Source organism: Rhipicephalus microplus, chromosome 9 (assembly GCF_043290135.1).
Source record: "Rhipicephalus microplus isolate Deutch F79 chromosome 9, USDA_Rmic, whole genome shotgun sequence".
NCBI lineage: Eukaryota > Metazoa > Arthropoda > Arachnida > Ixodida > Ixodidae > Rhipicephalus > Rhipicephalus microplus.
Window position 1 is genome coordinate 44,612,175 of NC_134708.1, and position 115,804 is coordinate 44,727,978.

Genomic DNA, 115,804 nt, shown 5'->3' on the forward strand with positions numbered 1-115,804 from the left:
CAGCAGACCAAAAATGCTGCACAATAATTGTTCTCCTACCGTGCTTGAAACTTTACGACTAGCGCAAGTCTGTCGGGCCAGACAGGCACATCTGTCGTCGTTGCTACTGCCAGTCTCACCCAACTGCAACTGACAAGAAGACAAACCTGTTGTGATAAGGATGTGACAACTGTAAGTAGTCAGTGAGATTATTCAGAGCTTTCTGGCAGGTGAAAGTCTAAAAAAGTCGTTGAAGTATAGTGCAATACAGCAGCCTGACAAAACAGCCGCACACCCTGCGTCGAGCCTGTAATTAGCCCTCGTTAGAAGCACCAGCCTGTGGTGTCACTGGCGAGGCTCGCTGTCAGTTTCATCGCAACGAAGCAAGCACACAAGATGGAGGAAACAATGCCGAGCAAGAAAGGAACTAACTTGCGATTAAATTGGGACACGTTTTATCATTACACTCCTACAATTTAGAGGCTAAAGTTGCTAATGCAGCAGCTAGCAGATGCAAGTAACGCCCCGCTACGGCTTGCCAAAATGTGCCATGCACACCCACCTGCACAATTGTTACAAGTCCCAAGAACTTGTTCTGCAAACTAAATCGAAAACAGTAAACCTCCACGAATGCAAATGCTGGGCTAATCATATGGGAAACAGTGGGCTTGACAGTATTTTTATTTCGAGGTTTACACGAGTGCTAGCAGCTGCAGCCGTTTAAAAAAAGAATGCCCCTGCGTTTCCTCCATTTCTTGTGCAGCAGAGTGCCATCCAACCTGCAGTGCCAAGTTCCTGGATGTGCAGAAAGTAGGCTTTCCCATCTCGTTGCACCGACAAGCTTCACAAAGCACAAAGATTTATACACTGTTCGCTCAAGGAATTAAGACAAAAAATGCAGCACCCACTCACTCAGTGCTAGGGTCATTGCAGCCTATGAAAGGCAAAAAGTCAGAAAGCAGATTAAACAATCAAGAATGCAATACTGCAGTCGTACATTTGTCTAACGAACCGATACAGTGCACCCACTAGTAATAACTTTTTTTTTTCCCCACAGCATGCAGTGGCAAACATTGGTGCTCGGTGTTAATACTAAAGCACGAATATTTTTTTTTCTTCTCGCTCTCTCTCTCCTGTGTTTGTCCACTCCAGCAGCAGTTTACTAGCACAGGTAATAATAATAGTAATAATTATTATAATAATACACATTTCAAAACACGTGGACTGCCTAATGATGCCGTGTCCCAGCATGAATATCAAGGGTGCTAGGCCCAGTGTTTACGCAGACAAACACCAAAAACTCATCTCAATACAGTAGTACATATATGAGCATCAAAGCAGTTTCGGCAAATGGAAAAAAAAAAAAAAAGAAAAATTCACGAAAGCTTTTGCTACGAGGACCAAGAAGCAGTTGCCACTACAATATGAACGCGATTTGTGAAAACTCGCAGGGCACAATAATATGAAAAAAGGGAGAGGGCAGCTGCTAACCATTAAATGTAAGAGCGCTGAAAGCGGAAACTATAAAGGAACAAGAATGGGATCTGGTCCTATAGCAAAGCAGTGAATGACTGCCCGACACATTTACACAAAAGCTCTGTGGCTAACTGGCTCCCCACCTACACTCAGTCTAGCGTTGAAGTAAAGCTAATACAGTGGCAGGCGACGCAAAACATCGTCTGCCGTTAACTTTTCAAGTGAAAAGCTGAACTCATAGCAAGAAGAGGGGAGGCTACAGAAGAAAACTAAAAGCAAGGGATGCCACAATAACACTGCCCTTGTCCGGCGCCACCGGATGGGTTTACAAAAAGAAAAAAAAAAAGTTAGATCGCTCATGCAACTTATGCTGCGGAGTGTGGTGAAAGGGGGCGGGTGCATGCAGTCGGGGAGAGAGAGAACCATTGCTGTGGTCGCGCCGGCTCGGTCTTCGCTTCGCTGCTTGATGCCACGAAAAAAGAAGGCTCTCATCGAGCATTTTGAAGAACAGGGGGGCAGCAGGCACCCGGAGACCCCTCCCCCATTACCCACCCGCGTAAAGCATGAAGTCTGGTCGTCGCAGTGCGCGGGAACGGCAGTCCTGCCCAGGACGCCACGTTTTGTCACGTTACAGTTACGTCTTTTGTTATGTCGTCTATGTGTCCTTGGCTATCGGGTGCAGCCGATACCGCTCGGGGCCACGGGCTGCCTCTTTTAAAGAAGTTGCACGCGCGACAGCTTTAGTCTTGAAAAAAATGTTGCAAGACACGTTTCCTTTGGTTCATTTCACGGCGCGAACTCAATGGCGAGCTCCCTTGTTCTTGAAGTAATTTATGTACGGAGTACTTTGTCTACAGTGTCGAGTAGTAGAAGCAGGACGCTTAGTTTGAAAGGTTGTGACACTTTTGTCTTGCCTTAAAAACATTGAATAAAATATAACTGGAAGAGGAATGGGAGGGGTTGAGGACGAAGAAACGTCCTTTGTGCCTCTGAATAGGTTTTTCACAGTAAAAAAAAAAAGTGTTCTTGTCAAAAGTTCTGCAAGCGCAGTGTCTCAAAGCAGCAAGTTCAGTGCCAACGTGGCGCTTTTCTGGTGTAACTTCCTTTCTTTGCTTCAGTTTTTCTTCTCTTTTCTAAAGTGAGTAAGCGTTCGTGTATTTGATCATTGAGGTACAATGGCTTCGCCGACGCGTGCAACAGAAAGCCAATGCGGTGGTTATCATTGGAATAAGGCCATAGCTGATGGCGCATTACCTAACTCCCTTTCAACATGGAAACAATCGGCAATGCTTAGGCTGCCTTTTCATGGGTGGGAGGCTAGCATTCAAAAGAGAGTCGAGAAGGGCGACAAGTGAATGAACGCTGGGTCTGCCTGGCTTTTTTTTTTTTGCCAGACAGAAAAATCTTTCCCACCCTGCAAAAGCCTTTGTTGTCACAGCCCAAAGGAAAGTAATCTTAGAGTCGTCGCCCTGCGAGTGCATCTCGCAAGACCGCTGCAACCAGAACTCCTCAAAAGAGGGTTCTGGACAAAATTTTTTTCACGTTTCACTAAGGTAGTTGTACGGTTTCCACCCTCCGAACAACGGACGAACCCTAACCTGGGCGAACGTTGCAAGGATGATTAGCAGGGCATTGATCGCATGATCGCGCCTCTATGGATTCTTTACGCTTTTGCTTTTTTTTCTATTAAAAAGCATTTCCCTTTTTTCCCCTGTTCCTACAGTTTTGCTGGTTTTGTCGTGAAACCAAACGGCAGGGAACAGCAGCAGCAGTAACCGCTGCCCCAAGGCCACTCGAATAAGGTGGCACAAGATGAACCGTTATCTACTGTTAAAAAAAAGACAATAAATACAAGATACGAGCCGCTTTTGTCATTGCGAAACTCTCGTGGCCATCGAAATACCAGCCCTCATCACTCTTACAAATCTCTCACTCTCCTTCTCGTTCAGACAAGGAGTAATTCACGATCAGTCAGTGGCCATCTTGTTCCCAGTTCTCACCAACACTGCTCTCCGATAAATATACACCTCGCAAAAACCTAACAGAAAAAAAAAAGTGTAAAACACTGTACATGCACACCGTACGCTGACGTCTGCCCGCGTCTGGTGCCTGGAATTGCGTCTCCTATGCTGTAAACGCTGTGGTTATTCACGCACAGTCCTCAGAACGCCTAACTGCATTAGCATTTTTCGCCTATGAGCTTCGTTTTTCAGGTAATTAGATTTGTAAAGATACTTTTTTTTTGCGCCTGTATGCAAGACAGAAGTAAAGAAGTGTTACCAAGGCTGCCCATCAGACCAGTGCTTCAGACACCAGGACATCATTGTACAACCAACAATTTCAATCTATGCGACTGGCTTTCAAAAGCCACAGCTCATAGAGCAATGGGTACGGACTGTGGCCCGGCGGTCGCAGCCTCCTTTTGGGCACAGCTCAATACAGCGTAGACTCAATTCGATGCAGTTGGCACACAGCAACCAGAGCAGACGACGTGGCGTGCAGAAAAGTGCCACGTCTCCGCCCGAGAGTGACACGGTGCAAATAGTCGTTTTTCAGAAGATGTCCTTTGATGCTAATGAGTCATCACTAGATCTTTCAAGTCCACGATAAGTTCATTAAAAAAAAAACATGGGGAAAAAAATGCAATGGTCGAGCACTCATCGATGAAAAAATTGTTTCACCAGTTCACAGACACACACACACACATGCACGCACAAGTTCGTCCCCAACAAGTCCTCGGTGATGCCGCGTGTTCAGGTACGGTGTGGCCCACACCACTCGGCGCAGCCGAGATGCGTCCAGTTCACACGTGCTGTAACAACAATTGGGGAGACTTTTTCGCAGACAAAAAGAGGGACTGATGAGGAGGCAAAAGTAGAAAAGTCATTGATGCCGCACCACAATGTAGATCTCTACTGCTGACCGACCTCTCGTGCGTTCCAGTGCCGACAGTCAACTGCAAGTGAGAGTTGTTAAATCATCCTAAGCTCCTAAGCAAAGAAAGGGGTATACATCTCAGCAAGTCTAGGTAGACCGGAAGTAATTAAAAAAAAAGTCCTACCAAATTAGGCCCCACTATCGTAAAGTTCTTAATTTTCTGGCTACAACAAGGCCTAGGTGCTGTCAAGAGGACTTGATGATGTACTGAATTCAAGACTAAGAGTACTCGTTGCAAACATTACATGCGACAGTCAACTGCAAGTGAAAGTTGTTAAGTCATCCTAAGCAGAGAAAGTGGTATACATCTCAGCAAGTCTAGGTAGACCGGAAGTAATTAAAAAAAGTCCTACCAAATTAGGCCTAAGCATCGTAAAATTATTAATTTTCTGGCTGTCGAGAGGACTTAATGATGTGCTGAAGTCAAGACTAAGAATACTCGTTGCAAACATTACATGCGAAATTGCTTCTCATGAACCATTCGTGACACTGTTGGGGCTGAATGCTAGCAACAACCAGTTGATAGCTAGTGGGAGACTGCAAGTTTGCTGCTTTTTTTTTTTGGTTGGGGGCGTGACAACAGGGTCGGCTTTATTAATGACAAGACCTCCAAGTCATCTCCACCATGTCAACTGCAAATGTACCCAGATGTAGATAACTCTCGTTTACAGCCACTGCTTGCTTGCAATAAATTTGCAGAGTGTGTCGTCAAGTGTCGCCAACGGTGCTGCAAGTGTTGTCAACTACATTTTCATCTGCAGTCTACCAGTAGTTTGAGTCCCAAAAAGCACCTCTTTCGCGCGAATCTAGCAACAAAATAAGAACGAAATCACCAAATAGAGCATAACCTGGTAACAGAAAAAGAGAAGCGCAGTGGGACCATAAAAGCAGTGATCAAGGAAACGAAGAGAAGACTGTCGGCACTGGCCGTCGACACAGGTCGGTCGACACACTAGCGAATCCCGGTGCGTGTGGCAGCTACTAGGTGCTTGATGACGGGCTAGACGGAGGCGAACTGTTCCGAGGACGCTGAGTCTCCGTTGGAGCTAAGCGGGCCGTCGGTGTCGCTTTCAGTGACAGTGGCGCCAGCAATACGCAAAGTGGGCACGGCCGGGCAGTCGTTTTCGTCCGAGCCAGCGACACTTGCGCCCAAGTCCTTGGCCGCCAGTTGACTCACCTCAATGGTGCAACTGCAATGAGATAAGGGGGATTGGAGAACAGTCACACGTGAGCTCACTTGGTCCGACTTCTTCCCACTAGGTTGAAACTCGTACATATTAATCTCATAGGGGCTATTTTGTAAGTGTTCCATCAGGAATGGGGACGCGATTGAGCTAAAGGATGAGAGGGACCCACACGGGATTGGTCGAGGCTGTTCTGATGGCCAAGACGCTAGAACAGCCACAGAATGTGCATAAGGCGGAGACTCCGTTCTATAAATAGAATGGATACAAAACAGCCTTTGGACAATGTGAACTGGACTGAAACATAAGTGCCTAAGCCAGGAGAATCGAAGTAGCCTGTTTTGCGCCTAGCTTACCCCAATCCAGCGCCGAAAATTGTGACTGAACTACTTAAAAAATCGTGACACCATCTAGTGTCCACGCAAAACATTAACACAAATAAATTGCTTAGGTCATCCCGCTCTATAATATCAGTTTTCGAAAACAAGGTTTGTCAATATTGTTAAGCTGTACTGACTCTATATTTCTTCATATGTTTAAAGCATTTCCGAATTCCTTCAGCTCGCCTATTGGCCATTTTCCCCTCTCGTCCTCTTGTTCGATTCCTTCCCTGTTCAGGGTAGACCGCTCATAAGATGACCCCCCCCCCCCCCCCCCCCCCCCCCGCTCAACTCTGTGAAAACCACGCCAAAGCAACTTTGATTCAGTTCACTCCACCACCTCCTCAAATATCTGGTTTTTATGAACCTTTTGAGGTGCTGCAATAAAACCTCTTTATGGGCAGCCACATTAGGAAGAGTATACACAGCTTATAAAAAAGTTGTGACAGTCACAAATATCCACACCAGTAACCAAAACAACCTCTTCCAAGGGCCACACTTGCTCAAAATGTGTTTGTTGAGCATGCAGCCTCACGTGTCCGAGAATCGAAGAGCATGCGATCTGTGGTGCTTATAATAATTTAACTTTCCGATCGTTAAAAAAATTTAACGTCGGAACACCTGCGTTGCCAAGATAATAAAGGGGTCCTAACAAAAGAAAGCACAATCGCGGAAATTCGCTGACCACTTCTTAGACCGCCTTAAGGGGGAGGTGGAATTAAACAAAAAACTTTTTTGTTTGTTGACCTACAGCAATGAAATTTGGCATGCATACTCATAAGTGTCTCGAATAGGGAAATATGCATTTCCTCATTATACCTTCAGTAGTTCTCAAGTTACATAATGCTACAAGGTCCAACTACATGGTCTGCTCGTGGAAAGCCTAGCGCTATAACAAAACATGCCAGGAAGCTGCGAATTATGTTGATCTTTACTCAACAGAAAGTTACAGGCTATGGCACTCTCAGAATTCCTTAATAAGTTCTCTCTCTCTCTTTTTTTTTTTTTTAGAGATCATCATGGCTGCCGACACACATTGTCAGAAACAGTGGCATGGTAAAATCATAGTCTAGAAAAAAAAAAAAAAAAAAAAAAAACAGGGCCATAAAACAGAAATTGAAGATTGCTGTACCTACAAGCAGTGTTCAGGGAAAAAAAAACAGGATCGAAATCGATCCAGTCATTCTCGTGCCACTCTTTCCACGAGCAATGCACAATGTCCAAAACACATTTGTGAGAAAAAGCCTGTCGAAGTTTTCGAGAGGCTTTTTTCGATTAACTTTCTTGTTTCTCGTTGGATATTGATGAAAATTGGCACAGACACTAAGAATGACCTCACAGTGCTTCCATAAAAATTTTGAAGCGATACCACAAATAGTTTTCGAGAGAAATTATTTCTTCATTGAACCACATGGAGGGGCTGAGCATAATGTCAAAATAACAGTATTGAGAAAACTGCATTTAAAGTTTCAACTTTTATTTACGTCTCTAAGACACCTAAAAATTGTGATCTCAGGTTTGTCTTGTGATATTTGACTTCTTTTCATGATATACTCCTTTTCATAATTTACAAAGAACAAGTATGGATTTCAAACCAAGCTCTTTGTATGAAGGAGTGAGGTGATAGGTATGACAGAAAAGATTGTAATTGAATAGGACCATATACTGAAATGATTACACATATTTTTTGCTGAAGTTGTAATTAAATACTTGATTAAAATTAATCACTGAACATTTCTTTATTTGGAGAGAGGTTTACTGCATAAAAAAAATGGATCACACCATGACGGCCTATGCCTTCTTTCAAAATAACAAAGTTATGGGCATAAGACTGGTGGCACAGGAATTTTTAGCAGTATAATTAGTGACGCGAAACGGGCATATAAAAATTCGTGCCCCTGATTCATATATGCTTTTTTGCCGCTCTAGCCGTGAAACACATCATCATACAGCGCATCGCGGAAACTCTAATCTAAAAGGCTTTCGTTGCCTCGGAACATTCATAGACATAGGCAATATCCAGCACGGCTCCAAGCTTTGTCTAAATCGCATTAAAAAAGCTCATTGACAGCACTCCATATGACCGTGGAGTGCGTGGACAGTGCAGCCGGCGCGTGATGCACTTGACGGTGGCGTTCGGTGACGATGCGCTTGGCATCGCATTCTCGAGGATTGCTTGGAACTGCTAGCCGCTGTTCCGAGCAATCCTTGGCAGTGAAGGGGGGGGGGGGGGGGGTGACGAGCGAGCTTGACTGTGTTGTCCACTGCCGATGCCTAAAATGCCCGTACGTGGTTTAGAGGAGCTAGCGAGTGATGTGCTTCATTCCTTGCGAATAAGCACGTCGCCAAGAATGCGCTTGCACGTCGTCGTTCCTGCCCGCAGTCTCGCTGCCATCGGAGTTAGGGTTAAAACCGACTTCGATGACGCGCCGCGCTCGTAGTAACCTGATCGCGCATCTGTTTACTACTCGTAACTAAAGCGTAATTATATCTTAAGTGATAATCGAGTCGTGAATACGTCACGAAGTAGTGATTTTCGAGAGCGATGTCTTCGCGACGCACAAGCAGCAGACGATTTCCCGGAGCGAGCATCAGGCCAATGGCGAGGCGAACCGAGGCAACACGGCGGCCACAGCCAATCAAAGGCCTCAAAACGACCTTCAAACATTTGCTTTTTGTTCGCTTGTTGTTAAAGAGAGGAGCCATCTGAGGCGGGAAAGTTAAACACGGAGAAATGCTCTTTCCAATGAACCCAAGAAGCCGGCTCCTGGCCGAAGAATCGCGAAGCTATAATTTTTTAAAAACCTCTGTTTTCTTGTCATTTCCGGAAAAAGTTTTGCTACCTAGGTGGGTGAAACGAATTTTCCGAAGCACTTCTGCGTGGTTTTTAGTTTAGATATTTTGGAACCAGATAGAAAAAGGGTTCCAGAAACTGAAAACTTGAGTTTCAATAAATCGTTTTTTTTTTTGCCATTTTTCGCGATACCAAAGCCGTGTCCCCCCTTAATTGCGCATTACACAGAAATCATGTCACGTAACGTCCAAAATTTCACATGCTGGAAAAAAAAAAAAAAATCCTATTTTTTAAAGACAACCCAATTTGAAGGCGAAGCAATCAAAACGCGAACCACCGTTTGATTGCAACACGCACCACCCTCGTTTTTATTAACAATATGTATCCCTTCCCTTTATATGTAGCTACTCCAAAAAGTTTCGTTCATTCCATACCAAACCGCAACTTACATAGCCTTTCGACCACTACCGGAATGCAACCAACGCTGATTAGGCCTAGCCCGCTGCTCGGTATGTAGTTGCAGGAAGTTTGGTCAAGACACAAAGATCGGGCGTCGAAAAGATCGCACTCAAGCACTGAACGAAGAACAGCGTGCTTGATACGAAGTTTGCATTTGCGGCCAGGAGATTAACGATGAAAAGCTGCCAAGCTTATGTAAGACCACGCACCAGCAGCAAAGGCAATAGCTGTACAGTCAAACCGGGATATATCGACCTAGCGAAAAAGCGCTTGTCAGTTCGATATAGAGCATACAGTAAAAACTCGTTATAACAAAGTGGGATATATCGAACTAATGAATATAACGAAGCATTTGTAATTCCACTTGAAATTCCCATAGACGCTCATGTATTTAAAAACAAATTTTAAGAAGGCAAAAATTTCCCCACAATGCATATAACGAACCATTCCTCATCCACAATGACCATTTACTGATCATTTTGGTATATGTCAATGCTCAATATATCATGGCTCATCTGTCTCATCATGGCCGCAGTAATTCGAAAACTCGCACCTTGCGCTTCCTGCGAGCCGATTGCCAACACGCGTGTGGGAGCGAGTCTCCCCGCTTCCCTTTTCCTCCGGAACTAATGAAGTCATCCGCGCAGCTACTCGCGCGAGCGTGCGGTTCAGGCGGCCTCCCCTCTCCTGTAGGACTCATTGACCCACCCGCGTATCTGACCTTCTTCTCCCCTACAGCTCCGCGCTGGGGCTTCGTGCGTTGCCGGGACGGCGTAGATTGTGGCTTTTTTTTTTTTTTCTCGTTCGCTGTTGAAGAGCACACCACTTCTATCAGTTTCCGCTGCTAAACACGAGATGGACAAGGCAGCAACAAACGTGAGCGCGAAAATATAACAATCGAGCAGAAGTCGGCAATGTTAAAAAGCCCTTGAGTCTGGCATTTGAAAAAAAAAAAGTGTCCGAAAACTTTGATGTGTGGGTGCCGCGGGCGATCAGGCCCAGACGTGGGACGCTACAGAAGTCGCTGAATGCAACATGTCCAACCACATGTCGCAGTTTGACTGGACACAATTCACAACGTCCAGAAACTCTGCCTAACCCGGAAATTATGGTTTGTATGTAACATAACATGTGATTTTTGGTGCCACTGTACTCTCACAGCACTCGGTCACTCTCGTTATCTCTCTTCCATACATGCGACTCTTTTTATACATAAGCACTAGTGAATCTAAGCTGTCTGAGCACTGAAGAGCAAGAGAGAGAGAGAGAAAAAAAAATAAGTGACGGCAAGAGAGAGGGCTCACTTGTCCCCAGTCTCAATTGTGCATCCACGGCCCTTGCCAACCAGTTTTGGCGTAGGTTCGTCCTTGGTCCCCACCGTCTTGGATGCCTTCTTCTTGTTTGCACGTCGGTTTAGCTGCAGAGGTAGAGAAAAAGAAACGAAAGACATTGCCATAAGTGTTTTGCCATGAACAAGACAACATTACAGTATACTAAAGAAATCGAACCTGAAGGCTCCAGGAAAACGTGTTCTATTTAACAGGAGTTATGCCTACTGACATAAAAAATCCGCGTGTTGATGAAACTGCATTAAGAGGCCTGGGGTGCGGCCTCACCGGTAACCACCGCCGGGAACGCACTCCCTCACCAGAGAAGGATTGGCCACCCTGGTGCAGTATCTGGCCACTACCTCCCACATGCATACGTCAAATAACTCACGGCCCTCAGTCCCCAGCAGCTGCGAAGCGACTGACCACGGTGGCGGTCAGATCTGCAACGCAGCAGAGGGTGCTAAGAATCTCTGGATCCGGACAGGCCGCCATTGGAACCTGAACTTGGCAACATTTAACGCTAGAACCTTATCTAGTGAGGGAAGTCTAGCTGTACTATTCGAGGAGCTAGAGGGTGTTAAATGGGATATAATAGGGCTCAGTGAGGTTAGGAGGACAGATGAGGCCTATACTGTGCTACAGAATGGGCACGTCCTTGGCTATCGGGGCTTGGCAGACAGAAGAGAACTGGGAGTGGGGTTCCTAATTCTCAGAAACATAGCTGGCAACGTAGAGGAATACTATAGCATTAATGAAAGGGTGGTAGGTATTATAATTAAACTGAATAAAAGATACAACATGAAGGTAGTACAGGCTTACGCGCCTACATCCAGCCATGATGACGCTTCAGTTGAAAGCTTCTATGAAGACGGGGAATCGGCAATGAGTAAGGTAAAAACACAGTATACTATAGTGATGGGCAACTTTAATGCAAAGGTAGGGAAGAAGCAGGCTGGAGACCAGGCAGAAGGAGATTATGGCATCGGCACTAGAAATGCCAGAGGAGAGCTACTAGTAGAATTCGCAGAATGCAATAATTTGCGGATTTTGAATACCTTCTACCGAAAACGAGAAAACCGCAAGTGGACATCGAGGAGCCCTAATGCCGAAAATAAGAACGAAATAGACTTTATAATGACCGCACACCCAGGAATCGTGCAGGATGTGGAAGTGGTTGGCAAGGTACGATGCAGTGACCATAGAATGGTACGGTCTCGAATTCACCTAGACTTGAAGAAGGAACGACAGAAACTGATACGCAAGAAGCCGATCAATGAGCTAGCACTGAGAGGGAAAGTACAGGAATTCAGAGTGTCGCTGCAGAACAGGTACTCGGCTCTTAGTGAGGAAACCAACCTTAGCGTAGATACAATGAATGATAATCTAACGAGTATCATTACGGAGTGTGCAGTGGAAGTTGGAGGCAGGGTAGTTAGACAGGACACTGGCAAGCTTTCCCAGGAAACGAAGAACCTAATTAAGAAGCGTCAAAGCATGAAAGTGTCAAGTACAACAGACAAAATAGAACTGGCAGAGCTTTCGAAGTTGATTAATAGGCGTAAGGTATGCGATGTAAGAAGGTATAACATGGAGAGAACTGAACACGCTCAGAAAAAACGGAGGAAGCGTCAAAGCAGTGAAGAGGAAACTTGGGATAGGCAAAAGTCGGATGTATGCACTAAGGGACAAAGAAGGCAAAATAACTACCAATATGAATAGGATAGTTAAAATAGCGGAGGAGTTTTACAGAGATCTGTACAGTAGCCGAGACAACCACGACCTTAATACTATAAGAACTAGCAGTAACCCAGATGACACCCCACCAGTAATGATAGAAGAAGTCAGAAAAGCTTTGGAGAGCATGCAAAGAGGCAAAGATGCTGGTGAGGATCAGGTAACATCAGACCTGCTGAAAGATGGAGGACAGATTGTGTTAGAAAAACTAGCTACCCTGTTTACGAGGTGTCTCCTGACGGGAAGAGTACCAGAGTCTTGGAAGAACGCTAACATCATCTTAATACATAAGAAAGGAGATGACAAGGACTTGAAGAATTACAGGCTGATCAGCTTGCTCTCTGTAGTATACAAGCTATTTACAAAGGTAATTGCTAACAGAGTAAAGAAAACATTAGAATTCAATCAACCAAAGGAACAAGCAGGATTTAGAACAGGCTACTCAACAATTGACCACATTCATACTATCAATCAGGTAATAGAGAAATGCTCAGAGTATAACCAACCACTATACATAGCCTTCATAGATTACGAGAAGGCGTTTGATTCAGTAGAAATATCAGCCGTCATGCAGACACTGCGGAATCAGGGCGTAGATGAAGTATATATAAACATTCTGGAAGAAATCTACAGGGGATGAACTGCTACCATAGTGCTTCATAAAGAAAGCAACAGAATACCAATCAAGAAGGGTGTAAGGCAGGGGGATACAATCTCCCCAATGCTGTTCACTGCGTGCTTACAGGAGGTTTTCAGAAGCCTAGAATGGGAACAGTTAGGGATAAGAGTTAATGGAAAATACCTTAGTAACCTGCGCTTCGCCGATGACATTGCATTGCTGAGTAACTCAGGGGACGAATTGCAACTCATGATTACGGAGTTAGACAAGGAGAGCAGAAAGGTGGGTCTTAAAATTACCGTAATTACTCGAATCTAACGCGCACATTTTTCCGGTTAAGCGAGTTCAAAAATCGCATGCGCGTTAGAATCGAGTACGAACAAAAAATTACGGTCAATCTATTGCCATCGCAAATCCAAAATGGCCGCCCCTTACGTGCGTCGGCATGGTGCGTTGGCTATTTCTGCCTATGTGTTTACCATGTGCGGCACTTCGTACGTGTGCTGAGAAGTTCGTCATCTAGTAGTGCATTAGCATCGACGACGTGAAAGGGCCGACTCCAAAAACTCAAGTGCACCACGATGCCGCTTTTAAAAGAAAAGTCATCGCGTGTGCAGAAACGGACGGAAGTCGGGCCGCATCGCGGTCGTTCCCGAAACGTGCGTGCGGGACCGGCGGAAACAAAAGCAGAAGATTGTCGACAGCAAAGCTTCACGCAAAGGCTTCAGTGAACCACAGCAGGGTCGGTTTCCGCAAATTAAAGAGCTGCTCCGCGAGTATGTGCTTGAGGAGCGAGCGGCACAGCGGCCCGTGACGACAGAACTGCTCCAAGTGCGGGCTATGCAATTAGTCTTAGAAAAAAGTCTAATGCGGAGCCAGTTTAAAGCGAGCAGGTGCTGGCTAATTAACTATATGAAGAGGAAAGGCTTTTCCCTCCGAAGGGGAACATGCATATGCGAAAACTTTTGCGGAGGAGTACGATGAAAAGCTTCACAGTTTTCAGAGGTTCGTCCTAAACTTGCGGCGCAACAACGGCTACCTGCTTGGGCAAATCGGGAATGCCGATCAGACGCCTCTTTACTTCGACATGCCTGGCACCACAACTGTCGAGAAGAAGGGGGCAAAGCAAGTTCGCGTGCTGACATCGGTCCACGGTAAAACTACAGTGACGGCAATGCTCTGTTACACGTCAGATGGGCACAAGCTTCGCCCGTACCTCATATTTAGATGGAAGACAATCCCGAAAGGAATCGTTTTTTCGAGTGGTGTGATCGTGCGGGCCAGCGAAAAAAAATGGGTGCGCGTTGCAATCGATGTCTTACGTTTTTTTTTTTTTTTCGCGGTGGAAATCGGGTGCGCGTTACAATCGAGGGCGCGGTAGAATCGAGTAAATACGGTAATCTGCAGAAAACTAAAGTAATGTACAACAACCTCGGAAAGGAGCAGCGCTTCGAGATAGGTAATAGTGCACTTGAAGTTGTAAAAGACTATGTCTACTTAGGGCAGGTAATAACCGCAGAGCCTAACCACGAGATTGAAGTAACTAGAAGAATAAGAATGGGGTGGTGCACATTTGGCAAGCACTCTCAAATTATGACAGGTAGATTGCCACTATCCCTCAAAAGGAAGGTATATAACAGCTGTATCTTGCCGGTACTTAGCTACGGAGCAGAAACCTGGAGACTTACAAAGAGGGTGCAGCTTAAATTGAGGACGACACCGCGAGCAATGGAAAGAAAAATGGTAGGTGTAACCTTAAGAGACAAGAAGAGAGCAGAGTGGATTAGGGGACAAACAGGGGTTAAGGATATCATAGTTCAAATAAAGAAGAGGAAATGGACATGGGCCGGGCATATAGCGCGTAGACAGATAACCGCTGGTCATTAAGGGTAACTAACTGGATTCCCAGAGAAGGGAAGCGGGTTAGGGGGAGACAGAAGGTTAGGTGGGCAGATGAGATTGAGAAGTTTGCGGGTATAAATTGGCAGCAGCAAGCACAGAACCGGGTTAACTGGCGGAACATGGGAGAGGCCTTTGTTCTGCAGTGGACGTAGTCAGGCTGATGATGATGATGATGTCTACTGAGAGACCAACAGAAGTACACAGGGCGAAACCAATTGCATTAGAGGCAGTTCCTTTCAAGCAGCAGTTCAGTATGAGAGATTCACGTTTACTGAAAATCCAGTGTACTTTTAAACCGCACTGCAGGATGCAGAACAGGACAAGAGCACCAAACTACACATGAACACTGAAATGCATGTTACCATTAAAGCCGGTTGCTCCCATAGTCACCTAATAGGGGCAGGGGACGGGTATGCGAAGTCAGCCCTAAAGCGCCTTAGTCAGCGTGACACGATGAGATGATAGGGGGCACTGCGGCTCAGGGTGGGGGGGTGTCAAAGTCGGCTTCATACATGGACGTAATAGGAAGGTGGGGGGCACTGCAATGAACCTTCGTTGTCCCCTGAAGGAGAAACCTGTGTTTGCCTACGCTCAAGTGTTGAAGATTGGGCGAGTTGATTCGGCGTACTTTAACTGGTATAGTGCATTACAGTGAATAAAAAATGGCCGAACAGACCGACACAAGAGGACAGAGCACTCCATCCTCTTGTCTTGGTTTGCTCGTCCATTTCTTATTTACCGTAATGCTCTATACGAGTTCACATGCCCGCGCTCACCACACTCACTACAGATGCATCACTACAACTTTCGTTGCCCTTCCTACAGAACGCTTGCAATTGGCTTCAGTCGAAAGAATGAGCATTTCAAGATCAACGGATTTTCAAAATAAGCAAAATTGTGCTAATTGCTGGAAAAAAATGAGCACTTTTCAGAAAAATCGCTGGTACTTATCAGCTCTTCAGTGGCAGTTTCTAATCTTTCTTCTTGTGCAGGTTTAAAAGTGAAAAAACTAACGTACAAGTGACATTAACTGGCTAGGTTTTGTCGCACTGGCATTCTATTTAGCAGAGAAAAACTGACTAATGCTCGTTCTACTTTAAGATCACACTTAGGCTCAGGAAGCCACCCTCCAGTTGCTTGACGCATCGCATCAATCAATCTTTCCCACCACTGCACTCGACTTTATTTCGAAGCTGTACCATCGACGCTGTTTCAACGCCTAGAAACTTCAACCTCAAACCCGCTTTCCCTGGCTGGAGACGCTCTGCTGAAATCCATCCAGCACCTTCTGCTTGTTTTCCAGCACTGTCGAAAGCATGGACAAAGGGATGCTGAATTCCTGCCCGATGCTTGATTTCGTTCGGTCATTTCTCTCCACTTTCTTTTTTTTTTTCTCCAACCTTTTTTTCTAGCGTTAGGGACTTGCACTGCTTTGACGCCATGCTTGCCGCTCCTCACAGTCGGCGAAAAATCCGTACCGCTCAGTTTGCGCAGATGACCGGAAACCACAGTGTATCGGGGAAAAACATGCGCACTGCACAGAGTGAACGTAACAAACTACGCCAAGTATGGTCAGTGCATGTGTCACATGACGTGCCACAGGGTTGCTTGATAAAGTTGATATGTCGCTGGGCTGAGACTTCGCGTTTGCGTAAAGCGTCGACATAGTGGCAGGCACAGCTAAATAAGAAAAAAAAAAAAAAAAACTGACTTCAGGTGAAGCAGCATCACGCGAATCTTGTGAAATGTTACGGCGCCGGATTTCGAGTTATGTGCAATCAAACCCGAAAATACTTCGAGATAAAGGGAAAAATATACATGGGAGGTATAGGAAAACGTTCGATGGGGTAGGATATGCGATTTCGAGTTAACAAGGCATTACTGTATACTCGATACACATTTGCTGTGTCTGACCATTCATGCGGAGTGCCCCTGCGTACAAAAAAGAGGCCCGTTATAGCCTTTAAATTAGATGGCAACACCCTTTTAAAAGCCATTAAGCTACAAAGGCAATTTATACATCCCCGAGTCTCCCACCTGGTTGAAAGGTGCTCCAGGTCGCCTGTTGAACGCCATGGGGCGACGAGGCATCATGCCGCGGCCCATTCCGTACCTGAAAGAACCATGAATGAGTTGTATCAGTGATCAGACATTACAGTCAACTGCCGATTTTTCGGACATGCCCGATAATTCGGACATCTTCACGGCACCACCACGAGCCCCATAAAATCAATGTATAAAGAAATCTGATATTTCGGACGCTAGAACCCCCTGGAGTCCAATTTTTCGGACTTTTTGACGCGACAGCAGGTCGGAAACCACCCCTGACCTCCAGTGGAAACCACCACAACTGCGTCACACGCATTACGATCGCATAAATGAGCACGCCGATCTACTGTGGCGGCATCTGTTGCTTGGACTCGTTGATCGTTAGCGGAGAAACACACACGGCCTCCGAGATTCCTAACACTGGCCGTGTTTATCGTGCAAGGGTGCTTCGCTGACAATTGAAACTATCCATCCGGAAATTTTTCGGCGCCAATAAAGTTCCTTTCGCTTTAGCGCTTGTGCGTGCCACTCTGGCTTCCCGCGCAGCGCTTTCACGAAGCGTTTGACGACTTTGAACTAGAACTAATCGTCACACACCGATTTGATCTGGCCATGCTGGCTATCTTGAATGTTTACCAGCGCCACCTCCGGAGTACCCGAGGCACCGTTGCCTGCCGTCGCGCCGTTTTGTTTACACAGCCCACATGGTGTTTGGCTAGCCTAGTGTGTGGTTGTGCGATCGTGTGAAGCGTGCTCTGCAACGCTAAGCCTAGGTGCTTCGACGCTCGTCAGCAAACTCCTTTGCTCACATAGTGAGAATTTCGCTTGCCTGCGATGGCCCCCACTCCGCCTTTGTCGTCCTCGCCGATGGCATCGAAGCGCGGAAAACAGTACCGTCGGTCAACGGTGCAGAAGATAACCCCCATTATTAAGTTAGTGAAGGGTGGCCAATCGCAGGCTAAGGTGAGCAAGGTGTTCGGCATTTCCAAGCAAACAGTTTCCGATTTCCTGAGGAACAAAGACAAGATCTTGGAAGCGGCCGAAAAATCGTCTGGTGCCCAAAAGATGAATGCAAGCCAAGGTGTTAACCCAAAGCTTGAAGACGCTCTCGTCGTGTGGCTTAATTCAATGATTGCCAAGCGGTTGCCAGTCTCGGGCTGCATCTTGAAACAAAAAGCGGAAACTCTCGCGCTTCGAATGGACATCACGGATTTTAGGTTCAGTGATGGATGGCTGAGAAACTTTAAGCATCGGAATGACCTCAAGTTCAAGAAAATGTGTGGCGAAAGCAGCGCCGTCAACATTGCAGTTATTGAGCTTGACCCTTTTGATACGAGAGATATCAATGAAATGGTGAGTTTTTTTGCTTGCATTGAAAATTATCAGTAAAATAATACGTTTTTTTGCTTTCATTCATTTTTTCGGACTGCCCGAATTTTCGGATGGTTTTTCGCTCCCTAGAGGATCCGAAAAATCTGAAAGACTGTGCAGGGCAAGTTTGAAAAACTCTGTCATGTTGCAATGACCCATACCCTTAGACATCCATGACATCATAGAGGTACGAGCACTAGAATATGAGCATGACATTGAAAAAAAATTTAACATTAATATTATTGTTTAACAATATACATATTAGTACTATAAACTGGCTTACTGCTGGAAATTCTGAGACTACTGTATTACTACAACTAATTTGCTGTTTCTCTCCTTCAGTTTTCGTTCAACAATGTTAACAGAGATTTTCCTAATCGCATCGCACTTTTCCTGTTGGAAGAAGGCAGGAAGTTCATAGCATGCATTGTCCCTTGACCATCAATTGCCTACGGTATTTTACATAAACAGCCCACGCACCCGCATAAAGCCTCGCGGCATAGGACAACACCACCACTCACCGTCCACCAACCGATGTGACTTGCGGTGGCAGGGGTGGGCCTCGGGCCCCTCCTCGTTGCGCTCCTGCAGGGGCGCCCCTTGGCCCCTGTCCATAGTTGGCCCCCCAGGAGCCAACGACCACGCCAGCAATCTCCAGCTGGCCCCCACGGGCAAGCAAGGCACCGCGACGGGGGGCACCCTGTGGAGGCATTCCCCGGCCGGCCGCGGGTCCCCTCGGGGGTGGGCCCATGCCCATCGGTCCGCCCATTCGCGGACCCCCGTGTGGTGGGTAGCCCGGCATGAAGCGTGGCATGCCGCCCATCGTGGGAAGGGGTGCCCGCGCGAATTCCACCTGCAGGTCGAGAATGGAGGTACACTCAAACCTCCATATAACAAACCCAGATATAACATAATATTGCTTATAAGAAAGTAAATAGAATAGTCTTGCAATAAATATAGTATTAGGAATATACCTTTATAAAGCATTTTCAAATACAGTTAAACCCCTTTATTAAAGGCATGCTCCGGGCAGCCATTCTTGTCTCTTATAAGTGGGATACCGCGTATGCATTTTCTTATCAACATGTATTTTACTATAGACACACTGGTGTCTGTGATGTCAACGTCTATTATAAAGGGGTTTGACTGTATAACAAACTTATTTTCGTGTAAGATGCAACTTTGTCATGATGAGATTTGAGTGAACTACAGCGGACTCTCAGTAAACGGATATCTACAGAACTGCTGCTTAAGTGGAACAACTGCCTCTGATATGATCAGTTTCATCGCTGCATACTGCACCCCAGTTCACCTCTCAGTAAATGAAACTCCTGCTAAACTGAACACATTTTCCCAGTCCCTTCAGGTTCCGTTTATGAGAGTCCACTGTATATCATAAACCAGGAATGCCCATTAATTCAGTTGCAACTCATTTCTGTCGGAAGCAGCTTTAAACTTTCGTTACAAAGTCAGATTGAGGCAAAAAGGCGACCCTGGAGACTGAACTTCTTTAATTTTTTTTTTTTTGGAGTATGCCGATAAAATTTTCAGGAAATGTTCAATACAACTAGAGAAACTGTGCTTTCATGAAGCTGCATAAACTAGCTCCAGCGCAATAAAGGTCCAACTGAGTGGTTGACGTGTGCCTTAGGAAAAGCCTGGAGAAATCCCAGAACATAGCAGAAAGCTAAAATTCATTGTAATCATCCCTAGATGTCCCACGGAACTACAAAGCTCTTTTTTTTCTAGGACTGTGCGAATATAAAATTTTTCTAATACAAGTAAAACACCAAATTATGAAAAGATGCAACTTTTCTTTTTCACCGAAACTCTTTTACTTTACACTGCTTATGTAGAAAACAGTACACTTGTTAGCTATTCTAGTCCGCTATTGCACAAAAAAGTATCACCATCTGTACGTGCCAGCAAACATATGACTGTAGAGAGGTGCTCCTAATATGTTTCTTAAATGCGAACGCATTTCTTAGTCAGGCGTCTGTTGGGATCCGTCCATCACCCTCTCCCATAGCGACAGCTGCACGTGCCTAGCAACTAGAGCCCCCACCATGTCAGGCTTTGGCGTCGGCAGCTGCGGGCATGCGCGCTTAATCTCACCTCCAACAACCGAATCCCCCACCTTGAACGTGACTTGAACATCCTGCGTTTGAAGTGCGTTTGTGCTGCCAGCATTTTTTTTTTAAACTTCATAGTATTTTTTAACTGTGCACGCCAGCTACTTGAGCTGGAAACGCATAACGCGTTTTTCCCGTGACAGAAAAAAGCCATGTGCGGCGAATGGCACTATTGATTGCACAACGTAAGAAAAAAAATAATAAAAATGTTAACGCTGTGTGCTTAAAAATGCCCCCAACTCCCCGAAAATGCCCCCAACTTAAAACTCCCCGAAGGGACTCATGAGTCCCTTCGGGGAGTTGGGGGCATTTTTTTTCCCCTTCATGAAGCCATAACTCTCTGCGGTGAAGGTACTATTTTTCCACCTTGTGATTGCCTTCGGAGCACTCCCTGCCGACGGCAGTGAACCGACATTGAGAAAACGGCCTCATCCCAGTAACAAAATTACGGAGGATTTATATCGGGAGATGCTGCAGCACAGGTGTGATGAGCGTAAGATGGAAGGCAAGGAGCAATTTGGAAACACAGCACAGCTATGCAGTAATGGCCTCAAGTTACCACCACCTGTTGCGTGCCATCATAAACAGCAGAGAAATTATGCGATGATGCAGTTGTAATGCTACCGAAAGTGCACAACAGGGCATTTTCCATTTGCCATCGCGTGAAAAACATGTCAGCTCATACGCATGACCGTGCGCTACGAAATCTGCGATAACGAAATCGTGATGGAACGAAATTGCCACTGCAACAAAACTATTTAGCAGCACTGGTGAACGCCAACACATTTCGTAACTCGTGACTACGCGATGTATTTTTTACCAGAGTCCCTCATTACCGCTAATTTTTAACGAGAGTGCACAAATAGTCTACACTTCGAACATCACCTGCATTCAGAAACTGCTCAAATGCATTCATGGTATACAGTAGACTCTCAGTAAATAAATATCTGTTAAATGAAACTAATGCTTAAACGGAACTATTGCCTCTGCAATTGGTTTTGGCCTTGTATTCTGAACCCATGTTCACCTCTCGGTAAACGGAACTTCTGTTAAAAGGAACATATTTTACCGGTCCCTTCAGGTTCCAAAAAACAGCAAATGTTCGGTGGTTGCGCTTCACCACCATTGCCATTATTGCTTAAAAAAAGAGAGAGAGAGAGACTGAGTAGGAACATGGTTTGGCTATTCCTATGGGTGACCTGCAAAATGTCCCAACCAAGAATCTGAGGTGTCCTTGCAGTGGGCACATGTTAATATTTTAATGGGCTGACACGGAAACGCTTGTTAAGGGGAAAACGGGTCTTAGAAGGCCAGAAATCACAAAAAAAAAGTGGTCTTTTTGAAGGTGATATTTTTGGAATCTGCGCCTATTTTTGCACTTATCTGAGAAGTTTCTAGCTTCTCGCGTCATTATTTCTGGTGCATATCAATTTATAACATCCCTGTGATATGAATGTGAGCGCAAATTGACGCTAAAATCGTGCTTTTTCCGCGCCAAACTGTTGCCGTTACACACGAGCTATTGTGTTCATCTTGGACTCGTTTGGAAGGGTCGTTCTTCCTCTTCAATATCCCGCCACCGCTGGCTCACCTTGCTCATTGGTTTTTTAGCAAAAACGCGTCGAGAAGCACTAGCGCGCGATTCAATTGGCTGCTTGGGGCACGTGACCAAATTTAGGCATCCGTTTGGCCAAGGGGCGCTTTCGGCGTCTGCTTCACCATCGTGACGCGCACGGACATGCACCATTTTGTCATGGTGCTACTGACTGCTTGCAACAGTAAAGAAGTTCTGTGCAACAGTAATTTGTGAAGCGGGTGTGGCGGTCGTTCGTTCGCTGTGAACTTCAGAAAGATTCCCGCTATGGCTCAGGACAACGAGGATAACGAACTCGACGCGGTCAACGACGGTCGCCGTGTCATTGGTGTAGGTCTAACTCACGTACGAGCCCGTTTGTTGCCGACAACGTTACTGAGAACGGCTCTGTGTTTTGCAGCCTCATCAGTTAGAGGACGGCACGTAAAAAAGCAGAAGTGAAGCTACCAGAGATATCAATCTTTGTAGTGACGGAACGGAAGCGTAGTCTTATCGCTAAACCCGCCGATGTCGTTTGTGGTTCCCCCCGCCTGACGAAAGGACCTTGAACTGCGCGACGGATCGTCAGAGTGGAGTACGCGGCGCGTCGACCAACAACAGAAAGTCAATCCGTTCGCAGTGGACATGCTTGCAGCCCCCGCAATAGAGGCTACTGGCAACAGGTAGACTGCTTTTAACGACGTGTTCGCAACGTTGTCGCGATCTCCGCTCGAAAATGCGGCAGTCTTACGTGAAAAGGAAACTAACACCTCTGCACTCGCGTAGCCTCCAAATTGATGAGCGAGGGAGCAACTTTGGTTTGAGACACTTACGGGTAACTTATTCTGGACACGCCGGAAAACATCGCTGCGTTATTCAACGGATCGTGGATGACGCACGTAAATTTGTCGCACATCGCCGTCAGTACAGTCTCCAAACTGATAAGCGGCCTCGCGGCAGACGAGCACACGGCGACAACTTGCTACAGGACTAGAAAAAACGACACGCTCGTACAAACAATCAGTCCTATTACATTCCCGGTGCATATTAACTGACTAAAAGTATGCGTGCCATGATATTTTTCCCTCGGAACAGCGAAATTAAGTTTTAACAGCATTATTCTCGAAGCACAGATTTTGACCACTTTCTTTTGCTTGTTCGGTAAAAGTGGACCTAGGACAGCTAGAGCTGTAATTCTTTTTTCACAATGTAGCTAAATGGGCACAAAAAACAATGCTGGGATCCTATTTTTAATGGGCAGCTTCATTTTTTAAATTTAATATAACAATTTCTGTATTTGGTTATACATATGCAATGAACTTTACTGTGCTGTAATTAGAGAAGTACTCATTCAATTTTCGATCAGCTTGCAGCATTGCACTCCTTAGGCTTTCTAGCATTCATTTATATGTCAATGGCTATGTAATTATAAGTGCATACATTTTTAGGTAAAAATGTTGGAATTCTTTGTTTTCTTCATTTTCTCGAAATGGCAATTTTGTAAACCCTGCATGAAAATTACTGCAATATATCTGAAACTATTACAGATAACAGAATAGTTTATTTTGCAGCATGAAGCTATATATTTGGAGCACACAACATAGGAAGCAGATTTTGATGTCTCTTGATGCAAGTTTTTCAAACTAGTCTTTTATGTGACCACACAATGGCCCCATTCAGGGCTGTGAAGTTTAGTGTACTGTAAAGTAATAAACAATGACCTATTCAAAAAAGTGCTTCTTATGTTCCATGTCTTATGCTTTCTACTGTCAATCCCTATGTTATTTATAAATTTTTGACAGGTGGTTATTTTTCTATTATGGTAAGAACAATAGAAATTGTTATCTTGATTATTTAATTACCTAATGAAGCTACAGGAAATATAACTAAATTCTTAGAATCCGGAGAACAAACTAATTAAGCATGCCAACTTTTGTCACATTTGGTTCAAAAATAAATGAGAGAGCCCTAAGACCCATGTCCCCCCTTAAGCTGAATAGTGATTAAAAAGTGGGAAGTTCCGGACGTTTATAGCTTTCGCCACCCGATTTTCCAGACTTTTTACCGCTAACCGCAGACTCGAAGTCACTATCTATGCCACCATTTTGTTTGCTTTCATACCCTTGAACCCTACTCTACTACCGTGCCGTGGCTGCCGTACCCTCGAAACCGTAAATGCGCAATACAGTGCACACCAATCCGTTGCCAGCTGTAGCTTAGTCAAATTTGTGGCCGTAGCCGCACGGTGCTGTTGTGATACTGTGCTGCCCACTGCTGCCTGTGCCCAAACAGTTGGAAGAGCTACCCTGTTGACCTATGGTCTGCCGTCGGCATGCTTGCAGACTCGTGGAAGGCGGTTATGCAACAGAACATACAGAACAGACACTGTGCACAAAGAAGCTATTGTCAGAAGGGTGTGCAAGGCAGAAGATCTTGATCTTCAAAAACTGCAACAGCCGGAGAAAAGAACGACCCCGCAGAATGTGTTCAATGCTCTGAACACCATTAGCTCGTGTTTCGCCGAGCTCAATGACGTGGCAATGCACCACTTTTTACAATTCGAATTGAGAGTCATCAAAGTGCTCCAGGGAAAGGCTCGGCAAGGTAAGCTTGTTGACTCTTGGCAATAAGATGTGTTTTTAGTCAATTCCCTATCTTTTCTGCCACATTCTCACACCAACGAAATTTCTGCAAGAGCGAAACTTTTTCCTTTCCCCGCTCATTCCGTTTTTGCGGGTTGCAACAGCGCAGTCCGAGGTCGAAGATGCGCACCATAAAAATTAGGGGAAAAACCTTAGACTATATGCGAGTTTTACAGTACTTTTGAGCAGTACTGTAATGTTGACACAGCTGTAGCAGCTTTTTGAAGATAAAGGCCAAAGAAGAGAGAGGAACCCCGCACCTGGAGTCCCTCGAGGATGGCGGCCCGCATGCGCTCAACCTTGGCCACTTGGTCGATCTGTCCACCGCAAACCTCGACAAGACTCTTGGCCTGGGCGGCCCTCAGCAGCTTCTGATGGAACAGCTTGCCATCAAAGTACAGCCACGGGCAGCACATCAGCCACGGCACTGGGGCACCACATGCATCGTTTGCAAACAACGCGTGCTCCACGCCCTGCATCAGCAGCAACAAAAGGAGTGTTGGAAATGAGATTCCAGAATGCTTCTGGGTCGATCTGAAAACAAATCTGTGGGTGCACAGTGAAATCTGATAACTCGACTCTGAAATATTAATAAAAAAATTCTGAAGTAAAAGAGTTTAGAAGTAAACCAAAATCATAAAAGTGAGGCCTTCTGGCCTCGGTCAGATGCTGCAGAGCCTTTTGAAATCTGCACCACAGCTTTCAACGGTGAGTTACAAACAACAGCATTACTGTGCCAAGAGTGCGTGCTTTTACCAAAGCAGCAACTCCTTGTGCAGTTTGAAGCCATTAATTCAAGAATGTATTACAGGCACTACTTGTTTTTTCAATGTAGTGAATTTTTGTGAGCTTTATTCTGACAACAAACTTGACTGTGGAAGATTGCACTGTCACATCCTTAGCAGACGCCCACAAATACTAACATGTTTATGCTTTGTGTAAGCACACTGCTTGTGTTTACCCTTTACAGTTATAGTCTACACTTCCATGTCACCATACCAGGTTTTTTATGGAATGTGGCAGGGAGCAATACAACACGAAATTCAGTTTTCCCGTATAACAGTTAAACCTGGATTGACAAAACGAATTTGACGAATTCCCGTAAAAATTTGCTATGAAGAAAATTTCGTTACTGTACTTACTCGAGTAATGAACTCGCCCTCAACTTAGCCTTTAAAAAAAAGAAAAAGAATTTAATGTATATCATTTCGGTATGATAGCCAGTGCCATTGACAATTGAAAGAACGTTAAATCAAGCCATTATATCACAAAATAACAATGCAATAAAAGTCAAAACATAGTTTTGCGAACATGCTAAATAGTTGCGAGCAGTGCGGACGACGTAAATCAAAATTTGAAGGTCGCGCCTTTTTTGGCACAGCGCCACGCAAGCACAGCGGCCCAAAAACAAAGCAAACAACAAAGCGCATGGCTTCCAAAACGGCAGGTGCACAGCTTAGCACAGAGTTTCCTAAATATACAACGGAGGGAACTCTGGCAATAGTGTCTATGGGTGGTCCAACGTACGTCGCTTCAGCCAGCAGGGGAATGATGGGTAATGCACTGATTTGTCAAATATGCGTACTTCTGGCTCCCTGTGTGTTCGTGTGGCTTGAAGCTGTCGTCTCACGAAACAAAAATCAGCAAATGTTCGGTGGTTGCGCTTCACCACCTTATTCTTTCAGGCTTACCATTTCAAATCGGATCACGAAGTTCAAAAGGATTCGTTCTTTTCGCCGAAACAAAACCGAAACACTAAAATAAACGAAGTCACAGGTGCTTTTTGCCACCCGCAAGCAGGAAGACTAAGCAAATCTGTGTATTATCCATAATTCCCATGGTCGCTGAACGATCGCAGCGCCAGAGTCCCATCCATTATTTTAGGAAACTCTATGCAGCGTAGAAACACGCCCCACGGCCTCCATCTTGGAGGCCATGCAAAGCGCCGCCATCCAACGAGGTGTTCTTGTTGTCGGGTTTGTGGTTGGAAAACAGGTTAGGACACTTGCTGCGCAGGGTGCATTCGGCCAGTACACTAGCTACACGGCTGGTTACAAATAGCATGCACTAGAGCATGGGAACCGGGCAGCTGGACAACACTTCCCCCGTCGATCCGTCGTTGCAGGAGTAAACAAAAAGAGCTTCTGGCTTCAAAACAAATTTGTCGCACATTTCACGGGCTGAAACAAGCAAAGCCATCACACAAAATTTTTGCTGTTATAACTCCAGTGACGTCCAGGAGTAGGGCAGATCCACGCATTCGCCCGGGACAGTTAGAACGGCGGCAACGCCCGCTTGTGGGGCGCAGGCTCGCCACACGCCTTCGCCTGGGAGTTGCCAGGGCCGTGAGCGCGCTGTGTGGCTATAATGAACTGGTGGTTATAACGAAGTAATTACGACTCCCCCTTCAACTTTGTTATAACGAGGTATGACTGTAATTCGATATAAGCCTGCAAAGGGATTGGATGTCATAAATTCACATATAATTCACAAAAGCACTTTATTGACGAAGCTAGCTTTGTTGAGCTGGAAATAATCCTCCATTCCCCCCCCCCCGTTTTAACCACTTCGTTGCCTTCAACAGCACGCATTTATCAACATGTTATAAAGAGTCAAAGCAGTCGAAGAGTTGTGCTTCAACGGCGGTGGGGCAACCCCGGAAACTGCATGCTCATGCCAAAATGACAAAATCTGGGGCAAAATTCCTAGATTGTGGCAAAAATTCGTTATATCAAGGGTGTCTCTTTCTGTTTTGTAACATAGAGGTCGCAAATGCAAGTGCGTCTATGGAGTAACGACAGAGAATAGAAAAACTTATATACTGTATTTACTCGCATATACCTCGCACTTTTTTTGGCGGAAAACCGATGCGAAGTTGGGGAGTGCGAGAATTACGTGGGGAAAACTTTCCACGAAAACGTACAGAGCAAAAAAGAAAACGAAGTGACCGCAAATTGGCATTCTCAAACCAGCAACTAACAGCAAGCTTTTGAGAAGTGCTAATTAAAACTTACCTCAACAGTAAAAGCACAGGTTCAACACAAGGCACGCTTTATTTGAGACAAAAAGTGCAAGCAAACAGTCGGGAATTAGAATACCATACGCAAAGCTTGTGGGCGTAGCGGTAGCGTGCGTCATTCAACAGGAGCCCTCAAAAAGTTAGCGTAGAACGTCAGTATTGGGCTGATGGCTATTTAATAGAATCGTCCGCAGTTTCCTACTGATGAAATAAATTTTACCATCAATCCCAGTTTCAGGCACACGGCAGGCCCAACGCGTCTTGGTGGCTTTCAGCAGCCGTCACCAGTAGCGAACACAAAACTCATAAACTCCGAAGGGCCTACCGGCAGCCCTGTTGACGTTGTTTAGTGCATGTTCTATCACTTTCAACTTGAAGGCAGCCGTGTAGCTTCAGTATCGCCCCATAACGTGACAAGATTACCGACACACCATACAAAACACGCCGCAATGCATACTTGCCACTTTGGCTTGGCTTGGATCGAATTGAATCTTCATGCAATAATAGTACGCTTAATGCTTAAGAGATGGAGCCAAACGGTGCACCCTATCATCATCAGTGGTTAGAACGAGCAGACGACATTATTGCGGCAGTTTTCGAGGGTGCGATCATTACTTGAGGAAAAAAGAAATCGTATTTTTGTTGGGCCATGTGGGGGGAGGGGGGGGGAGAATTATGCGAGTGCGAGGATTACGCGAGTAAATACGGTAGAGAAATTTGTTATATAAAGGTTCGTTATAAGCATGTTTAGCTGTACAATACAGTGAAACTCCGCTACAACAAACGCTGCTTCAACAAAATTTCAGATTCCCTGTCAGCAGTTCATAGAAGTCAATGCATAAATATTGTCGCCACAACGAACACTTTTTCTTTGATCGTCCCGCTTCAACGAAATTTTACAATGCAATTCCAGGCTCATATACTCATTGCTATGCAGTAAACCCAATCTTTAACATTTCAGTGCATTTTCAGAGCCTGAAAATGCGTCAACGAAGTCTAAAACATGCGTCAGCGCCACCAGAAACCACCACTATACCGCCGCTGTTCAGCCAGCATGGGCGCTACCATTGCTCGATAGTGATGGCAATAAGACTCCTGCTTTTGTTTTGCCACTGGCTTGCTTTTGAGCCGCAGACTATCCGAAGCTAAAGCTCAGTTCATGGTTTCCTTCTCGCAGCTGCTGGGTGCAATAGCGGCACGATGCCTTTTCCGATCCTTATCATTATGTTTGCGCTTGGCCAGTGTGGTAACTAATCAGAGCTGCTGTTCGTCCGCATTATCAACAAAATCGGCTAGCCACGAGTGATGGATGATGAGAATGGCATAGAATAATGCAAAAGTCGCCGCTCCACGATACCCTGCCTCCATCTCGGCATTGTCGGATACTTTTGACGGTAGACAGCTGCTTGTGTTAACCTGTTAATCAACTGTTTGGTTCATTCGCGAAAGCAGTTTTAGGCATTGTTTCACCATGGCGTTGTTTCACCATGGCCTCTCTATGCATGGGTGAGAATCACGTCCCGATGCTGCTGGGAAAGAATAGGAAACAGCGAACATTTTTTGAATTTGAGAATAAACGTTCTTTTGTTTTGCTACCTCAGATCAGCGATATTTTTTCGATTTCACTACAGCGAAATTTTCGCTTGAACGAAATTTTTTCTGCGCCCCATCAGTTTTGTTGTAGCGGGAATCGACTGTATTACAGCAGCACGCAATATACAGAAAGCTTCAGGTGCTAACCATTCCCTGGTGTTCTTGCAGCTGGAATTTTGAGATATCTGAAGCACGAAGTAAAACTTTCTGAGGGGCGACACGGGTTTTAAAAGCCGAAAAATCGTGAAAAAAACATTTTTTTTAAAATGGCAGTTTTGTTATTTCCATCCAACATTCTACCATTTTGCCCAGTTTTATGCAGTTTGAAATGATATCTTAGCCGTTATATCGATTTTCGGCACCAGTGCCAGCTAAATACGAGCCAAGGATTCTGTAAATAAAGCGCTTCTTCCGTGACATGCGACGGCCACCATACTTGTCCGACAGCCGCGGATCATATATCGTTTGAAAGTGCAGCCTCTCGCTTTATTTTCGCGCCGCTTCCAGCTCCGACGCGCGTTGGCTGAGAAGATATCCCGCTTCAAAAAGTAGTCCCAAAGCGTGCACTAATTGGCCAGTCACGGCACGTGACCCGCAGCGGGCCACGGCATTGGCTTGACTGCCGCCGCCTGCATCACTCCGTGGCCGCCGCGGCAACTGTGCACACATCGTATGCGTCGTGTTTTCGCATGCAAGACGATGTTGACGCCGTGGACGAAGTTCGCTACTAAGTACAAATTCAGAAGAAAAAGGAAGACTTCGTACAACTTCCAGAAACGCGCTGCTGTGCCACCACCTATTCCTGATCATGCGGACGTGCTAGGCCTAGTCTCCCAAAGCGCTGCTGACAGTGGTCGCGGCTCTTCGTGTTGCAGCCAAAAGATTTGCAGCGTATAAACAGCGAAGATAAAAAAAAAAAGAAAACTTAAAGTACTTGCTTCAACTCCTGCTGCTGCCCGAAAACGTGACCTTTTGGATCGCGATGACGCTGCTGCCCAAGCTAGCAACGATCTCGCTACAAGTTTTTTCTTTGCTAGTTACGACTCTGTGAATGCGCTGCTGGTGTCTACCAGTTGAAAGTGTACAAATTGGAGTGGTAGCCTCACGCTGAAAAAAAAAAGTGAACAGGATTTTGGCCTTGCTGTGAAGTTTGTTGCCGTATGCGCGATTTGCGGCGATGGTGTGGAGGGATGAAGCTCGCCGTGCGTGAGCGGCAAAGCGAAGCTCAGACCCTTTGTCATAAACGTCCTTGCGGAGCATGTAATGCAGAGCACCGGAAACGAGCGAACGGCAATGAATGACATTTTTGCGGCGGACATTTCAGAGAGAAGAATGCACAATAAGACGTGGCAGGGACACTTGAAAACGAAGTTCATCTGCGCAGCAACCGAAGGGGCAGAAAAGTTGATGGGGACATGTGTGCAGTTGGTACACGATTTGTACCGTAACCTAAAAATAAACAGCCCGGACAACATCGCCATATTGTACGACGGCACATGGATGACGCGCGCCCACTCGTCTCATATCGGCGTTGGCAAAGTAATTGAGCTGTACACAAAATTTGTGCTCGATTATATAGTGCTCAGCAATTTCTGTGCTGGGTGTGCCCAGGCACCAAAAGAAAATGACCCTGCCTACCATGCTTGGAAGGAGGGACATGCATTCTACAAGAGCACGAACTTTTTAAAAAAGCTGGGGAGCGGCACTGATCCTCTTCTAAAGATCGCTGCAGAAGCATAAGCTGCGGTACACGACCTTGTTGTCGGATGGCGACAGCGGTGCTTACCTTGCTCTTCAAGATGCAAAAGTGTATGGATACATACCCGTGGACCAGGAAAATTGTATTAACAACATACACAAAAGAATGGGTACAGCACTGCGAAAGCTAGTTTCCTAGCAGAAATCCTCTGGTACAGAGAGTCTCGGCGAGAAAGGAAAGCTGACTGGCGAGCTTATCACCAAGCTCAGCTGCTACTATGGCTGGGCCTTGAAATTGCGTAAAGGTGATGTGAAGGCCATGCACAAGGCAGTGATGGCCACATACTACCACGCCACCTCAAACGATGTCACTTCAAACCATGCTCTCTGTCCAAAGGGCCCAGATTCATGGTGCCGCCAAAACGCAGCGAAGGCCAAAGGTGAGCCTGCTCCAAAAACACCGCCACAATCTGCCACCCCATGTATGTGAGGAGCTTCTTCCAGTTTATAAACATTTGATGAATAACTTCTTCGGTGATGCCAAAGAAGGAAGACCCAAAATAACAACGAGCGTCTCCACTCAATGATTTGGGCAGTGGTGCCGAAGGAGAAACACGCATCATTGTTTGCAGTACAAACTACTGTGGCAGAGGCTGTAACGAAGTTCAATTCTGGATATGAAAAAGCTTTTCCAGCCATACTTCAAGAACTACAGATAGACCCAGGCCAACAGTTGACCAAGAGCATGAGTGAAAAAGGCCGCCACCGTACTGAAGCATGTGCACACAAGCATGCTTCTGCTGAAAACTTGCAGCGTGTGCTAAGAAAACAACACCGAAATGACTCTAAACAGACAGACTATGTTCCTGGAGGCTACTGATGCCATAACTTTTGTGAATATTGTAAACAATCTGTTATGTTTTGTATTAAATATGAGCCTATTTTGTTTCTCGACGTTTACTCAGAATCTGATTTTGGCGTTTTTAAAATTGCCAAAGCGATATCTTGGTCTTCACGGCACATATAGCCACAAATCTTGTGGTGGCGTGTAGCTACATATGTCTGCTATGCAAATGCAGGAACAGGTTTTTCAATTTAGCCTTTGTAAATTTTTATTTTGGTACTAACTGTATCACATGATACAGATATAAGGAGATAGAACTTTAAATTGCTATAAAATTGATAATACCTGTAATATCATACAGCCATATGCCAATATTAATATTCTGGTCAATAATTGCCTTGCTATTGTTCTGATAAACAGTATAGGATTAATTTGAATTATCTCTGTAACCACCCAACCAATTTCAAAAACAATTAAAATTTTGAAATCAGCTTGAAAAACTGTCTGTGTTACATTTTTCATTGAATTTGGTCAAGAAATAAAGAAATCAAAAACCCTCTTCCTCCTAAAAAGGGATAGAAAAAGATATCGAGTTCACACTGCAAGGTATGTATTTCCGATTAATTTATTTATTTTTGAACATTTACCAGTATTTCAATTTGCCAAAAGCTTGCTTGGTTTATGGTGTATTAGAGGAGTACAAACAAAATTTTCAGTAGATATAGCCATCGATTCCCGTGAACATTTGTATACCATCTGCAAAATATGAACATATGAAATGAACAACGAATATAGCTTGGAAGGTTTTTAAAATTAATTGTGAAGTCTGAATGAGTGCTAGACTCCATCGTGCCATTGACACTCTCAAAGGGGACCCTTGGGGGACCCTCTACTTCCCTCACGTCCCCACGCTGCAAACAATAAAAGAAGTTATGACGTGATAGCCGCTCTTTTTCTTTTACCGCGCTCGTTCCAACAGTCTATACTTCTCGGTGGACGATCGCAAGTGCATGGTCGTGGCGCACGTTTTGAAAGTTGTGTTCGGCGACACAGTCAATGCCAAACACCAAACCGTTTCTTATTTAAAAGTAATTCTTGATGCGGACCGTGCGGAAGTGTGCCACAGTTTTGTGTGCTGACGTGGTCAAGAGCTGCACCCGGCAGCTCCTCGTTCTTGGAGCTCTTTTGAACCGGAACTGGTAATGAGGGGTCTGTAATTAATTATCTGTCACAGCAGCAAACGATGTGTCGTGTTATGACAAACAGGACCCCAGCAACACCATGCAGCATAAAAATGCGAGGCCAAAGTTTTTGTGCCTGTACCCCTTTAATGTTTGCTGTACTGTACATAGGCAGGAGGTGGGGCAGTGCTGTGTGTGCTCTTGTCTGTCCCATACCAAACTTGCGCTCTGCTGCTTAGTGTTGTGAACAAACTAGCTCGACAACAAATTCTCTTGATCCGCATCGGTTGTTATTGCAACATCGTCAAAGGAACAACATAAAAGACTGCACACCAATTCGCCACATCCGTACCTGCAGGAAGAGAGAGGCGAGCTGAATGCCGCGGACAGCCACCAGGGGTAGCTGCATTCCCTGGGTGCTCTGGGCATCCATCAGCTGGGGCGACACTGCCTGTGCCAGGAATGCATCGAGCTCCTGGCGTCGTAGTACAGGTGCGCCACCGGGGCCACCCTGTTTTTTTTTGGAAGAGAACAAACTTCAGTTGAGACAGAAAGGCACTTTCTAAAAGACCAGGGTTTTACCACAAGCACAAAGAAACAAATGCAATGCAACGGTTTGGAATACACTCAAACCTCATTATAACAAAGCTGCATCTTACAAGAAAGTAAGTTTTCTATGCAATATAACCTCATAACAACAGACCTTCACAGTGGAGAGGATTTTGGTCAGTTATAAAAGGAGTATGTAAATGCGAAGTACTGTTACAACAGACTTGCATAAACACTCAATGGGTCTCTTATAACTAGATAGAATTGCTACTCACAAACGAATTTACTTTCAACAAGGACATAAAAAATGATTTTTTTTATCACATTTAGTTTCTGTCGCACTGGCAGACATGCGAATGCGATGAATCGCATCGCCCCCCCCCCCCCCGCCCCCCTTCCGGCCAAGCTCGGTACGGAGCGACTGCTCGGAGCAGCGGCTAGCAATGTCGAGAGTCGGCGTTTCAAAATGCAAGACCAAGCACGCTGTGCGCTGACTTTTTTTTTTTTCTTCACACAGTTAGGCATAGTTAAACAACCGCAGATTGGCGGCCTTCGTTCTTAAATCGGTACGTCGCTATTCCGTGGTGCACCATTCCCGTCTCAAGAATATGCTGATGTTTCAGGCGGAGGTTATTTAATTTGGGATGTCCGCCGTACGGAAGTCCGCTGTAAAGGAGTCCTGAACACCTTGCAGGTTTCACATTTTCGCCATTTTTTCTCCTACAGTGCAGTTCACTTATAACGATACCACATATAACAATATATTAGTTATAACGATGGGTTGACTTTACCTTCTCATTTTTTGTATTGGGGCTATGGGAAAAAAAAAACATATATAACAATATGCTGTCCACCCCATATCGGATACAATGATAAAAATTTTGCCATTTAGACGGCAAGTTTCAGAACAATCGTAACATTCACATCAAAAAGTTCCACTGAAACAAACGCGACAAGATGAAAAGCTAGCGTAGGCGAGTTCGTATTTACCGCCATTGCAGCAAAGCGCTGCCAGGGCGTCGTGCCCATTTTGAAAGCCAGAGAGAACATCGCGAGTTGCCGTGGCGCAACGCAGAAAAAAAAAAAAAAAAGTTTCCGCAGATGCCCGCGACTAACACCGTGGCTGCAACGAAAGAGAGAGAGCAAAAAATTTAAAAAAATGTGAAAAGCAAAGCTGTGCGCAGAGTTCCGCCCGCCGCACTGACTGGACTGAACCAGTCTCTCCTTCTTGGAAATTGCATCGCGCGAGCAGCATGCGCAGAGCTGAGCGTCAGCGAAAATGGCGCTGACTAAGTGCAAGGCCGTGTCGCTTGACACGAAGTTGAAAAGTTTACAAGACTCGTGACAAGGATTCAAGGTGAGCACCCTTGTGAAAAAATAAGAGCTCGCACAGTCGGCGATATCCACAATCCTCAAAGCTGGCAGCACTGCATTTTTGACAGCTGGATCCAGTGGCTATGCTGACGAGCGGAAGAGGGTACGGGAGCTTTTGTATGCAGACGGGGAAGAGGCGCTCTACAAGTGGTTTCTGACAATCCTTTCACAGAATGTGTGCATGCCACTGATTTCAGCATCTAAACTTTTTCGGGACTGCAGTGAATACAGCTTGCAGCTTGATACTTTGTAGCGAGTGGTTATGCGCATCTTTGGAAAAGTGGGCCTATGCTTGCCACAAAGGCAAAAAATATCGCTTTTCTGCTTGGTCGGCCAGATTTCGAACCAGAAGGCACATGGACACAAAGGTTCAAAGAGCGGCATGAAATTGTTGACAGAAACATGGTGGGGGAAGTGGCTTCTCTGGACTCCCAAGCGAAGCAGCATGGGCTGCAGACCAAACTGCCCGCACTTATGGAGCGCTTCTCGGACAATGATATTTATAACTGTGACGAGACTGCCCTTTTTTATCAAATGATGCCATCGAAGACTCGTGCTTTAAGAGGTGATCCGTGTCCCCGCAGTAAGCACTTCAAGGTTAGAGTGACCGTATTGTTCTGCGTGAACATGGATGGCAGTCATCGGATGAAGCCCTTCGTTATTGGGCCATACAAGAAGCCTGCCTGCTTCAAAAATCAGCACATCCTGGTCGGCTACCGCAGCAATAAGAAGGCCTGGATGACCCGCATTATGTCCGAGGAGTGGCTGCTCGAGATGGACGGTGCTAGCGATTGACTGCTCGGCTACCAGTACGCCAGGGGCAATGCAGACGGGCCCCTTGAATTCAAGATCAGCCTTCAAACGATTTTGCGCTTTGTTTACGGTACGTGGTATAAGGTGAAGCAGACCAGCAAGCAAAACTGCTTCAGGAAACCAGGCTTTGTGCGTCACGACCAGCCTCTCCCCCCACCCCCCCCCTCATTGACAGCGAGACCTGCACGGAAACCGCGAATCTCGCCGAACTTTGGGAGCACATCGCTACTGGTGACACAGATAGCGCGTGTTGGGAGGAACTCACCGATGAGGCAATCGTCGCGACAGACGCCGGCGTTTTGCGACGGCAGCGACAGTAGTGACGAGGAGGTGAACAGTCACAGTGCTTCTCCGGCCCCGTTTATGACCGCGGTAGCAACTTCGAATATAGGACTACTTCATCGCGCCGAAACCATAAACGCTCATCAATATATAAAATAAAGTGTTTTTTTTTTTTTGACAGCCTTTAATCTACATCATCTGTCACTTGTGGAAAAAGCGAAATCGAGCCTAGAGCTACGAAAGGTACGGCCAGTGACGATTTTTTACGACAGTCCTGATAAAATGATCGATTATAACGATATATTTTCAGGTATCCTCGATATCGTTATAATGGACTGTACAGTAATGTCTGCTGTACCAAAATCCGTAGTAAACAAAGCTCAAACAATGGAACAAATAAGGTGGTTGACATAATTATGCCAATCGGTATGTTGTATCCGAAAGTCTGTTGTAAGTAGATCCGTTGTAACGAGGTTATACTGTACCCGAACATTCATTATAAAGAGTATTGCTAACACTGTAAGACTATTCTTCATTTACTTCATTACACGCAATATTTCGTTATGTCCATTTTTGTTATAAAGAGGTATGAGTTAAATAAAAAAAGTATGGCCAGCAGTATGATTGCCTTTTGCTTTCTAGGGATGTTAACTTCGCATGAATAGCTCAAGTGAGGTGAATTGTGAAGCAGAGGAGGTGACAGTTGAGCCGTTACCACTGTAACCGATAGAAAGTGAGTAACCAGTAGCACAGGGGCGGGTGGGGGTGTACCTGAGACATGAGGAATCTGAGCACTGCGCAGGGGATGAGCAGGTGCTGGGGCACGTAGGCCGTGTTGAGCATGAGCGGCACATCACTGCGCAGGCAGCTGAGGAAAGCACGCAGACGGCACTTTTTGTCGTCCAGGGAGGGTCCCAGCCAGAGGCGCTGCACGGTGGGCACGGGCCAGCCAAGCTGCACCCCTTCCACCAGCTCGTAGGGACGCCGGTTGGCCCCCTTGCCGCTGCCACCACCGGAGCGGCCCAGCCACTCCACGACCACCACGGGGGCCGGACCTTTGGACTCTGTTGGATGTAGTAACAGAAGGAGAGGTGTCACGCTTGCATGGGCACAACACTCGTGGACTTGCAAGCAAGTTACCTTTGAGAGAACGCGAATTACGACCCCAGGTGCTGTTGTTCACGTTCACAGACATACACTCACACCTCATAAGCCATGAAAATACTTTGTTACAGTCGAGCCTGCTTACAACGAACCTGAGCGTGACGCGGCATCCATTCGATGTATCACGAAGTTCGTAGTAAATGAAACACAGCTTTTAAAAAAAAGTTGCGAGTGAAAACCCCGAAAAGTCTGTGATGCACGTGTTTCGGATAGCAAAAGCGATAAGGGTGGTCTCGAGTTCACTTAAAACGGCAGGGTGCTCGTTCGCCGAGGCCCGTGGCATAAGCTGCATGAGGCATAAGCTGCATGAGGCATAGACTCCAAAGTTTCATCGTTCTCGCAATCCGATTCCACCAAATCGCTCTCGCCACGTACTTCATTCACAATGCCCCAATCCGTGCACGATTCCGCAATGTCGGCATCATCATCAGCCATAACTAAACCATTGTAACAAATGCCTCACCCGCTCTCCCAGGTAGGAGTCGCCGACGCGCTGCCACAAATTGCTGCCACAGTTCGGAAGCTTCAGGCTCGGCATCGGGCCTGACGTCGACGAAGTCGGCCTCGCGGAAACAGTTTCACGCGCATGTAGCCATCACCACCGCCCACGAAATATTCACCATCTCCACTGCTGAATACCGGGACGGCCAAAGCGGAAAGTTGGCTGCCAGGTACCTAACGGCAGCCAACTAGCGGCACCTAACGCGCAAATTGCGCTCAAGCCAAGCGGTCACACTTTCGATGTTTTGTTGAGTGGCACGAAAAAACAAACAAACAAACAAAAAAAACGTGCTAGTCCTCCCATCGACCATCATGACCACACACGCACACCAAGAGTGAGCAAGACTCGCACACACGACCCACATGCCAGAACGCGTAGAACAGCTCTGCGCCCGTTTCCAGTCAGAAAACGAAACTGATTCGAGCCAGCGTGGCGGGCGTCGCGGAGCGGTGAAGACTGGCGAAGGGGTTGTGATCAAGAGAGAGGATGCAGGGGAGGGCGACCTTGAAAACCAAAACACACGGGAAGGAGGCAGGTTGGGTAGCTTGCTTGAATGGTCCGCGAAACTCGCACGTAGAAAAACTTGGAAAGAGTGCATGGCCACCTGATTTGGTGCGCGCGGCGATGTTTGAAGAATCGGTGGGCGTGGTCAAAAAATCGTTTTGTTGCACCGCCGGGTTTGCGTGGCCTTACGAACTTCGATACTTTGCGATTCATTCTACGCAAAGTAACAGCCGTTTTCGCACTACCGCACGTGCGCGGAAGGCATGCCGAGTTGAGTGCAAAGTGAGCAAAAACAAGTCCTAAACACGAAATGAATCGCAAATTATCAGAGTCGGTAGGGTAGCATACGCACGTGCACTAGAAGCAGACTATCGGATGTTGGCAAATGGTATGTTCACTCCAGGCCGGCAACGTCAACGACAGTACCAGCGATCAAAAACGGTGTAGATGGCCGACCGGTCTTAGAAAGATCGGTGGCAGTGTGAAAACACGGGCCTCGTCTGGCGATGCGGGGTGCTCAGAGTAGCGGGGAAACAATGGATGGTGCGGAGCGTCACAAAAAGCGGTCGGGGAGAGCCGCAACTAGAGCGACGGGGAGGCAGGGTCGGCGTTTAACAATAAGAATGTACGGGCACCTCGCCAATGCCTGATCGGTGGTCGAAATTGGTTTCTTAAGAAGTTGGCAGACCGCTGACTCCGTTCGCTGTAACATATCAGCAGCACTAAGAGACGTTTGTTGTAAGTGCGATTTTGCGCCATTGAACTAATGCATGTTTTGACGGTCACGTGGATATTGTTCGTTTTAAGCAAAAGTTCATTTTAAGGGGGGACGCGGCACTTCAGGACCGAAAATCAGCCAAAAAATCGAGTTTTCGCGGACCTTCTTTTCGTGTTCCCGACATCATTGCGCACCTATTTACAAAATTTCATAGCCGAATACCATCAACTTTTATCGTTATTCAACTTTAAAAAACCGAAAACGGGCGTCCTGCCCTTTAAATTGAGGGTGAATAGCGCAGGTTTCGGCTCTACGATACGCGGGAACTACGGGCTCGATCGGCGCCATTTTGGTCTTGTTTGAAAGAACACGTTTTCAGCTGTTTTTTTTTATTCAGTAAGCAACATTGAGCGTTTCCCCGGCTCGAAAAACGGGGCCTCAAAGACGAAGAGCCGCGCTCACTGCCATTGGCTAAACGGCGCACGTGACTGAAATGGCGCTTTCCGGTTGGCTGGAAGCTCGCGGCTTGCGCCTGCATACGCGACCCGACGCCATTTTGAAAGGGTTACCGCTGTGACGCCTCGAAATCGGCAGAGCACTCTGAAGCTTCTGATCGTATCGCCATGCCTGGAAACGCAAAAAAGTATCGGACCGTGCACGCATTTGGTCGCAGGAAACGCAAAGGTCGTGGGAGAAAGTCTACGAAGTCATCAGAGCCCTTGGTTGACTCCGACAAACGATGTGTCGACGCTCCGCGGCCGTTCAGCGATGGTGCGACCGAGCGCGTTGCCTCCGACGACGATGACGGTGAAGCGAACTCCGGACGACTACGAATCGACGCCAAGGTGGTGACAAACGCCGAAGTTGAAGAAAATCATGCCCGGGAGAAAGCGACGCTCGACCGGCTTCCATCGGCGCCAGCAACTGCACGGAAAATTGACTTTTTCACCGCGAATTGTAGCGAGGCAACCGCACAGGACTCGGACCACGCTGCTCCTTATCTGCTTATGCATCTAGATATCCTAAACGCGATAATGGGTGCCTTGTGTTGCAAAGCCTGCCACGGACCGGCTACGATTGTCAGAGGGGATCGGGACTATGGACTTGCCGTGAAAGTGCTAGTGCAGTGTGAAAGGTGCGGCGAGATCGTGAATGAATGGACTTCGCCCCGCGCGAACGGCACGAAAACGTGCAATCCGTTTGAAGTAAATCTTCTCGCTTCGAGGGCAATGGTGGCTACCGGCAACGGCCAAACGAAAATGAACGATATTTTCGCAACAATGGGCATCTCACACCGCGGTATGCACCACAAGACGTTTCAGCGGCATTTGAAGAACACGCTGGCACCCGCTGCAACGCGAGCGGCTGAGTCCGCTATGAGCGAATGTGCGGAAAAGGTTAGAACAATTTATGATGACTTGTGCTTCGGCCACCGGGGCAATATTGCCGTTAGCTACGACGGCACGTGGAAGACGCGAGGCCATTCTTCCCACATCGGCGTGGGCACAGTTATCGAATTATTTAGTGGCTACGTGTTGGACTACGTCGTTCTTTCCAACTTTTGCCTAGGCTGCGAGGTGGGCCCAAAGCCTAGTAGTGAGGGCTATCAAGAATGGAAGGCTAACCACAAATGCCAAAAAAATACGAACAGCAAAGCGGGGCAAATGGAAGTGGAGGCGGCTCTAATTTTATTTCAGAGGTCGCTTGAACGCCATGGCCTGCGCTACACAACTATGCTGTCTGATGGAGACTCTAAGACATTTTGCGCCATACAAGACGCCAAGGTGTATGGTTACATTGACGTGCAGAAGGAAGACTGTATTAATCATGTACAGAAACGGATGGGCACCGCATTGAGAAACCTGGTGCAGAAACAAAAGTGCGATGGGAAAAGAGGCCTTGGTGGGAAAGGCAGGCTCACAGGTGAGCTGATCACCAGGCTGAGCACATATTATGGCCGGGCTCTGAAATCGCATGAAGGTGACGTGGGCGAGATGCAAAAGGCTGTGATGGCCACATACCGCCACGTCACCTCCACTGATGAATGCTCGGACCACAGTCTGTGCCCAGCTGGTGAAACTTCATGGTGTCGGCACAATGCCGCAAAAGCAAAGGGTGAGCCCGACCCCAGGCATGCCTACAATCTACCGAAAGACGTGGCAGAGGCATTACTACCGATTTATACCCGGCTTTCGGAAAGAGCCCTGCTTCAGAGGTGCGAACGCGGCAAAACGCAGAACTCCAACGAGAGCCTACATTCGGTAATCTGGAGTTTGGCCCCCAAGGAGCACCATGCGTCCCTGTTCGCTATTGAAGCAGCTGTTGCAGAAGCAGTGCTGCGCTTCAACACGGGCAATTTGAATTCTGCAACGGCAATCTTAGGTGAAATGGACATGAATGCGACAAGTACTGGTGCCAGGAGAGCGAGAGAAAAAGACCACCGTCGCAGCATTGTCTCCAACAAGAAAAGAACAGCCTCATTGGAACTCCAGAAGCTAGTGAAGAGGAGGCATGAGCACAGAATGCATTCAGACTATGCTTCTGGTGCGTTTTGAGGTTGTCTTGTTGCATCTTCTGCAATAAAAATGTGTGCCCACGTTTTTTCTCGATTTCTCAAAACGACAATTTTCATGTGCTTCCCATTATGCCAGAGCAATATCTCTTGTTCTATTTGGGTTATCATTACGATTTCTTTTTTGTTTCGAAGATAAATGCAGGGGATGTGTCGTAAAGTAAGTTTTATTGTAATAATTTTTGGAGAAAATTCTCTAAATGGATCTTTTGTTTCAAGTGTAGATGGGGAAATTTTTCATGTCATATTCAACATCCCACAACTTTGCTTCGAAATAGCCCAGAACAATGATTTATACTTTATTGCACACTGTGAACATACCGAATTGGTTCTATAGGTTGCACATCAATATCCAAGTTACAGTTAATTAGCTAATTAGGCCTTAATTGAAAAAGTCGCAGTTCATTATATCTTTAAAACTAATTGTCACAGCAAAAAAAGAATTAGATTTTTGAAATCAGCAGTACAATCTACATAGGCTCTCCAAATTTGACTGAGGTACTCGCAAAAATAAAAGAGTTTTTGGAAGGTGTAGCATCCCCCCTTAAGTGGGGCTGTTATATGTGGGCTCGACTGTATATCCGAAAATTTTGCGTTAATATGACTTATAGAGTGCTTTAAGGAGAGAAGCTACCACAGAAACCGAACTTTTCAATTTTTTTAGATATCTTATTGAAGCATTCAGAGTAATTTACCTACAGCAAAAAAAAAAAAAAAACCCTGAAAATTTTCGTAAATTGTGTTCAGGGGTTTTAGTGTTTCTGAGGTCTAACTGGGTTGTTCACTTGGGTGCCTGAGGAAGAGCCGGAAGAAATCCCAGCACATACCAGAAGGCTGAAATTATTTGTGGTCATCCCTGAATCCTAGGGCGCTAAAGAGCCGTTTTTTTTTTCAATTTCCCCTAAAAAATAATATGGAACCTTGAATTTGATGTAGCCAGTATGTATAACATTTATTAAAAATAATTGTTTATTAATAATTGATGGCACCAATTTTGACAAAATGAAGCTTGTTACACCCTGGCAAAATCATCCAGAAGCAGAATAAAAGAAACGGCACAATATGATAAGCAGTTCTTGAGAAATCACTTTCCTCAGCACCACAAGTAGCTAAAAAATCCATTTTGAGAAAATGGGTTTTGAAAGTTAGGCACAAGGGTTTTCCTCAAAAAGCTCCAGCAGAGTAGCTTAAAGTGTCCTTGTGCACTCTTTTCCTTTTTTGTCTTCCCTCCATCTCTTCCAAGTGCCGTTTGAAATTTAAATTTTTTTCTATTTTTTGCAGACGTAGGGCATCTCTTTCAACAGCCTTCTGCATCAGTTCAAATTTTTTCTGTGTCGCTGACGTAGATTCGAGTTCAGCGTGAACGGTGTCTCGACGTCTCGCATTCGCATCAATTTCTTCCTTAGGAAAAGCGTCCACAAATGAAGGGACGAGGGCCCATGCACGCTATTGGCCTTGATGCAGACGAAGTTCTGGTCTGGCGATCTTAACAACACTTGGTGTCACTCTCAACGGTACTGATTCAGAGCACGTGCTGAATCCGGCGATCTCAGACACGCTCAATGCATTTGCAGCTCCAGGTACACACGGTTTGTCGGATTCTAGACTGGTGGCAGCTGACAGCACAGTTTCGTAGCCGCAAGCATCTGCGCACTGGGCACTTGCAGCAGAAAAGCGGAATTTCGATTCTCGTAGAAGCCGCATATTGCGTTTCCGCGCTCCGAACTAGCGCACAGTCTTTGTTGCCGGCATAACACACAGCAACAAAGATAAAGGGCACAGAACTTGTGTGAAAATAAAAAAAGAGAAACTGATCGAAAATACAGCGCAAGGCAAAAAGCGGCTTGTAAGCAAACGTCTATCGAAGCGGACGGAGCAGAGATGCAACAGCAAGGCAAGCGTGCTGTTGCCCGTGAGATATGAATGAGCTGCTCTAGACAATCAATGCTCCGCATCGTATCTTGGAGAAACGCCGATAGCATCTCAACCACGCCGTTGACGCCACTTTGAAAGGCAGCAAATGAGAGAGAATTCACGGTCAAAACAAGACTAAAATCGCGCGCGCGCACAAAGTTTGGTTTGATTTTGGCTTTTGCGCGTGTTTTAGGCGATGCGGCGGCCTTGAAGATAGCATTTTTTTTCTCACTTTTGGGTTAAATTAGGTGCTGATATTTTCAAAATAGGTAGTTTACATGACATACCACCCGACATACAACCCAACAATATGGTTTTAAAAAAAACAGACTTTCTCGCGATCTTTCTGTTTTCAACGGCCGCGTCCCCCCTTAAAACAGCGAAAGAACAAAGTCGTCGCACATTGCGATTAGCGTAACGAGTGGGTCGTCCAATGCTCTAAAACATTACAAAAGCTTCTTCTTGTTCCCAAATAAACTGTGGCACTTATCCACTTCAGCCATAATTCCTCATCGTCGTCAGCCAATGCATGAACAATTGGCACGAAATTCCTTGTAAGTGTTTAATCGGATACCACGCTTCCAAGAAAAATAACACACACAAAAAGAAAAAGCGTAGGGAATGCCGGCCCTCTACCCAGAAGTTTATTATTTAGTATTTAGGGTGGACATGGTGTGTGGAGATATTTTCCGTATTTGCAGACCAAACATGATGAAAATATACATGCTTATGTAGTTTCTCCTGCTGATTTCAAATACGTGAAAATTTTCATTGTAGGTCAATTAATTTAAAAGGTACAAATTGCTGCCCCTCTATTGTTTTCGAAGACAATAGAAAGTGCTTATCAAAAAGTAAATATTATTGCATAGCTAGACAGTGCGATTAGCAATAAGTGCAATGCTGAAATAAGATTTCAAATTAAAAAAAAACTAGTGATTCTGCAGATGATGAAAGTTGAGGAGTCATGTCATGGCTTTCACATCAAAGAAATTTAATACCTTCTAAATTTATATGGGCAGCAAATGAAAATTCTGCTCTCGGCACTTTGTAATAAACAGATTGGGCTTTATGTCAATGAAAAAATTATTGCTCTAGCTATTCTAGATTGCAAGATATCGCCCCACAAACTAGTAAAGTCACCGAAAAGCGTGTTTTCAGAAAACTGAGAAAAATGAATAAAACTCATTCATGTACATAACTGTACTTGAAAATGCTCAGTATGCACCGGGCATGTAGTCCTTTTGACTACGAGTCCCTGTGTTGTGCTTTTTCAGGGACGGGTGCATGTTCTCCGTTGCTTGTCGCTTCTTGGCTGATGCTGCCGTGCGCCGTCTATCCTTTTCAGCCATGCGGCTGCGGCTTTGCCAGCTGGGGTTTAGGCTCAGCTCTTTCATAATGTCTTCTGATGCCTTTTTATTGCCTGCATCGAACTTGAGCACTGCTTCTGCTAAAGCTGCCTTCACCGTGAATAGCGAAGCATGTCGCTCCTTTGGTGCCAGCGCCCAGATCATTGAATGCAGGCATTCGTTGTTATTTTGGGTTTTCCCTCACTGGCATCGTTGAAACAGCTTTCTGTCTGACAAGCGCTCATAAATGGGAAGTAAGGCTTGGCAGACATGTGGAGGCAGCTTTCGACGATGTTTGAGAATGGGCTCCCCCTTGGCCTTTGCCGCATTTAGCTTGCACCAGGAATTTGGATCAGGTGGGCACAGAGTGTGGTTTGCCACATCATCATTGGATGTGATGATAAGTGGCCATCACTGCTGTGTGCATAGCATCAACATCACCACTGTGTGTCTTCAGAGCCCACCTATAATAATTGGTGAGCTTGGAGATCAGGTCTTCTGTCAGGTGGCCCTTTCCCCCAAGACTCTCAAGGGCAGGGCCTATGTGTTTTGCAATCAAGTTGCGCAAAGCCGTGCCCATACGCTTTTGGACATGATTAGTGCAGTCTTCTTTTTCCTCTGGGACATAACCATAAACGTTATCTTCTTGTAGCACAAGGTAACAGCGGTTACCTTGCGCTACAAGTCCATCAGCTTCTGCTCGAAGGCTCCGCGGCTGACGGACTTTGCACAGGCTCCGTGACAATTGATGCGGTAGCTAGGCCTTCCGTGGTAGCAATGACGACTTCGCCATGGGACGCGGAGAGTGTAGCGTCTCGGGGGGGTTTGCTGTATCACTGAGCACTTCTTGAAATTCGCTACTAGCCTCCTTCGCACCTTTTTCGTACCAAACTTGTGCCGCGTGCGGAATTTGCGCTCAGGATTTGACTTCGTGAAACTTTTCCGCTGACACTACTGAGGCAAAATGGCGCTCATGGACGCGCGCCTCAATACCCAGAGCAGACGAAGGCAGGAGCCTCCACCGATAGGGAGGCAAGCTCAAGTCACGTGCGCGAAGTAGCGAATAGGAAGGCACTCCGATACTTCTTTTTGTCGCTCATTTTACAAGCTGCCAATAGTTGAACTGGACCCATTCTTGCGGGAATTCGAAGGCGAAAAACGGCTCTCTCAAATGAAACCAAGCGGGTCGCGCTGGCACACATGAAAGGGCAGGGGCACGTCAGGGAAAATGTGCGATTTCAGCACTGATTTTGGCTCAAATTTAGCTAGAAAGCACCGTATAAAGGGTGTTAGCGGCTAAAATAATCATATTATAGGTATGAAATTCACAATATAAGTGCACTAGTAGCTGTAGATTTCAAAAACGCAATAAATAAAAAAAAAACGACCTTTTTCGCAATTTTTCGGTCTCCACAACCCGTGTCCCCCCTTAATGCCCTAGTGGGTATCAAGCAAGTGTGCTTGCAGTAGTTCCAATTCGTATTTTGAAAAGGCTCTGAAAAGCCGCTCTTCTAGCTTTCGCCGAGACTATGCTGCGCCTTCGGTGCAGGCCTGGCGCTTTTTTATTTTGTACTCGCTAGAAATACAGTAGACTCTGGGTGTTACAAATCTCAAAGAGAAGTGAAATACTCGTATCACCAAAAATTGTGAAAAATTCATTTTGAAACGACGATATATGCACGGAGCATTTCTTTCAATCGAAAGAACTTGCACACCTTTCTGAGGCACAAGCGATTTTTGGGGTCCGCATATAAGTACAGGGCAGAAATTTTATATCATACAACTTCGAAAAGAAAAACACACCAGACTTTACAGTAAAAGCTCGTTAATTCAACACCCGTTAATTCGGAAATTCGAATAATTCGGACGGCTCTATTGATCCTGGCCGAAGTGCATGTTAATCTGTGGGACCAAACTTTTGTTATTTTGTCGGGATTCGGCTCCGCACCGCTTAATTCGGACAAATGCTGACGGCTGCTGCTACACAAAAGTGTGATAAAGCAGCGCTGGCACCACTGAAGTGAAACCGAAACCTGAGTGGCATCGCCATCACCGTCAACTAGTGGGGGCGATCGCAGCGTCACTGAACGTCGGCGTCTTCTTTCTTCTCCACTCAGCGCCTCCGACGCCATTTTCCCTTGTGTTGTCGTGTCGGAACCATCTCTTCTTGCGGAGTTCTCTTTTTCTTCCATTGTGACCGTATTTGCATGCCACCACCATCGTGCGCTGCAGTGATGGCAACGCCGAAAAAGCGGCAGAACTACGACGCGAAGAACTTGGCGACTAAAGTGAAAATTTTGGAAGCACTGAAGAACGGCGAATCGCGACGGCAGGTTATGACAAAGTACAACGTGAAGCGGAGCACGTTGGGAACGTACGTGAAAATGAACAACAGATTCGACAAGCCTTCGAAAGCGAGAAGTTTCATGCCTCTAGAAAGCGGTTGCGAACCGCAGCTCATCTTCAGCTCGAAGAGGCTTTGCTCCGGTGGATTACTGACTGTCGCAACGCACATCTGCCTTTGAGCGGACCTCTCATCATGGCGCAAGGTGAGAAGTACGCTGCAATGATGAACATTGAATCGTTCAAAGCGTCAGAAGGGTGGTTTGCGAGGTTTCGAGAGAGACACAAACTTGTCTTCAGGAGTGTGTGCGGCGAAAAGGCCAGTGTTGACGAAAGCGTGACCACAGAGTGGAGAAATGTGAAGCTGCTGGAGCACATCGCCGCATATGAGCCACGTGACGTGTTCAATGCAGATGAAACTGCTCTATTTTTCAGAGCTCTGCCCGACAAGACGGTGACTTTCAAAGGGGATGCGTGGATTGGTGGCAAGAAGTGCAAGCAAAGGATAACTGTGCTTCTTGCCGCCAATATGACTGGCACGGAGCGCTTGCCACTACTTGTCGTCGGGAAGGTGCTTTTAAGCCACATTGTTTTAAGGGGGGATGCTACACCTTCCAAAAACTCTTTTATTTTTGCGAGTACCTCAGTCAAATTTGGAGAGCCTATGTAGATTTTACTGCTGATTTCAAAAATCTAATTCTTTTTTTGCTGTGACAATTAGTTTTAAAGATATAATGAACTGCGACTTTTTCAATTAAGGCCTAATTAGCTAATTAACTGTAACTTGGATATTGATGTGCAACCTATAGAACCAATTCGGTATGTTCACAGTGTGCAATAAAGTATAAATCATTGTTCTGGGCTATTTCGAAGCAAAGTTGTGGGATGTTGAATATGACATGAAAAATTTCCCCATCTACACTTGAAACAAAAGATCCATATAGAGAATTTTCTCCAAAAATTATTACAATAAAACTTACTTTACGACACATCCCCTGCATTTATCTTCGAAACAAAAAAGAAATCGTAATGATAACCCAGATAGAACAAGAGATATTGCTCCGGCATAATGGGAAGCACATGAAAATTGTCGTTTTGAGAAATCGAGAAAAAACGTGGGCACACATTTTTATTGCAGAAGATGCAACAAGACAACCTCAAAACGCACCAGAAGCATAGTTTGAATGCATTCTGTGCTCATGCCGCCTCTTCACTAGCTTCCGGAGTTCCAATGAGGCTGTTCTTTTCTTGTTGGAGACAATGCTGCGACGGTGGTCTTTTTCTCTTGCTCTCCTGGCACCAGTACTTGTCGCATTCATGTCCATTTCACCTAAGATTGCCGTTGCAGAATTCAAATTGCCCGTGTTGAAGCGCAGCACTGCTTCTGCAACAGCTGCTTCAACAGCGAACAGGGACGCATGGTGCTCCTTTGGGGCCAAACTCCAGATTACCGAATGTAGGCTCTCGTTGTAGTTCTGCGTTTTGCCGCGTTCGCACCTCTGAAGCAGGGCTCTTTCCGAAAGCCGGGTATAAACCGGTAGTAATGCCTCTGCCACATCTTTCGGTAGATTGTAGGCATGCCTGGGGTCGGGCTCACCCTTTGCTTTTGCGGCATTGTGCCGACACCATGAAGTTTCACCAGCTGGGCACAGACTGTGGTCCGAGCATTCATCAGTGGAGGTGACGTGGCGGTATGTGGCCATCACAGACTTTTGCATCTCGCCCACGTCACCTTCATGCGATTTCAGAGCCCGGCCATAATATGTGCTCAGCCTGGTGATCAGCTCACCTGTGAGCCTGCCTTTCCCACCAAGGCCTCTTTTCCCATTGCACTTTTGTTTCTGCACCAGGTTTCTCAATGCGGTGCCCATCCGTTTCTGTACATGATTAATACAGTCTTCCTTCTGCACGTCAATGTAACCATACACCTTGGCGTCTTGTATGGCGCAAAATGTCCTAGAGTCTCCATCAGACAGCATAGTTGTGTAGCGCAGGCCATGGCGTTCAAGCGACCTCTGAAATAGAATTAGAGCCGCCTCCACTTCCATTTGCCCCGCTTTGCTGTTGGTATTTTTTTGGCATTTGTGGTTAGCCTTCCATTCTTGATAGCCCTCACTACTAGGCTTCGGGCCCACCTCGCAGCCTAGGCAAAAGTTGGAAAGAACGACGTAGTCCAACACGTAGCCACTAAATAATTCGATAACTGTGCCCACGCCGATGTGGGAAGAATGGCCTCGCGTCTTCCACGTGCCGTCGTAGCTAACGGCAATATTGCCCCGGTGGCAGAAGCACAAGTCATCATAAATTGTTCTAACCTTTTCCGCACATTCACTCATAGCGGACTCAGCCGCTCGCGTTGCAGCGGGTGCCAGCGTGTTCTTCAAATGCCGCTGAAACGTCTTGTGGTGCATACCGCGGTGTGAGATGCCCATTGTTGCGAAAATATCGTTCATTTTCGTTTGGCCGTTGCCGGTAGCCACCATCGCCCTCGAAGCGAGAAGATTTACTTCAAACGGATTGCACGTTTTCGTGCCGTTCGCGCAGGGCGAAGTCCATTCATTCGCGATCTCGCCGCACCTTTCACACTGCACTAGCACTTTCACGGCAAGTCCGTAGTCCCGATCCCCTCTGACGATCGTAGCCGGTCCGTGGCAGGCTTTGCAACACAAGGCACCCATTATCGCGTTTAGGATATCTAGATGCATAAGCAGATAAGGAGCAGCGTGGTCCGAGTCCTGTGCGGTTGCCTCGCTACAACTCGCGGTGAAAAAGTCAATTTTCCGTGCAGTTGCTGGCGCCGATGAAAGCCGGTCGAGCGTCGCTTTCTCCCGGGCATGATTTTCTTCAACTTCGGCGTTTGTCACCACCTTGGCGTCGATTCGTAGTCGTCCGGAGTTCGCTTCCCCGTCATCGTCGTCGGAGGCAACGCGCTCGGTCGCACCATCGCTGAACGGCCGCGGAGCGTCGACACATCGTTCGTCGGAGTCAACCAAGGGCTCTGATGACTTCGTAGACTTTCTCCCACGACCTTTGCGTTTCCTGCGACCAAATGCGTGCACGGTCCGATACTTTTTTGCGTGTCCAGGCATGGCGATACGATCAGAAGCTTCAGAGTGCTCTGCCGATTTCGAGGCGTCACAGCGGTAACCCTTTCAAAATGGCGTCGGGTCGCGTATGCAGGCGCAAGCCGCGAGCTTCCAGCCAACCGGAAAGCGCCATTTCAGTCACGTGCGCCGTTTAGCCAATGGCAGTGAGCACGGCTCTTCGTCTTTGAGGCCCCGTTTTTCGGGCCGGGGAAACGCTCAATGTTGCTTACTGAATAAAAAAAACAGCTGAAAACGCGTTCTTTCAAACAAGACCAAAATGGCGCCGATCGAGCGCGTAGTTCCCGCGTATCGTAGAGCCGAAACCTGCGCTATTCGCCCTCAATTTAACGGGCAGGACGCCCGTTTTCGGTTTTTTAAAGTTGAATAACGATAAAAGTTGATGGTATTCGGCTATGAAATTTTGTAAATAGGTGCGCAATGATGTCGGGAACGCGAAAAGAAGGTCCGCGAAAACTCGATTTTTTGGCTGATTTTCGGTCCCGAAGTGCGGCGTCCCCCCTTAAGAACGTCAAAAGCCTTCCTGTCGAGTACACAGCGAACAGGAAGGCATGGATGACATCGGACATTTTTCGCGGCTGGCTGCAGCAGTTGGACCGGCACTTCATGTCGAAGAACCGCAAGATAATTATGGTTGTTGATAACTGCAGTGCCCATAACTGTACAGTCGAACTGAAGAGCATCAAAGTAGTTTTTTTGCCGCCCAACACTACGTCTGCTCTTCGGCCGATGGACCAGCGTATCATTCACTACGTGAAGTCGAAGTACCGCAAGCACCTGCTAGAGCGAATGATCCTATGCTCAGAAGCTGAAAAGTTGTATTAAGTGGACTTACTCGGCGCAGTGCACATCATCGCCCACGTGGGGAAAAAACACTCCGCCGCAAGTCATCGCCAACTGTTTTCGGCACAGCGGTTTTGTGAGGCCCGAGCATGCAGCAGTAGCTGACGATGGCATCGAGGAGGTGTCAGCCGAGTCCACCGACGATGACTGCCCGACTTTCGATGCTGTCCTTCCCACAGATGTGACCTTTCAGGGCTACATCGCGATTGATCATGGTGTCGCCACGAGTGGTCTCCTGACCCATCAAGAGATTATTAATGATGTCACGGGCGCCCATGACGACCACAATTCCGACGAAGAATCATGCGAGGAGATACAGCCGCGACCTCATCGCACCTCACGGGAAGTCTCGGAGGCGCTGTTAATATTAGAGGACGCTTGCCTGAACACTCCTGACAGCTTGCGTGCTGTTGGCCATTTGGAACAGTTAAGAAAAATTGTGATGTCAGCCGGAATCTGCGCGAAAACGCAGACGACAATGACAAAATACTTCAACAAATAAAGGTATGCTTCTGCAGCTTGATTTCAAATGTTGTTCTCCCTGTTCATTCGTTAATTCGGCATTCGGTTAATTCGGACAGTTTTTCCGGTCCCGTGAAATCCGAATTAACGAGCTTTTACTGTAGTATGAGGATTTATACAGTATTGCATCTCTCAAAGGGCAGCGTACACGCATGGTGAAGGATATGTATGTGAAAACACAGTGCACGACTCTAAAAATAAATGTAGAGCGCAAAAAAGACGAGACACAGGAGACAAGCAGACAGGAACGGCCGTTCACTACCAACCGATTTAGTTACAAAAGAACTGTGGGAAACAAATGCAGATGCTACACCCCAAACGCGGCTGATATAAAACACTAAAGCTGCTTATTTAAAACACCGAAGCATATTGCGGCATAGCAATTGAAATTCACACTCTCGCAAACACACTGACGTCTCGTTGACGCAGTCTTCACCCTTCAATATCAGGTGGTACGCCTCTAACAGTTAACGAGCAAACGTTTCCCTGCTGTATCCCAGCACCTTCAGTCAAGCAAGGAAAGGCACACAGGCACACACTGCACAGTGTGTAGAAAGGCGAGCGTCCTCATCGTTCAAGAGCAACAACTCATGCTCCCAGGCCCACTGGTTTACACACTTTCTTGTTTGGCCGATGCATGATTTGCCACAGCTCAATGGCAATTCATTTACCACCTTCCCCACACAGTCCACGTAACGCCTAGCGTGCGTGGACTCAAACCTCAATGCACCGAACTTTTGTTGTAACCGATAATGAAATATAGGTTATAGCAAAGTATACGAAGTGATGTTAATTTATATGTAGGGTTTAATTTCCCAAAACCACCATATGATTACAAGAGACGCCGTAGTGGAGGGCTCCAGAAATTTTGACCACCGGGAGTTCTTTAACATGCACTCAAGTCTAGGCACATGGGCCTACAGCATTTCCACCTCCATCAACAATGCAGCCGCCAAAGCCAGGATTCGATACCCCAACCTGCGGGTCAGCAGCCGAGTACCTTAGCCACTAGACCTCCGCGACATGAACTTTTTTCCTTCATGTATTCACTGCAAAGTATTAAAGAAAATATTCTAAAAATATTCGAATTCACTTTGCACCCAAAAGTTTGCTATTCTCACAGCTCTGCCTATCAAGATTTCCGCTGGTCTCTCACCATCCTCCTTGTTGGCGCCTTCCTTGTTGATCTTGGCGGCGTCCCCACCTGCGGACGCGGCAGCCGCCTCTCTCTTTTGCCGGGCAACAAATGCATGGTGGTGCATGTTGAACAGCACGGCATAGACCATTTGCCGGATGGGCCGGAACAGGGTCACTCCCCAGGGGATGTCGCGGGGAGCCTCATCTTCGATAGCCACTGGAATCTTGATGGCACCCTGTTACGAGGGAACCGCAAGTGTCTTGTCAAATTCGCGGCAAGACAGTTAAAGATCACATCAAAACTAGTCAGTTGGTTGAAAGAGCAAGTCACTCTCGTGAGTAAAAGGGGGCTTAATGCTAAAAGAAAAGACAAATAGAAAAAAAAAGCCAGGTCGTCCATATGGAACTGATTATTGACAAGCAAACCTCACTATACATACTTTGAACCATGGTCCTTCTACAAGACCTTGAAAGCACTTTGGTATCTAACCATATACAGTCAATCCCGGATATGTCAAACTCGGATATATTAAATCACTGGCCATATCAAAAAGTTGAAAAAGTATGGGACTGCTGAATACGTATATCGAACTCTCGCATAGCGGGACATTCGCTATATCGAACGCTGCACCATGCTGAAGCCCAGATAATTCACTTTTTCTAGCAAATATCGATCGATTTTCAGCTGCGTTCTAACAAGCTTCGATCCTTTTCGTGCGCAGATGGTAAAAAAGTGGTGTCATTCTATTGTGCTGATCTGGTTCGTTGCACGGCGCTTGCGAGTGCAACTGTATGTTTGATGCGCGATCTGCAGGTCTCAATGCGCGGGCATAGTGTTTTTCAAAAAGCCCAATTGCCGAGGACACCAAAATGAGAACATGAGGTGCCCCGGTGATCTTGTTGCAATGCTCGCATTCCCTTGTTTGTTGGCACTCAGTGGCATATGAGCCTGAAAAGCATGGCCTTTGAGATGTGCATTCTCGCGACGCATTTTTAGTGCTTTCGGTTCTAAAGCGCATGTCTCAGAGGCTACACTTTTTCTAGCCTTTAACATCAAACCAGCTGAAATCTGCAGCTGCCAGCTACAAAGCCACACGTGACATCGATATCGCCAAAGTGTTGACAATGGGAACTCTCTGTTGCCTTTTGTCCCGTGTAGACTTCTCGCCTCGTTCCTGATAAATCCTTATTCGCGAGTTGAACTGAACGTTGACCAGCACGTAGCGATAAAAATTATGACTGGCGCTTGGAGCGACGTCAAGTAAAGCATCGTGGTAAACTTTCTTTCGGGACAAAGTGACGACTTTGTGTGCGTCATGACCGCTGAGGACGTTGTTCGGTTCCCAGTGAATTCTGCACCTTATCAGCGTTTTCAGGCACCATCCGAGACATTGAGCGATTTCATCGGTGCAGATGACCAACGTAGCTGTTTCTGACTGCATCAATGCTGAGATCATGACTTGCGTTGCCGGTGCAGCGGAAGTATAGCCGTGCGGTTATGAATATGCCTACACCTCCTGTGTCCCTGCTAACCAACATTTTGCTGCGCTTTAAAGCTGGCATCAGTGTTATGCGTCAATGCTGTTGTGGCCAAAAGAACCAAATTCACTTATTTGAAAAGCTTCAGTGATATTGAGAATGACTGGAACTTGACGGCGCGCAAGAAGCATGACAATTTTACGAACTACTTTCATGCGGAATAAAGTATAACTTGCAGTTCACACCCTGTTGTTCATTATACTGTGAGAAAATCATTATGTTAGCACATGTAACAAATCTCCGAAGCCTAAAATGCTTCGACTTAGGCCTTAAATAAGCATATTTTGAATTAAGAATTATAGATATATCAAACTACTTTGCCATCTCCTTTGAGTTAGATATACAGTCGAACTCCGCAACAACTAACGCCACTTTAACGAAATTTCCGCGACAACGAAAAATTCACGATTCCCCGTCACTACTCCATGGCAGTCAATGCATTGTCGCCACAAAGACTCCTTTTTCTTCTATTGTCTCGCTTGAACGAAACTTTACGATGCAATTTCAGGCTCGGATACTTATTTCTATGCAGTAAACCCAATCTTTAACATTTCGATGCATTTTCAGAGCCCGAAAATGCGTCAGCGAAGTCTAAAATCCGCGTTGGCACTACCAAAAACCGCCGCTGCTCAGCAAGCATGGGCACCGCCATTGCTCGGTAGCGATGGCAATGAGACTGCCCTGCAAGAGTGTAGTAACTGTAGCCCTACTTTTGCCACTGGCTTGATATTGAGCCACAGACGTTTCGAAGGTGAAGCTCAGTTCCTGGTTTCCTTCATGCAGCTGCTGAGTGCAACTGCGGAACGATGCCTTTCCCGATTCCGATGCTCATCATTATCTTCGCGCTTCCATCTACTGTGATAGGCAAGACTGCAATAGCTAGTAGCAGCCGTGAGCTCGCCATGCAGCAGGTGGCACTCCACCATCTGACAATCATTAACCACCTACTCTAAAATATGGCGGTTAGCTTATGCCATGTTTGGCTAGGCCTTGCAATAGGATGTGACACACCAACCTGCGACAGCAGCTGGTAGATCCAGGGGGACATGAGACCCTTCTGGTGCCGCTCGCTCGCTGTCCGCATCACCTCCGGAGGAACCTTGGGCAGCTTGGGGGTCTCGGGCATGATGAACGAACCACCAGGAATTCGAGCCTCAGCACCACCGCTGCTGCCGGCACTCGTTGGCTCACCACCAGCGCTAGCTGCACCGGCACTGCCCTTCTGGCCCTGTCAAGGAAAAGATGAAGAAGAAAGAAAAACAATATACAAGTTGAAGCACATGACTCATCACTAACAGGACTGTAGAGAGACTGGGAGTATCTAGATTCGAACAATTTCTTTGGAAGCGCTCTGCCCAATCATGTCTCGCCTAGCCACGCAGTAACACTGCTGTAGTGAACACGGACCCCCACATCCCCACCAACAGTGTTGTTCTCAACAACTAGTTTGTTGAGAAACAGCTAGCCAAGACCAAAGGCTGCCAAAATTGTATATCAGGAATTGGGAAAAACTGACGAAGCAGCATTGCCATCCGTTTACTGCTTTTACTGCAATTGCATACAAATCCACAGCAGAGTTACCTGCTCAGCACCGCAAAAATTGCAACCGCCTATAAAGTTTGACGTTTGTATCTTCCAAAAATACTGTATTTGAATGCATGATTACAATGTTACGGCTACTGTCAAGTTCAAATCAAAGCAAATCAAATGAAATCTTTATTTCTATAATATACAATTTTCCTGATGGATTACAACCATAAAAAAGCTGCCGAAAAGTGGCTTGACAATTCTGTAGCCCAACGTAATCTATGGCTTGTGGGCAACTGCAAAGGAAAGCAGTTAACAAACGAAAACGTATGATTAGTGCAGAACAAAAACAGTCTGCAGAAAAAAAGCATACAAGAATGCAACACAAAAATCAATAAAATTAGTTTTTTTACACGAACATAGATTTAAGGATAGCTGAGGAACAATAAAACAAATCTAAATCGATGAACGGAAGATACGCTTCCGTTAAACGCTCTGTGCCAGTATTTGCTAGAACATCGAAGAAACAATGGCGGCACAAGCTACCGAGAGCTGCTGTTCTGCAGTAATTTCAATTCTCCTTGCACCATAAATATTGGTATAGGCAATTTTACGTCCAAAACTACGATATGGTTATGAGATATGCCTATTGTAGAGATCCTGAAATTTCGACCATATGGTGTCCGTTAACATGCACTGACAGCGCACAGTACACGGGCCTCTAGTTTGCCGCCTCCGTCAAAAATGCAACCACTAAGGCCAGGATCAAATTAATGGCCTTCGTGTCGGCATTCGAGAGCCATAAACCCTGGTCCATCACGGTGGACTCATGCACTGTAGCCCAACGAACGAGTTCCCGCAATGGCCAGGCGACGTCCCAAGAGCGAGGCTCACCTTCCGCCCCTGCCAAGATTTGGGGCTCTGGCGGCCGGGGCTGGAGCTGTTGCTGCTCGACGAGCTTGGTCCCAGGGGCCCACCATTCACGTGTGCTGTGCCGTTTGGCTGTGAGACATCTGCAGTGCAAGTCATTCATGAAGACCATTGAGAACCATGCACTTTGCTTCCGCAGCAGTCGAAGGCACAACGCCATCGAAAAATGAAATGTGATAGTTGTCGCAAACAAGTACAGTTGTTATTTTTTTTTTTTGCTGCTGGTAGGACAGTACAGTGGCACCCTGCTGACACGTTTTTGAAGGAACCATAAGAAATAAACACAAGAGCCGGCAAATGCATAAACTGAAAAACATAAAGAAGGTAGAATAACTTCGTACCTCCTGCTTCGTTTGTCATGCATCTTTAGAATGTCTTTGAGAGGACATGGCTTGCCTCATTGTGGCAGCCAAATGTGAACAGAGTACAACAACGCAGTGTGCGTTAATGCATGAAAACAAGGAACAACAACAACAAAAAAAGCGACACCGACACCATCTGTAATCTAAAACGCTGGCACACAAAGATGCATTAGAGTCCCTATGACTCGCGTGCACTATTTCGAGAATACAATGCTTCGCTGGTAATCCACCAAACCTGCAGAAAAGGAAGCATGCCCGCACCTGTTAGCATTTGGGCAGTCGTGCAAATTTGCACAAAACAATGCGGGCTGAAAATTGCCTACCAACACCCACACTTGCGCTCATTGCAGGCAAATGAGCCTTGGCCGGGACTGCAGCAAAATTCGTATCAATTCGAAAATTGAGATTATTCTAATACTTTTGCACCCTCACCCACAACTTTCATGAAAAAGATTGTTAGACGAGTAGTTGGACGCACCGTTTGCATCTGCCACGATGCTGTCGTCCTCGGCGTGGCTTGTGCGCAAATCCAGTGGTTCACCTGGCTTGTAGGCACCGTTCACGATACTTCCATTGTGACTAGCCGTCGGATAGCCGCCGCCCGTCGCCTGGCGGTATGCCGTCAAACTTGACAGCTATCAATGAAAGGGGGCGGAACGAAAGACTGCATATTTCAGAATTTGAAAGAGAATTTGGCACATTCTTTCCTTGAGCTCGTATCATACTATACATACGCACTTGAATGAATTATATCCCAATGTTGTTCAAACGTGCTACGCTCAAAACTTTACTAGTACCTTGACATAATGTATTTTGAATACAGTGCAGACCACTTATAACGTAACCGCTTTTTGCGCGGGACCGGTTATAACGTGGGTTTTTTTGACCACCGATATGTCGCCCATAGAACTCTATGTATAGGCCGACCGTTTATTGCGTAGGCGTGCGAAGGAGAATACCGGTTATAGCGCGGAGTTTTTAAGCGCGCGACCATAAAATCGGCGAACGGAGCACGGTCGGCACAATTTCTCGGCGGCGTTTCCAGCGCACCGGAACGTTGGGAGTGTGAGCGGGAAGGCGCACGTGGAGACCGCCGCGAAAAGTCAAACATTGCGGAGGAGAAGAGAGGGTACAGTAGGGAGAGAGTCGGGGAGACCTTGGAAGGAGGGAGCGTGTTTTCGTCACCGTGGCGACCGTGGCAGCGTCCCATCCGGGTGCGCGCTGCGCGGAGTGGGGGAGAAAAGCGGTAGCATGATTTTTTTCCCTCAACCTCCTTCTTTTGCCTCTTTGAATTTGCTGTGTGCGCTTCGCCGTGTCGTTGCCGTCTGAGAGCCCAGAGCACGTGTGTTGCGTAGCTCCTATCGCCATGGCGTTGGCAGCGTCTTTAAGCGGTGTGAAAAAACGCCGTGCCTTATTGATGGAGATTAAGGAATACGTCATAAGGGATATTGAGAGTGGCCTGAAGAAGGCGTCGGTGGCGGCGAAGTACGGCGTTCTGGACACGACCGTGTCAACAATCTACAAAAACAAGGACAAGCTGCGGCAGCAACTGCAGCAAGATTCGTCTTCCCTGTCACGGAAGAGAATACGTACGTCAAAATACGAAGACGTGGACGCAGCGCTGTTCAGGTGGTTCCGCGAAGTTAGGGCTCAGAGCATCCCAGTAAGTGGCCCCATGCTCCAACAAAAGGCCAAGTGTCTCGGAGCTCTTTTAGGCCACGACGACTTCAATCCACTCAACGGGTGGATTCAGCGTTTCAAAGATCGCCATGGCATCAGCTGCAAAGTGGTGTGCGGAGAAAGCGGCGCTGTCGACGACGAGTCTATCGAAGTCTGGCTTCGATAGACTCGTCTGCCGTATGCTGTCGACCTATACTGACAGAGACATTTATAATGCCAATGAAGCTGGTTTATTTGCTTAACCTTTTGCTTAACCGCACCCTTGTGCTGAAAGGCGAAGCCTGCTCCGGCAGCAAGGTCTCAAAGGAGCGCATAACTGTATTGTTTTGCGCCAATTTGAACGGGAGCGACAAGCGCCGCCTCTGTCACAGGTAAATCGGCAAGGCCACGTTGCTTTAAAGAACGGGAGTGCCTGCCAGTGACCTGCAAAGCCAATAAAAAGGCATGGATGACGCAGGATTTGTTCACCAGCTGGCTTTGCAAGTTTGATGAGGATATGCTGGCAGAGATGCGGCGGGTCGTGCTTATCCTCGACAACTGCACGGCCCACAACGTCAAGCCGAAGTTGACCGCAGTCAACTTAAAGTTTTTGCCTGCCAACACTACAGCAAAAAGTCAACCTTTTGACCAGGGTGTCATCGCAACCGTAAAGGCGCTGTACAAAAAGCGCATTTGCGAGAAATTTTTGCTGAGCATGCAGCAGCAGCAGCCTCTTAAAGTGAACTTAAGAGGCGCAATTGACATGGTGGTCGCTTCATGGTGGCAGGTCAAGGCCGATACCATAAGCAAGTGTTTCAAGAGGGCAAGCTTCGTGCACAATGCAGAGGCTCTGGAAGACGATGAGCAGAGCGACATGTCGCTCGCCGATGAGACCCCCAACACTGACGACGTGTGGTCCTGCCTCGTTGACAGCAACTTTGTAACCGCCACTGACACTTTCCAAGAATTTGTGGATGCCGGGCAGTCGGAGCTTTCTGTCTGCGAGAAAGCGAGCACAGATGACGCGATCGTCGCAGCGGTGCGCGGTAGTGCGGAGGTTGCAACGGACGACGAGTCGGATGGCAAAGACGATGTCGACCCGACGCCAGAACCAGATTTCCCGTGCAAAGACGCATTGGAATGCCTCGCTAAAGTGAAAACGTACTGCGCGAAAAACAGTTTGAGCGAGAAATCGCTTCAGTGCTTAAGCTTTGTGGAGGACGAAATTGTTCGCAGCGCTGTTCGCAAGCATTGCCAGACGAAAATAATGGCGTTCTTCTGCTGATGCCGGACTTGAGAACTTTGTTTCCAAGCGGTGTTGTGATTGTGTTGAATGTGTCTGCGAGTGAAAAGTGTAGTAAATTGCTTTTGAAAGGTGGGTTGCCCTTTTGACATAGGCAAAGGCCAAAAAAAGCATGCTTTGGTTGTAACGCGGTACCGCTTATAGCGCGGATTTTTACAACTCCCGTGACTTACGTTATAAGTGGTCTACACTGTACATACATGCAGTCACGCTCAATACGAGTTGCAACATGCCATTTGGACTTCAAAATGATGTCAACATTGCAAATTGGCACCTACACAGAAAAAAAATCTCTAATTAAACTTTCTCTGGGGTATTTTCTGACCTAACGTAACGTTTGTCGGTGTCACTATTCAGGCTTGGGATCACTTTAACCAAAGCCAACATGTTGCTACTCAGATTGAGCACAACTATCTTGTCCTCACACATTAAAACGCGATAATTTAAGGCTAGGTTGTCCACACACTTTGATAAGCAAAAGTCAAAACAATTTTTTTTCTGGACAAATGATTGAATGCTTTAAAATATGCATGGGACATCCAAAGAGGGTGGACGCTACAAAAAACGCATCTGGCTGTAGCCATTCGATTGCATGAATTGATATCCCCATCACCGACACAGCTACAGTCCTGCAGACTGCCAAGTCTAAGTTTGTTTATGGCAAAAAACAGCAACGACGGACACTGTTCAGGCTGTAAGCTTAAGTTCCTTAATCTTGTCCACAAATCACACATGAGCTAATCAAAATAATGCAATGATATTTGTGGATTTTAGCATTCCATACAAGCTTTCCAGATTCCAATTTCGATGCTTTCCTCAGAAGGAAAAAAGAAAAGGTGGGGGGGGGGGGGGGATATGGCTGTAGAGGCATTAAACTAGACGCCTCCACAGTAAGAAAAATTTTTTTCTATGACTTGCTACAATACTGTCTAGTACTGTCAAATTTTACTTAGGGCATTTAACCCAGCTGATTATAACCAATGCCTGAACAACAGAAGGGGCACTGTGTGAGGGGCTTGTTTCATTGTTGACACAACCAAATGAATCCAACAGACAATTAGACCAAGAAAAGTATAGGGACCATTATGTGTTGCGTTTAGCTATAGTGTAGTAATTAGGACATGAAATGAAGTCGAGACAATTAAAACCAATGACTGAAGTTTTAGAATGCCTTCATACTATTTTTTTTCTTCCTTCAATTTAGCTGCTGAGTAATGAGAGTTGCAACCTCCTCAAAAAAATAATGCTTGTTTGCTCCAACCTCTCTCTCTGCCGTCTCGGATGCAAATTTGGCTGGATCTGATCTCTGCAGGCCGTCTTCTCCAGGTGATAAGTCAAGGACGGGCGAGGAAGCATCAGCTGCGCGAGCCAAAACACAAAAACAAAAGCTGGAAAAACACAAATAAAACTGGTAGCAGTCCCTTCCCTGCACTGTGATATTATTCGGAGCGCTCGAACCATCCTTCACTGCAGTGCATTATGTGAAATAGAACTTCTTTCAATTTCATTTCATTCCACTTTAATCGTGCCCTATGTTAGCATGAACTGCTAATATGACAAAGTTTCTTAGAAGCAGGGAACTCAGGACTATGATCTCTTGCTTATTTCTCAAGTCCTTGCAATCACAGTGCAATAAAATATGCAAAAATGTTTTACAAGCAGTTGTGCACAGTTCTTTATTATCTCTTATCTAATAGCTACAAAACTGGGTGGAAAAACTTTCTTCTGTGCACATTCAACATTTCAACAAGCACACCATTTTCTGCAACTATAGACAATACTACGCCTCCTTCTTTCGAAGAGTCCAACAGCATTTTATGCCTGCAAGCTGGCCATCCTAGAGCATGTTCCAATTTCATTTGGGGCTCGTAAGCAGGCTCCCATAATCTCCTCTATATTATGTGCACAGGTCAAATCCATATTTATCACTCTCATTGCAAGAACACAGGACAACCTTGTTTTAGGTATGTCCCCATCAACTCTGTTTCTATATTTTTTTTACTTTCATTTCATCTATTCAACCTTCGTCTATTCCTTAGCCTCCTTGCAAGCTTCTTACTACAGCTTCTCAAACAACCCCCTAGCCCGTCCAAACAAAATGCACTACGTTTCTAGCCTTTTTTTTTTCCTTTTCTAGAACACAACTATGTGTCCCTCGCAAAAGCAAAAGAAGCGAAGTCAAAATCATGCACAGCACATCATTCCATTGGTTGCTTGACGCACGTGCCCAAAATGGTGTTTCCCGATTGGCCAGGAAAACTCGTTCGCAGCGTCTGCCACCATTTTGAAAGGGTATCGCCATTGCGAAGGTGTCGCGACTCATATCCCTAACGTGCTTGTGCATCTCGCTATGCCCGGCGGTGCGAAAAAGTTCCGATCGCAGCATTATTTTGGACGTTCACGGAAGAAAGGCAGAAGTAGAAAGCCCAATGTTGCTGCTACTGTGTACGCGGGAACAAGCGCCGGCGTTTGTTCAATAACGCCGTCTTGGTAACGACTATGTAACCTAAGACAGTTACTCGTGCATGTGTGGCGTGGACGCTGGCCGCCGGTGTACTGAAGATGTTATCAATAGAGGAATGTGCGAGACGGCATCCCCAGATAATGGACGCTCTGTGGATTATGATTGCGCCGATCCTATCGGCAACGGTGAAGCACGCGTAGACACGCGCCTCCCTGACAGCGTGCGCAATGTCAATTCCGGTCGTGTGCGGATAGATGCTGATGTGATCAATGCCAGAGAAGTTCGCAAAGCGCGCGCCCGCGTGACAACCACGACGTTTGAGGGTCTTTAATCAGTGTCGGCAACGACGCGAAAAATTCAGCGCTTACCGGAGTCAAGTGCTGCGGCAGCGAGGCAAGATGCCAGCAGGGCAAGACTCGGAATTCACACGAAAACCTCCAATCTGCGATTTAGAGTTTGGTATCAAAGGAGCAGCACGCTTTCTTTTTGCTGTGCAAGCTGGTGTTGCAGAAGCTGTGCTGCGCTTCAACACGGGCAATGTCAATGAATTTGCTGCAATTCTAGAGCAGCTGGACATCACGATATTCAGCAGTACATCCCTGAAGGCTAGGGAAAAGGACTGTCGTCATAGTGTAACCTCAAATAAATAGGGAGAAGCGTCCCAGAGTCTGAGAAAGCTAGTCAAGAAGAAGCATAAGGATGGGATGCGTCTGGATTATGCCCCTGGTGCAGTTTCATAAGATTTTATTAGTATTTTTCCAATAAACGTGTTCTGAAATGTTTTTCCCCATTTTCTCTAAACAGCAATATTGGCACGTTTGCCAAGTTGGAGGGAAAATAACTTCTGTTCCAATCGAGCTATCACCATAATTTTTTTTTGCTGTAAAGATAAATGCATGCAGTATGCAATATGCCTATTTTGAAGGTAATATACAAATCAAATTTTTTGTTTTTAATTGGGTCACTGTGTGACAGGTGAAGGTGTTTTTTTTTTTTGTGAACATTGATGTCCTCAAACTCTTGTTCAAATTGGCCCAGCAAAATTATTTATAGAACTTTGCACTTTTTAAACATCCTATATTGTTTCTACACTGTCGCAAATGTTTTGGAGCTTCCTGCTTAGATGCTAATTAGGCTCCAAACAAAGGACCCCGGTTATAAATTCATTGTGAAGTATCTTGGAAACTACTTGACCTATCAAAAAAGCAATTACATTTTTAGAATCTGCATATCTAAATACACAAACAGTGAAAATGTCGTTCAGATCTATACAAAAATAAAAACGTTGACCATCAAGTGTAGCCTCCCCCTTAACAGTCTTGGTACAAAATATTGAAGAGAAACAGGAGGGGACCGTTTGTACAATGCTGTTTGGTTTGACCAAGCTGAACTTTCGAGATTGAATGCGCTAAATGCAAGAGTATGTCCCATTTCAGCGTTTATTTTCTGCTAATAACTAAGTTTCAAAGACAGTAGCGTAGCTGTACACAATGGTAGCAACTCTAGTTTCTTTTGACTTCAAAATTCTACTAATAATATATAGACAACCCTGTTTCCTTCCCACCCTTTGGGTTTCTAGAAACTCTTGCACAGTCAAGCAGAATCGAGATTAGACGCACCTTTCCCATTGACCACTGGCTGCTCAGAGATTGGTGGCAGCCCCGATGAAGAGCCAGATGTGGATGGGTAGCAGCCGGACTCGTGCCGGCGCCCCTGGCTCGAGGGCCGGTAGCGCAAGAACCCGTCCCTGGTACCGTTCAGGTAGTAGTGCACACAGTTCTTGAGCCGCTGCACCTTGTCTCGGGGTGCGCCGGGGAACACTCGTGCTCCCAGGGCGTCCAGGTCTTCCGTCGAGGGCAGGCCTCGCACAAACTCAACCACCGCGGGGATAAGGGTCTCCGGAGGAATTGCCTGCCCAGATACGAAAATTGTGACTCAATATACATATACATATATCGAGAATTTCTTCTGCGGATCCAGTACTTTGTATGCATTGAGAAACGACGGACAGTCGTGCGGAAATGTTTATTACTTTCTACGATTCAGCAGGAGGGCCCACCTTCGTCAGGGAATGATTATATATATAGATATATATATATATATATATATATATATATTTTTTCGAGGGACTGGATTGCATGATCACTTTCAGAGACATAACACAGCACTACAGATTAAACAGATTCAAATATTCATCTCCCCACAACAAACTAAACATGAAACAGGAGGTTGCCTAGAGACAATTGACTTGAAACTAGTGATCCTATGCCTCTGTTCAGCTGACATTTATACACCCGAAGACTGTAAACTATGTGGTGCCAGAGAAACACCGCAGCACATGCTGTACGAGTGTACCGATAGCGAGCACCAGCCCCATAGAAATTAAGTAGACATGGCAGTCTCGAACCGTGAGGCGCGATGGGAGGTGGCTTTGCTCAGCCACGGCATCAACTGTAGGCCGTTCGGCATGCCCAGGAAGCCTTATATGTTCATGGACTCGAGGCAGTCACCGAAGCTCGGGTCCTTGCAGCCCCACCCCGCTAAAAAGTGCCGGCATTCACAATAAAGTTTTCACTTCCTCACTCGAGAGACTCTCACAGTCCAAAAAACAATTAAATCATGGCGTTTTATGTGTTTCATGTAAAACATATTTACGAGGTGCGCTTTTAGGGCTCTGGTAAGGAGTACTGCCACAAAATTCCAAGCACTTCTGGGACAGACTTGGGAGGAAACACATGCATCATCCACAATATAAGGAAGGCCAATATAACACAGAAACCTTTTGAAATAAATTTTAATGCGCGTGTTTAGCAACTGCATGCGGAACACCGGACCTCATGACATCGATGCCAACTTGCTTTGAATGTAAAGAACCTGCATCACGGGTATGTTTTGGCAGCCATGCTCCTAGCAGACCCTTCCAGGGAAAAGAGGAAGCACCTCCTCATGTGAACTCGCACATGAGTACAAAGGTTTACGTCCATGCCCCGGCAGTGCATTCCTAGGGGGGTCATGCACATTCTTGACATCACAGAAGGCACTTGGGAAGCCTTTACTGAAAAAGAGTTCCTCTTCTTTTGTACCCATGCAGTGCTCGTGCAAACACGGTTTCGTGCCCTGATGTCTGCTATGTTCACATGAAAGCCCCGCTCGGTGCCGACTTCCTCAGTGCTCTCAATAATAATAATAATAATAATAATAATAATAATTGGGGTTTTACTTCCCGAGAACATGTGATTATGAGAGAAGTCCTAGTGTGGGCTCCGAAAATTTAGCCCATCTGGTGTTCCTTAAGTACACTGACATCACACAGCACATGCACTGCACATACAGCACAGACACTAGCATCTCGCCTCCACCGAAATGGGATCGCCACGGCCGAAATCGAACCCGCAACTTTTGGGTCAGTAGCCGAACACCTTAATTGCTACACCACCGCGGCAGACCACTCAGCACTCTCCCAAATGGAAACTGCAACTGGATGCCACAAACGTCTCCAACCAATTAACTAGAGTGTGCTCAAGCAAACAGGCTTTCTAGCCTTAATAAATCCATCATTAACTACTTACTACAAAAAGAAAAAACCAGATGCAACATTCTTGGCTCAGTTTTTTTATAATTCTGACCGGATCTCGTAACAAAGAGTTGAATCCAAGAGCATCTGTTACATTTCAGCCCCAGCGACATGTGGGCGACGTGGGTGGGAATCGAATTTGCACCCTTGCGCTCAGCAGTGCAGCAACCTTAGCCACTGGACTGCTGTGGTCTGTCTGCAATGCTGCACTTTGCTTCCACGTTACAATGGAACCATAATTCATATTAAAATCTTGCGAACGCAAGCGTATGAATGAGCAAACAAGAGTGCCACTAGCCTGAACACAACGAAGCATCACAGGCTGATCCATCTCAAGGATTTACACTTTCCAACCTTACAATTGCAGAAGGGGTAAGAAATGCCTCGACAAAAACCTACCCCTTTGGCAACGCAAAGCCAGTCGGTCTAAATACTAAAAATTGCTTCACTGCTCAAGACGTCAGCTATTCACTAAACAATTGACACGTTCGTTTCACCACATAGAGGCGATGTACTTAACAAACATGACTAACCATCTGCATAGGAACGAGACTGTTCGCAGAACTTAGTAAGCATTCCCACTAGAGGAGACAAAAGTTCAGTTTCTAGGCTACATGTTGGTTACATGAAAGAACTGAATTGATGCGGACAACTCCAAACAACAAAGTGACGGAGTCTTTACGTCAAGCGCAAGCAAGATATTATGTGTCTGAAATAAAAAAATTTACTGGCATACAAAGCGCATTCCACATTACAGCTAGGAGAAACAAGGAGCACTGGCAGTCAGCTTTGAACTCTGCTCCCAAAAATGCTGAATAGGAAATTCAATGATGGCAAAGGAAATTTTCTTCACACACTTGAACGCGTTTTAACATTAAGCCGCAATTATCATTCCACAGCGGCCAATTGTGCCTCAGTTTTGTTTCTTCGATCAAAGTGATAAAACTGACATCCGCATGAAACTATTCAGCTTTAGCCTAGAACTTCTCTTACTTGCCAATTTGTTATTTCGAAACCCTACAAGCACAGGCATATTATACTCCGAGTAATATCTGATGTACTACCTGGTCACGTCTACGACTCTATTGTAAAACATAAGAAGGGTTAATGGGGCATTCAATTATTCAGTTATCTGAAAACCAATGAATTTGCTCACCTCTGTGGACCAAAGCTAGCTATCAGGGCAAATTCCATGATCCTTATATCTGGTTTGGAAAAATCTGTGCACTGAAAACATATCCTCGAGTGATAAAAAAAAAAAAAATCGGGTGCTTTTATAAAAGAAGTAAATAAACATAACAGCAGTGCTCAGAATGTTCTGAGCACGAGCAGTAATTATGCAAAAAAAGGTATATCTGGCCAAAATGAAACCTCAGGGTGAGAAAATAAGCAAGTTGGCTGTTTAATGTAATGTTTGTAAGAACCAAAAAGCAAACACACAAGTCATTAACTGCAGCTAAAGGATTAAGGGAGCCCGTGACAGTCCTACAATGCAGCCAATGCTTCTAGAAAACGTAGATGTGGCACCATCTCGAGGCATCTGTGTAAAAAAAATGACGCCGGAGCCCGGTCGGTTCAGTCACTGGAACATATTCTAGTTCACTAGAATCGTTACAGCCCAGGCCGCTTAGGATGTGAATTGGATTAGGTTGGCCTGTATTTACTGATTCAACTACGTATTTAGGATGTGAATTGAATTGGATCTGTTGCGACACGGATTGCTGTGTTACTAATAATTTGCATCCCCACCTAAATTGCACATCTCTAATATATATTTTCAGGAAAAAAAAATCACTATTACTCGCATATTCTGTGCACCCCGCATTGAACAATTACTAACAACTTCGGAGGAACGGAGCCTTACTGCACAATGTTCTTTCTTTCACTTTTTTTCTTTTTCACGACAAGCACATGCATGTTGACGTTTTATTTCTCTGTGCTCTGACGCTTAGAGTTCGACAAAGTCCACAGATGCCTGCAATGAAAGCTAGCGGAACGTTTAAAGAGACGATGTTTGAACATGTGCCGTCAAGAAGGAACCTGTCAGGGTGCAACAACTCCCTCGATTCTATAGATTTATTACAGATGCCGGTGGGTTACCTTTGTTCGTGTGCTTTTCTATAAATATAAGGCTAAAAAAAATCACTGATTTAGTAATACCATCTCAAGAAACAGAAATGAGAAATTTAGATTAAGTTACCAAACTCTATACCCTTGAAATGCGAGCTACCAGCAATAAGTGTGCAGCTGAGGACATTTGCTGTTGCATCGCCAATAATAATGATAACAGTATTAATAATAATAAAAGACATGATGGACCGGCAAGCCTCTGCTAACGGCAGTCCTAGTCAAACCAGAAGGCCTTCAAGTCGAGCCAAATCATGGTCAAGACAAACATGCATAAATTTAATTACATGAATCACGTTGTGGTTGGGAAGTCAGATATGTTGTGTGATATGCAGAAACAACAGACATCAACATAGTGTATGTACGAATATGGAAGCAAGGGAATGCTTTAGACAATGTGAAGGACAAGCTGCCAAGTGAAAATTTTCACCGTCTTTCTTACTTTAGGTTGCCATATTGCCACGTTCCATTCCTCAAGTTTTGTTATCGCCCCAATACACTACACTATTCTCAGCGCAAACCGCGTCTGCAGTTTTCGAGAAGCTTCAGGACTGTAGTAGATCATTTTGATAAGTTCACGCCCACTCCGCGAACTGTACAGATTATTCTGGAACCTACGCCGCCGCCAGCGATAACGCTAGAACATTCGATGGCAAGAGTATAAGTTCCGACGCACTTTGCCACTTGTCAGTTGTTGATCGACGGCCGACGCTCCGTTCGCCGCTATCAGTCCAAGACTTACTGTAGTCCGACTTTCCGTTTACTGGGCACAAGTTCACCCAATAAACAATTTATTATTCGACTCGCAGTGTGCTCGATTCGTCCCCGTCACGACCCAGTGACAATATTTTGACAAGCAGTACATCGGTGAGACCACTAATTTCAAGGAAAAAGTAAAAAAAAAAAAAAAACGAATATGACATCATAAAACTACGCGTGATCTCGTAGGCCCTCGATAAACATGTCAATTCTACAGGCCACCAAACTGACTGGTCAAGTGTGCTAGTTCTGGACAAAGGAAAGCTTGCATCACGCCTGCGCCTGGAATCCCAGCATATGCAGACAATTGCACATATGCTGAACAGGAGTGATGGGTCGCTTCCAACAATGTACTTCCCGTGCTTACATCACGTACTTAGGCATACTTCACTTCATTTTTTCCTTTTCAGTTTATTTTTTATAAAGTTACAAAATCAAATATACAGGCGAGGGTCACTAAGTAAACAAAACAGAAAAAAACTTTAGTGGGACGCTGTCCCTTCTTATGGCTATTTTTTGTGAACAAGGCTCTCGCAGTGGGTGCCATATTGTCAGTAAACTTTGTATTCTTTTGGTAAGTGTATCCTTTCGCGTCTTCGCTAAGAAGCAACAGTTGTCCACTGTTCTTTTTTTTTTCCCCGCGACTTTTAGCTGTTCACTGTAGGTGCAGCCAAAAGAGTGGCTTTTTAAACTTCGATCAACGGTGCTGCTTATTTTTATGATGGTCACACAGGTTAAAGTCAGTTTCCACGACCAAGCCAGATTTTTCAGAAATTCCCTGACTTTTCCAAAAGGGTCTGAATTCCCTGACTTTTCCAGGTTTTCCAGGTTGGTAGACACCCTGCTGATGGGTCTGACAAGATTATGAGGTTACAACACAATGTGCAATAACCAACGTCATGCTTAAGGGGAAGAAAAAAAGCTTCAAAAACATTTTCGAGCACCCAGCTCACAAGGAAGCTCAACAGGAAAAATATTACCAGTGCAGCGAATGTTCACAAACCTATTGACACTTCCCTGTGATGAAACCAATGCTACCTAAAGAGAAAAAAAAAAATCCCCCTATTAGCACCGAGTGTTCACAAGGACAGACTTGACTTCCTTATGACAAGATCACTTTAGCCCTCAAGACGTTTTTTTCCTGCTTAGCAGCAACAAAATGTAAGATACGCAATGTAATGGGTGAAGCCCCCAGTAATTCTTCCCAGTTCGAAAAGCATATGCCCAGTAGCCTGTGCACATTCTAGCATTCTTGCCATGATCTTATTGGGAACCTGACATATAAGAACACCTAATGCAGTATTTTGGTTCCATGGATGATCCTTTTACTGCCTTAAAAGAGTGTCACGGACAATAAATCTTTTCTAACCAATCTAAGAAACTGATGTACTGACGAGGTGGTGTAATCAAGCTTTTATGCTATGTGTTATTGTTACAAGTCTTTCAGGTGGCTCTTAGCAATGACTAATCAATCACGGCAATCGCACGATCTGATCAATGCGTTAGATGAGTAAAACATGGCGAGATCAAAAATTAGAAATTGCTGCCTACTTTATTGGAAAAATATAGGAAAGGAACCATTTTTCGGAATTCAAAACACAAGCTTTACATTTGGACTATACACATGCTCGTTATTGAATTACATATACATGCTGTTTAAACATCTTGTATTTAAAACTTAAATCATAGCTTGCGACTCTTAACTAATGCATTTTTAACCCTTTGTGGTTTGTTGTTGGGCATCTCCTGACAACACGCACTAACAAAATACTACTGAACAACTTGAGCACAATATCGATAGCAAAGATAAACATCCTATGAGCTTTTCTTGCAGTTTCTTTTTTTTTTTAATTACGGTTCTCAAAGCTGGCTAAGTACTTTTGGATCGAAATGGCTGAAAAGTGGATAAATGTTTCGGACTGCTAACAGTCAATACATACATGTACTACCGTTTGCAAAATTTTTGCATGACCTGCATTCTGTGGCTGAGCGATGAAAAACTGTGTTGCTGTTGAGGCTATGAACCGTGGCCTTCGTGCTTAGTTCCGAAAACGAATGGTAACCAGAGCTCATTGCGGAGGCCACGACCAATAGCCTTCTAACATGCCGTGTGACGGCAGGTGGCGCAGTAATGCAGCTTTCCGTAAAGTCCCTGAAAAAATACTAAAGTAGCGCCATTTGTGTCAATGTGCAGGCTCCTCTCCCCTCGCGTGCATAGTTGATAGTAAATGACGCTAGTTGAGGGGCAAAATGGCTCTTGGTTGCAAAGATGGGCGTGTGCTCATATTTCTGTTGGAGCTCATTTGGGCGCTGCAATTCTAGGCGATGCACTGAAAGAGTGATTGAGGAAGAAAAAATATGAAAAGCAACGCTTATTACGATGATGTGACGTGCATATAAGCAAGTGGCATGCAGTGGCAAAAAACATCACCGGTCAGCAGTGACGCTCTCTATGGCAGCGCCATTACTGTCCATGTAAACTCAGCGGTACTAAATATCTGCAGCATGACGCACTAGCTTTTGCGAAGGTATCGCAAACGCCATATTGTTTGTCCACTTTTGCGAGCGCGCGCTCTTTGAACAGATGCCACCGGCTTCCCTTTTCAGCATATTCGAGGCACGGCCACTCGGAACACACGGCGCAGCAGTGCCCGAGCTGCCCAAGCGCCTGGCACATCCAGTGCATCCGCGTGCTTTCATATTTGTAGTTTCCTGGTGGACACTCTAGAGGCGCTGCTGTGGTTGCTGGGAGAGGAGGTTGAGGCGAAGGGGTGCGGTGCGGTTGGTGCTACTTTGGTTTTTTTCAGGGACCTTTGTTTTCCATTGTACCGCTACGCGCTGCAGATCTTGCAAAATTTTGCAGCCGGCAGTACATTCACTCTTTCATAATGTCCCTAAAGGTTTTTAGATAAAACAAAACAACCGACTGTTGTCTGACACTTCACACTAACATGCGTAAGAAATCAATGACTGGCTTATGTTTACTTAAAAAGTTGCATGAAGCAACGAGGCTACGTCACTCTCTAATAGTCTTCTGTGGACAAAGCACTCACCTTGCCTTTGGCATCGGGACAGAGGGAACGATGGAAGGGCACAAGGTCCTCCTCCGAGAGCAGGTAGTTTCCGAGCAGTGCTGCCAGCACGCAGAAACGGTTTGGGTGAAGGTTGAGGCTGCGAGCCACTTCATCTAGAATGAACTCCCGCGTCTCCAATGAGCCCTGGAAGCAAGAAACCAGGCAATGGTAGCCGAGTTGCCGGTGTTTGAAAGATTGCAGAAGTTTACCCTTGCATAAATGCAGAAGGAGTCATCAGGAAAGCTATAGTAGAGTGATCCAGATTAACACTCTTCACTCGGACTCTTAACATGCTCTCAAAATGCAGGACGAGAGCGGTGCTGCATTCTCACTTGATTGAATTGCATTCATTGGGGTGGGCAATCGAAGCTGGAACTTAAGCTACGCAGCAGACTTACTCGGACACTTGACTGTCATAATGGGTTTAGGGCAATCGATGTGATACCATCAACAGTAAAGGTGACAGACGAAGTTGCCAATAATCCATGTGCCGGCAGGAAAAAAAAAAACAAGCAAAAATAATTTTTTCATATAGGATGCACCCTGATAGGATGCAAAGCAGTTGCGCACAGGTGGTGTCACGAGTTGAACGGCACTAAGACGGGTGCTGCGGGGAGCGCTGGAAGATTTGTTTGAAGCGATGGCTGGCGTAGGTCTTACAGGTGACACGTACAGACATGTTTCAACGCGTATGTTAGGTGCACGTCAGATTTATTGCGCGCAAACCAAGAAGTGGGCAGTGTAGCAAGGGGCGGTTGCGGCAGGTGTAGCGGGCGAACGGACAAGGCAGCAGCTGCTGGCTCTGCGGCAAGTGCGCAGCCTGCAGCAGGGTGACCTACTTGGCACTGCGCCAACAGCTGTGGCACACATTCCTATGAAGAGACAGCGTTACACAGGCTAGTCAAAGAACTGCTTCGCATCTAATACTGGCAACAGTGCTTCTAGTCCTTACTTGTTTTACTACTCACAGGTGTCACAACGCAAAAAGACTAGCACTAGTGACCAACAAAAATTTGGGAAAAAGAAAACCGGGCCGCGGGCAACAACAGGACAGCACAAGTACTGCGCTGCTGCCAGACCTCGCATGTGAGGGGGGTATTTAGTCGGCCACTGCACCCTGTGAAAACCTGCCTTTCGTTTGAACCGCCGGCAGTACGCTATCACTTTGAGAAAAGCTGCAAATAGCTGCCATCACCCTGTGCAAAAAAAATGAAACTAGCTCAGTGCCCTCATCTTCTTCAGAGTCACTGCTTCAACCCACTTTTACAAACCTTCTTCGAAAGTCACTACATGCATTGCAGAATTTTGCAGCCTACGACACTATTGATGCTCATGTACTTATTTTTACTCCTAGCAAATACTTTATCTTCCTGATGACTATCAGGCTACGAAAAGCCTGGCTATGGCTTCTATTTGTTTATTATTTATTCATACGAATTGCCTCACAGGCTCCTAGGTCAAAGCAGTGTGTGAGGACAGATTACATACATAGTAATAATAACAGGAGCATCACTACCTTGTTATATTAAGTGTATCGGCTGTAAGCATGGAACACTGAAAGGAAGGAAGAAAAAAAAATTTACACCGTGGTAAAATAACACAGTATTTACAAAAGACCGCTGTACCTTTGGCCCGAAAATTGGTTGCAATCACTTCAAATGCCGATGATATGCTAGAAATGGTCAAAACTGTAACACAACAGCTTTTGCTCAATCCCCTTCAAACCTGCATGAATCGTCGAACTGAAGGCTTTACAAAATTAAAAATGACTGAGCACAACTTGTGTTGAATTGTTAAAGAGTTGAACTCGGGAAAAGAAGTATTCGGTGTGCATCAGAGCAAGAAATGACAGAGATTACAAACAGGCCCTCGCCATGCAATGCTGCACCTTTTCGATCACTTTTTACCAAGTCCCCCCCCCCCCCCCAAAAAAACGCAAGAGTGCCAGCCTTTCCCACTTTATGCTGCGCACGAGAGTATATTTAGAAGCGGAGGGACCGCCGGCTCTGCGTGTCGTCTGAAAGCCGGTGGCGAGCATCAAACATGCTACACAGACTGAGGAGGACTTATGTAAAAAGCAAAAAAAAAAAAAAAAAAACAATGGCAAACAAAGTGCACTGGCATCTAAAGTCTATGCAAACGTGCTTGAAGACAGACAGCCATGTGCAAACTCTGCACATTCTCTAATTACGCCAGCAAGTGCCCTCCCCCCCAAAAATTTGTCCACGAAGCTTCATCCACTTCATGCACGAACTGTTTGAATGTGTGGAGGCAGACGGCAGTTGGCAGCATTCCGCTAAGTTTCCCACTAAAAATCGCCAGAGGAAACTTCAGCGTTGCAACCTTCCACTAACCAAGGAATAATGGGCAGTGAGGATTTGTTTTGCCTCCATGTTAGCAGCTTCTCAAGGACTTGTGGATATACTGATTATATTACATCTTGCTTAACTTACATGTATTAGTAATTTTATAAGCACAAGTCAATTAATCACAGCAAGTGTCAGCGATCACTGCGAATCACTGCGCTTATCATGCGACACTGCATTAAAGAAAAAAAAAAAAAAACTACCAATCTGCAATGACGCCCGAGATTGGACGCATGAAGTTTAGCCAAATCCACATACTATCTATACTTGCCACACTAACTGAACCATCATCCCTGAAGTCTTTGTTGACACTTGAGCACCAGAGTTGCCTGTGGTAATTTTTGCGGGAAACTTGATAACAGGACTAGTTGAATGCAACCCAGATTTCTGCTCTTCCAAAACAATAGAGAGAAGCAAGCCAGTCAGTCATGCCTTTTATGCAAGGCCAGGTGGAAAAAAAAAAGAACGGGAATTTGACAGTTCAAAGTTTCCTTGCATGCGTTCTGGCAAGGCTCTGGAGTAAACTTTACATCCTGGTTTTAATTTGGCATTACTGTTCTCTCATGTCAGCTGACCTGTTCTACCGTGTACCATTTATGTGGTGCCAGACAGATGAGCTTTCGATTGCGAATAAAACTGAGCATGAAACATAAACAGATGGTTTTCGTCCTTCAGCCATCTTAGACAAATGCATCAGGTGTACGCGAGTTCTTAAATAATCACATGCGAAAATGCCAAGAAATTGACAGTAAAGAGAGGTATGCAAAGGTTTCCAAGGGTTTCAAGGAGAACTACAAACATTGCACACTAGTTGCACTTTACCTCTCAACCCATAACTAGATGAATGAGGTGGATACAGTGTTCCTTGCAAGTACAAGGAAAACAGTCGCAAGAAAAGGTCCGTCTTCTCAGAATTCACATCAATTTCAAGGCACAGAAATAAACAAATCAGGAAGTAGTCATAATCCGCAACGCACTGCCACATCTCTCATATCAGCTAAAATCATAGAACCAAAACTACGAAATATATGATTACAACTTAACAAAATTAATCCTAGGAATGCAATTCATAAAGTGAGCACAACTGCGTAAGTATACTCGGCTTCGTGCAAAGCAGAACAAACATGCAAGCAAAAATGTGATACTAGACTGTAAAGAATCACCAGAACGCTGTGTGACCTTTTCTGATGCAAAATGTCACAAGAATTAGCATACAAAGGGCTGCAATCCACCTGACTGAATGCCACATGTCAAGGTCAGAAAGTGACACGTGCAAAATTGGCCAGTACTTCAGTACAACTACATGTGCATTTCGTGAAGGTACGTTATGGTCCATAAAAGATTAGAAATGAGCTACGAACACGAAGCAGAAATGCCATAAACCTATTTTACAGTCACTAAGCTTAGCTGGATGATTTAAAGATTCAGTGTGAGCATTTAACACACGCCGCCCCTCTAGGGATCAGAGCCAAGCAGCAACTGCAAATATCGTTGAAAATAAAAGACTCGTCAGGAGGCCTTTCTCTCAGTATAGCGAAAGTTAAATTGTCCGTGCCACGTGCAAACATTACATGGAACTGCAAGTTCAAAATCACTCTTTCCTAATGACGTAGACTACTATGACATCCCCACTTTTAGCACATTAAATCTGCTATGAAAGCCTCATAGAGCCCAGTAAGTTTACATGCTGTCCTCGGAAAAATGCTTGCCACACAAAATTACATTGAAGTTACACCTAGTTGTTGTATCTTCTGTAGAACAATTCCAGCTTATTAAGAGATGTATCCTTAGCATGAGGCTCAAATAGGAGGAAATACAAGCAGCCAACCAATGAAAAACTGCAACAATGTGTCACCACATGCGCAGTCCATTACATCATAATTCCATTATCTACATTCATTCGGCCCTATGCATGTGGCATGACTTTGATTGATATGTGGGGTTTAACGTCCAAAAAGCACCATATGATTATGAGAGACGCCGTAGTGGAGGGCTCCGAAAATTTCAACCACCTGGGGTTCTTTAACGTACACCGAAATCTGGGCACACGGGCCTACAACATCACCGCCTCCATCGCAAATGCAGCCGGAATTCGATCCCGCGATCGGCGGGTCATTAGCTGATTGCCTTGGCCACTAGACCACCGCGGTGGGGCGTGGCATGACTTTTTAGGGCATTTCTGTGTTAATGTGATTTTCCTTGTCCATAAGGCAATAAGCCTACTCAAGAATTCGACACAGACTGCAACTGTACCAGCATTGATTATGTAATGACAACAGCATTATGCTTTTTGTCAACTCAATTAAGTGAGCAAGTAGATGGGGATGTGAAAGCTGTATCAACACAACAGTCTCGTCTTTCAGTATTAAATTAGCTCACACTAAACTGTCACTTTATAAAGATCCCAATATGAACAGCTACAAATTCATGGTAGTTGCACTTTTGAAATGCACTTGAAACCTAGAATGCATTTATCGTTCATTCAACAGGACAACATTGGAAACCGAATGTTTGACGAAGTGCAGCTGAGCAATGCAAGAGTCGAGAACTGACCAACATAACCGATTTTGTTTTTATTACAAATTCTTCATCATTACCCCTTCCCAATACGCTGAGGCCTGGTTTAATTCTACCGGTCAATACAACGGCAGCAGATATCCGCAAGATTTACTATGTCAGAATGAGGAGTATGCAGAGATTATGCTTAATTATTCTAAACAAACCAGAAAGCGCGCAGAACAGATGACAAGTGCCCCCGTTTGGAAAGAGACTATGAAATCGTGGAGAATTTTTTTTCCGAAGGAAAAATAAATGCCTCAACAGCCGCTATACGACCATCCAATCTATGAACATGTGCATATAAATTTACTCTCGCTGTCAGCTGTGAGTGCCTGAAGCCAGAATAATCAGTAGGCTGCCATATTCTATTTATTCAGAACAGGGCATACCGCAGCTGTTTTAAAGAAAGGTTCAGTTCTGGTCAGCATATTATTGTGATGGGGCATTCTGGCAGTCTTTATAGCATGCTACGATAAACAAGCGCAGTGGCACACATGCAAAATGTTTATTAGTTGCAGTGCACTGTTGCAGAGCGGACAGAATGAAATGGTTTCACGCATCGCACCCAAGACATGACAACCTGGGAAATGCAGCGCGCCACAGATTACTTCACTAAAAGCACCCTGTGAAATGTAGTAGTAACCGACGTCAAGGCTCTCATTAGAAATCGCAGTGGCTATGAAAAGCACCAGGTCAGCTTGGAAGGCCTGTTGATTTCGTAATGTGGTGCGTAAATGAAGGTGGCGTATGAGATTACCCGCTCGAAAAATGGCATGTCGGTTAAAGGCTTCGACTGTAATGCCTTACAATTAGAACAGCATAAGTGACGCGGTGCTCCTGTTTACAAACTTGTTTGTATATGTGATGTTTTCTTTGTACTTGTAACATGAATTTGTATGAGCATCGAAATGACCCTTGGACAGGCAAAAAAATATCAGAAACAAAATAAAACCACTTACAAATTCTGCCACTTCACTCACTTCTGAATGCATTCGTTCATATCCCATAGAGAGATGCAAGCAACCATCCCAACAAGAAAGTACTAGCATTTCATGGCGTTAAATGAAACGCACGTAAGATTGCTGCTGCAGCACTAGGCAATTTATAGGAGCCATAAAATGTCTCTGTAGTGACAAAAGTAACTACAGAAAATACGAATCTTGTGTTGCTCAAGTTGACAATGCATAAACTGGTTCATCATCATCATCATCAGCCTGACTATGTCCACTGCAGGACAAAAGCCTCTGCCATATTCGGCCAGTTAACTCGGTCCTGTGCTTGCTGATGCCAATTTATACCCGCAAACTTCTTAATCCCATCTGCCCACCCAACCTGTTTCCCCCTAACCCGCTTGCCTTGTCTGGGAATACAGTAAGTTGCCCTTAATGACCAGCAGTTACCCTGTCTACGCGCTACATGGCCGGCCCAAGTCCATTTCCTCTCCTTGATTTCAACTATGACATCCTTAACCCCCGTTTGTTCCCTAATCCATTCTGCTCTCTTCTTGTCTCTTAAGGTTACACCTACAATTTTTCTTTCCATTGCTCGCTGCATCGTCCTCAATTTAAGATGAACCCTCTCCAAACTGGTTAAAAGGAAGCAAAGACACGGCACCATAAGCATTAGCCAGAGCACCTGCTTCTGCAAGCTCCCTACAAAGTGCCTCAAAATAGTTCCTTACCCCATGTGATCTTCATGAACAAAGGTACTTTTAGGTGCCTTAAGGGATACACTGACTTCTGTTGTCCTAGTCATTTCCTTCAAGTACTGCATTTTAATCTATCTATCTACATGCGTGATAAAGAGTGGACACTGTTATACTATTTCACTCACTTCAATAGACCTAAGACATGTATAGTGAACGTCCCCATTCGCGTACGGCACAACTTGAACGGGCATGCGCAGACTGCGGCATCGTCAACTGCATTACACACAGCACCGCTACCCGTCAGCTCGGTATATCGCAACTCGTTTACAGACTGAGGAAAAAAAAAAAAAAGAATTCAAGAAAGCACGCACGCGGCGCCCAGGCTACGACCACATGTAAATGGCCTAGCGGACGATTACGTTGAAACCACATCCGTATCAAAACACGGCCCCACGAGTATTAGGCTCTGGCACGAGGAAACGTTTACCCAACTTTGTATCCTCTCAGCAACTCGCTGATAAAAAAAAGTCCACCGAGTCTAGCGTCGCCTGTTGCGCGGTTCTTTGTCGTGCAACACGTGCGATCGTTGAATAATAATAAAAAAAGGTGCAGGGCTTGTATTGAGCGCTGTACTTCGACGATTTCGGTCAATACTCGTTCAGTTTCAACCCGTTCGACTGAACAGTCCGAGTGATCGAAACGTCCGAATGTGGAAACCAACCGCAATGAATGAAATGAATGGCGCGTCTCATTTCCGCCCACCGAAGGTATCGGCGCCTTCGGAGATCTTGCCGGGGTTGTCTGGAACTTTGCCCAGTTTTATCTTTCTGCAATCGTCTCATTACTCGGCGTTGGCTTCACATTTCCCTTTCGAGAACGCTCCGGCAGTGAACAATGCATCGCGCAGTCTGACGTGACGCGCAGTTGAAAGCATGCAGCATGTAGATCGCAGCACGTAGTACAAGGAACAGCTGCGTTATATGTTCAAATGCTGCTAGCGCGCTGCGGGTTTCACAAACAACACTCGCACTGCGTTGAAACCGGCAGCGATCGACGCGGCTTCACGAAACGGCGAAGACCCTAACAAAACACGGAAGACAGTTCCGGGAATGGATTAGGCCTAGCGAAGCCGGCTCGCAGTGCTAACATTTTTTGAGCGAGTAGGCCTACGACACACCGTTCGGGCACCGGGTGTTTGAGCCAGTTTGAGCGCGCCGAAAACTTCGCTCGTGCGAGGAAAGGTCGGGGCCGGCGCGAGCTCGGCGAGGAGGGTTTGAGCGAGGGCGGCCTCACCTTGTACGTGAGCTTGAGCTGCGCCGATGAGAAGTATCTCGGCGGGTCGAAGATGGCGTACTCGGCATCCTCGGCCATCAGTCCGTGGAAGCCGTTTTCGCGGCAGAAGGCGATCACCTCTTGCCGGTGGTCGTCCATGCTGCACATGACGGTGACATTCAGGTGCCGAAGCGCCATTCGCAAGCAGGTCCTCAGGCAGACGGGAGCTATCCACCACACCTTGGGCGGCGGGGTGGCCTTGGTCGCCACATGCTTGAGAACCTGTCCCACCTTTCGTCGCTCGGCCTGCTGTTGCCGGTGCCACTCTTCGAGCCGCTGCGGTTCCAGGCTCCCGTTGAAGAAGACGGCGAGCTCGATGTTGTTGTTCTGTATTGTTTGGATGAGAACGGACAGGAACTGCACCATGCGATTCCATTGGCCTCCGCATACCCAGTCCGAGAAGTAGCCTCCGTAGAGACGGTCCAGGCAGCACTCGCCATCGACTACTAGGCACAGTCGGTTGCCAGCAGCGGGTAGACGCGAGTTCGCGCGACCCCCGGGGCGTCGGACCGCGGCGTTTCGCGCGATTTTCAGCAGGTCCACAGGAACGCAGGCGCCCGGGCAGTTGGCCTCGATGAACTTCTGTAAGGCTTGAATACCCATGGCTGCCTTATCTCTCCTCTCGGGGCGCCCGATCAAGCGCGGAAAGACACGCGCACAGGGCGGCTTGCAACACTACGGAGCGGAGCGAAGCGGTGCCTGTCGCCGGTCAGCGGCCATCTTGGCAGCGGCTAGTCCGGCTCGTCATGCGGCGAGAGAGAAGCAATGCACCGCCGCGCTGGGAGACTACACCCACCGTCGCTTCGCTGCGGGGAGGCCTTGTCGGCGTCTCACCTTGCGTCCGGTCGGACGAAAACGGATTGGTAGGACGAACGGCCACACGATTGCGGTGTGCTCGTCTATCCGATCCCACGGAGAGCAGCGGAAACGAGTAGACGGGATATTTTCACTAAGCTAGCTAGACGCACGCACGCGCGCACAGCCGAGAATCAAGTTCAATGAGCGACGTAGGACCGCTGGGGTCGAGGGTAGATGACATTTACCGCGGGGGGGTTTTGTATTGTTTTTGTCATAGCCTCCTAGATTTTCTTTGCCTGCCGGATAAACGCAAAACGCCGGTCATTTATGGCGGCGCTGCCTACGTAGGTGTAGGGGTCTTTGCACTCCACTTGTGAGATTGGCAACTTTGGCGTTTGCTACTAAATTCAGAGGATGCCTTGTATTAAAAATGTTGCCTGCTGAATGACGGTTTCACTTACGTGGGGTAAATTAAAACTACGTTTATCTTTTTTTAAAACTTTTTTGTTAATTTTGTTGCATTTAAGCTTCAAAAACGTAAAAACTTACTTGAAGACATTCCTACTTAGGTGGCGCCATCACCATAGTTCTGATAACGGCCGCTTTTTAGGTGACCACCGATAATCCGGCAGGCAAAATAATCAAGGAGGCTGTGGTTTTTTTATCCATTTTCATTAGGGTTGTAACTGAAAGCATGTCTTCGCACATGCCAGTAAACAATGAAGTACTTAGCGAGTATTTCAGAAAACCTTTGAATTTAAACTTGAGTGTTAAACATTTTGTTTTGTTGTTTATTGACGCAAAATTTGTGCAAAATGGTTTGTAATTACTCTATTGAAGTGCAGTGTCGGTACATTTCTCTACATACAACATGTAAGCCTATGAAATGTGCAACTTAAACTCAGAGCTTATTACATTACAATACAACTCCATCAGAATCCGTTGTACAAGATGCATAAAATAGGCAGTCACAGAAAGTTTTTGTCATAATTGGGTTAACTTGCGATAAGGAGTGCCCCACAGAATTTCATACAATTCTTGTGCGGCTGCATATCTCTAAGGCTTGTGTCATCTTGAGCAGCGACTTCTTATTTAGATGCCTGCCGCATGACGAGAAAAACAGCTGTCACACTCTTTTCCTCCTTCATTTGTCAGTTTTGTTGCGAAAAGTACAACTCGGCATTTTGCGTGGCCTCAGAAATGGTCATGTATAATTGCAAATCTCGAATAACTTTCAACTGACGCGCTCACGTGTCACAAATAATGAATAACGCCGTGATGATAGTGTTAGTCGCAAGCGCCACCATGAAGGCAGAGCGACTCCGCTGGTCACACGAGCCATTCGTCAGGCATCTTAGTAAATGAGGCGTTGTTTTGGGTATGTTGTTGTTTCGTTCCCAGAGGACGCCACCTTACCATCTAAAAGAAGGTGACATAAAAAACGCGGTTAATTTGGTTCTTCGATTATGAAAATGGCTGTGTGACCGTTGTGGACGCTATGGCGTTAACTGACGCGGAAGAATTCAGGCAGAAGCCATCACCGAACATAATCTACTTCTTGTTCTTTGCCTTCGCTGGTTGGCCGCGTTTATTAAATTTTCAAAAACTGTATTTGTAAGAATAATACAAGCCTCCTGGCGGGAATTCAAGTACCGATTATTGAAAAAAAAAAAAAGTAAAGGCAAAGATAAATTTCTCATTACGCCTGTTGGTTTTTCTGAACGTGTTTACCTAACCTTCTGTTAAGTACACATCTTGTTTCGTTTTCAATAACCGTTCAAGTTCAATTAGTAAGCGCTTGTGTCGTCGCCGTTCTTCTTGTGTCCTCGTTTCCTTCTTGCGATTCTTACAGCGAACGCTGTTATGAGATCACAACTAGGGTTACGCGCAGTTGTCCGCTGCCGCCCCCGGTGTCCGTCACTATATCGCGTGAAATCAGAAAAAAAAAAATGCACTAACGACACATTCGGGATTGAAACTGGGTCCACTGTGTGCTTGCCGAGTCTTTTACCACGGAGTGGTGATGCAGGCTAGCTGCTTCAGCGTCGGACCCACATCATCGAGCGACATCTTTGCCTCAGCGAGATGTAATATTCCGTGTAATCTCCTTTCGGCCCCCTCAGTTCAATCTCGGTGTTTTGTTCGCCCCGTACACTGTGGGGTTTTTTGGGCTGTCTTTTTTGAGCTGATGTTGACTATAGTGCTCGTACTTAAGTATGAGCTTGTATCCGTCGTGCTCCTTAGTCTTTCATTATTAATCTGTGTCTGGTCAAGCAACTTGTCGATTTCTTTACTAGTGTTATCTTTGATTTTGTCCTATTAGTCCTCGCGTGACAAACTTGACATAGTTCCTTTAAGCTTCTTCGCAGCGACGATCAGTGAACAACGCGATAAATAAGCTTACTTCACAGGAAAGTGGACGAAATCGGCTTAATTTAATTTGAATGGACACCACTACAACGGCTTTTTCCAGGATAGGTAAAGGTGGTCGCAATATTGGTTGCGGAATAGTAGGAAGCAAGGACAAAGTTAATCTGGCATTGAAACTGTTTCTACTCTGCCGTGAAAGGCAGAATGCTTAAATATATTTCGAAGAAGTTTTTCCCCATTAAGAAGGAACATTTACTTCAGGCAATAGACCACTGGGCAAAAAAAAAAAAAAATAGAGAGAGCTTGTTGACACACTGGTCACCAAGGCACCGTCCCATTCGTGGCCTATCCCCCTAGGTGGGTTGCGCCAAGTTGTTGAGGAACCAACCAACCTTCCAAGAAGTGAATTAATTTACAAAGCAAGGTACCATCCCATTCATAGCCTTATCACTAGGTGGGTTGCGCCAAGTTATTGGGGAACCAGCCAACTCCATCCTGATAGGGACTCTCATAGCACCCGTCAATTCAGAAGAGTTTAAAAGGGCCCTGCAACACTTTTTGAGCATATAATATAGCTGGGCAAATGGCCTAGAACTTACAATCAATTTTTAAAACCAGCAAGAATGATTGATTTATATGTGGGGTTTAACGTCCCAAAACCACCATATGATTATGAGAAATGCCGTAGTGAAGGGCTCTGGAAATATCGACCACCTGTGGTTCTTTAACGTGCACCAAAATCTGAGCACACGGGCATACAACATTTCCGCCTCCACCGGAAATGCAGCCGGGAATTGAACCCGCGACCTGCGGGTCAGCAGCCGAGTACCTTAGCCACTAGACCACCGCGGTGGGGCTAAAACCAGCAAGAAATCGGTTTTCTCTTCTCTTGACAAGTGATGCTACATACTCAAAAAAATTGGCCCCGTATCTGCATGCTAATCTGTAAATGTCGTCGAAAGACGATAGTCTTGCGCGTGGAGAGAGTGGAAAAAATATTTATTTGATGTTCTGCGCAAGAAAATCGGTGAAGGGTATTCTGGAGGTGCTGCGTTAGAATGATTGGAGTGTGCAGCGGAGGCGAACGAACGCATCAAGTCACGTCACACGCGAGACATGAGCGCTATCTGGCAGTTTTCTTGGAAAACCAAGCGCGTGGCTCTGAGACGGGCGTGCGCGCCCGTCTCAGAGGTGATAAGGTGTAGAACGCAAGGCGACGGGTAGGTGCCACCACCGTCTCGTCTTAGCAAAGCGTTGGAAGCACGGACCTTTTCGTGCAAGCGTTGCATGGTCAGCACAGCGTGATAAGCGCTACGGTCCTTAAAATTACTTACACGTGCTTTTTCTAGTAAAAGACGCACATTCAGAATATATATGTGCTTTTATGGTGCCCCAGACATGCACGCGCGCAATAATTGCTTTTTGCACAAGTATGAACGCATAATTGCACAAGTATGAACGCTAAACCTTGAGCAACATTGGTGGGCGCTGCGGATGGGGTCGGTCGTTTCAAGTACCTGGTAACGTAAAGGGTGGACAAACAGACAAATGTACAGACAGACCGAAATTTTTGCGTTGAAGGTCCCCAATAAAGACTATCGTCTTTAGAAATGAGCGCGTCATAGCCATAAGTACCACGCCATTGGCTTATTCCAGTGTGCCGCGCACGGGAGTTAGTGGGGCAGCCGCGGGAATCCGCGACGTCTCCCCGCGGGCGCGTCCAATCATACGGGAAAGTGATCGTTCGAAAAAAGAGAAAAGACAAAAAAAAAAGCTTTACATCACGAGGCGCGCGTGACGTACCTTCTTTCCCCGTGCTATCCCTCCGTGCTCAGCTTCCAGGGCTTCGATTCGCTAGGACGAGAGAAGAAACACAACAATTGAATCGCGCGACAAATCTTTGTAGGACCGCTCGCACTGTACGGGTTCTAACAGTTTTTTGCAGCGTTCGATTCGTGAGGCAATAAGCTCCAATACTGAATTGATCTCTTGGCTATATGGCGAAAAGTGTTGCAGGGTAAAGGGTTGGCCTGGTACCTACCATGTATTTCATGCCTTCTTGAAAGACCCATTTCGTCGGAAACTATATATACGGCATGTTAATTGTTTGGGTTTGTTTCATTTGCTTCTTCGGCGTATCTCAATGCAGTGGAGCTAGAGCGCTATAACTACACTTTATTTGTCGATATGTTTTGCCATTTTTATTTCTGGTGTCCATGCGTTACGGTTATCCCTGGATACCACTACGTGTTGAGCAGTGGAGAACGCTGCTGCCGGAAGATCAGGGTTTTCGCGTCGCTTTCACGTGTCCCTGGGGTGAACCTGCCGTATGGAAAGTATAGTTAAATTGTTTCTTGTTTTTTATTTGAAGCCTCCGACGTCCTTGCTTTCAACTTCAGATTGGACGCAGCAAACTACTTACTCACAAACTTTAGCTGAGGAAGTAAAATTTGTCACAACTTGTTTTATAAAAAAGTTGTGAAGAAATGAGAAACATTTCGCAAACGTACACCGCTCGAGCTTATTAGCTACATTTTGATGCATGGTCTAATATGAAGAAAAAAGTCAACCTTCCATTTCTTATGTTGTTTTCATAATCTCGCAAACGTAACAAAAGAAAAAAGAGCGATCACGCGAGATTTCGAGTGAAATGAAAAAAAAATGGTTTGTTTGTTGTTTTGTTCAAAAGGGAAGTGCCCTGAACAATTTAATAGCAACGTTTTATAGCGTCATCTCACAAATCTGCTTATTGTTTTTTTTCTTGTTTTGTTGCTATAAGCTGGCTTGTTTCGTCATAATTTCTGTTTCTCTAATGGCCAAACACTGTCGATGGTGGTCGATCTCATTCAACCATGTACCGGTGTTGCGCATCGGTGATATGCGAAAAGACCCCGAGAACGTATACTGGGGCAATGCAGGCAGGTGTGAAAGTTAGAACGAGAAACTTTATTTGGTAGAAAAAAAAAAGGGGGGGGGGGTTAGGAGCTAGATAGGTGGGGCCCCATGTCCAGATTCTCCACTGGCTTGCGCCACCTGCGGGACGTGGTCCAGGAGTGCTAGTTGCACCTCCGGGTCCGAGCTAGCGAGGAGTGCCTCCCGCTGCTCCAAAGAGTTTTACGGTTTCGAGGATAGCAGTCTTGATAGCAGTCGAGGATAGCAACCACAAACACCCGTGCATACACGCCAGTATTGAGTGTCCATCGTCCACGAACATGGTACATCGTGCTCCATACGAGTGGCCCAAATCCTCCACGTTCTGTGCGGACACAGGTAGTCGGAAATTCACAACCGTGGTTTGCAGAACATCCACATGAATCAAGGCTTAGTTCTTGTCATAGCAGGTAACGTTTTGAACTGTTTAGCTGTGACGTGTTATGGTTGCAAAACCTCACTTGCTGAAGTGCTCGAGCAAGTGCTTCCGCCTGGTCTTGCTTCTCTCCGTAAATGAAGCCTGTCGGTTTCATATACTGTGCTTCGTAAATATTTTCTTATTCGTCAAGACGAGAATGTATCTTGACATCTAAACAAAATTAAAAGAAAGGCGCAACTATATTTAAAATAAATCGCACTGAACCTCATCTATGTGCGTGCCTCAGAAGTAGCTCGGTGAATGCCACGATGTTCAAAAATACTGCCCCATGTACTTTGAAATTGCTACAATACTTATTAAAACGAACTAAACTCATAGAAACTAGTATTTTAAATTTTTTGAAATATACAGTTGAGGCAGAATTTCCAGGTTGTGCACGGTCTGAGATATAAACGCCAGGCCTGCGTGGAAGGTGCAGTACAGTCACAGCGAAAACTAGAAGAGCGGCCTTTCAGAGCCTTTTCTAAACACTCGAGGGTAACTGCTGCAAGAACACTTGCTTGATACCCACTACGGCATTAATAATAATTTTTTTGATAGTAGGATGGCATTCGCTATGCTATTTTTCGTCATTGTTCTGAGAAGCGTGGTATATACGCTGAACACCAGCAAGACATTTTGTGCCAATCGTTCATGCAGCGGCTGACGACGATGAGGAATTATGCCAGAAGTGGGCATGCGCCACAGTTAACAGGTGATCAAAAACAAGCTTTTGTAATAGGTTGGAGCATTGCAGACACACTCGTTACACTATATTCGCATTGTGTGACAACTGGTTGTCCTCAAGTTCGCTGTTCTAAAACGCTTTATAAAGCCGCAACAACTCGATTCCTTACCCGATATCAAGAAGGCAAGTTTGCCTAGAAGTTCCAAGTACTGGCCTGGCTCAGTAGTAGATTACTGGTCTGGCACACAGCGGACCCGGTTCAAGTCCCACTGTGTCATTGGTACTACTTTCCTTTTCCTCGTTTCGTGCGATGTGGCTGTGGACACCGGCGGTGGCGGTGGACAACTGCGGCGCCACGCGTGACCCGAGTTTTGATCTCATAAAAGCTTTCGCTGCAAAAGAGCTTCGCTGCTCCTCAGTTAGTCTCGAAAACCTTGTCTGTTTGGCTCAATTAAAGCACGAAAAAAATGTCTGGAGCTGTACTCATAGATATTGTTGGCAAAGGCCTTGTGATTGTGAACAAGCAAGGGATGGTATCTTTATTCCCAAAACAATTTTTTCATACCCTGTGTCCTTGAATGTTGGTTGGGTAAGAAGATTTCGAAAAAAAAAACGTGCTTAATCTCTCCGTGATGGGAATTGGTAATACACGAAAGCAAAATGTGTGCTCACAGCATAGTAGCTTGATGTAGAATGATAATATTAGAAGAGCTTGCACAATGTCCTTTGGTGTTTGACAACTTTAGCACCGCATTACGCGGATGCATCCACGCTGACGCTCAGTCGTATATAAATCTTCATCCCGATGGCTAACTTCCACCACCATACCACAGAAAAGTGTGTCAGCCAGAAGAGCATGACTGATCGGACGCCGAATTAGGCCTAAGGTCGCCTACTCGCGCTATGTTAGAATTATTGGACACCACTGTGCGACCAGAGGGAAACGCAACGGGTGTCGTGTTTTCCCTGCGGCCGACAGGGCTATACGCGGGACGAGCTTGAGTGGTAAAGACGCAGCTTTACATCCAGGTGAAACAGGCGTGTTCCAGAGGTTGCAGATGTATGATTGGTATGGATAGATGCTATGAGCGACGCTCCTGACAAGGTCGCTGACATGGTTTTGTCATTACAATAGTACCAGTGCAAAACTATTAATGGGCATAATAGTTTTAATAATACAGTCCTAATTCATCGTATATTACAAACGTAGATAGAATATATTTGTTTGTGTGGGTATTTTTGAATGACCCATGACACAGATATGCGTGCGCACGGGTATTTAAGAAGAAAACTTTCCTCCGAGCAAACAAAGCCCTGGGCCCAACGTGCTGGACATTGAAGAGCAATGGGAGGTTCACTCGGGCAAGCGAAACTTCGGGGTTGTTTAAGCTAGACACATATGATGACCAACCAGACGAAGAAGTGCGGGAGCAATTCCGCACAGGTAAGCGATGAAGAGTCGACCCGATGATTTCGGGGAGCACTCGATCATTGGGGGTTTATTTATCTAATACAACTCAAATTTACACAATGCACTAAGTCACAAATACAAAACATGGAAAATGATGGCATAACCCTCAGCTTGCATGACTGGTCTCCGGTGGTGAGAAGCGCTGTTGACCCCCGAGTCCGCTCACCCCAAAAAGGGCACTAGTCGCTGCTTAAATAGGGTTTTCCAGCATCCACGGGTGCACGGACCAATCAGGCAAGCTGATGATAACCAATCCCAACACGAGTTTTCATGGTCGCGTGAAGCCTGCCTCACAACAAAACTTTAGCAGCTTTTCGAAACGGGCACATTCTTTAAAACGGCCTTGACGCACAAACAAGTGCTCAAATGTCGCTTCCCGATTGCCCCGGAGGACGCAAGCGGCGGCTCACTCGTTTTGGGTGGCTTTGGTAGTGGTTAGAAGAGGAGAAAGGCACCTAATTTCAGCAGCCCGGTCGGAAGCACGGCGTGGTGCCTGGTTTGGCGCGAAGCGCACTGTGACCGACCGGATTCAGCTTTTGCTGTTCAGACTTTCATTCTTGACGATAGTTATAGCGCGAGAACAAAACGACGACACAGAGACAAGAAGGACACGAAAGACGCGAGCGCTTCTTGTCCTTTTTGTCTCTGTGTCGTCGTTTTGTTCTCGCGCTATAGCTATCGTCATGCCATACCAACTAGCCCAAGCTGCCACACTTCTAAGTCTCATTCTTCGTCGAGGCGGCCTCCTCGAGAAAAGTCGTTAAGTAGCTCCTCTAACAAGAGCATCTGGCAAAGGACGAACTCCAGCTGTAGCTGAAAAATAAAAAGCTTTCCGCGAGACATTGCCTTCGCGACAATAGTGAGCATTCGTGAGGCGCGTGAACTGACACAGCCGTCACCACGAAGCGCGAAAGGATCCAAGACTACGACGAAGTGTGGCATGCGCCAAGTCATGCTACCGCCCTGAAAACTCGGCAGCAGCGTGGCCTTGGTAGTTTCGGGACGACAACAGAAATGTGATAATCATATTTTGAAAAAAAAAAAAAAGAATATATGGCAGATACGCATACGCCTTTGCCACGAGACAGATGCCGAAGGACAGGAAGCGACGAGGTGGTTGAACGAATGGAACGTCCGCTTGGCTGCCCTATAACGGACCCACGTGACTATAGATGGAGGTTGATCAAGGGGCAGAAAACACGAGAAAATGACAGTCATGCAGAAAAGATTTTCTGCCATTTGCGTTCTCACCTTACGATATTTGATTACTAGTACTGCCTTACCTTGATACGGTCCATGACTTGGAAGCTTTTAATTCACTCTGCGAGGAGCCTCGCTAGATGTCTTTAGTCGACCGTGCTCACAGAGCTGCTATATTGGAGCAGCCTGGCTTAGAGTGCGACACCCATTGCCACGAGTTTTGCGAATCGCGGGTAAAGCGGGCGCTATGTACCACGTGTTTCAGCGTAGCAGCGAACCACGTTGCGGTTCGCACGATAGCTGTCTTCTCGGCCATTGAGCAGGCTTGCGTGGCCCACCGTGGCTCAGACGCAGGCTGACGGCTTCGCTGTTGGAACCAGACCACTGAGCAATATCATTGCCTCAGCGACGTGCTCCATCCCGTGATACCTCTTTTTAGCGCACCTCGGTTCGTGCCTGGTGCTGTGTCCATGCCGTATACTCTGTGAGCTCCACCGAGCTTTCTTTTCAGGACACACGTTCACTGTAGTGCCCGTAGCGTGGGGTATTTTTCTATTTGTCATGTTCCTTAATCACTGATATTGTTTCTTTTCTGTATATAGGGACATGAACGTAGTGCGAGTTTTTTCACAGGTGGTAATATCTGTTCTTACGTCTTTTTCGTCCTTGAGCGGCATGTATACAAGTGTGAGGATTGTTGTTGTCGTCTTATTGACCGTGTTCAGTAAAGAAGTAGGTAAATGTGTTTTCTGCGGGAAAGCCAACGATTCGACGAATCATGGTAGAAATGTACTTGAACCTGACCACCACAGGGGCGTAGCCAGGGGGTGGCACACCAGGCACGTGTCCCCCCCCCCCCCTTCGAAATGTTTTCGCCATAACATAGAAAGAGAAAACGGCCATTTCAACGGGGTGCCCCTCCCGCATTTTCGTCGAGTTTGATCAGTGTGAAATTGGAAATATTGTACGCCAAGGAATTTCCGGGCATTTTCGTTACTGGCGTTTCACACACCTATTGGAGGTTCGTTTCGCTGCAGGTAAATTACAAACTCTTCTGTCGAGCTCTGAGGCGCATCATCATGAATACATGCATGAAGTTGCGTGCATTCTGCATAGAATAATATTTCTTAAACATTAACGAAAATTGGTTGCATTAAAACCCAGTCAGTGGACGCGGAGGCAGTCATAAAATATTGGCTGTTCACATTTGACAAAACAAAATGACGCATTTCATTACCAGTTGTTGCTTGTACTCTAGACAAAGCTTGATAGGTAGAAAAAAAACCATGAATGAACCACCACCAAGCTTGGACACGATTCCAAATGTCTACGCATCCACGCGATAATAATTGGTAATGTCGAAACTTCTTAGAGTTCTGGAAATAATGGACGCTGCCTGCTGGTCACGCGGTCGCCATCAGCAGCACAAATTACACGATGGATGGATGACAGGACTTGTTTTGACCATGATAACAAGAACACCTGCGTCTCTATTGCATTATAACATTCTATTTTTTTTTCCTCTCTGAGACTTTACTTTAATGGGGCTGCTATTTCTTTCTTGTCCTGCATCGCAAATCTATTCTAAATCCGCTTCTGTCTATTTCCTTCTTTCCAGGGATACTCTAAGCCTCTATTGATCATCTGGAGTGTGAACCAGTTCACAGCTTGTTCAGCTATGAATACCAGCGCCTCTGTAGGATGGACAACGTTCTCTTTTTTGTCTTGCTGGCTGAATACCCTGGAATTCGGTTGCCATGTCCTGAGCGGTTCATAGGCATCTTTTGTTACTACTACTACTACTACTACTACTACTACTACTACTACTACTACTACTACTACTACAACCACCCACACCACCACCACTACTGCTACTACTAATGATACTACTACTACTAATATTATAATAATTTAATCAAACAATCCCAAGAAAACACTGTAAATGGACGGAATAAAATAAGCAACCCCTCCCCCTTATTACACCAGGCGCAGGTAGTGGGGCAACAGAACAAATAGTAGAACGGTAGCAATACTTGTTACGCAGAATCCAAGAATAAGCATGAATAGGAGCAATTATAAATGAAAAGTGCTGGTTGTATAGACTTTCGAAATACCAAGAGACATAGATAGCCATGTGTACTAACACGTTGTGTACAAATCATTGCAAAGGTTTGTACTATATTACAAATGTTATGAATATTTGCTCCAGTGTGTTATCGTTGTACGACAGCTGCAGCATGGTTCTGAAATAACAAACTACAGCCCATTATTTCGTATCAGTGAATCTTCATGGTCTTTAATTTTTATTCCAGTCTGCCTCTCTGTTTAGGTCGCTCTGTTTACGATTACTTTTGACTTAACTTACATTATCTTGCAGAGTTGCCATCTTTATCGACTTTTCTCGGCATTCAGTGTCCATGCTTCTGAGATAGAGTTTAGCCAGCTTTGGTTTCTAATATATTTTTCGTTACTAATTTTTCCACACTCTTGTCTAACTGCAGGATGAGCCCAGTCTATGCCGAGCTGAACTTATCATTCTGTGTATTTTTCGGGAGCTTGCCGATCGTACAATTCTCTGCGCACGCACGCGATATGGTACGTTCTGAATGCGTTCTCACCAATATCGAATAATCACTGATATCGAAGGTTACCAAATACCAGCAAATAAGTCATGGTGCCCCCCCCCCCCCCCCCCTTCTGGGCGACCTTAGGCGGGCAATCTAATAAGTCGACTAACTCACACTGAGACCTGTGAATCTGAGTATGATTGTGTCCGGGCAAGTAATACTTTGGCAAGCATATATGAGTCCGGTTGACGAAAATTTCGACGAGTGTAATTCCAGCTAGTCCGGTTGAGGAAGCTTGTGGTGAGTCTGACTTCGAGTCAACCCTAAATGCGAAATATATTTCTTGAGTGAGTAAACTCCACATTTCTCGCTGTCCTCTTACACGCGTACGACAGCGTTGATCTTGAGTAGTGAGGAGTATAGTGGATGAAATGAACTAATACTTTTCACAGTATTTTTCTTCTGAACTTCTGTAAGTGTGCATTGGAGTCTAGATTCGCGAGCACACTTGCCTTTCACCCACTCAGAACGAATTGTGCAGCCATTATCAACAGTCGAACTCTCAACCTCATGCATAGCCACGAAGCGTCACAGTTACGGAAGCGTCGTGTTTGGTATCAGATGTGAATGAAGGTTGCTTGTTCACTATCATTACCCTTGCGACGAGACGATAAAAAAGACTGAAATATTTAATCGAGGAAAATCGCGCAGTTCAGTTGACTTGCAGCAGTTTACAGATAGATCACGACGTTATGGTAATGGTGGTCGTGATGATGGTGGCTTCCGTGACAGACGAGCTGGCAGAACCGACCCTCGTCAGCGCCATCACTGCAGTCTCTCACTCCGTCGCACACTTGAACCGGAAGCAGGCACCCACCGTCGAGGCACGGAAAGTCACCATTTTCGACGTTGCAGAAGCGAGGTCTCGTCCTGGTCGTGCCGGCGGCTTCGTCCATGACGACGTCCTGCGACGGCGTTGTCAGCGTCGACTCCATCGTCGCACCTGCAGTGCTGGACGACAACACCACGTTTCTCTTTTCAGCACAATCCTTCTCGTCAGAGCCATCCTCGCAGTCGTAACGTCCGTCGCAGACCCACCAAGGAGGCATGCAGCGGGTGCGGTTGTCGCAGGTGAAACGGTATTCGAAGCAATAGAGGGAGTCTTGTCTTGTCTTGTCTTGTCTTGTTTTGTCTTGTCTTGTCTTGTCTCCTAGGAGTCCCCGTAGACAACGCACTCGTCTTCGTCTTCGTTATTGCCGCAGTCGTCCTTCCTATCGCATAACGCGTCGTAAGCGACGCACACGCCGTTACTGCACGTGAACTCTTCACAGTCGCAGGCTGCCTCGGATAGCGAGCAAATGAACACGATCGCCGGCAGTAGAACGGGCACAAGGGTGGCGCGAATCTCCATCTCTCAGGCCGAACTGCCCGATTTGGATGAGACCGCAAACTCGACTAGTTCGAGCGCACCGCGTGGACGAACTGTGAACTTTCAGGAGTCAGCCTTGTTTAACACTAAAGTGCGATTGCAGTTTTTTTTTTCGCGTAAAACAGCGCACGTTCATTAAGCACACACACCGACACAGCTGTCGTCTTGAAGCGGGAGTAGAGTTAATCTAGTCTGAAGCGAGAGTAGAGATAATTCAGTAAGACGGCGGAAGTAAGTGTGGCGACGCTCTCGGCGCTTATATATTCCGGTGTCTTCGTCGCCTCGCTATCTCTAGCTGGCGTAATGGGGATGCAAGCCATCCTGCATTGCGATACGACACCGCAACGGTACGCATCACTGGTGGTGGCTACAAAAGAAGGCTGCTCAGCTGGGAAAAGTATTAATGGCTCCGCTACCTGCACGCGCGCGTAGCATTGGTTTGCTCGTCAGCAGTTGCTGGTAGTGTTCGAACGCAGTAATTTCGGCTAGCTGGTGAAAGTAGAGCTGAGCAGAAGAACAAACAGTAAAGAGACGCCGACACGGGACGGACGTTCAAGCCCTATCCAGTGTCCACCCTATCTACGTGTCTCTTTCTTTTATGTTTGTTCTACTGCATTTTCTAAGACGCAAGATTTCTGCTGGTAATGTTTTGTGTTAGCACTCGGCCTTCGGCAAACTCCACGTCCCTCAATGCAACGCGCGAGGATACGCTGTCACCATCGAACGCCGTGATGTTACTATGCGTAGTCCTGAATGATTAGGGCACCCCGAAGCCGATATTAATTTCACAGAAAGCGGTGAAGAGGCCTTTATCAGGAGGCAGGAGGGAGATAACGAAGAGCACCGGAAAAAGGTTTCTCAGACAGGGGAGGAATGCAGCGAACGGAGGTTAACAAATCCTCATTGGTCAACTTTGCACCTAATGTGGAAACCTCTGCGCCAAGCTTTACTGAATTCCGAAAAAAAAAAACAGACATTGATATGGCGGAGAAGTCTTTTTACTTATATCAAACGCAACGTTCATTACGCAAAATTTACTTGAGCTCAAATCAGAGTGTGTCTGGTACTTTGTGAAGCCAAACGGCGTAAAGAATGTGGTGCCAAGAAAAAGTTATAACGCCCACCTGGCAGAAATGGCTTGTTAGGATTGCTGTATGATATGCTGTCCTATGCCCTATATCTACGGCTCCGTGTTTTCGGAGTACATTTTCCTGTGTGTTCAGAGGGTGTTTTTCGGAGTTCCCCTTTTTGGAGTAAATTCGGCGTTTATCGGAGGTTACTTCATGTTAATTTCAAAAATCTCTGAAAGGCATTGTTTAATTTTGTAGTATTAGTTGTTCCAACGTCTTCTTATTAATATTATTAGCAATTGAAACGCGCAACATTGTTGCCGACAATCCCGTATTTCCATCGCGTCAATACTCCAAAATCTTCTAATAGTTGATATCTGAACACGGAGACATGTTAACCAGTGTTGCGGAGTTGCCACTCCAGAATTGGAACGACTCCGGAATCATTCCACATTTCCGCAACGTTGGAAAGGAACGGGCGCTTGGAGGAATAGAATGGGAATGGAAGTAGGCACCTTTTGCCCGTAATGGAATTAAAACGGAATCACGTCTTTTTTCCGAAAATAGGGCAAATTTTCGTCTACGTGCTGTTTTTTTTTTTAACTTCAAACATGAGCTGGTCAGGAGATGGGTCGTATGGAGAAAAGAAGGCGAAGTGATGTAGTTTATACCTATATTCCCCGCTCGGGTTAAAATAAGACGAACGGCGGCGCGCCGCAATTATTCCGCGGCGGCGGCGGCGTGGTCTCTCTCGGAACTTCGGCGGCGGCGCCAATGGCATGAGCAAAAAAAAAAAAGGGTGATGGCGACGTCCTGGTGGGGCGGCGCACAGCTCTGTGCATTAGTACACGATTACTGAACGAGAAACTGTATGTGGTATGTACCCTAACCTCCCTTTCCCACTCACCTGCTGCTGTACTATACGACGCTCTGCTAACGTGCTTGGATAACCGAGCAGTCAGGACACTCCCCTTCGGATCCCGGATATCGAAAGACACATTTTCGACATTAATTGACCTTCTTCGTCTTTCTATCTATCTCCCTTTTTTCTCTCTCTCTCTCTTTACTCGTTCTCTCGGCAATTGGAGTTACGGCGTTCCCCATCGGACGAATCGGCGCAGGTGTTCTGGAAGCGAAGCAGAAGACGAAGAGGACGACAAAGAGAGCGTGGGCTGGTTCACGATGGCGATTTCTGTTCAACAGCTCCAAAAAGAAAAAAAAAAGGATGGGGGGGGGGGTGGAGTCACAAGCGCTCCCAAGTGACTCAGCCTGCCGACATAACTATCAACTTCAACGCATGTTAACAGTTTACGTGAAAAAAAAGGACAGTAAAAATCAAGTTTATAGTCAGCGATGTCTTCTGTGCACTGAAAGTTGGTGAACCAAATAGCCCTTGCACACCACGTTCGTCGAGTGCAGTCAGCCTTGGGCGCGTTTGTGAGGCAACAGGTCGAGGGCAAAGTGCGGCGCTCGACTCGAAAATAGCAGCACGTTGACGCGGACTGCGCAGGAGAAGCACACGCCTTTCCGAGGAAACACAACATGCGTCCGTGTAAACAACCATAAAGCTGCCACGCTCTCGCCTAGCACACCGGGGGGCACGTCCGGAGGGACGGCTGATAACACGCTCCGGCATGCCCGGAGACATCGAGCGGCCCACCCTACTCGGTCACACGACCAACAGCGTCGCATGTGGTCGTGGAGATCGGCACGCAAGCCGCCTTGTTCGGAAAATACCCCAGTGGCGGCGCTGGTGAAGACGTGCCTGCTTCCACGAACGCTGTCGCGAATCGGTGCAGACTAATTTGCGCAGTCCGGAAAACTTTTGCAGAGTAAGGACGTTGGTCACGCATTTCGATTGGTTCAGTGATCGGCTAAGTAACTTATTGATAGGTCGACTCGTGCGAGAAAAAGTCCCACCGCCCGTTATGACGACTGGAAGGCGAAAGCAATCGTCATCTTTTTCTCTTTCTTTTTGATCTCAGTTTATTGTATTGATACACCTCAAACTTTCCACTGAAAGCTTGCTTTTGCATAACCTCCGTGATCAGCCTTTCTTTGACCAAGCGACGATGTCGTGTGATGACGTCATCAAGTAATGTCATCAGGACGTTAAGATCCTTGCGACTTCTGGGGTTGTCACACCATGGCGGGGTCACGTCATTGAAAAGGTCATGCTGAGTGAAGGTCATGGGAATTTGGTACTCCAACTCGACAAAATTATGCACTTTAGTACCACATGACTGCTGATCAGCGTGCATTACTTTTTTTTTCAACTGTGTAATTGATGCTGACGCCACTTCTCATTGACTCATGAGTCAGTCCCTGACTCGTGACATATTGTTACGGAAGAGAAGAGACGCCGTATCGACGAGGTTGTGGACGAAACATAGGACCACGTAAAAAGTCTACGCGGACTGCTTAGAAGACAGCGCCGAGTCCATGCTGTTTGATAATTGGAACACGTCTGGACAGCTTTTACGTGACGATGCGCTACTGCGCGTCGAGAAGAGAAAGCTAAAATAAACAAACGCAACAGTTGTATATTCTGACTTATTTCATGTTTAAATAAAGAACAAATAAACGTTACTTACATTGAGCGTCTAGGGAAGCGTCTGCTTGTGTGCAGTCAACTATTCCGGCGAGATCCGATCTATCTGAGCGATTCGCTGAGCCGACATCTTTAGACAGCAAAGTAGCCTGCATCGTATTTGTCTACGATGCGGTCTTCTCTAAGCTGTCTATTTTGCCGGCTACGTGAGAATTGGAATGGGACTCAAGATGGCCGCCGTCCATTTAGCTGTCTACGGTGAGTATTGGAACACACCCATATTTCAAACCAGCAGCAGCGGCGTGAGCGGTTGAGCAGACACCGAGCGGAGACCACTCTTCGTCTTCTTCGTCAGGCACACAAGCGCATCGTCCCACAAAATGTCAACATGCATGCAGCATATATTGGACTTTTGCCTTAAATAATCCGGCGGCTGGAGGCAGTTAACTTGAGCGTCTTCCGTGATATCAGCTGCTACCTCGGATATCAACGGTGGCGTCTTACACGTTTGTTTCTCCGCATGCAGGAAGCGATAGACTGTCCGAATTTCTCTCCATATTGCAGGCATGGGAGTCCCGCGAAAAAAAAAATCGCAGCATATGCACGGAGTGAATGATGATGAGTGGTACGAAGCGGCCATCCGTCCATCCTCGCGTCTGTCTGTCTATCTATCTATCTATCTATCTATCTATCTATCTATCTATCTATCTATCTATCTATCTATCTATCTATCTATCTATCTATTTATCTATCTATCTATCTATCTGTCTGTCTGTCTGTCTGTCTGTCTATCTATCTATCTGTCTATCTATCTATCTATCTATCTATCTATCTATCTATCTATCTATCTATCTATCTATCTATCTATCTATCTATCTATCTATCTATCTATCTATCTATCTATATCTATCTATCTATCTATATCTGTCTGTCTGTCTGTCTGTCTGTCTGTCTGTCTGTCTGTCCATCCGTCCATCTGTGGTTATGCCGGGCTGGCTACGACGCCGGATGGACGTGGGACTGACATAGGCCTCCCAACCAAAATATAAGTGCATCTAGTGTTCCTACGTTTCACTCCCGTGGAAATGTAGCTGGCGTATACGCGAATCGAACTCATGACTTTGATCCTAGCATCGCGACACCTCAACCTGTTAACTTATCGGTGGGTGTTGCTTGCAAGACCTGTGCGTATAAACGGATCAGCTCGAAGACGCAGCATAAATATGTTTACAATGAGCGGTGACGAGAAGTCTACAGCTATCAGCCGAATCAAACCCTTGCATTGCTCACGCTGTACGGTATTTTAGGAGTGGTGTATTAAGCTAGCAAGCTCCGCCGCTTTCCCATTTCAAATGGTTCTCTCGGAAAGCCAGTGCCCAACCTTGAAATGTAATGCGGTTGTCTATTTGCTGTAGCTTCAGCTTACAAATGCACTTCCTTTTCATACGAGTCCGGCAATCATGTTTCTCACCGTTAGTAGTGCGTATGACAAAAACAAAGTTCTTCAAAGTGACAAGACCATGGAAGTATCAACGAACTGCCATAATCCCCTCTTGACGCCATTGCGTATCGCACTGCTTGCATTGGAAACGGTTGAACATCACCTGCAGTTCCCAGATCTTAGACATTTTTAAACTTTTGTAGCAGCTCACAACTCGGCGGGAGTGTGTGCCTGCTTCCCAGGATGACGAATGAGTTTAACGTCTCGAAACCACCATATGATGATGAGAGACGCTGTACCAGAGGGCTCCGAAAATTTCGACCACCTAGGGTTCTCTAGCGTGCACCGAAATCTGAGCACACGGGCCTACAGCATTTTCGCCTCCATCTAAAATGCAGCCCCCACAGCCGGAATCCGATCCCGCGACCTGCGGGACAGCAGCCGAGTGCCTTGGCCACTAGATTACCTTGGCGGGGCGCGGTTTGACATCGCGTCACACCAGTTGTGTGAGGTGAGTGGTTGCTAGGTGACGGATCATCGAGGTTTTTTCGCGATATGGTGGGACACATTATGATTATGGCTAGCTCAAACAGATTAGCTGTTAAAGACGCTAGTTATCAAAGAGAACTACCGGTTCTATCCAGCCAACACTCCTTACAATATTCTGGTGCGATTGCAACATCGCATTCGCAGTAAAAAGTATTTGGCATCCAGGGACATTTGAACATCACTTTGAAGTATGACATCAACCGCCTTTTCAACGGGAGCAGCAAAGTGATACAAAGATGAAAAAGGCGGTTCTCCAATATGGCTGCTTGAACGGGTTGTTTTGCTTTCATTACAATTCGTATTTCCGCATGACGTTTGTGCTATGTTGTGACGATTTGCATGCAGTCCGCACCCGCTGGACGAATGAATGACCCTACGGAAAACAAGTGCTAGAATAATATTGTTACGTAAAAATGACACGAGGTGTGTCTATTTAAAATCTATATTCAAAATGATGCGTATGGCGTCGACTAAGGCGGAAGCAGCACGCGCAACCGACAAAGCACTTCCTCGTTGTCGTCTTTTCACCGCTGATACGTCAGCTACGTAGCATTACCCCCCCCCCCCGGCGGTAAAAGCGCCGTCTCGGGGCACATTAACTACGGTATTCAGTAGGCAGGTGGTAAGGTTTTAGCCTGCTGACGTGCACAACATCACTGGGTGTGGTTGCAGGCAGGCTTGTGGTCTCAGATGCAGGAATAATCTCATAGGTGACGTCGGTTACCTGGTGGATGATACGGTAAGGAACCATGTAGTGAGACAATAACTTCTCTGATAAGCCAACTCGACGAACTGGGCACCACAGGAGAACAAGGGAACCGCGTGAGAAGTGAACGTCAGCATGCCGGCTGTCGTAGATGGCTTTCTGGGTGGCTTGCGAAGCCAAAAGTTTAGAGCGGGCGATCTGACGTGCGTGATCGGCATGAGCAATAGCGTCGCGTGCATATTCGGTTGACGGTGTTGTAGTGGTTGGAAGTAAGGTGTCGAGTGGTAACGTCGGATCACGGCCATAAAGCAAATAAAAGGGTGAATAACCAGTGGTGTCGTGGCACGAAGAATTGTACGCGAAGGTCACGTGAGGTAGCGCCAGGTCCCAGTCATGGTGGTCGGAGGACACATACATCGCGAGCATGTCCGTTAGAGTCCGATTTAGCCGTTCGGTAAGGCCATTTGTTTGGGGATGGTAGGAAGTGGTCAGCTTGTGGTGCGTCGAGGAAGAGCGCAGAAGATCGTCGATCACACGGGACAAAAATGCGCGGCCACGATCTGTGAGTAATTGGCGAGGAGCGCCATGCTGTAGGATGACGTCGTGGAGCAAAAAGTCCGCAACGTCAGTAGCGGTGCTGGTGGGGAGCGCTCGAGTGATGGCATACCTAGTCGCGTAGTCTATAGCAACAGTGACCCACTTGTTGCCCGATTTCGACTCGGGAAAAGGACCGAGAAGATCTATACCAACACGGAAGAAAGGTTCGGTTGGGATGGAGATCGGTTGGAGAAGTCCAGCCGGGGGCGCAGTAGGTCGCTTCCTACGTTGGCATTTATCGCAGGAGGACACGTAACGACGAACGGGCCGGGCGAGACCGCGCCAAAAGAAGCGGCGACGCACGCGGTCGTACGTCCGAGATACAGCCAGATGACCAGCAGTTGGTTCATCGTGAAGCTCGTGCAGCACGGTTGAACGCAAATTTTTCGGCACGACAAGAAGGAGCTCAGGGCCATCTGGCTGGAGGCTACGACGGTACAGCGTGCCATTCAGGAGGACGTACATGCGAAGTGACGTGTCGTTCGGAGCAGATTCGAGACGGTCAATAAGTTATCACAGAGAAGCATCACGACGTTGTTCATCACCAATCTGAAGAAACTGGGACATTGACATGACGCTGAGGCTAGGCTCGATGTCTGGTTCGTCGGGCTGATCAACAGGGTAGCGGGATAAGCAATCGGCGTCCAGATGGAGACGTCCAGACTTATAAGCAACCGAGTAGGAATACTCTTGTAGGCGTAATGCCCAACGACCAAGTCGTCCAGTGGGGTCCTTCAGAGAAGAAAGCCAACACAGCGCGTGGTGATCTGTGATGACACGGAAAGGGCGGCCATACAAGTAAGGACGGAATTTCGAAACCGCCAGTTACGTTCCGTTTGGTTCTTTCCACTCGCCTCTCGCTTGTTGAGCGACACTTGCTGCTGCCGCTAAGAAAGCCGAAGACGAGAACTTTTCATCTGCTGGCACCTTGAGGAAATGACCGCTCCGACATCATCTGGATATAGAGACGTTTATTCGTTTCTCCCTTCTCACTGTCCCTGCACCCCTGGTTTTATCCCCTGTCCCCCCATTCAACCACTCTTACAGTCCAATCAAAACACACCACTCTTATAGTCCAATCAAAACGCACAGATGTGTCTCTCCTCACCACAACCTCGAAGACCCACCGCCTCTTGCCCACTCATCGGTTCTCCACTGTCGCTCGTGTTTCTTTCACACCGGTTCCCGGAATGGTCGATGACGGGTGTTGCCAGGTCGTGGAAAAGCGCCTCCGAGTAAATTCCCGCGATGCCGGGTTGACAGGCCATCAATACAATTGGCCCCTGCGCCAATGCCGTCACCTCCGCTGATTGTCTGGCGGACGCGTACGTGTACCTTCGACGTGTACCTTCCACGTGTACCGGCCACGTGTACCGGCCACCTGCAGCCTGGCTTGGTCTCCTGTAAGGCGCCATAATTGAACCCGACAGCGGCACGAGAGTTGTCGCGTCCTTTATGGCCAGCAGACAGTCATCGTCCCGAATTCCGGTGGCCCTGCTTCCTTGTTGGCGAGGGGTCGCCGGCCGCTGGGTGGGTAACATAAGGTATTCGGGGAACGCACGAAGTTCGAGCCCAACACCTCCCCTCCAACTGTGTTGCACTGTATCTATGACATGCGACACAAACACAACCACATATGCACACATGTTCACTGGCTCGACACGTGAGGCACCAACTGTCACTCGTACCTCGTTGACTCCGTCGCGCGCACGCGCTAACAAAGCATACACACCCCTTAACTCACCGTCCCTTTTATGCGTCATCGTTAGGAGTCACCAACTGCGACATTGCGTCGGCATTAGCGTTTAGACACCCCTTTTTGTGTTCAATTTCCAGGTTATACTTCTGTAGTGCCAACGCCCAGCGTGTCAGCCTAGCGCTCTGCGGAGTGGTTAGAGTCAGAAATTTGAGTGGGTTATGATCGGTAATCACCTTCATTTTAGCGCCAAACAGCCAAGCATCCAACTTCCCCAGTGCCCAAATGATTGCATAAGCTTCCTTTTCTATTGTGGCCCATCGGGTCTGAGCCGGGCTAAGCTTCTTGCTCAGAAAAGCGATAGGGCGCTCCTTGCCCACCAGATCCTGCTGTGCCAGGCACGCACCCACGGCGTAATCGAATGCATCTGTGGCGAGGATAAATTCTTTCCCCGGGTCTGGTGCCTGCAACGCCGACGTTTGCACTAGATAGTTTTTCACCTTGTCAAAAGCTTCCTGCGCTAACAAAGCATACACATAAGTATTCCAAGGTAAGTAAGTATTGGAATACCTTGGAATACATAAGTATTCCAAGGTAATTTCTGCGGAATACGTCGGCCAGTTAGGTTAGTCAGAGGCATAACGACTTTGGAGTACTTGGGCACGTAGTCCCTATAATAGTTGGCTAGCCCTAAGAAACTACGAAGCTGTCCCTTTGTTTCGGGAGCCGGGATCTCCTTTATCGCCCTGACCTTCTCTGGATCGGCCCCGTGCTTGCCTGATCCCACAATATGCCCCAAGAATTTTACTTCTTGTTGTGCAAACCGACATTTGCTTACGTTGAGCGTCAACCCTGCCTTCGCTAGGGACACAAGCACCTTGTCTAAATGTTCCAGGTGCTCGTTCCAGTTCTCGGAGTATATCGCTACATCGTCAATATAAGCGCAAGCATAATGTCTATGCGGAGCCAGTACACTATTGATGACCCTCTGATAGGTACTGGCGGCATTCTTTAACCCGAAGGGCATCACTCTGCATGCGTACTGGCCTGAAGGAGTGGCAAAAGCAGTACAAACCTGCGCGTCCTCGTCGAGAGGTATTTGCCAGTAACCCCTGAACATGTCTAGCAGAGTTATGTACTTGGCCTTCGCTACTTGGTATAACATATCAGTCGCCACGCTCATGGGAAATGCGTCTGTCTATGTTATTTCGTTAAGTCTCCTGCAATCTCAACAGATGCGGATACCACCGTCCTTCTTTGATACGCAGACCAGTGGATACGCGTGCGGACTTTCAACCGGGTATATCAATCCCCACTGCTGGAGCTCATTTACCTGCCTCTCTACTTCGTTCACCACCGCCACCGGCACTCTGTATGGGTATGCGCGCCTCGGTTGCTCTCCTGCTTTTATTCGTATTTTATGGATTCCCACTTTGCAGGTGCCGGGTTTGTTTGCGAATACCCTCGGGTGCCTCGCGATTAAGTCTCGCAGCTGTTCTCTCTGTGTGGGCTCCAGGTGTGCTACCTCATCAAGCTGCAGCGTCGCTTGCGCCTCTAGCCCGCATGGTGGGACCGGAACCTCTCCAAATTCCCGATCGCCTTCGAATATCACTCCTACTGCAGTTACTCGGGAGTGGTATGCGCGAAGCTTGTCAGCGTGAATGGTTCTGCGTGAACCCTCCTCGAGCTCAACTAAATAACTGTACGGTCGCAGTTTTTCGACCACTGTGATCGGTCCCTTCCACTTCGCCACTAGCTTCCCCTCTCCTTCCTTCTCGAGCCATAGTACTTGGTCCCCTGCGACAAACTGTTTGTCTGTAGCCCTCAAGTTATAGCGTCCTACGTACTCCTTCTGAGTGACTTCACTCTGTCGGGCGGCTCCTTCGCTAGCTTCTTCCAAACTACTTCGGAGCTTCGCAAGATATTCCGCTGCTGGCATACCCAATGAATCCGGCACTTCCCAGTCTCCTGACCAAGTCCTTTTGAGAATGGATAGGGGCCCGTTCGGCACCCGCCCGTACATGAGCTCGAACGGTGACCGCCCTGTGGTCGCATGTGGGACCTCACGATATGCCCATAACAAAAACGGAATCATCCTATCCCACTCGCGTCCATGTTCGCTGACTATGTGAGAAAGCATTCTTTTGAACGTACCGTTCCAGCGCTCGACTAAGCCGTTGCTTTGCGGGTGATCGGGCGTGGAAAATCTCGGAGTTGCCCCAAGTCTTTGCAACATCTCCTGTGTCAACCTCGACGTAAAGTTGGTGCCCTGATCTGAGCAAATTGTCTCTGGCACCCCGTGTTGAAAAAATATCTGCAGTAACGCGTCACAAGTAGCCTTTGCCGTTATTGAACGGAGGCATACCACCTCTGGCCATCTGGTATGTACGTCTACGACACAAAGAGCATAGCGGTGACCTCTAGCCGAAGGGGGTACCATAGGACCGATGCAGTCCATGTTTACTGTCTGAAACGGCGCGCTGGGCCTGGCCAGGGGCTTTATCGGAACCCTATCTATCTGCCTCGTCGGCGATTTCACCTGGCATCCATGGCATGACCTGCAGTACTCCTTTACATCTCGCGACATCTGCGGCCAGTAAAATGAGCTTTTCACTCGTTGTAGTGTTTTCCGCTCTCCTAAATGACCTGCCCAGGGTGAATCATGAGCCATTTTCAGCACTTCTTTGTGCCCGTGTGATGGTAGCACTAACTGTTTGCAGATGCGACCCGCGAGGTGTTCCTGATGATACAATAGCTCGTCTTCAACGAGCATGCCATGCGTTCCGGCCTTTGCCTGCGCCCAAGCATCTCGCAAAGCCGGGTCTGCTTCCTGAGCCTCACGAAACTCCTGTCGTTTGCTTTTGACCGGCTCGGAACCTTCGCTGTTGCCCTCCGCGGTTATGACGCCTGCCATCGCCTGTTGCTCCTCGCATGCCTCATCTGACAGCTCTACCATAGCTTCGGTCTCCTCGACTGCTGAACCCTCGTCTGACACTATGTCACGTTTAACCCTTTCCTCGAGAAGCTGTGCGTAATCGTTGGCGTGATCAGCGCGTCGGTGCCGTCTAGCAGCTTATCTGTGATTGCACAAAGCACGGCCGACTGCACCGCCTCGGACGTCACGTAAGGACTCCCTTCAGTAGCTATGAGCGGCACGTAAGCCAACTCAGCGGTTACCTGTTGGCCGAACGCTCCCGTCAACTTTATCTGCGAACCCGTACTATCGTACTGAGGCACCACTGCCTTTCTGATGACGCTCACCTCCGCTCCTGAGTCTACCACGGCGTTTAATGTTCGACCTGAGCTCTTAAGCGTTACAGTTTCCAGGGAGGGTTGTTTCTGCTCTTTACGCTGCCGCAACCTGTCTGTCATTGCTATTTCTGCCCCGAATGCAGAAGCCGTCACCTTCGCGACCACTGGACCGTTTTCTTGTCCTGCTGGCCTAGTGCCTTGCCTTGCACCTGAGCCTTTATTGGGGCTATTCCTGGCAATGTGGTCGGCACCCTTACACTCAAAACATCGCCTTTTCCCGTTTCCGTTCGTGGGTGTATCTACCGCTGTTTTAGCTTTCTTTTGCCACTCCTCTACATTTACCTTCTTTTGTGCTGCCTTGCACTTTTCGCTCTCCTCGAATCTCTCCGCGAGCCTAGCCACGCCACTGGGCAGCAAAAAGGACTCATGTTGATTACAAATGACATGCGCTCTCGCTTCCGGGCTCAAACATTCTTTCAAGCGATCCGCGACCACTAGCTGCTTGAGTTTCTCGAACGTGCCTACCTTTGAACTCTGGACATAATAGTCGAAATAGTTCTCAAGGCGTGCGGCAAACTGATCCCAGGACTCCCTTTCTCCCTTTTTCGATCCCGCAAACAGCCTCTTGTACTCCGCCGCTGAAAGCCTGAGACCCTCCAAAATGCTTGACTTAAGCTTAACATAAGCTTTGCGCTCCTCTGCTGTTAGCCTGCACAGCAGCCCGCGTGCCCTTTCACTCAACTGTGGCAAAACTAGCCCGGCCCACCATTCACTCGGAACTTCATACGACTCGAGCGTTGCCTCAACATTCTCGAACCATGCACATTGGCGCCAGCGCCTCTTGGTTCGGCATTTGTGCCAGTACACCTTTTAACAAGCTTGCAAATTTCAGTCGCCTGTCTTCCTCTCACCTTCCGCCAAGCGCTACGCTGTCATCGCTCTCGTTGGACTCTGCCCCATTACGGGCTCGCAGCCGCTGGCTTTCCAGCATCAAGCGCTGCTTCTCCATTTCCGCCTCAGCAATTTTTAATTGAAGCTGGAGCAGCGCTAGCTGCTGTTCCGACGCCGTATCTGACGTGCCACTACCATGACCCCCCGTGCCGCTGTCGGCGACTCCCAACGCCTGCAAGTTTCCTGCCCCGTCCCCGTTCATTTCCGAGTTGTCCCTTTCTCTGTCTCGCAAGTTGTAATGCTTTGTCATCGCCTGTGCCCAACAGAAAATCAAGAGGTACCCGCCTGAAGTAGCCTTGCGGTGCGCTCTTCCTCCTCGGAATCCGGTTGACTAGCCTTGCTTCGTTGATCCCGCAGCGTGGTAGTCAGTTGAAGGTGGTTGTCGTCAGTCTCAGCCGATGTCGCTCCCCGCTGTCCTCCTCAGTTCAGCCATGCAGATCCTGCTCGACTGCGCCAGTTACGTTCCGTTTGGTTCTTTCCACTCGCCTCTCGCTTGTTGAGCGACATTTGCTGCTGCCGCTAAGGAAGCCGAAGACGAGAACTTTTCATCTGCTGGCACCTTGAGGAAATGACCGCTCCGACATCATCTGGATATAGAGACGTTTATTCGTTTCTCCATTCTCACTGTCCCTGCACCCCTGGTTTTATCCCCTGTCCCCCCATTCAACCACTCTTACAGTCCAATCAAAACGCACCACTCTTACAGTCCAATCAAAACGCACAGATGTGTCTCTCCTCGCCACAACCTCGAAGACCCACCGCCTCTTGCCCATTCATCGGTTCTCCGCCGTCGCTCGTGTTTCTTTCACACCGGTTCCCGGAATGGTCGATGACGGGTGCTGCCAGGTCGTGGAAAAGCGCCTCCGAGTAAATTCCCGCGATGCCCGGTTGACAGGCCATCAATACAATTGGCCCCTGCGCCAATGCCGTCACCTCCGCTGATTGTCCGGCGGACGCGTACGTGTACCTTCCACGTGTACCGGCCACGTGTACCGGCCACCTGCAGCCTGGCTTGGTCTCCTGTAAGCGCCATAATTGAGCCCGACAGCGGCACGGGAGTTGTCGCGTCCTTTATGGCCAGCAGACAGTCATCGTCCCGCATTCTGGTGGCCCTGCTTCCTTGTTGGCGAGGGGTCGCCGGCCGCTGGGTGGGTAACACAAGGTATTCGGGGAACGCACGAAATTCGAGCCCAACACCGCCCAAACAAGAGCGAGACATTCCCGTTCTGTTATAGAATAATTGCGTTCAGACTTAGAAAGCAGACGGCTCGCGTACGCGATTACACGGTCGTTGCCCCGCTGAATTTGCGCCAAAACTGCACCAATTCCGTGACCACTCGCGTCTGTTCGCACTTCTGTGGGAGCATCGGGGTCGAAATGTGCAAGAATAGGAGGTGTCGCTAGAGCGGTGATTAGCTGAGAGAAGGCGTCAGCTTGAGGAGGGCCCCAAGAAAATGGGACGTCTTGTTTGAGAAGGTCGGTGAGTGGCCGTGCGAGTGCCGCAAAGTTTTTCACAAACCGGCGAAAGTAGGAGCAGAGGCCCACAAAACTGCGAACATCATGAACAGAGCGTGGGACTGGGAAGTTTGTTACAGCGCGTACTTTCGCCGGGTCTGGCCGTACGCCGGCAGCGTCAACAAGGTGACCCAATGCGGTAATCTGACGAAGACCGAAGTGGCACTTGGAGGAATGGAGCTGCAGGCCGGCCCGTCGAAATATGGATAGAATGGTCGAAAGGCGTTCAAGGTGGGTTGCAAAGGTAGGTGAGAAAATGATCACGTCGTCCAGGTAACACAAACATGTCGACCATTTAAATCCTTGTAGGAGCGTGTCCATCATTCTCTCGAAGGTCGCTGGAGCGTTGCAGAGCCCGAACGGCATGACCTTGAATTGGTAAAGGCCGTCAGGGGTAACGAAGGCGGTCTTTTCTCGGTCCATGTCATCTACAGCAATTTGCCAGTATCCAGATCGGAGGTCGAGAGATGATAAGAAGGTGGCGCCATGGAGGCAATCAAGGGCATCGTCAATGCGTGGTAGAGGGTACACGTCTTTTTTCGTAATTTTGTTGAGGTGGCGATAATCAACGCAAAAACGCCATGAGCCGTCTTTCTTTTTTACTAATACCACGGGAGATGCCCAAGGGCTCGTTGATGGTTCGATTACGTTTTTCGTAAGCATTTTGGCCACTTCTTTCTGAATCACTTCTCGCTCAGATGCTGACACGCGGTACGGCCGACGGTGAATGGGCGCAGAGTCACCAGTGTTGATTCGGTGAGTGACAATTTTAGTCTGGCCCAAGGGACAATCGTCGGTGTCGAAAATGCCACTGTATGAGGCCAAAACTTGGCAGAGAGCGTCGGCCTGGTGAGGCGACAGCTCCGATCCAATCATGTTTAGAAACATACCATCGTCTGAGCTGGGTGACCGTGAGACTGCGCTTCGATCAGGAGCAGATACAGCGACAACACTGACATCGTCCTCTGTTATGGCAGTTAGCTGGGCTAGAGACATCTGGCAGGGCAACACTTGAGGGGTGAAACCAAAGTTAAGGAGCGGAAGTAACACACAGTTATCCGCTATGGTCGCGATGGTATAGGGCACAGTAACACTGCGCGTCAGCCAAACGTCAGTAATTGGTGTAACAATATAATCACTGTCAGGAACGGGAGGGGTCGATGACAAAGACACGTACGTGACGGCTCGAGGTGGCAGGCGAACGAAAGTGATTGGGCTCAAGTGGCTGGTGGGCTTTGCAGAGTAGTCGGCAAAGATATGTAGATCAAGGCTGAGGGTACCAGACGAACAATCAATTAAGGCCGAGTGTGCCGAAAGGAAATCAAGGCCAAGTATGAGGTCATGAGGGCAGCAGGCTAGCACGGCAAAAAGGACCACGGCGTGACGACCGGCAATGCTGACACGAGCAGTGCACATTCCGATCACTGATACAGTACCGCCATCGGCAACACGTATTGCCTGCGTCGTAGATGACGTCATAATCTTTTGTAAGCGGCAGCGTAGAGAAGCGCTCATAATAGACAGGTGCGCACCTGTGTCAATGAGGGCGGTCACAGGAACATGGTCGACTTGTACTTCAAGCAGGCTATGATGCGTGGGAAGCGTCAGTAGAGGATTTTCGGTCGTCATTGGTATTGCAGCTTCACCTCTATAAGCTGCAATATCTAGTTTTCCTGCTGCGGTCGTCCAGAGAAGTTCGGCGAAGAAAAGCGCCGAGGTGGCGGAGAGCGGGATTGGCGACGTAGCGGCGACGGGGAGCGAGAGCTACGGCGACCGGATGAAGGGGCGTCAGGGTAGCGGCGACCGGGCAAAGGGGCGTCAGTGGAAGGCTCGTAAGATGACGACGAATAGAAATTGAAGGGTGTGGCGTCTGAACGTCGAGGGCTCGTCGGATGCATGAGCGCCGAGGTAGAGAAAGTCTGACGTGGTTGGTTTGACCAACGGCGGCGGCAATAGCGAGAAACGTGCCCAGGCCGGTGGCAGGAAAAACAAATAGGTCGGTCGTCGGGTGTTCGCCATTCCGAAGGGTTACGGAAGGGCATTGTTGGAGGTGAACGGCGAGCGTGTCCTCGGGAGTAGGACGGGACTTCAGGGTGAGTCAGGGGACATGCTGAGGGAAGTCCGAGGTTCGCAAACTCCTGCCTCACCACAGCTTGTATTAACGCCACTGACGGCTGTTGTTGGTCAGAGGCGAGCGTTGCGAAAACGGGTGGCTGAAGAGGAGCCGGACAGGCGGCTTCGATTTCCCGACGAACAATACGTGTGACGTTGTCATACGCGGGGGACTGGCGGGCGGCTTCACACGATGAGGTCGCGGCCGTGTTGGGCAGCCGGGTGAATCTCTGAGTGATACGGCGGCTTTTGGCTTCTTCGAACCGCCGGCACTCTTTAATGATGGCATCGACGGTGGCAACGTTGTTGTAAACTAGTAGATTAAATGCGTCGTCCGCTATGCCTTTCAGCACACGGGCCACTTTCTCCGACTCACTCATGTGCTCGTCAATCTGGCGGCATAGGGCGATGACGTCGTGAATGTACGCGACGTACGACTCCGTCGACGTCTGTGCACGAGCCGCCAGTTGATTCTGCGCTGTGATCTGCCGCCCAACGGTGTCGCCAAAAAGGTCGCGGATCTTTTCTTTAAAGAAGTCCCAGCTCGTAATCTCCGCTTCGTGCGTCTCGAACCACACGCGCGGTGGGCCATCGAGGTAAAAAAGCACAAAGGCAAGCATAAGAGTCGGGTCCGACCTATAGCTTGCGCTGACCCGTTCGTACCGGTTGATCCATTTGTCGACGTCAACGCCATCCTGACCGGAAAAGACACCGGGATCCCGAGCAGGAGGTAGAACGACGTATGTAGAAGTCACGGTAGGGGCAGGTGGCGAAGACGATGGTTGTTCAACCTGTGACATGGTTGGACCTATGATGATGCGGCCATTGCGGAGCTTCGTGATGAAGACGAGGAAGTACCCAGCACGTCCACCACAAAGATGTTACGTAAAAATGACGCGAGGTGTGTCTATTTAAAATCTATGTTCAAAATGATGCGTATGGCGTCGACTAAGATGGAAGCAGCACGCGCAACCGACAGAGCACTTCCTCGTTGTCGTCTTTTCACCGCTGATACGTCAGCTACGTAGCAATATGGTGGAGTCACCATGCTCCTTTCTTTTTTCTATAAGCTATAGCTTTCAAATAGCTAAACCTCGTGGATACGCTAAACAATCCATGTTGTCACATTGGAACATCTGTCAAATTCAAATTTCGCCGGGCTGTCTAAAGGCCAGCTCCGGTGATTTTTCGACCATGTAAAGGTAATGGTGTTTCTATGTTGCTGAGTTACTCTTTTCACGGACCCAATAGCTGTAATGCTCAAGAAATTCGAAAATATTTTTTTAATAAACAAAAAGGTGCAATACCGAAGCCGGAGCCCAAGGGGGCACCCTGTCTGCGTATGACGTACTATTTGGTAAGAACCGGAGGCCGTATACTGGTCCCGCCGGCGCGGTGTATGAAAACTGTGAAAGCCAATCCAGTGAAGCACTGGCCAAACACCACAGAGGAAGAGTAAGAAAGCTTTCTGTGCTGTGCCCGTGGCCGTTGCCTTGTGGCCAGCACATTAAACGATGTAGCGGCCAAAGTACCAATGCCAACGGCTGCGTCAATTCCATCGACATGCCGCACATAACGTCACACAGACTGTTTTGCCAACAATTCTGACAAGTGAAATGAGGTTTTGGAGGCAATCTTTAAAATTTCATTTGCAAACAATCAGCGCATCTCACAACCCTGCAATTTGGCTTAAATGACGAAAATGTGGAAATGAACGTACCCTGCGAATTTCATTCAGATCCACTGAGCTCAAAAAAATCGCCGGAGTTGGCCTTTAACGGACACCATTTAAACCAACCAGGGAAAGCGGCACAGCAACGTCCACACACGGTTCGCAATATTCGAAAGTTGGGCTTGAGACTGTTGTTGAGTCTGCCGCTCGTAAATGTAGATGGCGCCAGTCAGCACTTGCATGGCTGCACTGGAGTGCGTTCAGACGTGTTTTCCGAGAATGAGGCCACGCACTCACTGCCCTCGCCTAAGTGAAGCAAACAACAGACTTCCCGTCAGCCTTCGTTTTCGGCCTATCGCTTATCAGTATTCGCTAGCGGCCTGTTTCTATTTTAAGAAATGAAGCCGGCTGCCTGTGTGACGCCAGATGTTCGAGCTTGCCAACTTCTGGCAGCTGCGCCCACAAATTGCTCGCTGGCATCGTTAGCTGATAAGGCGCCAAAGAGTTGTTCAAGGCATGGAGTTTTACGCTAAGAACACTGCCGATAAGGAGTTAAAGAATGATTCAGGGCGTTGAGCCTCGCACTCGAGTTGGCTAGAGAGGCACCCCAGCATGATATTCGAGTCCACTCTTCTAGCCAGAGCACAATAAGAAATGTGCTATCCTAGCCGCAATGATGAATCCGCTATTCTATCCAAACATCCTAGACAGAGCAGAATGAGGAGCCCGATGCCCTATCCAAGGAACCCTAGCCAGAGAGAGCCAGTGATGAGCCCACTATTCTGGTCATAGTGCATGCTCAACCTGTGCCAAATGTACATAAAATCAGGGTCGAACGTATACGTAAACTTCACCTTGAGCCTTCTGGAAAGCAAATAAAGCAAATTTCATGACCAATTCACAGGATTGCGTCGCGCAATCATGATCTCCCATAAAAAGACACAAAAAAGACCAGTTCAGGCTGGTGGACCGGGCCTATACCTAGGGATGAGGGTCAGGGTGCTCCCGGACGTCTAGGGGCTCAACCGCATTTACTTTGACTTTTAAAAAATAAAGTTGCATCCATCCATCCATCTAGTCAAAGCACAATGATAAGCCCTCAATTTTATTCGGTGAAGCCCAGCCAAAGCTCAATGATAAGCATGACATCCCATACAAAGACTCTTAGCCAAAGCACATTGAGAACTCCTATCCTAGGCATAGCACAACGACAATCCCGCTGTCTTATTCAAAGAATACTAGTCAGAGCACAATGAGGGGTCCGCTATCCTAGCCAAAGAAAACGTGCACGTCAAATTCGAACGCGCTGATGATGGCCAAAGCAGTAAGACAACAGGAAACAGGACAACAGGACAACAGGAAACACATTAACGCGTCTGTTTTCAAAAAACAAATACAAAAACACACCATTTCTGTCGTCACGCCAACAACGAATGTTGCAGACGCCGCCTGAGCGGAACTACACCAGACATTGTAGCTATCACTTTGACGTTATCGGTGTTGATTATGACAGGGATTTGCAGCCCGGTGCTCTGAAAGAACTAGCCAGCTGCTCTTATGAGCGCTTGATTTCGACAACTAAGTGCCACAACGATATGGAGCGCTAAAAAGCAGCCCTATCACCGAATGTATACAATGGACTTCTAGAGAGATTGATAAGGCATTGCGGTGGCCCGAACGACATGTTAATGGTGAATTTTGTTGAGAGAGAGAAATAGAGAGAGGAAGCAGAAGGCGGAGTGAGGTCAACCAGACATCTCCGGATATTTACCCTGTACTTGAAAAGGACGTATGAACGAATGGATTAAAGGATTTTTGCGGGTTAGTCTGAGGCGGACGTTGTCATCATCCATGAATTCGCAGAAATCCCACAAGTACGTCTCCTTCTCTTTCAGTCATTTATATGTTCCTCTTTACACACAAATGGCAAATGAAGATGTTCTCTAGTGATTAAGACCACTTTTTATGCCTTTCTATACCATTCACAGTGTCAATGTGAAGTTAAATCCGACGTTTATAAACGCTGCAACACCGTGATAATCCCTCCTCCGTAATTAGGCCAGATTTTTTTTTTGTTTCTTCGAGCAGGCGGTTGTCCAAGTGCAGCTTGAAACCAAGCTATTCGAAGGTCACAGCGAAGACTATCCCATAGAAGTTGTTTTGCTGCACTCTAGGATACCACGTACTGGCATAGTAGGTTAATACTCATTCCTATGATACTGTATGAAGACGTGTGAGAAAGCAACTCCAAGTGCTAAACTAGGCGTCTCAAAACACGCGAACTGCGGAAATTTCGCTAGTGGCCAGGCCCCCAGGCAAACCTTTTCATCCCAAATTTCATTTTGATGAGACAGGGACATGGCTCGTCTGAAGCGTTTGTTTCGTTAGGTATACCCCGTGTGGCCAGCATGGGTTAAAGCGTAACCGTGGAACAAAAAAGCTCTATTTCGGAATAGATACGTGTGTAGATTGTAGCTATCCTGTAGACGAGAAAATCGATACGAATTTTGACGCCTAATACCCTTTAAAAATGACCTATAAATAAAATATGGCAAAGAGTTTCTTTTCAAATAGCAACGCTATCTCCCCCCTCCCCTCAATTTGACATTTACTGTCCCAGCTCATGTGGAACTAAATACTATGACTAAGACTCACTAGCCTGGGCAAACTTGAGACCCCTGCCAGAGACGAACACGGATAGAGAGAAAAAGCGAAGCATGCGTACTCTTTGCTGTTTAGTTGAGATTGATGAGCTAGCATGCATGTGGACATAGTGGAGTGATTGGTGGAACTGAAAACGTTTGCTCCACTGGCATCCGATTTTGATGCAATCAAGAAGCAATTGTTTTATTCACTCCTGTATTCAGTATATTTCAATACCAGGACGGTACACATCAAAACTGAGCATTGCTCTGCACGTGAGGCTTGAATCAAGAGATAGAAACAAAATTTTATTAACGCGCAGATCTATAACTAGAATAACATAATTACGCGAATCTGTCGTTTACGTCCCGACTGCCCGGGGTAGAGGACACGGACCCTGACTAGGGGTTCTGGAACTTTTCAATAAGTGGCGGTGTTGTGTCAAGCAGTCCAAATACAGAGCAAATACCGGAGCAGTGACTTCACTTCGTATCTATTCTTCCCAGCCGTTTATGTTTTCTCCCCACTGACCCACATCAGTGGTCACTTCGGTTCGGTGGCTTATGACCGGCCGGCCATACGTGTCGCGCACTTAATCGCAAAGCGGTCGGATGCCAGCCGTATCGCAATCCGCTAATGGACGCGGCTGCACGATACGCGCACAGTCATGCCACACGTGGTGCTTCACACGCTCTCCACACGCGGCTCGAGTGTTTGTCCAGTGCGGTCACAGCTTTCGAAACGGCGCACACTGACCAACCGATGCGTCAGGCGACCGACACCTCCGCTTCAACGCACTGTCTATCGCTTATCGCACATTCTTATCACATCGCACGCATTGCACCCTCCTCTCCACCCACGTGTCGCCTCTTCACGCCGTGTTGTTCTCGGAACATTTTGAACGCCCCAAAGTGTCATGGCGACACAATAAGCCAGTTCAAACTTTCGATGTTTCGGTCGTGGCCTATTTCACATAAATGTATGGGTCGAAGAGGTCTTTGAGGACATCGCTGTTTTGCCTGCCGAAGTCGTGTTGTGATGGTGAGACACACCGTAGTTGGAAATCATTGTTGGGGTTCATCGACATGCATCTAAATAGGGCGACTGACACCTCCGCTTCAATGAAGCGTTTATCACTTACCACACATGCTTATCACATCGCACACGTTCCACCCACGTGTCACCTTTTGACGCCATGTTGTTCTCGGGACATAATAACCACTTGAAAAGTGTAATAACGACGCACTAGGACAATCCGCAATCTGGGATTTTTTTGCTCATGACCCACGTCACAGAGATGTATGAAGGGAGGAATAGGAGATAGAGGAAAGGCAGAGATGTTAAACCGTTTAGAAAGACCAGTATCCTAT

The 115,804-nt window shown here is 46.8% G+C and overlaps 2 protein-coding genes across 2 annotated transcripts; both read right to left on the reverse strand.

Annotated features, from left to right (window-relative positions):
• Positions 1 to 5,112: 5,112 nt before the first annotated feature.
• Positions 5,113 to 80,774, reverse strand: LOC119163801 (constitutive coactivator of PPAR-gamma-like protein 1 homolog). The gene is made up of 15 exons (XM_037415872.2): positions 79,769 to 80,774; positions 71,882 to 72,046; positions 63,988 to 64,279; positions 61,166 to 61,263; positions 57,421 to 57,577; positions 56,545 to 56,663; positions 55,139 to 55,351; positions 52,604 to 52,820; positions 36,687 to 36,979; positions 33,250 to 33,408; positions 24,823 to 25,035; positions 18,737 to 19,068; positions 16,833 to 16,908; positions 10,514 to 10,626; positions 5,113 to 5,582 (listed from the first exon to the last, which is right to left on the reverse strand). The coding sequence occupies exons 1-15, from the start codon at positions 80,408 to 80,410 to the stop codon at positions 5,393 to 5,395; spliced, it is 3,279 nt and encodes a 1,092-aa protein (XP_037271769.2). The 5' UTR covers positions 80,411 to 80,774; the 3' UTR covers positions 5,113 to 5,392.
• Positions 80,775 to 92,981: 12,207 nt separating this feature from the next.
• On the reverse strand, positions 92,982 to 93,359 carry LOC119165025 (CD320 antigen). The gene has a single exon (XM_037417219.2). It carries the CDS (start codon positions 93,357 to 93,359, stop codon positions 92,982 to 92,984), a length of 378 nt encoding a protein of 125 aa, XP_037273116.2.
• Positions 93,360 to 115,804: the final 22,445 nt, after the last annotated feature.

Excerpts from the sequence above, each read along its gene's own strand:
- LOC119163801 (XM_037415872.2), bottom strand. The coding sequence starts at position 80,410 with ATGGGTATTCAAGCCTTACAGAAGTTCATCGAGGCCAACTGCCCGGGC. Across the intron at positions 72,047-79,768 it reads AGCTCAAGCTCACGTACAAG|GGCTCATTGGAGACGCGGGA; the intron begins GTGAGGCCGCCC and ends TCTTGCTTCCAG. Across the intron at positions 10,627-16,832 it reads CTGGAGCACCTTTCAACCAG|CTAAACCGACGTGCAAACAA; the intron begins GTGGGAGACTCG and ends CTACCTCTGCAG.
- LOC119165025 (XM_037417219.2), bottom strand. The coding sequence starts at position 93,359 with ATGCCTCCTTGGTGGGTCTGCGACGGACGTTACGACTGCGAGGATGGC.